A 141,170-nucleotide genomic window follows, 5' to 3' on the forward strand; every position below is an offset into this window, starting at 1 on the left:
CTGCACAGATACAACATGTGGATACCCTAAATATGGGAGAGTGGAAGGGAGAAATTGGAGTCAATTTGTTCTTTGGAGGAAACCACCTCTTATTTAAACTCCTTCAATGTGTCAGATTTCAGCAGTGCCTACCACCAGCTCCTTCCTACTTTCAAAAACCTTTGGCTCTCGTTATGACTTAAAAAGCATACCAATAGCACCTGACTTGGTAAATGTCACTACTATAAAACACCAAGAGCCAACTGCTTCACCCACAATTAAGCTGTATATAAATTCTTCATATAATCATATAAAATTAAATAATCTTGACAACTTTACCACAACAAAAATGACAGTAGCTTTTAATTACTAAATCCCAGACTTTCTAGCATGAAATCTAGTGACACTACGCCACATCTTTCTCAAAATTCTGGTAAAACCATTTTCTATGCACCTCAATGTGAACTCGCAACTATGTACTAAAGGTGATTTTTCTGCAGGTTCTCTTCCACCATTCCCACCCTTTTTAATACCACCTCCCTGCTGGTGTCTCAGAATACTTTCCCACGCTTAAGCACAACTCCCAAACTCAGTGCTTTTAAAATCAGTAGTTTATAAGTAAATCTACATATGAGTGTACATATGGAGAATTCTAACCACAACCTCCAAATTTTGTTTTCATTTATACTCACCCACTACAGTTCTAATTAAGGCCATCTTTTCTTGACATTTCTTACCTTCAGGTTACTACTAAAACATCTGGTAGAACAAAACCCTTGAACTCTCACCCACCCCTAAATAAACAAATTACACTATATGGGAATGCAACAACTTTATTGAAAGAAAAGTGCAATGTAATTTATTGAAAGCTTAAAAGGGAGAACTTAAAACACCTCCCCTCAAGCGCAGGACCAAGTGCAGAGTGGACTCTTTCTGGATGTTGTAGTCAGACAGGGTGCGCCCATCTTCCAGCTGTTTCCCCGCAAAGATCAACCTCTGCTGGTCCGGGGGGATGCCCTCTTTGTCTTGGATCTTGGCCTTGACATTCTCGATGGTGTCACTGGGCTCCACCTCCAGGGTGATGGTCTTACCCGTCAGGGTCTTCACGAAGATCTGCATCCCACCTCTGAGGCGGAGGACCAGGTGCAGAGTGGACTCTTTCTGGATGTTGTAGTCAGACAGGGTGCGCCCATCTTCCAGCTGTTTCCCTGCAAAGATCAACCTCTGCTGGTCTGGGGGGATGCCCTCTTTGTCTTGGATCTTGGCCTTGACATTCTCGATGGTGTCACTGGGCTCCACCTCCAGGGTGATGGTCTTACCCGTCAGGGTCTTCACAAAGATCTGCATCCCACCTCTGAGGCGGAGGACCAGGTGCAGAGTGGACTCTTTCTGGATGTTGTAGTCAGACAGGGTGCGCCCATCTTCCAGCTGTTTCCCGGCAAAGATCAACCTCTGCTGGTCTGGGGGGATGCCCTCTTTGTCTTGGATCTTGGCCTTGACATTCTCGATGGTGTCACTGGGCTCCACCTCCAGGGTGATGGTCTTACCGGTCAGGGTCTTCACGAAGATCTGCATCCCACCTCTGAGGCGGAGGACCAGGTGCAGAGTGGACTCTTTCTGGATGTTGTAGTCAGACAGGGTGCGCCCATCTTCCAGCTGTTTCCCTGCAAAGATCAACCTCTGCTGGTCCGGGGGGATGCCCTCTTTGTCTTGGATCTTGGCCTTGACATTCTCGATGGTGTCACTGGGCTCCACCTCCAGGGTGATGGTCTTGCCGGTCAGGGTCTTCACGAAGATCTGCATCCCACCTCTGAGGCGGAGGACCAGGTGCAGAGTGGACTCTTTCTGGATGTTGTAGTCAGACAGGGTGCGCCCATCTTCCAGCTGTTTCCCCGCAAAGATCAACCTCTGCTGGTCCGGGGGGATGCCCTCTTTGTCTTGGATCTTGGCCTTGACATTCTCGATGGTGTCACTGGGCTCCACCTCCAGGGTGATGGTCTTACCCGTCAGGGTCTTCACGAAGATCTGCATCCCACCTCTGAGGCGGAGGACCAGGTGCAGAGTGGACTCTTTCTGGATGTTGTAGTCAGACAGGGTGCGCCCATCTTCCAGCTGTTTCCCTGCAAAGATCAACCTCTGCTGGTCCGGGGGGATGCCCTCTTTGTCTTGGATCTTGGCCTTGACATTCTCGATGGTGTCACTGGGCTCCACCTCCAGGGTGATAGTCTTACCCGTCAGGGTCTTCACGAAGATCTGCATCCCACCTCTGAGGCGGAGGACCAGGTGCAGAGTGGACTCTTTCTGGATGTTGTAGTCAGACAGGGTGCGCCCATCTTCCAGCTGTTTCCCTGCAAAGATCAACCTCTGCTGGTCCGGGGGGATGCCCTCTTTGTCTTGGATCTTGGCCTTGACATTCTCGATGGTGTCACTGGGCTCCACCTCCAGGGTGATGGTCTTACCGGTCAGGGTCTTCACGAAGATCTGCATCCCACCTCTGAGGCGGAGGACCAGGTGCAGAGTGGACTCTTTCTGGATGTTGTAGTCAGACAGGGTGCGCCCATCTTCCAGCTGTTTCCCTGCAAAGATCAACCTCTGCTGGTCCGGGGGGATGCCCTCTTTGTCTTGGATCTTGGCCTTGACATTCTCGATGGTGTCACTGGGCTCCACCTCCAGGGTGATGGTCTTACCGGTCAGGGTCTTCACGAAAATCTGCATCCCACCTCTGAGGCGGAGGACCAGGTGCAGAGTGGACTCTTTCTGGATGTTGTAGTCAGACAGGGTGCGCCCATCTTCCAGCTGTTTCCCCGCAAAGATCAACCTCTGCTGGTCCGGGGGGATGCCCTCTTTGTCTTGGATCTTGGCCTTGACATTCTCGATGGTGTCACTGGGCTCCACCTCCAGGGTGATGGTCTTACCCGTCAGGGTCTTCACGAAGATCTGCATCCCACCTCTGAGGCGGAGGACCAGGTGCAGAGTGGACTCTTTCTGGATGTTGTAGTCAGACAGGGTGCGCCCATCTTCCAGCTGTTTCCCTGCAAAGATCAACCTCTGCTGGTCCGGGGGGATGCCCTCTTTGTCTTGGATCTTGGCCTTGACATTCTCGATGGTGTCACTGGGCTCCACCTCCAGGGTGATGGTCTTACCGGTCAGGGTCTTCACGAAAATCTGCATCCCACCTCTGAGGCGGAGGACCAGGTGCAGAGTGGACTCTTTCTGGATGTTGTAGTCAGACAGGGTGCGCCCATCTTCCAGCTGTTTCCCCGCAAAGATCAACCTCTGCTGGTCTGGGGGGATGCCTTCTTTTTCTTGTATCTTCCCCTTGACATTCTCGATGGTGTCACTGGGCTCCACCTCCAGAGTGATGGTTTTACCAGTGAGGGTCTTTACAAAGATCTGCATTGTCTGTTGGAACAAAAAAATAACAGAAAAAAGAGCCCCAGTATTTAGCAGTTAATTCACGGCTCAACCAACGCTTAATGTTAAAAACTTCACTATGTACTAGCCAAACAACTAACTTGCCCAACAACTCACAAGCTTGACAAGCTCAAAAACACAGTTTCAGGTACTTAAGAGTGAAAAGCAGGGAAGCCTGACCCAAATCAATTCACGGGCCTCACTTATCCTCCCCCCTCACTGGATGTCTGTCTTTTGTCAACACTGCAGCGTCCACCCCAGGCCCAAACCCTGTGTCCCAAAAGGAGTAAACACCTCCCCACATACATGCCAGGAGATGGCCCCACCCTAGATTATGAGTCCACAGAAGAGCTGACGTCTCCTAACTGCGGTGGCCAGCGCGTCCCCTCCCCCATCGCCGGCGTAGGACGGCTTAGGAGCGTCTGCAGTTAGTAGCCACCGAAAAACAAGAAAGCCTGTATTGCTGCAGCCCACAGCGGTGCAAAGAGTCGGACACGACTGAGCGACTAAACACCACCACCACTGAGACGGGAAATCGAGTAGTCGCACCTGTCAAACCGTGACCTAATATTCGACTCCCTCACACGCTACCCAACCCTCGTCCCATAGAAAGCTGGACCCTGCCGCCACGGAGACCTCACGGGCCTCTCGCGTTCACTTTACACTCACAGTCCCCTCCCTACTCCCTATCCTCGCGTCCCACCTCAGAACCAGCCTCAGAGCCTGCCTTCTCCCACTGAGGGATCGGGAACGGCCGCCATTTTGCCGCGTTCCTACCCCTCAGGGCCACCCTGCTGCTCGCGCGCCCGGGGGAATTGTAGGCCCCGGATGCCCCTCGGCCCGCGGTGGGCCGGCGAACCACCCGCGCCCCCAGCAACTGCACGGCCGCAACACCCCCGGGATCCCTCCTCACCAATTGGTGGTGGTAACAGCACCGAACACAGAAGAACGAAGTCTGAACTCCCGGTCCGGACGGAACTGCCTGCGCCACACCCGGGACTTCCTTATATATTCATAGGTAGCCCCGCCCCGGTGGATTCCTCCGCAAAAAGCCGGGAAGGGACTACTTTTCGCAGGCCTCCCACCCTCTAAAGAGAAAAGCAGTCCCCCAGAATCGACTCATTCTCCACTTAAGGTGCTCTCTTATGAATACTGGGGCTTTGGGGCCGATTCTACTGGGGAGCGGACGGCCGTCCTGAGCGGCCGAGCGGAGGGATCAGCGCTTTCGTTAAACGGTAGACAGCGGAAGCAGCCCTGCTCGACTTGCCCGGAAGGAGAGGGGGAGCGGCAGGTGCGAAAACGTGGCACGGATTTATCTGGGCGTCCGGAACCGGCTGTCCAGCCAACCGACCCCGTTGTCCCCTCCCCTCAGCCCGGACGGGCCCCGCCGTTCGCGAGACCTGCCCTAGGCGGACAGTGCTCCGGTCTAGCGCCTCACGCCGGGCCAGAGTCTGGGTCCTCAGGCGCGCACGCCTCCCTGCCCCTCCCCCCACCCCGCGAATAAAGAGGGGTCTTTATTCTGGGTCTGCTTTAGATAACGACAGTATTTCCCTAACCACTTTATCTTCAGCCCGTCGGAAGGCCTCCCCGGGAGTCCAGCCCCCAACCTGTGGCGGCCGAGCCCGTCCCCCACCGGGCGGGCACCGGGACAAGGTGAATGACTCGGCAGATATCAGGGCTACGGTCTAAAGCCCGCCTCAGACAGGTCGTCAGAACCCTCAGGAATTCCTCCGAACAGTAATGAAAAATAAGTTTCCAAGGGAGAAATCCCTATAGCAGGTGTACATTGAATTTTGAAAAGAAAAGCAGAAATTCCACACAGCCGTGTAAAACTCTTTGAGCTGGACCTGGAAGCTGATAGAACTTTCCAGATTGCTCTTTAGGCTTCCTGGTTTGTGCTTGATTTGTAATCAGGGAGGCATCAGGATTTGAATTCTGTTGATATTTACCTGAGCTCAGAAATCAGTAATCAAACCTGTTTAAGCCCAAGATTTTAAAAAGATACTAATTGAATCTAAGTTCTGTTTATTCCTGGGGGTGAAATATCCCAAACATAAAACTTCTATAGGCAAATTTCATTTGGATAAAAGATTACCAGTTAGATCTTTCTTATTTTTTATGACAATGTATTTTGTGATTGATCTCTATGACATTTCTCCAGCAGATTTTTTAAAGTATTTAAACCATATGAATACGATGAAACCTTAAAATATTTTAACATGTTGACATGACATTTACAGTGAAAAATCCCTCATGTCTGCAATTCCCCAGCTACTGTTCTTTCTGGACTCTTCTAGAATATTTCCTATTTCTATAAATGAGAGGAGGGTGTTTTTAAGTTTTTATTGGTAAAGCCTTCAAAAATATATATATATAGAAAAAGAGGCAACCAACTAAGAAATATTCTGCCGTTAGGAGAAGACTACATTCCTACTTGAGCTTATGAACATTACATAATTTAAAGATTATACATAAAATGTGAATAAAAACAAAACTGGTATATATTTTCTTTGGTAACCCGTGTATATATGTAGTTATGAAAAAGTTCCAAGCAGTTTTCTAAACAGCCTTTAACCTCTCAATTTTTAACATTTTTCAGAATAAGTTTATTACTGGGAAGTTAAATTTAATAATAAAAATGAAATATCACTTTTCATGTTAGTAGACCCTCTGTGATTGGGACTAATCACATAGGGAAAAGAGTAAGGGAGATCCTTATAAATTAAGAGGTCTTTCACTCAAGAAAGCAGTTTTACTTAACCACAAAAGCAAGCAGGCTTGCTCAGCAATAAAACCATGCAACAGAAGCATCAGGCAGGCCCCCAAACCAATGAAACAATGGTAGAATGAGACCCACATCCTGCCCACTGAGCTCAATAATTTATTGATTCCTAGGACATGCTTCTCTGGGCATACTAAAAAATAAAAAGAAAGGGTGACATTATACTGAAACCTGACTTGATTTACCATTTTTAGTATATGTTACCACCGTTTTGCTCATCTCTATCATGCCATGACTATCCTGACTCGACCAGGTAGGGATAAGAAAACTACCCTGCCCAATATGGAGGAGGAACTGATGATGGAAGCTTGATGTCTACTTGAGAATGAAGAAGGTGGTCTTCTTCCCCTCCCCAATTTTCTTTTGATTATAAACTGTAACCCACTAAGTACTTGGTGCGCAGCACCCTATCACCCTCCTGCTTGTAAACCTTACAAGCATCTTAGTCTAATAAATCACTTTTTATTTATCACTTTGCCTCTCACCAAATTTTTTCTGTACTGAAACTTACTGAACTGGAGCTCTTTGGAGCCCCTTCTCCCTGCAAACCACATTTCTGTGCTTTCACAGTGACTTCTAATACAGATTTCTGTGAAAGTTATTTCTAAATTTTTGGAAAGGAGATTTAAAGGGACAGAACATTGAGGCTCTAAGTTTTTGGTTCCCCCCGCTCCCTAAATTTCAGAAAGAGATTTACAGAGGAACAAAAGGGTGAGGTTCTTTCTCAGATGACCAGGCCTGGCTTCAAACCACACCCTGTTTGCTTTTGGCTGTTCGCTTGCTGCAAGCCTTGTGATTCATGCTGTTTAAAGCCTGAGTCACAAGCTTTGTGAGATAGTTGTTTTTTTTTTCAGAATCCAAAAGGTACAGAGAAAAACAGGCCTGATTTCAGAGACAAGGGAGGAAAGAAAAAGAGGAGGGAGAAGAGAGGCTCAAAGGAGGGAGAGGGGAGGGGGGAATGGGCCAGGGGTTATCTCCAAAGAGAAAACTATATTCTTAGGAACTGAAAACACTGATGTTATCTCTATCAGAAGAGTTCTCTGCAATACCCTTGCCCTCTCTAATTTAAGTCTAATTGTGGGTTTGGTTGAAGCAAATAGAAATAAAAATTTGCCCAAGGTCTAGCCCTGAGGTGAGAGGGAAGGGAGAGAAAAATGACCTCTCCAAAGACAGGTGGCTACTGTTTCTCCAGAGTGGTGATTTTCAATCACGAGAGATTTGGCCCCTGGGTGGTCATTTGACAATGTCTATAGACTTTTCTTCTTTTTTTCTTGGCTCAGCACTAGGATTGTAGCATCTCAGTTCCCCAACCAGGGATTGAAACCAGGCCACAGCAGTGAAAGCACAAGTTCTAACCACTGGACTTCCAGAGAATTCCCAGGAGCCATTTTTGGGGGTCACACTATGGTGTTGGGGTTGAGGGGTGCCACTAGTATCTAGTGAGGAAGGCCAGGGATGCTGCTAAACAATCTGCAATGAACATTCCCCCACAATACAGAATTAACCTGGCCCCCAATGTCAGTAATCCACTGTGTTGACAAGTCTTGCTCTACAGAGGATTATTGTTGTTGTTACAACTGCTTTTCTATTTGCTGAAAAGGGCTCCCAAAATCTAAATGTCCCACTTGGATTCAGTAATCCAAGTCACGCTCCTAAAATCCCCTGACCTAGAATGCAATGTGCTAGAACATGCAAGAAGCAGGATGAGTCACTGGATCCATTTTCAGTTTCTTCCACCCACTTATCCGTCCTTTGCAGGCACCCCAGAAAGGATTGCCTCAGAGCTGGCACCAATGGAAGAGTGACAGAGGCCCAGCAACAAGGCAGAATTGGCAGGCAGGCATGAGCATGTGATGAGCTGAGCTCACAAAGGGCCTGGGTGTTGGGCTGCAGCAGATTGGACTGGTGCCTGTTTGTCCGCCTGCCTTTCCTCCTTCCCCCAACAGATTCAGTTCCCCTTGAAGGTCACAACATTGTATGGAACATCATGAGAATGTCCACAAAATGACCAACAAACATTTTCCTCCCAAGAGAGAGGGTGAAATCGGAGAGCTGGATGGGAAGGTTTTGCCTTGCAGTGTCATCAGTTATATAACCATAAAAGGAAGTCAAGGAAACCTACTGCTTGGGGAAAAAAAAAAGAGGCCCTAGAGACTCTGTTCCTTTCGCTGCGTACCTGTGTGTATTTGCATTGTGTGGCAGAACACAAACTTGTCCAGCTTCAAAACAGCCCATTTCATAATCTACCAGTGAGAAAATCATACTGAAGTTCTAGTCCCCAATTTTGCCTAATATAGGAATGTTAAGCAGTTAACTTATTGGGTCTTTGCTTTGTTTTGTGTTTTAATTTATTGTTTTTAGATTGTGGCAAAATACAAAATATATCCTCTTAACCACTTTTAAGTGTACAACTCAGTAGTGTTAAGTATATTGTAGGGAAGGAAAAAGTTGTTTTCCTTTTACCCTTCTGAGTTCTTAGCCAAAACACCTGTAATGAAAGATTAGTAAGAGATATTAAAGACAAAATACAATAGTTTATTAACATGCACACTTTGTGTATGTTAGGGACATACTCCAGAGGGAAAATGTGTCACTCAGAGAGGAGACTTTAGAATTTAGGCTTACATACCATTTTAACAGGCTTCCCAGGTGTCTCAGATGGTAAAGAATCTGCCAGCAGTGCTGGAGACCAGAGTTTGATCCCTGGGTCAGAAGGATCACCTGGAGAAGGCAATGACAACCCATTTCAGTATCCTTGCCTGGAGAATTCCATGCAAGAGGAGCCTGACAGGCTACAGTCCGTGGGGTCCCAAAGCAACTAACACACACATCATCTTAATATAGAAAGGTCTCTTAAGGGAGAGTAAATGATTTTTACTGGGAGAACAGAAGAATAGATAGAGATATGATAGTTTGTGACAAAGTTCAGTGTCATTTTAGTCTCTCCTATGTCAAAAGCCAATCTTCTCTGGTTAGATAAACTCTTGGGAAGAGGATCTAGGACCACTGAGTTCCTTTAGAAGGGTCTGTGTTTGGGCAAATAAGTGGAGTTCAGTGAAAATCTCCCTTTGCTGTTTTTCAAGTGCCAATAGCTCAAAATAATATCAAAGGAACATATTTTCGGGTGGTATATTCTGCTACCCTTCAATTCTCAGTTCATGTGCAACCATCACCACCATCTGTCACCACTCTTCATCTTGCAAGACTGAAACTCTGTATTCATTAAACACTCACCCTAATCCTTCACGCCCAATCCTTGGCCACCATCATTCCTTCTGTCTCTATGAATTTGGCTAGTTTTTTGTTTGTTTTTCACTCCTGACGGAGCTGTATGCAGGGATGTTGGTTCCCTGACCAGATATGAAACCCTTGCCCCCTGCAGTGGAAGGATGGAGTCTTACCCAGAAGACCATAAGAGCAGTCCCATGAATGTGACTACTTTTGGTACCTCATACAAAGGGCTTTGGTTGTTTTTTTTAATTGTGAAACCAGATCTAATGATTGGAAAACACTTTTTTCCCCAAAGATTCAAGACATCTTTTCTAGAAAGCTCCATTTCCCAGTGCAAGCCTTGTTCTTTCTTCCTTATGGTGTTTTTTTCTTTATCATTGTGCCGTTAGAACTATTTAATCATAAGATACACAGTAAAACAGAAGCATATGATTCATTTCATGTGAGGTCTGATAACTTTAAAAATAATCTCAACTTTTTTTTCTCTTAAAACCTTGTTGACATTTAGGGAGAAATAACCTTCATGGAATTTCCTTACAAAGAGAAGCTGTCACCGGTATTTCACTCCCCAACTGGTGAGTCATTTCATGAATTTCAGTTTCATCTCAAAACATGAGGGCTGTGCAGAGTCAGATCCCTCCAGCTCTAAGCTGAGCTGTTCTTATGATTTAAAATATGAGGTCAGATCAAATGAGAGAAAGGATTTGATGGCTGACAAATTCGTTATTACTGCAGACAAAGAACTGCCAACCCTACAGAATGCAACAGGATCCCTTCTTTTAATAAAATAGCTCTTATTTTTAATGATAAAATACAGTGTACAAATATAGGTTGAAAAGATATGTGTGCCACAGCCATTCATGCATTCTTTTGTGGCCTGTTGGGGAGGAAGCAGGAAGCAAAATGCTGCCTCCTCGAACTGCTGGTTTCCTTTTGCGTGGCTGCCTTTGAAAAATGGTCGTTACTGAGAGCAGAAAAAAGGGCACAGGCCATCACAGTCGCTCAGACCTCTGAATGACTTCCAAGCTTGCCATCTCACGGCCTGGAATGAGTCACAAGGCCTCCAGGCCTCTAACTGCAGTCAAATGCCAGGAAGCAGGGGGTAAACTCCCTAAATGATTATTCTCACTTTTGCCGTGGTTTCAGTCATCACGTTAGGTTTTGCCTTGACATGTTTCTTGTAACTGTTTCCTTCTGCCTCTTATAACAAAATTACTTTGGGAGTGTTAGGGAGTTAAGCAAGGGGTGGTCACCTCTATTGTGAAAATCTCATTTTCACGCAGTGACTGGAGGAGTAATCAGTTCAATCTCTCACTCGTGTCCAACTCTTTGCGACCCCAAGGACTGCAGGACACCAGGCTTCCCTGTCCTTCACCATCTCCCAGAGATTGCTCAAACTCATGTCCATTGAGTCAGTGATGCCATCCAACCATCTCATCCTCTGTTGTCCCCTTCTCCTCCTGCCTTCAGTCTTTCCCAGCATCAGGGTCTTTTCTAATTAGTCAGTTTTTCACATCAAGTGGCCAAAGTATTGGAGCTTCAGCTTCAGCATCAGTCCTTCCAATGAATATTCAGGGCTGATTTCCTTTAGGATTGACTGTAATACCTCCTGTTATAATCACGTCTGCATGGTGAACACCTGCAGAAATTGAAGTGAAATGAAATCACGAAAAAAAATAAAAGGAACCGTAGTGGAGATGCCGGGGATCGAACCCGGGGCCTCATACATGCAAAGCATGCGCTCTACCACTGAGCTACATCCCCCACCCTCTTCAACATGGATTCTGAAATTCTCTGCTATAGTCTATTCTTCAGTTTTTTTTTTCCAAATAAAATTTTGTATATTAAATGGTTTAAATGTATATTTGTTTAGCAAAAACCAACCAAAATAAATCCAGACTTGACTTTTATCTTTCAGAACTAGGCCTGTGGTTCATAGCTCTGCAGCCGAAATTCTGATACCGGAACCAAGGAACAAAGGGAGACAGACCTATTCGTGCATGTTGCGCCTCACAATCAGAAAAGAAGGAAAGGAAAATAAAGAGTTTCTTTCCAATGAATAAGGACTTGCCCCCACTGCACCCCCACCCAGAAATCTCTGGTTTCTTGTTCTTTACAATCATTCCAACTTTCGGGGACTTTGAGATTTGCAGACCATTATAAAAATGAACCTACAATGGAAAAGAATCTGAAAAATAATATATATATGTATGTATATCATATATGTATATCTATGTATAACTGAAAAAGAATGTATATATGTATGACCGAATCACTTTGCTATACACTTGAAACTAACACAGCACTGTAAATTAACTGTACTTCGATGAAAATGGAGTGTCCTTCAAGTCAACAAGTTGCCACTCACCGGTTGGGTGAGAGACAAGGAGAATACAGAAAACTTAGGCTTCACCTTTTCCCACCAGCACTTGAGATTTCCTGGCAGGAAATAGTCACTTACTATGATATGCAGAACACACCTGAAAATACCCTGCTACCTCAATCCTCAACTGATCATTTCTCTTCCAGTCTGTGGATACCTGAAACTCTTCACAGTAAAGTCCAAATGAACTGGTGTCCAGGACACTGGACCCAGCAGCTGTGATTGCATTACCTTACCTCTTTGGGCCTCCTCTGTGAAATGGAGATGTGAATAGTAACTACTTCAGAGAGTGATTGTGACCTTTGAATGAGTTACACAGAGAAGGTTGATCTTTTTTTTTTTTTTTAATTTTTATTCTTATTTTAGCTCCAGAAACAATTTGTATTGCGTTATAGCCAGTTGACAGTGTTGTGTTAGTTTCAGGTGAATAGTGAAGGGAGGCCTCCATACAGGTAACCATTCTCCCCCAAAGCTCCCTCCCATCCAGGCCAGCACATAACACTGAAGAGAGCTCCATGTGCTGTACAATAGACTTTTGATTGTTATCCATTTAAAATATATTAGTGTGTACATGACCTTCCCAAACTCCCTAACTATCCCTTCCCTGTGGCAACCATGAGTTCATTTTCTAAGTCTGAATCGCTTTCTGTTTTGTAAATAAGTTCATTTGTATCATTTCTTTTTATATTCCACATATAAGAGATGTCAAATGATATGTCTCCTTCACATAGAGAAGGTTTAGAACAGTGCCTGGTACAAGACCTGTGCTCTGAAATGCCAGTTCTCATTTATTTATTTATTTATTTATTTTTCTTCTTCCTTTTTTTTTTTTTTTTCAGTTCTCATTTAAAATGCTGTTGTATGAGCTCCAGCGAAGACCTATTTCTTTGCATAATCACCCCATGTGTGGATTGATGCTTTGTTGATGCTGTTTGGTGAAACAGAGAAAGAACAGGAGGGCGCTGGGGTGAGGTGCCAAATGGGGCTCTGTAGAAAGTCATCGTCTGACCTAATACCCCTAGCTCAAGGGGACAGCCACAAGAGCGACCTTACCTGCAGGATGGAAGAAGGATAGTGGCTTAGGTGGAGGTATTCTGGACCTGGCTTGGAAGCCAGTTGAAGGGTTGTAGTCAGTTCAGTAGGTGTCCCTGATTGCTCTGCTCCAGACAAATCCGATCATGTTTCCTCTCTGTGTAAAACTTAGAATCAAATCCATACTCCTAAAAGTGGCCTTTAAGGCTCTCGGTGATCCGGCATCTCTGGGATCTGGCGTCTGGTGCCCCGCCAGTGTCCCTCGCTTACTCCCCTCCTCCTCTCTAGGAGAACTCTAGCCACATGCCTGTCTTTGCTGTTCCTCAGGCAGACCAGACTCCATGCACCTCAGGGCCTTTGCGCTTGCCATTCTCTCTGCATGGAAAGCAGATATACTCATGATCATCTTTTTCTCACTGTCAGGGTCCTCAGAAAGGCCTTCCTAACTCGCTGAAAGGATCCCTGGCGGTCCAGTCCTTAAGACTTTACCCTCCTACTTCCGGGGGGCTGGTTTGATCCCTGGTCCAGGAATAAGATGCCACCTGACGTGCTGGTGGCCAAAAAGAAATTTTTTTTTTTAGGTTTTTAATAAAAAAATAAAGGCACCCATGAATCCTTTGCATTCTCTTTGATTTGTTTTGTTTTTCTTCATAGCATATATTGGTTTCAGAACCTGTTTTTACACTATTTATTGTCTGTGCCCCTGACTTGGTAGGTTCGTGAGAGCAGAGCCTCCTCTGTCTTGCTTTCTGCTCTATCTTCTGTGCCATGAACAGTGCCTGGCAAACTACTCAGTAAATATTCAGAGAATTAGTGTGGGAAAAAAAAATAAATGAACAGACAAATGAATGAAGACTAGGGGCCTGGGGAGAATGATAGTTATATTCAAAAATTTCAGTCTGCAAGTGAATAAAGACGAGAAAACAGTTCGGTTTAGAGTCACTCTGTTTCAAATCCATTAACATTTTCTGAAGGCCAACCTCTGGGCCGGCGCAAGACCTAAGAAGATGAAATATTTGCAGCAGAGTGAGCATCTGCTCGTTTTAGAGGGAAACAGTTTTATTTTGGGAAACCATTATATAAACCAAACACTTGACAGCGGCGTTGTGGCGTGCTGGAAATGGAAAATTCCACTTCAATGTGAGAACTTTTTCTTTCTTGTAACTAAGGGAAGAAGTGAGGGCGCTCGTGGGTGACTGTGACCAAGCAGTTAATAAGACAATCGCCAGACCAAATCGCGCTTGCTTGCCAGGCTTAATTTTTTAGAGAAGAATAAGGAATTTTTATGAAAGTTGAAGAACTGGCTTGAAAGAGAAATGAAAATAAAATGTAGAACAAAAAAAGAGAGAAAAAGAATATAGGCGATAGGAAAACAAGTTGCCTCCCCGTCGGGGAATCGAACCCCGGTCTCCCGCGTGACAGGCGGGGATACTCACCACTATACTAACGAGGACTAGCCCTGCCAAGGCTTTTCCAGTTCAGCTCTTAAAGGTATACTCAGTGTTCCTCAACCAGTGACGTGTTCTAAAAGGTTAAATATCTCATCTTTTCTTACAAAATACAAAAAGGAAAAGTTCCACTTCATTTAATTCCGTCTTAAAGAATCCGCTTCCTCCTCGGCCCATGATTTAGTCGTGAGGGTTCTGAGAACAGAAATTAATAAGCAGCAAAAAATAACCAGCAAAAAGTAACCAACAGACGTCAACAAACGTCTAACAGAGGTAGTTTATGAAATGAAAGAAATGGAGTCAAGTAATTCGTCGATTTGTCGGATTTTTCCAGTCGGGGAAGTGCGAGGAAGTTTCCACACCGTCTGGCTTCCCTTTGATACTACTCGAAGCTGGTTTAAACGAAGAAAATGAACCCCCTTTAATCATTCGAAAGAATCGTCTTGTTTTCCTCCGACACAAGTGGAAAGGGGGGAGGGAAAAAAAGAAAACAAAACACTGCTGCCGAAACCCGGGATCGAACCAGGGACCTTTAGATCTTCAGTCTAACGCTCTCCCAACTGAGCTATTTCGGCTACTGTTGGCGCTGGGTTGCATTTCTTTCCCCCTCGTGATCTAAGGGACCCGCGTCATAGACCAGAGGATTCCTTGCTGGGGGACCTGGATCAGCTGGAACGCACGCCTTCGAGGATTGCCCCGCACCTGCCCCTTCTCGTCCTTCAAGGTGATCGCCTCCGAGAAGCTTTCCCTGATCACTCCTCCCACCACTACCCCAGCCCTGTATTATTTACTGTTAGCCTAGGTACTGTTTTCCCTGCCCATCATCTGTTGCCTCCCTTCCCCAGCTAGAATGACAGATCCACAACGGGCAGAGAAGTCATCAGCCTCGGTTACTGCTGTATCGTTTAAGGCCGACAACAGTGCCTGGCACTGAATAGATCCTTAAAAACATTAGTTGAATCTTACCTTGCTCAGAGTTCCGCTTTCTCAGGATCTCTTCTCTGAGCAAAAGAGCAAGGTGCCCCTTGGATGCAGCTCCTGGAGCAGCCCATGGCATGGCAAGCAGCCCATGGCTGACCACCCAAGGCGTGTGGGAGGCCCTATGAGCCAAACTGTGGCTTCCTCGTGGCACTAAGTGACTCAAATCCAGACTCCAAGCATAGCCGCCTCAACCCGTGACACCTGCTCAGCTTCAAGGCACCAAGAAATCAACAGGTCAGCATCCAGGTTCGGCTCTCTCTGCTTCCCTGCCCTTTGGGAGGTGGGTGGGTGGGGAGTACTGTTTGGGAGAGGTTGAGCAAGTGGGGAGGTCCTTCATGATGTGAAGTCATTTAATAAGCGTTTGCGAAGCACTTAATGTCTATGTGATCCAATCACAAATACGGTAACAAAATAGTTCCTTGTGATAGGAATGCTAAGAAGCAAAATAAATGGTAGTGAGGGGGTGGAATACCTGGTTATGGGAGCAATAAGAGGAAGGGAATGCCGGGAAGACTTGGAGAATGAAGAGCCCGCTGAGGAAGAGCCTCTGGGGTAGAGGCTACAGCTGATGCAAAGGCCCTGGGGCTGAAAGAGTCGGGCTGTTTGTAGGAATGGAAAGGAAGCCAGTATGGAAGAGGCAAAGAAAGTGAGGGGGCAGAAGGTAGGAGGCAAGAAGAAAAAAGGTGAACAGAGGCCAGGTCTTGCCCGCCTTGAAGGTCTTGGTAAAGGGTTTGTACTTTCTTCTGTGTGGGAAAGCCTCTGGGGAGACAGTGATATTCTTTACATCTTAAAAGTCTCCCTTGGCTTCCTTGTGGAGAATGGACAGGAGGGACTCAAGTGGCAGCAAGGAGACCAGTGAGATGCTGACAGCTTAAAATAAACAATACACCAAAGCAGCATCTCCAGAATTCCTTCAGGAGAGAGGGGATAGGGCCGGGGACCCCTATTGCTGCTTTTCACGAAAGCACAGTAGTGTATCAATTTGATAAAAATCGAGGACGGAAGGAAGGAAGGAAGGAAGGAAGAGAAGGAGAGTGAAAAAATTCACAGTCCACGGAAGTACAGAATTTTGGAAAGGCAGAGTCACTCCCACCCTATCCCAGTTTTCCCCAGAAGTAACCAGTGTCTAGACCAGATTGTGATTTATGTGACCGTAGACAAGTTATTGGACCCTCTCTCTGTGCCTGCATTTCTTCTGTTTAATATCTTAAACTGACCCCACCAGACTTGCTGTGAGGACTAAATGAGTGCACATCTGCTAAACGCTTCTGCATACTACCCTGTACGTGACAGGAGCTATAAAATGTGTGCTCTAGTTGTCATGAATTGTGATCAGAAATGTAACTGACTAAGACGACATTGCTAACCAACTATACTTCAATATAAGATTTGGTTAAAATTTTATCCAGATTTATTAAGATACAATTATTTAACATTGCATAAGTTTGTTGTGTACAATGTGATTGGAAACATTTATATGGTCTGAAATTAACCACAGTACAGTTTTTCATTATCTGACACAATAACTATTTCTTTTTTTTTTTAAATCATGATAGCATGTGAAATCTGTTGTCTGAGCAATTTTCATTTTAAACTATAGTCATAATGATGTGTTAAAATAAATTTTCTTAAACATACAAGTATGGATACACTCACTGCATATTTATTCTTACAATAAAAGAGAACTTCTACTGCGTCTGGTTGAGTACCAAGTCCTTTTCACTATGGTTTTGGGGTCACGAGCATCTTTGGTGATTTACCCGTACTGGTTACAATTGGGATTATAGCATGCTTTCGTTTAATTACCTGTACGTCATAGACTATTAAGAGAGACCTTTTGGAGTTTGTAGTGAATTAAAACATCTTTACAGCCTCCCCGTCGGGGAATCGAACCCCGGTCTCCCGCGTGACAGGCGGGGATACTTACCACTATACTAACGAGGATGCAGCTTGCTAAACTACCTCCAGTCGGACTCATAAAGAAATACCATTCTTCTGCTGCCATGTCTACTCCGCACCACCGTCTCCACCCGCTCAGTGCTGGGCGTCCCTGGCTAGCGGGCTCCCCAGGATGTGGACCTATTTTGAATTGGTAAAGGCACTCACGGACTGAATTCTGAGTGTCCAGAACGAACGCAACGTTTGGAAAAGAGGAGAAAATGCGATTTCCTATATCCTCATTCCAAAAGTATTGCTTTACGGGGAAGGGGATGTAGCTCAGTGGTAGAGCGCATGCTTTGCATGTATGAGGCCCCGGGTTCAATCCCCGGCATCTCCACATTTTCTTTCCTTTTTTTTTAAAAACCACCTCCTCTGGATCAGTCACACAGCAAACCAGGAAACGGGACCTAAATTCTCCGTATCATCTGACTTAAGAAGTGGGCTTCATTGGAGAGGGTGAAGTGAAGTGTGAAGTCGCTCAGTCGTGTCCGACTCTGCGACCCCATGGACTGTAGCCTACTAGGCTCCTCCCTTCACGTAGTGCTAGGTGAAACGCCCCTGGTCTCAATCAGACGTCCTTGTCCGCGCCCCTGAAGATTCCCTTTCAGGTCGGCATGGAGCCTGCGATTCGGGTCATCAAGCGGTTAGAAAGCTCTGACTTTCTAAGCAGGGTTTTGCAACTGGCCATTCATTCATTCAAGGACCCCTAAGCACCTAGTGCAAAGAAAAGTGGACACATTGAGCACCTACTGTGTGCTCCGGTAGTGCCAATTACCCTTGTAGCCCCAGATATGGCATACAAGATTTCGCACCCCTCCCAGACTTGGTATTCCAGTTTAGAAAGCTAGCAATAAGCAAGGAGCAGTGAATCTTATGAAGACAGTAATAGTGATGACATGGAGACTAAAGGGGGAGAATGTGGGAGTTGCCATAGATGAAGTCTGTGTGTGACCAGACACTGTCTGCAGAAACAGAGGATATAGCAGATGCAAAGGCCCTGAGGCTGAGAACAGTGGGGGCTGGAATTTGCCTTCAATGAATGAGAGTAGGAGAGTTCACTTCCACTGTAAGGGATTTGATTTAGGTCATATCTGAGTGGCCTAGTGGTTTTCCCTACTTTCTTCAATGTAAGTCTGAATTTTGCAATAAGGAGTTCATGATCTGAGCCACAGTCAAATCCTGGTCTTGATTTTCCTGACTTTGTAGAGCTTTTCCTGGCTTCCCAGGTGGCTCCTGTGGGTAAAGAATCCATCTGTGTGCAACGCAGGAGAAGCAGGCAGACATGAGATGGATCCCCTGGAGGAGGGCATGGCAACCCACTCCTGTTTTCTTGCCTGGAGAATCCCATGGATAGAGGACCCTGGTGGGCTACAATTCATAGGGTTGCAAAGAGTCAGACACGACTGAAGTGAGTGAGTAAGCATAGAACTTCTCTATCTTTGGCTGTAAAGAATATAGTCTATCTGATTTCGGTATTGACCATCTGGTGATGTCCATGCGTAGAGTCATCTCTTGTGTTGTTGGAAGAAGGTATTTCTTCTTGACCAGTGTGTTCTCTTGGCAAAATTATGCTAGCCTTGACCTTGCTTCATTTTGTATTCCAAGGCCAAACTTGTTGGTTACTCCAGGTTTCTCTTGACTTTCTACTTTTGCATTCCAGTCCCCTAATGATGAAAAGAGGATCTTTTTTTAGCGTTAGCTTCCCTGGTGGCTTAGAGGGTAAAGCGTCTGCCTGCAATGCAGGAGACCCAGGTTCAGTCCCTGCAGTCGGGAAGATTCCCCTGGAGAAGGAAATCATAACCCACTCCAGTACTCTTGCCTGGAAAATCCCATGGACAGAGGAGCCTGGGAGGCTGCAGTCCATGGACTCCCAAAGAGTCAGACACGACTGAGCGACTTCACTTTTCTAGAAGATCTTGTAGGTCCTCATAGAACCATTCAACAGCAGCTTCTTCAGCATTAGTAGTTGGGGCATAGACTTGGTTTGCTTTGAAAATAAACCGAAAAAGAAAAGAAAAGAAACCAAGATCATTCTGTTGTTTTTGAGACTGCACCCAAAAACTGCATTTCGAACTCTTTTGTTGACTATGAGGCCTACTCCATTTCTTCTAAGGGATCCTTGCCCATAGTAATAGATAAAATAATCATCAACTATTTGTCATAGTGGAATTGACAAATAGACTCAAGGGGTTAGATCTGATAGAGTGACTGAAGAACCATAGACAGAGGTTCACAACATTGCACAGGAGGTAGTGATCAAAACAATCCCTAAGAAAAAGAAATGCAAAAAGGCAAATTGGCTGTCTGAGGAGGCCTGACAAATCGCTGAGAAAAGAAGAGAAGTGAAAGGCAAAGGAGAAAAGAAAAGATATAACCATCTGAATGCAGAGTTCCAAAGAATAGCAAGGAGAGATAAGAAAGCCTTCCTAAGTGAACAATGCAAAGAAATAGAGGGAAACAGTAGAATGGGAAAGACGAGAATAATGGAATTGGTTGCCATTTCCTTCTACAAGGACAAGGAAATTAGAGATACCAAGGGAATATTTCATGCAAAGATAGGCACAATAAAGGATAGAAATGGTATGGACCTAACAGAAACAGAAGAGATTAAGAAGAGGTGGCAAGAATACACAGAAGAACTAAACAAAAAAGATCTTAATGACCCAGATCACCATGATAGTATGATCATTCACTTAGAGTCAGACATCCTGGAGTGATAAGTCAAGTGGGGCTTAGGAAGCATCACTACGAACAAAGCTAGTGGAGGTGATGGAATTCCAGCTATTTCAAATCCTAAAAGATGATGCTGTTAAAATGCTGCACTCACTATGCCAACATATTTGGAAAACTCAGCAGTGGCCACAGGACTGGAAAAGGTCATTTTTCATTTCAATCCCAAAGAAGGGCAATGCCAAAGAATGTTCAAACTACCGCATAATTGCACTCATTTCACACACTAGCAAGATCGTGTTCAAAACCCTCCAAGCTAGACTTCAACAGTATATTGAACAGAGAACTTGAAAAGGCAGAGGAACTAGAGATCAAATTGCCAACATCTGTTGAATCATAGAAAAAGCAAGAGAACTCCAGAAAAACATCTACTTCTGCTTCATTGACTATGTTAAAGCCTTTGACTGTGTGGATCACAATAAACTGTGGAAAATTCTTCAAGAGATGGGAATACCAGACCACTTTACCTGCCTCTTGAGAAATCTGTATGCAGGTCAGGAAGCAACAATTAGAACTGGACATGGAACAACAGACTGGTTCCAAATTGGGAAAGGAGTACATCAAGGCTGCATATTGTCACCCTGCTTGTTTAACTTATATGCAGAGCTCATCATGAGAAATGCTGGGCTGGATAAAGCACAAGCTGGAATCAAGATTGTCAGGAAAAATATCAATAACCTAACATGTAGCTGACACCACCCTTATGACAGAAAGCAAAGAGGAACTAACGACCCTCATGATGAAGGTGAAAGAGGAGAGTGGAAAAGCTGGCCTAAAACTCAACATTCAAAAAAACAAAGATCATGGCATCTGGTCCCATCACTTCATGGCAAATAGATGTGGAAACAATGGAAACAGTGACACATTTTATTTTCTTAGGATCCAAAATCACTGTGAATGGTGACTGTAGTCATGAAATGAAGACACTTGTTTCTCAGAAGGAAAGCTATGACAAACCTAGACAGTATATTAAAAAGCAGAGACATCCATATAGTCAAAGCTATAGTTTTTCCAGTAGTCATGTATGAATGTGAAAGCTGGACCCTAAAGACGGCTGAGTGCCAAAGAATTGATGTTTTCAAACTGTGGTGTTGGAGAAGACTCTTGAGAGTCCCTTGGACTGCAAGATCAAACCAGTCAATCTTAAAGGAAATCAGTCCCGAGTATTCTTTGGAAGGACTGATGCTGAATCTGAAACTCCAATATTTTGGCCACCTGATGTGAAGAACTGACTCATTGGAAAATACCCTGATGCTGGGAAAGATTGAGGGCAGGAGAAGAGGACGACAGAGGAGACAGTTGGATGGCATCACGTACTCAATGGACATGAGTTTGAGCAAGATTCAGGAGATGGTGAAGGACGGAGAAGTCTGGCGTGCTGCAGTCCATGGGGTCACAGAAAGTTGGACACAACTGAGGGACTAAACAACAGGAGAGGGTTGACTCTTCCAAGACACTGGAAGACCTGTTGCAGGGGAAGGATGCGATGTTTTAAATGGCTCCCTCTGGCTGCCATGTGGAAAATTCATCATAGTTGGGCAGAGGGGACCTGAGACCAGCCAGGAAGCCACTGCCACAGCCCAAGCGGGAGCTGGTGGTGGCATCCTGGCAGTGGAGGTGGGGGTGGCCCAGTAGTGGAAGTGGGGAGCACAAAGGGCAGATCCTGGAAGCGAACTAATAGACCTGGCAGATGGCTTAGATGCGGGCGGAGAAGGAGTAGGGGAGACCTCCTAGTTGGGGAACACTAGGGCCACACTGTGGAGAAAGTGAGTAGTTTTGGAAACATTAACCCCCACGTACCTTTGTTGTTTTGTCTTATGTATGTATATTATGGAATGTATGTGTTTATTTTTTTGGCTGCACTGCAAGTCTTGTAGGATCTTAGTTCCTTGACCAGGGATCAAACCTGGGGCCCAGCAGTTAAAGCGCAGAGTGCTAACTACTGAACCACCATGAAATTCCCGAATTTATGTGTTTCTACTAGCGAAAGTTGATTCAGGGCAAAAACCTAAGTAAAAGAAAAACGATCAACTCCTATAGGCTCACTGTGCCCTGTATCACCACTAACACGTTTGTGAGCATCTACCCAGACTAGTTTCCACATGCATGCGTGCGTGTGTTGAGTGTGCAAGCATGCACAGGCAGGATGTTCCCAGAACCGCCACCCTCTTACCCCAATTTGGAGATTCACCAAAAGAACTCACTAGACTCAGTATATAGCTGTTGTCAGTTATGATTTATTACACAGCAATGTAGCCGGCGGGGAGCTGATCCTGCCCGCTCCACAGGAGCTGGCTGGAGCCCTGAAGGCCCTCCCTGGCTGGGGCAGGGGAGGGGCTTGCACCATATCGGCAGGGAACGAAGAGCAGAGGAAGGGTCCACAGTTGCCTTCATCCTTGGCCCTGCTGCTCTAGAAGGGACTAATGTAGTCCACAGAGCATGTTTAAAACGGGACCAGTGTGGGAGATAAAACCATTATCCATTATGTAATAAATAGTTTAAAAAGTCACCCTGGGTTGGACTGCCCAGGATGGCAGCAAGTTGTGCCCAGGATTGAGCCAAGAGGGTGTCCTGGGGCTCCACCCATCTCCTGAGTGCAGTCTGGAGTCAGGGTGGCCACAGCGGACCCTGATTGCTGCCAAGCCCCCTCGGCCTGCAGGCAGGCGCCGCGTCAATGGTTAGGGGTGGGCGGCCAGGCTTTCTCAACATCAGCGTGCACGGCCTGTGGGAGCCACTCAAGGTACTCGGCCAGTAGGTCTGCAGAGGAAGGAGGGCGGTCAGAGCAGCTCTGTGCCCGCCCACCAGCTGCACGGCAGACCCTCCCACCAGCCCCAGGTCCCCTGGGTGGCCCCATACCATCTTCCCCCCAACCCCCTTGCTGTGGGACACCTGTCCTGGTCAGGCTCACATTTGGGGTTTTTGCTCCAAGCCACCAGCAAGGCGTCTCGGCAGTTGGCTTTCTTGGCAACAAGGGCTCTCAGGAGGCTCTCTGTCCTGGGCTGCAGCCTATGGGTGGGATGCAGGACATGGGGCATCTTGAAGTCCACTGCCAGGCCAGCCCTGCCCAGGTCTCCTTCTGTCCATCATGCTGGGGGTGCCGGATGGATGAAAGGATCTTGACTCCATCACCTCCTACCACGTGCCTCTGATCCACCCACCCAGGCTGCTTCTGTAGTTGCTGCTTATCCCATTTAGAACCTTCCTCCAGACCTCTGCCCGCCTCACAGCCCTGCCTCCCCTGAACCTGCTCAGTCAGGCTTTCCTTTTCTTTCCCTGCCCGACACCTCATTCCCATGTCCTGCTCTGTCCCTTTGTACTAGTTGTTCAACCTCCCTGCACTGGAACATCGCACAGAACATGGTTGTGGCTCGATCCCAGCACGAGAACACTGCTGGCACAGAGTGGACGTTCACAACCAAGTGCTGGGTGAATGACCTGGTAGGCAGGGGCTCCTGGTACCACAGCCCCATCCTGAGTCTCTGGGGGATGCAGGTGTGTGCGCACACCTGTCTGCCTGCTTCTGGTGCCTCAAGCCCCTTGCCTGGTCTGGGGTGCCAGCCTCAGGAAGAGGGAGGAGGCTTCTTGGGACTGGTCCATGGGCAGAAGAAGAAAAAGACAGGAGTGTGTGTGCTTAGTTGCTCAGTCGTGTCTGACTGCGACCCCATGGATTGCAGCCGGCCAGGCTCTTCTGTCCATGGGGATTCTCCAGGCAAGAATGCTGGAGTGGGTTGCCATTCCCTTCTCCAAGAGATCTTCCCAACCTAGGGATTGAACCCAGGTTTCCTGCTTTGCAGGCGGATTCTTTTATCATCTGAGCCACCAGGGAAGCCTAAAGAGAGGAGCGGGGATAAGCAGAGACCAGGAGGAAGGGCAGGAGGAGGAAGATGATAGGTGGGATCGGGGTGGCTTCATGTTAAGTGGGCAGAAGCCCCCAGGGGCACAGGTGTACAGGGTGCCTCGGGCTCGCACCTGGCAGCTTTACAATAGGCTGACTTGTTGTTTAGTCACTAAGTCGTGTCTGACTCTCTACAACCCCATGAACTATAGCCCACTGGGTTCCTCTACACATGGGATTCTCCAGGCAAGAATACTGAAGAGGGCTCCAGGAGATCTTCCCGACCCAGGGATTGAACTCACATCTCCCGCATTGCAGGAGGATTGTTTACCACTGAGCCATCTGGGAAGGCAATAGGTTGGCTAGTATCTCCCCAAAAGTCCATGTCTGCCTAGAACCTCAGGATGTAACCTTATTTGGAAAGAAGGTCTTTGCAGATGTAATTAAGACAAGGTCAAATGGGAGAGAGTGGACCCTGGATCCGATAACCTGAGAAGACATAGAGATGAGGGGAAGCCATTGAAAAAGAGAGGGAGAGACTAGGGGGATGTGGTGGCCAAGGAGAGCCTGGAACCACGAGGGGTGGGAAGAGGCCAGGAGGATCCCCCCCTGAGCCTTCAGAGGGAGTGCAGCCCTGCTGACACCCTGACTTTGAACTTCTAACCTCCAGAACTACGAGAGAATACACATCTGCCCCTCAATGGGTAGGGATCTGTTAGGGCAGCCCCAAGACACAGCTCCTCCACCACCACCTGCCTGCTCTGATGCTCCCAGGGAAGCCCATACCTGGCCCATGTCTTCAGCATCGTGCTGGGGCTGGACAGCAAACAGCCCTTGTATGAGGCCAGCCTGGGGAAGACCTGGGGAGAGATCACAGGACGGTGGGGAATCCGGGGCTCACGTCCCGCCCATGGTGTCAAGGAAGGGGCCGAGGGAGCTGCCGGGCTGCCTACCTGCCCCTCTAGCAGAACCCGGGCAAAGTGTTTGTAGCAGTCAAGGCCTTCTGGGAAATCCACCTCGACGGCCGGGAGCGGCCAGCCAACGCGATCTGGAGCACAAGTGCTGGTGAGCGAGGGGCTGTGATGGATCCCCACGGCTCCCTGCGCAGTCCCATCCCTGCCCACCTGCAGGGTCCTGCAGCCTGGGATGACACTGCCCAGGACGCAGACACTTCCCAGGGCACACAGGATGGGGAACCATGTGTTCACTGGAGCCCAAGGCCACTGGGAAGTCACCCTGACTCACAGAACACGCTGGCCCGGTGACACAGCATCCGCCCCTTCTCGGGGCAGTAGGCAGGGGGCGGCTCCTCCAGGGGCTTGTCAAACTGGCAGTAAGAAGGCAGCAGGACCGGAATCCACTGCATGTCCACGGTCGAGACGCCTGGGGGCCCGGGAGAGAGGGGATGGGGTCTCAGTGAGGGGCTCGTGGGCTCTCCCCACACAGGTCCAGCGACACAGCTCACCAGAGCAAGGGGGTCAGGTGAGGGTCCAGCCAGCTGCACTACCTTTCATGTACATCTTGGTGGTCTCCACAATCTCCTGGTAGACCACAAAGTCAGGGAGCTCCTTGAAGAGCACAGAACTGGGGTGGATGAAGACTGGGTCGTCGAGGAGGGGCGTCTGCAAGAGAGACGGTAGGTGGACATGAGTCTGGGAGATACATGAGCTGCACGTGAGGCTGACCCCTGTGAATTCAGTTACACCCTTGGCCAGAAAAGCAGGACAGCATCCATCAAACGACAAATGGCTACACCAGCAGGGTGTGTCCACCGATGGAGCGGGTAGCCTGCTGGGAGAGGTACAGACACAGGCTACAGTTACGACCTGCCCAAAATGGGACATTGAGCTAAAAAAGCCAGTGTAAAAGATCATACAGTGCAGGATCCCATTCACGGGAAATGTGTTAGAACAGCAAATCCATGCAGACAGAAAGCAGACTCAAGGGGTATAGAGATTCAGAGAAAATGTGGAGTGATATGGTGATGGGTACAGGGTGTCTTTTTTGGGGTGATAAAAATGTTTTGAAATTAATATGGTAATGGTTACACAACTCTGTGAATAGACCAGAAACCTCTGAATTGTACATTTTACAGTAGCGAGTATGGGATGTGCTTTCTGTCTCTGTTCAGTGAAGTTGGGGGGAAGCTCACGCTCCAAGTGAGAAGCAGCTGCATTGTCATTTCACCTTGGTCCTGGGTGGGAACTTTCCCAGGGGCAGGGGGACCCATGACCGAGGACGACTGGCCCACCCAGAGCCAAGGGTCCCTCCAGCTGCCGCCCACAGGCATCCTGACACTGTCCAGAGCCAGGTGTCTTAGCCACTGTCCTAGTGCCCAGGCTGCTAGGACACAAGACAGATGGGAGGATGGGGAGGGCAGGGGCCCTGGGCATGACTGCCCCGCTGGCCAACCCCGAGCCAGCAGCAAACCTTGTAGGCGTTCTTCCACTTGTCATCCACCAGGTCCTCGCTCTGGACTTTGCGGGCCAGGTGGTCACCCAGGCCGGCTGTCACAATCTGCCGCAGGTAGGTCACCTGGTTCTCGTTAGGTGGCTGCATCTTAGGGTCCACGAAGAGCCCAGCCTCAGGGCACATGGTGTTGACTGAGAGGGGAGCCAGGTGTCAGGATGGCCAGGTCCAGGGTTGGCTCTGCCTGGCCTCAGCCACTTGTATATCTAGGCCCCTATGCACAGAAGCTGCCGGGAGACAAAGCCCCCAGTGCAGCAGAAACAGCTGCCCACCCACACCCATGTCTGCCCCTTCCTTGGGACAAAACCCCAGGTTCCTTGTGGGCAGCAGACTATGCTGAGACAGCCCACACCTGACTCCCTGTCGGCCTTGGGGCAGGGAGTATGCCCACCCAGGAGACCCAGTGCATGGGCCATGCTCTCTAAGCAGGAGAGCATGGAGACAGACCATCTCTCCCGAGCGCCCTGTGCTGCGGAGCCCTGGCACGAGACCCAGGGCGAGGCCTCCTCCTTCCACATAAGAAGGATCTGAAGCCCATTGTGCAGCAGGGAGAAAGGAGATGGGGCTCTGGGCCTTGCTGTTTGAGTGGGAGGGAATAGAAGGGTGAAAACAAGAAGGACCGGGAAGGCAGGAGGGGAGAGTGGGCTTGTGGATCTTAGTTCCGTGACCAGGGATGAAACCTGCGTGCCTTGCAGCGGAAGCCCCAAGTCCTAACTACTGGACTGCCAGGGAATTCCAGGGCTTTCTGTTATGAGATTTGCAACGTAAATCTGTCTTCTCTACAAAATCTTTAGTGAAACCCATGTTGTTTAACTTAAAAGTGAAAGAAGGAAAAAAACGGGAAGGAAGCAGATCCCTGGGTTGGACAAAGAAGATCTGCCACCCACGCCAGGCCCTGATGTGGCTTCAAACAGGTCTGGTCCTCACTGCTCAGACTAAACAGGAGTGGAAAGTGGGGGGCTGAACCGCCACCTGCTCCCCAACTTCAACAAGAGAGGCCCTCTCTACTGCTGGAGAAACAAACCAGGGTTGGACCCTACTTGAGAGTAAAGACCCCTGGATGTGGCCGCTGGGCCGGAGGGGCAGCCAGCAGCTGGTCCACGCTAGACCCGGGACAGAGGGCAATGAGAGGGACGTCACCAAGGAAAAGATGAGACGGACAGACAACCTGATGAGAGAGCATCCATGTGTCACTGCCCTGCTCATGTGCGTGTCCTCAAAGGACCACAGAAGTGCCACACACTACAGTAAATTCTACTGAATGTGTGAATTCGCAAATACGGAATCTGTGCACGAGAAATGACTATATGTAGATGACATTGCTCAGAATGTCAACAGGGTCAAGTTCTCTGCTGGGTGTTGCCCAAGGATAGGAGAAGCCCAGAGGGTGGTGGGGGGCCGTACCTGCAGTGGTCAGCTGGCCCCGCAGTCGCCGGATCTCCAACATGGCCTTGTACCGCAGTCCGTTGGCCTCGCAGAACTGGGGTGAGCAGCCTGCATACTCGCAGGCTCCCACGGCACCTGTGCCAAGAGGAGGGGAGCACTCGCTTGCTGCCCCATCCTGCCCTCCTGCTGCCCCATCCTGCCCTCCCGCCCTCCCCACCACCCACAGGCCATGCCCATGCTGGGCACTCACCCAGGAGCACCATGAGGTCTCCAAGCTTCAGAGAAGCTCCTTGTCCTGCCCAGATCCTCTTCATCTGGGCCACGCGGGCCCGCTTGCCCTTCAGTCTGGCGAGCTCCTCGTCACTGGCGGCTGGCCTACGAACACACATCACTTGGGCTTTTTGCCCTGATGCTTGTGGCCACAGGGGCAGGGCACCTGCCAGTTTCTCAGAGCGGGCCCAGAAAATGCCTGGTGGGGTCACTGATCACTGTGATCATGGTCTTGGGAATTCCCTGGAGGACGAGTGGTTATGACTCTGGGCTTTCACTGCAGGGGGCATGGGTTTGTCTGGTCCCTGGTCAGGCAACTAAGATCCTACAAGCCTTGTGGCAAGGCAAAATTCAAAAACAAACCACCTCCCCCAGTTCCCCCACCTCACCCCTCCGAGATCTGCAGAGATTGGAACACTGGCAGGGTGCAGGGAGGATATAGATTTCATACAAGGCCACTCACTGAGTCAGTTATGCCCCGGGAGGCTGGGTTTCACAGCATTGCTCAGCCCAGGGTGGTCTCCCCCCACCCACCCACCCCGATCCCTGAATGTCCGTCCCACAGCCCCCCACCTGTCCAGCTCCTCGAACAGCTCCCGAACAGTCATGGCAGCCACGATGGTGATGGCGTAGGGCAGGCAGCCGTGTTGCCGGCTCAGCGCCAGCATCTTGGCATAGCGTGGCGCCACGGGGAACGTGGCCATGGTCCTGCCCAGCTCGGTGATGGGGCAGCTCAGCCGGGACCTCTGTAGCTGTTTCACCCTGGAGGATGGAGGGTCAGCTCGGAGGGGGGTCAGAGCCGAGAACGGGTGGGAGCTGGGCTCTCCGCTTCCCTCAAGTCCCTCCCCTACCTTTCTGTTTTTGGGGGAGCCTGCAGGGCACCCAGTGCAATCAGCAGCTCCTCAGCAGCGATGAGGGCCTCCACGGAGGGGGGTGTCGGAAAGGGGAAGTTGATGACCTAGGACACAGGGAGCCATGGCGGGAGACACGTGAGTGCAGAGGAGGGCTGGAGGAGGGGGTGAGGGCAGGTCTGGCAAGGGGATGGGGCTCCCACTGTCTACCCTCCAAGCACCACCCACGCTCAGAACATGGGACACGGGGGCCTGGGCACACTCAAAGTCCATGTGCCAGGGGAACTCCGAAGGCCCTCTTTGTTCATTTATTCACATCATCTCTTACTCAAGAGCATGTACTGAGCACTTCGTGTGCACCAGGGGCTATTCCTGGTGACAGAGGTTGATAAAAACGAGACAAGGGCTGAACTGGGATATTGGGATTGACATGTAAACACTACTGATACTATGCATAAAACAGATAATTAACAAAAACCTACTGTGTAGGTTGGATGCATGAAAAAAAAAAAACCTACTGTGTAGCAGAGGGAGCTCTACTCAGTGCCCTGTGGGACCTAAATGGGGAGGAAATCCAAGCCAGAGGGGTAAACATATACACATAGCTGATTCACTTTGCCGTACAGCAGAAATAAACACAGCACTGGAAAGCAACTATACGCCAATAAAATCAAAATGAAAAAAACAATAAAAAAAAGACAAGGGCTCTGGCCCCACTGAGCTTTCACTGCAGATGACCAGTGAGTATACACGTGAATAAACAGTCTCACGGGAGAAAATGTGCCCAGACAATGAGATAATCAGAGAACAGAGAGTGATCAGGCTCAGGGATCGCCTGAGGGTTGCTTAGAAAGAGCGACCAACTCAAAACCAGAGTTCAAATAAATAGTTGTACACAAATGTCCATGGCAGCATTAGCTGTAGCAGCCAAAAGGTGGGAACAACCCAAATGTCCATCAACAGACGGACAAACTATGGTCCATCCATCCATACAATGGAGTACGATTCGGCCATAAAAAGGAAGGAAACTCTGACGTGTGTCACAGTGTGGATGAACCTTTAAAACACAACCACTGGTAAGTTCAGCCGTGGATTATCAAAACAACAGAAATAGAAAAGTTATCAATTTATAATATTTTCCGAAATAAACTGATTCAAACTGTCAGCTAGGTTCTTTGACAGTGAAAAAAACCAAACATACTAATGTAATGAAAAGCCTGATCCTCTCTTTTATGACGTTATCTTACTGTGAACTGAATTGACTGATAAATGAATTTTAAATTGGCTAAAACAAACAAACAAAAATCCACAATGCTGACTGAAAGAAGTCAGATAAGAAAGAGTAAGTATCAAAGGATTCTATTTTTATGAAAAGTCCAAAATATAAATTCCACAGAGATTAGAAAGTAGACTCATGGTTGCCAGTGGCTCGAGAGAGGAAGGCTTGGGAGTGACAGCTGATAGGGAGGGGGTTTCTCTGCCTATACCACCCCACCGGGAGCAAGGGAGAGGCGAGTGACCGTTCCCCTAGAGGACCAAGTGGGCAGAACATCCCTTGAGCCCCAAAGTCACTGACCACCCTCTCCTCAGAAGGTACAGTACTGGGAAGGTGGGGGTCTCACAAGAGACCACCAGGGGGCCGGGCGAGCACCACGTGGCTCAGTCCTGTGGGCCACAGGGAATCGGGAGCAGCCCGAGAAAGGGGAATAACCCATGAGGGGCTCAGGCTGCCCAAGAACACCAGCCTGACCTCAGGGACACTGGCAAGTCAGGGGAGCAAGGGCAGGGCTGTGGCTACAACTGACCTTTTCGATGTTGAGAGCTTTCATCTGAAGGATCAAATCCTCCACCGGCCTCCGGGTGATTTCAGGAGGGGGGTACTTCTCAAAGTCACCGAAAACTGCAGATGAGTAGAGTCTGAACAGAGGGAAGCACCAGAGATTAAAAAAAAAATAAATAAAAAAGGAAGTAAGAAAACAGACTCAGCCAAACTACCTGGGATTGAATCTTGACTCCACCACCTTACTAGGGAAGGTATTAACCCACTTCCTGCCTCACTTTCCTTACCTGTGAGATGGGCTAACACAGCAGCTACCCCGTCAAGACTGGGAACGATACTTTATTTATTTATTTAAAATATTATTTATTTATTTGGCTGAGGCATGCAACATGTGGGATGGTAGTTCCCTGACTAGGGATTGAAGCTGCGGCCCCTGCACTGGGAGTGTGGTGTCTCACCACTGAACACCAGGCAAGTCCCTGGTGAAAATACTTTAGGTGTCACACACAGAGTGCTTAGAACTGTGCCTGGCACATGGCACTCAACTACTTTATTTCTTACTACTTTCCTTTGCATAGTTTCTCAATTTTCTTTTTTTTGTAATTTAAAGCAAAGTTGAGAAGAATGGCGTAAACTTAGTTATTGAAGGAGAAAAAAAAAACCAGGACATGAACTGGGAGAATGATACCTCTGGAGAATGCCAATGATACCTCTGACAAGGATCTAACATCAGGATCATCAGGGAATACTTACAACTCACCAATCAAAAGACAGACATGACTGAAAAATAAACGACAGATCTGAACAGATATCCCTCAAGAAGACATCTACAAATGACCTATAAGCATGTGAAAAGACGCTCAATGTTATTAGAGAAATGCAAACCAAGACCACTGTGAGACCCCACCTTGTACTTTCATTTTCATGAAGTGGAAAATACCAAGCGTTGGTGAGACATGGAGAAATTAGAACCTTCACACAGTGCTGGTGGGAATATAAAATGGGGTGCCTGCTGTGGAAACAGTCTGGCGTGTTCCTCAAAATGTCAGAATCACCACGTAACTGTGAGATTCTACTCCCTAGGTATTTACCCAAGAGACATGGAAACGGACATTCAAATACTTGTACGTGAGTGTTCACAGCAGCATTATTCACAAGGGCCAAAATGTGGATGCAATCCAAGTGTCTATCAGCTGATGAACAGGCATGGGAAATGTGGTCCATCCAATGTGCAACAGAATGTGGTCCTGCCATTAAAAGTAACGAAGCACTGATCGGCTATCATGTGGATGAACCCTGAAAACATGATGTGGGGTGAAAGAAGTCACATACAAAAGGTGACATACTGTCTGATTCCCTTTATAGAAAATGTCCAGAATGATCAGATCCATACACACAGGAAGTAGATAGTGATTGCCAGATCCTGGGGGGTGGGGATGGTAGGGAGGTGTGGGGAGAAACTATTACTGGGTATTGGGTTTCTTTTGCAGTGATGAGAATACTTGAAAATGAACAGTAGTGGGCCAGGGCCTAAGATTCTACACTCCCAATGCAGGGGGCCCAGGTTCATTCCCTGGTCAGGGAACTAGATCCAACATGCCACAACTAAGACCTGGAATAGCAAAATAAATAAATAAAAATAAAATTTTTTTTAAAAGAAAATTAATAGTGGTGATGGTTGTACAACTTTGAATATATTAAAATCCACAGAATTGCACATTTCAAAATGGTGAGCTTTATGCTATGGGAATCTTATGTCAATAAAGCTACTAATAAAATAAAAACAAAGGTGCTAATAAATACAGGGCCTGATATCAGTAGCAGAATAATGAATAATGCAAGTGCCTGAAAGCCAACAGGAAAGGGTGTGTGGACCCCAAGGACACAGTCTCCAGTGGGACATCGGACCCCCTTTCCCCGGACGAGGGTGGGTGACCACTGCACAGTAGCCCTGAGGACACTGGGGGGACCCCAGGGAGCCCCACCTGTAGCAGTGGCCGGGTTCCGTCCGGCCTGCGCGGCCTGCCCGCTGATCGGCTGAGGCCTGGGAGATCCAGGTGACGCGGAAGGAGGACACGCCGGTGACACGGTCGTAGTGCCTCTTCTTGACCTTCCCACAGTCCACCACGTACTTGATGCCCGGGATGGTCAGGGACGTCTCAGCCACGTTGGTGGCCACGACACAGAGCCGTATCCCCTCTGGGGGAGGTTGGAAGACCTAGGATGGGGTTGGGGGTGGCAGCAAGAAAATTGACCACTGTCTCGCCAGAGTCAGGGAAGAAATCATGGGGCTGTCAGAGGAAGTCAGCAGGCAGGGCAGGGCCTGGAGGTGACCAGGTCAACAGGTTCTCTCCTTGCCTCTGGCCATTGCTCCCAAACTGAACATGGGAATGCTCTCCAAGTAGGAGACCCCAAGACCTTCTCAAAAGCCTGGAGTGCTGATCTAACAGCTGATGCGGAGGTGACCCAGGGCCTGACCCGCCCCCATCTCAACGTCCTAGGAACCCCTGCTGGGCATCCATCCCAGGCCCCACACGGTTACCTGCGCCTGCTTCTCCGGGGCCAGCAGTGAGTACAGAGGGAGCACGTGCAGGGGGAGCGAGGCATCGGGCTGCTCACCTGCAGGGGCAGCAGAGGTCGGCTGTGTCCTGTGCCCCCAGCTGCTGGCACCCCTGCCTGCTCTGCCAGAGAGGCTCCCCTGCAGCTCCACAGCCAGGGCTCAAGCCCGGGCACCAGCAGAGAGGGTGGGCACACTGCAGTCTCTCCTCGGGAGAGCCCCCAGTCCTGCATGGGGCCCCCAAGGGCTTGATCTCAGCCCCTCTAATCCCCCCACTGCCTGCAAAGCCGAGTCTGGGAGCGTCACCCCGTGACAACCAGCACAAGCGATATTTGAAGGCCTCCTCTGTGCTCGGTGGTTGCAGGAGCTCAGGAGACAGCAAAGGGTGGAGCAGGCAGAAACCCCAGCTCCCCTGGGGGTCATCCCCAGGGAGGATTCCTTGCTCGACCCCAGCCCATGCAGCAGGAACCAGCGGCCTGGGGCTCAACAGGCAGGTGAACCGAGTCCCTGCCAGGTCCCACCTCCGTCCGCCCCGTCGTCCCCTAAGTCCAGATCCAGGTCGGAGCCCAGGGCCTCCTCCTCCTCGTCATCCATTTCTGCCTCTCTGTCCTCATCGCCTTCGCCCGCTGGCAGCACCGAGTAATTGTCCAAGCTGATCTGGGGCAGCGTCTATGGTAAACAAGATGTCAGCATGGAGGGCTGCAGGTGGCCCTATGTGGAGATTGGTGTCGCGAGCAGAGTCCAAGGCCACATGACCCCTGGCTGGTCACATGATACCCCTGCCTCAGTGTTTTCATCTGGGGGTCAGAGATGGTCACAGGACCACGCATAGGGCTGCCCTGAGGATGCAGAACTAACACAATGTGAAGCCCTGAGATCGCCGCCTAGCATGGTGTAGAAACAATAGTGAAGTCGCGCAAATGCCCTGGGGTGAAAGCCCCCAACGACAGGCCTGCCCACCCCCAGCTCTCCAGCAAACCCCAAGGGCCACTTTCTCTGTCCCACCCTACCTGGGCATGTCTACAGGCCCTGCTCAAGGCCTCAGGGCTGGGCCTTCCAGAAGCTTCCTCCCAGCCCCCAGCACAGGGAGCCTGGAATGTCTGAAATCCCAGCCCACTCTCCAGCCCCTGAAGCAGCACCAGCCAACCACTCCCTTCTCAGCAGGAAGGGTCTAGATCCCTGCTGCCCAACACGGTCACCAGCAGCCCCTGGCGCTCACTGGGCACCCGAAAAATATCTAAAATGACCAAGGAATTGAATCTTAATTTTATCTGGGTTTTTTTTCTGGCCATGCCGTGTGGCTTGCAGGATCTTAGCTTCCTGACCAGGGATTGAACCCAGACTCTCAGTAGTTAAAATACTGAGTCTAACCACTGAATCGCCAGGGAACTCCCGTATGTGGTTCTAATTAACTGTACATCTGTGCGGGTGCACAGGGCTGGTGCCCACCACGCAGACAAGGCCGCTTCAGAGCCTGGGCTGCCTTTTCTGGTCTCTACGTACCATGGCCTGGGCCTTCCTCGCCCGCGCCCGCGACTTCTTAAACCTCCTCGTTTCTTCTACCGAATCTTTCTGATCGTCGTTTTCTGGGAAAAGATGAACCAATTAGGAAGAAAGACATCTCTGGGCTCATGCCAGGTCAGCAGGATCCATCATTCACTGTCCACGGTCATTGATCACCATTCACGGGGAAGGGAGGGCAAACAAGGGACCAGCTCCTTTAGGGAGGCTCCAAAGGCCAGGTCGCCCGCCCCCAGCCTCTTGGGTGACAGGCTTCTGCTTGGAGTTACCTTGGGGCCTGTGTCTGGTGAGGGGGAAAGCTCTTCTCAGCCTGCGGCACAGCGCGTGCACCTCTGCCTGCCCCGTGAGGAACACCAGGATGCCGCCTGTGGGAAGAACCAGACCCACCATGACCCGCTCATTCACGTGGCAGATGCGGCCTTGGCCATGACCGTACGCCAGGCCCTGATCTGAGAGCTGGGGCGTGAGGAAGCACTGATCAAATCAAGACTGCAGAGGCCCAGGTGAGCAATGGGACAAGCTGGGACTAGGCGCTAAACCGTTACCATGGAAACAGGCACTGAATCCCTGGACATGAGCACTGGGAAAGCAGGTCTACTCCCAGGAAGTGGGAGCAACCCAAGTGTCCATCACCTGGTAAATGGATAAATGGAACTACCAGAGCATGTGCCATGGGGACATGGGGAGAACTGTGAGGGGGGTCAGGAGGGACACTCAAGTGAAACACCCCTGTCCACTTGCTCTGTGTCTGTGGGGACAAAAGGCACCCACAGCCCCACTGTCTGGTTAGCCCCTGAAGTCTCACAATCCTTGGGGCAGAACGGGGCAGGGCAGGTGGGGTGAGCACCCCAGGACCACTGCAGACACTGAGATACAGACAGGCCAAGTGCTACCCTGAGCCACCGCTGCCTGCACCCCCGGGTCTGGAAGGGGAGGACTCCCCGGCCCACCCGGCCAGGGTCTCACCTGCGGGCAGCATGCGATGGATCTTGCAGACCTTCCGGAAGCACTCCCCGCTGTAGTCTTCCAGTGGCGTCCGCTTGTTGAAGTGCACTGTCACCGGGAACTGCCGGGACTCAACCTACCAGGAGGCATGGGGTCGGGGGCGGGGGATGACCTGAGCCCAGGCCTGAGTCCTCCCCTTCTCTGAACTCTGACCATAAAGGTCTCTGGGTGCTAACCACCCCAACCCTCAGCCAACTCCAAGCTCTGCTGTGGCTGACAGAGAGGCCCTCCTCCCTCCGGCAGCCCTGAGACTCCGGCTTGGGTGGTACCTTAATGACCGGGGGTGGCTGGGTGAAGAGCCGCTGGTTCTGGGTGAAGTCCTCCACTCGCAGCGTGGCCGACATGATGAGCAGCTTCAGCGGCAGGTGCCTCTGGGGAACGAGAGACCCGGGGACCCACGGCCACCCGGGGCCAGGAACATTGATGGCAGGGTTGGGGCAGATTTCTGCCCTCCTGGTCTCATCTCCAGCCCCACAACCTGCTCCTCAGCCCCTCTTCTGGATGCCAAAGATCCAAGAAAAAGTAGAAGTGAATGGTAGTGGCCTGTTAAAGGAGCCCTTAAGATCCCCCCGAGGGACTTCCCTGGCGGTCCAGTGGTTAGGACTCAGCACTTCTACTGCTGGGGACCAGGGTTCAATCCCTGGTCGGGGAACTAAGATCCGGCAAGCAGTGTGTCATGGCAAAAAACAAACAAGGCTTCAAAAAAAAAGATTCCTGAGTCAAGCTCTGATGACGCTAGGCTAGACAGGAGGGCTGAGCCTGGGGTCCACCCCACACACGGGAACAGTGGGTATGGCTGCTGTCAGCCCCCGCCCGACATCATGGCTGTCTGTCCCCAGAATGGACAAGGAGGTGCAACCTGACTCAGGCGTGGGTGCAGTGGGTGTGCCTGGTTCTCAATCTCCTCAGCAGCACCTGCTACGCACCCCCCACTGTGGTGGGCTCTGCTCGAGCCCGTGGAAGCTGTCTTCTGAAGCTTGTAAACTGCAAACCCCAGAAGTTCAGAGTCTTTGGAGAACAAAAGCCACAGTGAGAGGCACAGTGCAGACCAAAGGTTCCGCCTCCTCCCCAACACAACCTCCCCCGTCTGGCCCCACCCCATGCACCTCCATGACCCCATGCATCTCCCGTTTTTCCCACCTCACTCGCTCTGCTCCGCCACCCTCAGTGCCCTGACCATCTCAACACATAAATCAAGACCACAGTGAGATGCTGCTAGAATGACTGAGGACTAAAAACACAGAAAATGTCAAGTGTGGGTAAGGATGTGGAAGACAGCCTGTATACTGTGGGTGGGAACACGGGAGGCAGGACCACTGCAGAAGCCAGTCTAGAGCAGCTCAGATGATTACATGAGGAGCCCCTGTGGGACTCTGCAACCCTGCCCCTGGCACAGGCCCAAGAGAAAGGAAGCACGGCCACCTGGACATGGACATTCACGAGAGATGGAAAGTGGGAAGAGCCCAAGCCTCCAACGGTAGATGAATGGGTATATGAAATGTGGTCCAGCCACACAATGGATGATGATTCAGCCATAAAAAGGAATGAAGCACTGACACACGTGACAATGGGGATGAACTCTGGAAATGTGCTAAGTGAAAGAAACCAATCACAAAAGGCCACATGCTGGGACCTCCCTGGTGGTCCAGTGGCCAAGACTCTGTGCTCCCAATGCAGGGGGTCTGGGTTTGGCCCCTGGTCAAGGAACTGGATCCTGCATGCTGCAACAAAGATCAAAGATCTTGCATGCCACAACTATGACCTGCTGCAGCCAAATAAATAAATAAATAAAAACAACAAAAAAAACATATTGTGTGATTTCATTTATGTGAAACATATGGAATAGATAAATCCATAGAGACAGGAAATAGACTGGATACCTTGAGATGGGAGAGTGGGGGAGGACTATGGAAATAGCTAAAAGGTTGTTTTTCAGGGTGATGAAAACATTTTAAAAGTTGATTGTAGTGATGGCATGTAACTCTGAATATGCTAAAACCCACTGAATTGCACACTTTAAATGCATCAATAAAGTTACATAAAGTTAACAAAAAAACCCCCAAAATAAAACCTGACACCTGCCCCAGGGCCTCTGCACCTGCTTTTCTTGACATTCAGAATCTCCTCCTCTTAGCAGCTGCTTCTCACTCCTTCCCTTCCTCCAATCCCCATCTCAAAGGCCACCCTCTCTGAGTCTCATCATACTACCAACCCTCTACCTTCTGCCTGATTTTGCTCCCTGTTTCTGGTTTTGTCCACCGAGAATTCACAGGCTTCTGAGTTGCTTACTGCCAGTTGCCTTCACTAAAATGGAAATCCCATGAGGGCAGGAACCTCTGTGTTGCTCACTGAGATCTGATCGATGCCTGGCACACAGCACACACAGAACTGATGTGTGATGACTAAGATTCTGCACTTCTAAGAACTGGGTGTGGTGAAGCACCAACCTCTCAACGGGACTGCCGGGAACAGTTCCACGGCACCCCATCCTAGCACAGCATCCCTTTGACGACCATCCCTGCCCGATCGAGGGAGGGGGGAGATGGAGGAAAATGTTGACCCCAGGCTGGGCACAGGGTGTCTCACAGCACATGGAGCATAAAGGCTTGGTGGGCGGCCCCACCAGTTCTGTGGATTTCAAAGACCTGGCTGGTGTCTTAAAGCCAGATGCAGTGGGGTCTGGCTAAGTGCATGTGTGCTCAATCATGTCCAGCTCTGTGTAGCCCCACGGACTATAGCCCGCCAGGCTCCTCTGCCCATTGAATACTGGAGTGGGTTACCATTTCCTTCTCCAAAGGATCGTCCCAACCCAGGGATCAAACCTGAATCTCCTGCATTGGCAAGTGGATTCTTTACCACTCAGCCACCTGGGAAGCCCACAGTGCAGTCTGGCCCACCATGAACTCCTTGCTGAGCCTCTTGCTCTGACAGAGGGAAAGGTAACAGATGATGAGGAGGCTGAACCTAGGATTGGAATCTGTTTACACCAAGACCCAGAGCCCTGGCTCCTGGCCTGGAGGATGCTGTTCTAGGAGACCCTCTCACAGCAGCAGTCCGGGTGTGGATGGGCGTGGGCTGAGCGGGCCTCGGGGTTCCCCGGCACCTCCTGCCTACCTTCTCTCGGAGACACACGATGCGGGACAGGAGGCCGATGAGGATGTCCGTGTACACGCTCCTCTCGTGGGCCTCGTCAATGATCACCACCTTGTACTTCAGCAGCAGGAAGTCCTAGGGAGGAGGTCCAGGGATGAGGATGGCCACCTGGGCCGAAGCACCCCAGGACGAGTGTGCACCCCAAAGCACCTATTCAATGAACCCCTTGGGTAGCTGGCACGGATCCAAGAGCACTTGGCCTGCAGGGAGTCGTGGCCTATGACCCCAGGCCTACTTCTTCATCTGTAAAATGGGACAAGAGGACCTATCTCAAGAGGTCATGGAGAAGTTTCAATGACAATTACTATTTGTAAAGCAGACAGCACAGAGTCTGGGGCCTGGCAGAGAAACTGCTAGAGAAGAGGCAGCTGTGATCTATTAGAGCTGAGCTACCAATGCGGATGGTGGGGAGGCAGGCAGGAAACAGGGACCAGGGGATGTTGGGTGGGGACCAGGGGAAACAGGGCAGCATGGGCCATACAGACAGGGGCCATCAGACCCCAAACCACACAGCCGCCTTCACAGTGATCTTGGCTGGCCTCGAGGCAGAGGTAGGAAGTCACCTCTGTCCTCCCCAGAGACCCCTGCCCAGGGGTACATCATACAGCCAGTGGGTAGCAGTGTGCTTTTGGCTAATGCATAAAGTCTGTGAACCAAACTGCAATAAACATACAAGCTCACATGTAATGAACACCTATTAGGTGTTCTGCTAAAGTGCTTTCATGCTTCATATGATTTAAAGCAATTAGGAGGAAGGTATCAGCTTGCAGATCAAGAAACCAAGGCCCAGAGAGGTTAAGCAACTTATTCAAGGTCACACAGCAACACAACGGTAAATGCAGTGCTTTGCCAAAATTTGCCACACTGGCTGCTCACATCCTGGGTGACATCCTAGCTTCCCACCCTTACGCTCACCAGCCTTGCTCTGTGACATGAGAAAAGCAACCAACCTTCTGGATTTCCTTGAGCAAGACACCATCAGTCATGAACTTGATTCTGGTCTCTTCGGTCACGTTTCCTTCATATCGGATCTGGTAGGAGACGACCCTGCAGGCACAAGCTATGGATCAGTCCCCTAGAGTTGTGGCTGCTTGGGGTTGTAGCCACTCCAAAGAGACCAGCAGAGCAGGCCTGGTCCCGCTAGGCAGGCGGCTAAAGGCAGGGTCCACTAGCTCCCCTACCAAGGCCCAGACACTGGGCCACTCTGGCTCCCTCTCTAGAACCCTGGCCTCCAGGGTGAGGGGAGGGGAGCTCACAGACAAGTGCAGGGCATGTTAATCAAATATGCACACAGACCTTGGCTGGAGTCCAGTGTAAACAATCAACTCTAAAAACTTCTTAGGATGCAATCCAGGAAATGGGAACATGGAAGGAACACACTCAGGAGTTAGGACACACTTTTTTTTTTTTTAAATTTTTATTTATTTGGCCATCTGGCATGTGGGATTTTAGTTCCTTGACCAGGGTTTGAACCCCTGACCCCTGCATTCAAAGCACAGCATCTTAACCACTGGACCACCAGGGAAGTCCCAGGACACACTTTTTAGTGATGGTGACGGTACTGCAATTATGTTTATAGTTGTCTGTAAAAAAATTACAGGGAATTCCCTGGTGGTCCTAGGGCTTCCCTGTGTGGCTCAGATGGTAAAGAGTCCACCTGCAATGCAGGAGACCCGGGTTCAGTCCCTGGGTTGGGAAGATCCCCCGGAGGACTGCATGGCAACCCACTCCAGTATGCTTGCCTGGAGAATCCCCGTGGACAGAGGAGACTGGCGGGCTACAGTCCATGGGGTCGCAAAGAGTCAGCCATGACTGAGCAACTAGGCACCCTGGTGGGCCAGTGTTTAGGACTCCTAGTTTCCACTGCAGGGGCCCAGGTTCAGTCCTCAGCTGAGAAACTAAGATCCCCAAGCTACGAGGGGCAGCCAAAACCAAACAAACAAAAATCCCCAAAACAGAGTCTTGATCTTTCAGACCTACACGATGAAATATTGAGGCTGAGATGATGAGACATCTGAAACTTGCTCCCCAAGAACTGAGGGAGAGCATGGGGCACATGAAACAGAGCTGGTCATGAGGTGACGATTCCTGAAACTGGGTATCGGGTACGTGGGGGCTCGTTATACTGGTCTTTCCACTTTTGCATGTGGTTGAAAATTTAACACTAACAAGATAAATAGAAAATGTGGGGGCAGCTTTGTGTATACTATAAATTTCAAGATATGCAATGAAATGGCATAGGAAAGATACAGCAATCTGTGAACAGCCTCCAGGGTGAATGAGGGCATGTGTCACGGCTCAGCTCAGTGGGTCCGGACGGCCACCCTCAACCCTTCCCCATGAAGCAGAGCACTCACCGTGGCGACAGATTCATCTCCTTGGCTACTCGCTGGGACATGGCCACGGCGGCCACTCGGCGGGGCTCCGTGACGCCGATGATGCTGTTGTTGCTGTGAGGAGAACACAGGGCTGACTCTCAGGCAGGAAGGAGCTGACCCAGCAGGCCCGAGGCTGCTGTCCCTACAAATGCCCCTGGCTGGTGTCTGGGACCCTGGGTTTCAGGGGGGCTCCCACCTCTCCCTGATGGACAAGAGGGGCTCCCTGGGCCTGGACTGTCTGTACAAACTACACGATTCATGCTGACAACTGCTTTCCTTCAGGGAGTCTAGAATTTGGCAGGTGTCAGGCAGAGAGTGCCCACGTGACCAACCCCCAACGAAGAACCCTGGGCACCGAGTCTCTACGGGCATCCAGGTAGAGGACACTCATACGTGTTGTCACAAGTCATCACTGGGGGAATGAAGCATGTCCTGTGTGATCCCCCAGGAGAGGGCTCTGGAAGCCTGCGCCTGGTTCCCCCAGACTTCACCCCATGTGCCTTCCCCCTTTGCTGATGGGAACTTTGTGTCCTTCACTGTAGGACCTGGGGGTCTTCCAAGAAAACTGCTGAACTTGGGGACAGTCTTGGGGACCTCCACATACACGGGTCAAAAGGGCTAACAGGAGTTGACACACCGCCGCTCCCACTAGGAACTGACCTAAGTGTTTTACACAAATCCAGTCATTTCATCTACATAACAACCCCGTGAAGTAGGTGGCAATGCTGAGCCCCCATCTCACAGCTGAGGCCCAGAGAGGTTAAGGAAATTGCCCCAAGTCACACACCATGTCAACCACAGGACTAGAATCAGATCTCCAGGAGCCCGTGCTCCTAACAACTTCGGGGAACCAGGTCTCACTGTTACCTCAGACCTGCGGCGGACCCTGTGGCCAGCCCCCACCTGCTGTAGCCTGCTTCGTAGAGAAACTGCGGCACCTGGGTGGTCTTCCCGCTGCCGGTCTCACCACATACGATGACGATAGGGTGCTCAGCCACTGCCTCCATGATCACTTGCTCTTCAGAGAGAATCGGGAGCTTCAGCCGCTCTTCCTGGTGAGAAAGAGGAAGTCAGAACTCCGGGAATGGGGGGTAGAGGGGGGTTGCAGCCGCTGCAGAAGGGCAGATGGGATGAGGGGTCTTTGCTCAAAGCAAGACTATACAGGTGATGTGGTTCCTACAAAGGCAGCGACTGGCGCCCAGTCAAGGGGGGACAGGTGGGCCCCCCTCGAGGATGGGAGCCTTGACGGCTGGGGAGGGGGCCAGAGACATGGGTTGGGTCCTTTGGAATGTCACACCCAGCAGCCAAAGGGTCAGCTTGGTGCAGAGAAGCCCCTGGGCGGCACAAGAATCCTCCACTGCTGCTAGGGGAAGTTCACACTTATGGAAGAGTCAATTCAGCAAACAACCGGATGCTAATTTTACCAAAGTTCAGGATGTGAGACACAGCATCACATCCTAAGTGTGATCCTGCTAGGTACTCACACATGAGGGTATGCACATGCACACACACATACATGTACACACAAGTATTACATAGTAAGAGAGGAGTTTTGTGAACCCCTGCTTGCTCTGATTATGTGTGAAGCATGTCTAATTTTAAAAATTCTGTTCTCTACTTATATTCTATTGGTTAAAGAAGGAAGCGCTGGCTATCTCATGACCCCATGACGGCTGTAACCTCCAGTTTGCAAACCCTGTCCCCCAATGTTTTGCACCTGTGATGACAAGAAAAGGACAAAAAAATGTAAACCAGCAGAGAAGATGGGAGCAAAAAGCTAGAACATCTCAAATGTCCAGTCAGAGATGACTACTTAAACCATGCTCTATTCAAGCAGAGGAATACTCTACGGCAGTTTCAAAACCAAAGCCAAACCAAATGGACCTCAGTGACAAACATCTTCACAGATAAGTAAATCCAAGGAACATAATGCTGATTAACAAAAAAGCAAAGTGCAGGAAAACATATGTGACACAAGGCCACTTATAAAAACAGACCAACCTAGGCTCAGGAATATGCTTATGGAAAAACCACAGAGAAAGGCCAAGGGAGGAACCTGGGGGACACCAGGGATGCTGGATGGTTGTGAGCCTGGGTCGCTGAATCAGTGTGTGGAGCAGAATCCCACACCCCTCACTTGCCAGTGGATAGCATCAGGCTCTGACATCACCGACAAGGAAACCTTTGTGGCGTGAAGCCAGTGGCACTTCAAGGTCTGTTAGAGCAGTGAGCTCACCCTAATTCTTTACATGTGTTGAGGGAATTTATAATTTCCTCAGTTCTGTCTCATCACAACAAGAATTTGAAGCCCTTGGATTGACCAGGGTCAAAAGCCCTCAGATGGACCAGTGTTATAGCTCAGTTTTATTCAAAAAGTAAAGAAAATACATCCTCGAGGCGTGAGGCCGACCTAAAAGATGAGAAAAGAGAGGTCCCGGCCCAATTTTGGCTCTTATTTTTATATGTTTTTTCTCCTCCCCCTGGGCCTGCCCTATGTAAACTGGGCTAGCCACGAGTGCTGTTTGTTTCACCTGAGGTCTTCATTCTGGTTCTCGGACCTTCCTTTGTTCTATTTTCATGGGCTTCCCCTTCCTTGTCTTTTTGCCACCGCCATTCTGGACTCCTTTTTCCTATTCTAACTACCTAACATATATAAGCACACAAATGTATCTGTGACCAGAACTGCAATCTCATTAAACATGTATGTTAAGTCGCTTCAGTTGTGTCTGACTCTTTTTGACCCTATGGACTGTACCCACCAGGCTCCTCTGTCCAGGGATTCTCCAGGCAAGAATACTGGAGTGGGTTGCCGTGTCCTCCTCCAGGGGATCTCTCCAATCCAGGGATCGAACCTGCGTCTTTTATGTCTCCTGCATTGGCAGGTGGGTTCTTTACCACTAGCACCCCCTGGGAAGCCCTCTCAGTAAACTACTACTTTTCATAAGGAACAGTGACTAATACTTTCTATTCTATTCCATTAAAAAAAAAAAAAAAAGCTGGTGGCATCCCACATGTTTCCACAATCCAATCTGTGGTTTGAAATTGCTGCTCTGAGACCCAGGGGCCCTCTGCCTCAGGGCCTTTGCTCACGCACCTCTCAGTATGGGACGACCCCCCCCTGTTCTCAGCTAGTCACTGAGCTCTTAGCCCAGAAGACACTTTCCCTGATGAGCCTATGTACTCCCGCACTGCCCCCTCATGGTACCCGATCTTCCCTTAGGTGGCTCTTGTCCCTCCCCTTGTGTGACACTGTGTTGTCCATCTTGGTCTTGTCCGCTGAACTGAAAGCTCCAGAGGCTGCAGACCGCTCTACTTCCTGGGCTGGCAGGTGGATGGAGTAACCACCATCTACAACGGGTCAAACCCTGAGGCATCACCAACCTCAAAGCAGTCTCATTAAATGACTTATTCTTAATTGGAACAATGCACTAATATTTTCTAGTCTATATTTCCATGGGCCTCGAGCTTCATGTCCCTTAATCTTGTTGTTGTGACAACCCAGTAAGACACTCATTTTACCAGACAAGGAAACCAAGTGCAGAGAGGTGGAACCCCTGTGAGTAGACAGGTACTGCCATTCCACAGATCAAGAAAGTGGGGCCCGGGAATGAGCTGGGAGGTGGGGGGACCAGCACTCCGTTCCAGGTCAACTGACCCCATAGCCTAAGCTCCTGTCCCGAGGAGCGGACACGGGCCAGGACCCATGGTCAGAGGCTGCAGGTGACAGCGACCAGAAGATGAGAAAGGCAGCTGACACCCATCTCAAGAGCCCCACCATGTGCCAGGCACTCATTCATCAGTCTGACAAGGCGGGTACAGCTATCCCCCTTTCCCAGATGTTGAAACCTAGACATAGAAGGAGACGCAACCTGCTCAGATCCTGGGATGCCCTCTTGCTGCACCCTCAGTCCCTCACTGTACTGACCTGATCCCCTAAGCTCTCCATCAAACACCGGAGCGACCAACCTGCATTTCAGGGGAGCGGTTCACAGGGATGAAGACGGCAGGCTTCGATGGGGGCCTGGCCAGAGCAGAGATTGCTGCGGGAGTAGCTGCTGGAGGGGCAGGCGTCTCGGCTGGGCCGCTGGGCACTGGGCTCTGGCCCGTGGCCCCAGATGGAGCTGGTGGCAGGTGCGCTGGGGCCGATCCTGCACTGGCCTCTGACCGATTGTCTGTTGGGGCCTCCTTGGGTTCTGAGTCCACTGAGGATTCAGACTCTTCTTCTGCCTCCTGGTGGCGGCGCTTCCGGTGGGCCCCACTGAGGCTGCTGATCTTCTCCGGACCCTGGGCTGCCATATCATCTGGTTTCCTGCCGGGAAAGCCAGAAATCAGACTCTAGGAAGGGCCAGCTGACTTGAGGCAGCTCTGGGTTGCTGAAGGCTCATCAGAGGCAGGACTCAGAGGCCACACCCCTTCCTGCTTCAGGGCCTTTGCACCCGCTATCCATGGTCCCTGCAGGTAACTTTTCCCTCAATTGACTCAAAGGTCGCCTCTCAGGAAGACTTCCCCTGACTCTGCAGCCTTCATCACCTCTCCCACCCCTCCATCCTCGTCACCCTGCTCTTTTCTACTGAGCAATTACAGCACTAGATGTATATGTATTTGTCTAACTACTGCCCATCTCCCCATCACCAGGACGTAAGCTCCTTATGGGAAGAAACTTTATTTTTGTGCACTGCTCTATTCCTAGGGCCCAAAGGAGAGCCTGAGATGCACTTTGCGTTCAATAAGCAGTAGTTAAATGTGCCCCAAGTCTTATGGGACGGTACTGGAAATGAACATGGGCCAAGTGTGAGAGAGCGGCGAACAGGGGCCTGAGCTGAGGGTTATACATGGGCCCCACCTCAGGCCAGCTGCCCTGCGGGAATGACAGCTGGTATGGCCACATCATCCAACAGGTCAATACTGGGGCATGAGGGGGAACCTGGGATTTTCATATGAAATCTCCTAATTCTTAAATATTGATTATAGAAGTATCTGTCTTCCCCAAATTCACAGCCACCCAGATATCAAAATATGATCTTATATGGAAACAGGGTTTTTGCAGACATCATTAAGGTGAGGTCAAACTGGATTGTGGTGGGCCCTAAATCCAGTGCCTGGTGTCCTAAGAAAACAGAGACCCAGACCCACACAGGAGAAGGCCACGGAAGACTCAGAGAGAAACATGGAGGACAGCACAATGACACAGAGACTGGGGTGACGTGGGCTGCAGAGCACCCAGGACTGCTGGCACCACCAGAGGCTAGAGAACAGAATGGAACAGGTTCTCCTGTCTCTGGCAGGAACCAACCCACTGACACCTTGACTTTGGACTTCCGGCCATCAGAGCCATGAGAATAAAATCCTCTTGTGTTAAGGTGCCTAGTTTGTGGTGCCTTGTTACCAGAGCTCTAGAAGACTCATACGTGAACAAAAGATCCAAATGCCTACTGATGCTACATGAACCAGACAAAACCTGCTAATGGGCTAAATAGAATTCTTGACCGCCTGATGGTAATTTCTAACCTACTCGTCCCGGCACCAGCTGGAGGGACCTGAAATGCAAGACTCGGTGCTTCAGGGAAACACCAGCATCCCTGGAATAAGGAACTCTGCTGTCTTACGCAGTGTAGGATATTCAGCAGCATGTGAGGTCTCTACCCATTGGATGTATTTTAGCACACGGGTCATTGCAAATGTATTTTCTCATAACCCCAGAAGACCCCATAACTTCCAAGACATTTCCCCGCCCTGGGAATCCTGGCAGGAGGAACAGGTTTCAGAGAGGAACCTGGTGACTTACTCTTTGGTGTGGTACATGCGTTCCCCAGTGCCCAGCTTGGACGTGGTGTAGAAGAGTCTCATTTCAGCTTCTGAAACCTGGACTTCACTCAATTTCTGTAGCATCTCAGCTCGCTGGGGAAGGAAACGAGTGTGTTATACATTTGGCGTCATGAGCCTCTCTTTAGAAGGGAAGTTGAGACTCTAAATAAATTTACAGCATCCCTAACACCCACAGTCTTTTTTAAACCAAAGGCTGAACTTCAATTGCCTGGTTTCACAGTGTTCTTAACATTGACAGACATGTGAGCTTGGGGTGGCTTCTCGTCCCCTTACAGACTCTGTGGTTGGATAAACAAGGTTCTCTTTGCCCCATGGTGTGTCATAAGAGATTATCACCTAGCCAGATGCCCATCAAAGGGAGATGGAATAAATAAAGTAGGGCCCATCTGTATAATGCAAGACTCCCCGGCAGTTAGTACAAGGGAGGAACAGTTCTTTGTGTGATGGGAAGTAGTCCCCACGCTATTTGGAATAAAGCAGTGAGGGGGCTGGGTTCCCCACTCACAGAAGTTGGTTCCCTTCCTCTGGGTGAGCAAGTCACGAGTGTTTGTTTCACTATTCTTGAAATTATACAGATACTTTATACGTGCTCATATATGTCACACACGTATATGTGCGTGCACAAATTTCATAACCGAGAAAAGAAAAAACAACGTACAAAACAGCAAGCAAAGATGCTCGCAGGATTAAAAAACAGCACACACTCATAGGACAATGAGTGGAAATGGTCTTTATTTTAGAGATGCAAACTGAAATATTCAGGGATACAATGCTACATAATGGGTTGAATGGTGGCCCTCCAAAAAGATACATCCATGTCCCAGTGCATGCTAAGTTGCTTCATTTGTGTCCTACCCTTTGCGATCCTATGGACTGAAGTCTGCTAGGCTCTTCTGTCCATGGAGATTCTCCAGGCAAGAATACTGGAGTGGGTTGCCATGTCCTGCTCCAGGGGATCTTCTGGACTCAGAGATCACACCCAAGTCTCTTAAGTTTCCTGCACTTGGCAGGCGGGTTCTTTACCACTAGCGCCACCTGGGAAGCCTATGTCCCGGGGCAGGATCTTATTCAAGTTAAGGGTAATTAAGGATCTCAAGATGAGATACTGGATTAACCAGGTGAGTCCTAAATTCAAAGACAAGTGTCCTTATCAGAGATATACAGAGGAGAGACACAGGGAAGCAGCCCATGTGAAGATGTGGGCAGAGAATGGAGTGATGTGGCCACAAGCCAAGGAAACCTGGAGCCACCAAGATTTGGAAGAGACCAGGTACTGCCCTCCCCTGGAACCTTCGGAAGGAGCCCAGCCCTGCCCACCCTTTGATTTCAGACTTCTGGCTTCCAGATCATCAAGAGAACACATTTCCACAGTTTAAGACACCCAGTTGGTGGTCATTTGTCAGGACAGACACAGAAGCAGTACAGACTGAGGCTGCCTGGGCTCTGATCTACAGGGAAGGAAAGTGGCCGGCTGTGGAGATGATCGAGGTTGACAAAGGGCCTGACAGCTGTTGGAGCTGATGACAGGTACACGGGACCTTGCAACACTAATGTCTCTACTTTTATATATGTTAGAATTTCTCAATACAAAATTTTCTCCTTAAGAAAACATTAAGCAAAACAGGCCAGAACTCTCTAGGATAAAGTTTAAAAAAATAAACAAAATGAATGTGGGGTGGAGAATAAAGAGTGAGCTCGTTGATCGACTTGACTCCTAGTTCAACAAACCTGGTCTCTATAAACCTGAACTGATTCCAGACTGACAGACACACCAGAAGCATGTCCTCCTTCGAGGGCTGGAAGGTTCTGATTTTGCATGTCCCACATGGGGCACTAGTTATATGTGGCTACTTGCATTTAAATTAATTAAAACCAAATCACACTAAAAATTCAATTCCTCTGGGACTTCCCTGGTGGTCCAGTGGTTGGACATGCTTCCAATGCAGGGGGCCTGGGTTTGATCCCTGGTCAGGGAACTGGATCCCACATGCTGCAACTAAAGATCATGCATTCTGCAACTAAGACCAGGTACAGTCAAATAAATATATTAAAAAAAAAATCAATTTCTCAATCTGACTGGCCACATCTCACGTGCTCAACAGTCACACATGGCTGGTGACCACTGTACTATATGCTGCAGACAAAGAATTTGTCCTTCATTCCAGAAAGTTCCATCTGACGGTCCTACTGCACAGATCATGTCAGGGGACACAGACCCCTTCCCTCCCCCATCCCTCGCCAGTCTGGAGGGCTGAGTGCAGACAGAGCATGCATACCTGGCTCTTCTTCTCCTTCTGGTCTAAGATTCTCTGCAGCATCTTCCGTTCTTTCTTGGTCAGAGGCTTCTTCTCCTTCTTGGACAGGGGAGGGGCTTTGGTCTTTTTCTTCTTCTTCCCGGGAAGGACAAGAGCATTGCTTGCATCGACTCCTTTCAACGTGTCCTTATCTGAAAAGATACACTCGCCTGACCCACAGCCCTGGAGGCTGGAGAGCAAGGATGCCTAGGGTCTCAAGATGCTATCTTAATGCTGTTTTCCTCTGGGGTGGCCCTCCTGCCCTCTGTGCGAGCCATCCAGGCACCTGCACAGGAATGGGGATGTAGGCCCACCACACCTTTACTACACTGTCCATCCAGCACCTGCCACAGGTCAGCCTCAGCCATGAGTCGGGGTACCCCCATACTTGAGTTTTGAGGAGACAGAAGGAGGTACAGCAGGGAGGGAATAAACTACACCAGTGTCTTCCTCCCAGTAGGGTCCTGCTTTCAGAGAGTCTGTGAGGTCAAAACCACTTTTACAATAACTCTAAAAGATACTCTCCTCCGGGTGTACAGTGGACTAAGTTCTGAGCTTGTACAGTGGACTAAGTTCTGAGCGTCGGCATTTTTGGGAATTCCCTGGTGGCCCAGTGGTTAAGATACCATGCTTTTACTGCAAGCGGTACAAATCCATTCCTGGTTGAGGAACTAAAATCCCACGTCACAACTAAGCTCGTGTGTTGCAGCTGCTGAGCCCACGTGCCACAACAAAAGAAGCCCGTGCGCTACAGTAAAGATCCACGGAAGCCAAAAGTCAATCAAAAACAAAAAAGAAACCCCAAGCCCCCAAATCCCCGTTTTAATTTTTAATATGTTAAGTTTCCATAGACAGAACTCACACTAACAAAGGCACTTTGGGGTCTTCAATGTTTAAGAACGTTAAAAATGTCCTTAGAGGAAAAAATTGGGGAACCAATGTGCCATAGGAAGAAAAAAGGGGGGGATATGTTAAAACTAAGAAAAAGGGTAACAATATTAGATCAGTGATCAGAGAAGGCTCTTTGCAGAAGGCAAGCTGCTTTATAATCTTATAAGGTCCCTCTGGCCCCTAAAAGTCTCAAGGATAAATGGAGATGTCTTATTCGAGGGTGAGAAACTTTTCCCAAATCTTTGGGTCTAAAAGACCTTGGGCTCCTCTGCGCTCACTTCACTGTCAGTCTATCTCACTTCCTGAGCTGTTACTGCTGCTACAACGAACGATGCCCACCACAGGTCAGGTCAGTAAAGACACAGCCTGTCTTTACTTTTCAAAGCATTCTCAGTTACAAATATATTCTCCCAAAATACCACCCCCATGAACAGGTATGTAACTGCTGGACCCATGTGACAGCTGAGAAAACTGAGGCACAGAGATGTCAGGTGAGTTACTTCAACTCCCAGCCAATCCCTGCAACTTCTGAGGAGGGAATTCAGACTCCAGATTCCCACCTTGACAATCTTTCCCATAATTTCACTGCCTTTCAGGGTCCAAGAGTAGAGTGTGGAAGAGGAGGCTGGTTAGTGGATGAAGAGAAGTAGGCTTCCCCATTGGGCCCGGTTCTCCCTCCCTCCACCTCCAGAATCTAGGCCCACTCTTCCCTAAGGCCTGAATCAGCCTGAGCTTCAGGAATCCTATACAAGCAGCCAGATGAGTTTAACTTTGGACTGTGTTCAGTTTCAAGGGCCAGCAAGACAACTGAACTCATTCAATAACTTCATCCTCAACTCTCCTGTGAAACTGGACGTATCAAGGTCACTGATGGGCTCCCCGGTGTTACATCCTGGGGTCCTTCTCTCCCTCCCTGACCCCAGAGCAACATGACACAAATGGTGGGTCTTCTTCATGGTCCCTGGACAACCACACTCCCAAGGGTCTCCCCCCACCTCACTGGGCTAAACTCACTGCTCAATGAGAGCTGGTCCAGTCTTCAGATTTAAATAAATATCATCTATATACAGTGATGACTCCAAACTGCTATCTCCCCTGGATTTGCCTCTTCTAAGCATCTGAGTCAACAGCTGTCTGACTATCCCTCTACCTGGATATCTAACAGGGCCCCCAAAACACTCATATCCAAAACCAAGCTCTTGGCCTCTTCCCAAGCTGGCCCCTCCCTGCCTTCTCCAGCTTCCAGCCACTGGACCCCACACCTGGGATTCATTCTTGACATCTCCTTTGTTCTTGTGCACAGTCAGCCAGCAAATCCTATTAGCTCCATTTTCCAAATATATCTTGAATTCGACTACCTCACACATTCTCGGCTGCTGCCTCCCCAGACCAAGCATCAACTCCTGCCCTACTGACTGTACTCAGCAGCCTCCTTTCCAATCACCCTGATTCTTTGCCCTCTACTGCTTTTCCTCAACACAGCACTAGAGTGATGCTGTTAAAACCTAATCCCATGCCTTGTTCCTCCTCTGCTCTAAACCCTAAAGGTCCACTGTTCTCACCATGACCCATCAGGTCCTACCCATCCTGCCCCCACTTAATATTTCATCTCCACTCAGTCATTCTGATGGCCCTCAGGTCTTAAGGATTCAATGCTTTCTCAATGGGGCCTTCCCCATCTACCTTACGAAACTCTGTAACCCACCAAACACCTCTTGTACTTTATCTGTTTAGTATGAATGTATGCAAAATATTCTATATATTCTGTGTTTTTCTTTACTTGTCTCTTCCCAAAAGCATATAAACTGCACGGAAGGGATTTTTCTCCCGCCTTAATCTCATCTTCTGTTACTCTCCTAGAATAGTGCCTGGCACATCATAGTCTTCCCTAACAAAACAGAGGAGTTTTAGCAGAAATGTCAAGCAGCCTGGAGCCAGACAGACAGACCTGGGCTGAAAAATACGAACTTAAAGGTCGCTGGTAGGGAGGTTATAATTGATGCCATCAAAATGAATGTAATTACCTTATTTTCTTGTCCAAATTCCCCACGTTGCTATACTACGACCACACTGGAAAGAAACTCCAGGTATTGTTCCAAACTCAGTTAAAACGAAAACTGTCACTATTCCCCGTTTCTTTGGATCATCTGAGGTGGGTGGCCTCTCTCCGGGAGCCTTCCGGAGTCGCAGAAGCAGGACATAGTCCCGGCGTCCTTCAGCCCCACTGGCCAGCCCTGGCCCCAAGGCCCTGGTTGGTCTCTCACCCGAAACCCAGCCCCTCTCCAGGGCCTTCTTACCCTCCAGTTCCAGCCGCACGGGGGGCGGCTCGGGAGGGCCTTTCGAGGTGCTGGGGGCCGCCTGCTGGCGCCCCTTGATGTTGTACCTCCGGCGCAGCTTCCCCATGGCGCCCGAACTCCTGCTCCTGCAGGTAGGGCAGCAAGACCCGCGCACTTCTAAGCCCAACCCACGTGGGCCCCAACCAATGTTCAGGACAGAAAACTTCCGGGCTACGCTATCGCGAGAGCTGGTACTAACAGATCTCTTGGGGGCGGAGCTAGAGGCGGGGTCACCTTAAAAAAAAAAAATCAAGGCCGGTGGGGGCGGAGCTAGAGGCGGGGTCACCTTAAAAATCAAGGCCGGTGGGGGCGGAGCGAGGCGGGGCCAAGTTAGGGAGGGGCGGGGCCTGAGGTGCCATAGAGTCTTCTGTTTAAGCCCAGGGCTGTTCGCAGGAATGTGGTTTGAGCCTCTAAATCTGAATTATCTACTAATATTAATTTGGGAATGAGAGTGTTTTGTCGACTTTAAAAATATAATCTACTCCTAACACAGTCTTCTTCCCTCTTTTTTTGGCTTATCTGTACTTTCTGATATTCTTACAAGCAACATTATTTGTGTAGTAAAAAAGGCATTAAATATTTTCATTACAAAGACAGAAAAAGTAAAAGAAGGCATCGATTAGACAACTTTGAATTTTCATGACCACATCACATTTTCTGCATTGCACTCGGAAATATTGTATTTTCTGAATTCTGTAATTATTTTGTGAATAGAACAGCTATATTGTGTCTCCACTAACTCAATATTCAAAAACTAAGATCGTGGCATCCAATCCCATCACTTCATGACAAATACATGGGGAAACAATGGAAATAGTGACAGACTTTATTTTCTTGGGCTTCAAAATCACTGCAGATGATGACTGCAGTCATGAAATTAAGATGCTTGCTTCTTGGAAGAAAATGACCAGTCTAGGCAGCATATTAAAAAGCAGAGACATTACTTTGCTGACAGAAGTCCATATAGTCAAAGCTATGGTTTTTCCAATAGTCATGTATGGATGTGAGAGTTGGACCATAAAGAAAGCTGAGTACCGGAAGGAGAAGACTCTTGAGAGTCTCTTGGACTGCAAGGAGATCAAATCGGTCAATTCTAAAGGAAATCAGTCCTGAATATTCATTGGAAGGACTGATGCTGAAGCTCAAGCTCCAGTACTTTGGCCACCTGATCCGAAGAACTGACTCATTGAAAAAGACCCTGATGCTGGGAAAGATTGAAGACAGGAGGAGACGTGGACACCAGAGGATGAGATGGTTGGATGGTATCACTGACTCAATGGACATGAGTTTGAGGAAGCTTTGAGAGTTGGTGATGGACAGAGAGGCCTGGCGTGGTGCAGTCCATGGGGTCGTGAAGAGTTGGACATGACTGAGTGAACTGAATTGATTGTGTCTCCATTTTTTTCTATTAAAAGCATAAATGGTTAAGGGTAAGTAAATTATATCATCAAAAAAAAGTGAAGGCGCTAGAAGTTATTTTAGAATCTTAGAGAGGATAAAGTTATATTCCAGAGTTAAAGTCATTGCTGCAGGAAAAGCATTTGAATAACCCAGAACACGAGCTGGCTGCCAAGTAGGTAAGTGACAGTTGTCGAACGTGAGAATGAATGATAACTGTGATTAATCTGGACAAGCTCCCCTCTTCTTCAAAAAAGCAAAAACAAATTCCCAAAAAAACACACAGGTGGAGCATGAGCGGATTTTGATAGCATACATATAAACATTCTTTTAATTAATTAAAAAAAGGATTTGGGGGAAAAGTTATAATGAGCAAATCACACTTGTGTTTTCATGGGTTTTATTGCTTAGGATAATAGCAGTCTATAGTTCTTTAAATATGCTTATTTAAGTAAATAAAAAGTTATTATTAGGTTGGTAATAGTACATTCTATTTTCTTCTAAAATATTATATACCAAAGGATTACCTCCAGAAGATATAAAGAACATTCTATAAAGTAAAAGGAGAAAGGAAAATATACAACAGTGTGGATCTCATAAATATAATGAACAAAAGAAGCCAGCCACAAAAGATCATATTTTATGATCCAATTCACATAAGTTCAAAAACAGGCAAAATGAATCCCCTAAATTTTGGAGGGGGCATAGTGAACAGGAGAGGGCAAAGGAAGCCTTTTGGCAAAACTGATAATGTTCCTTTTTTTGACCTGGGTGCTGGTCACCTTGTGTGTCATTTAAATTCATAGAGAAGCACCTACGACTGAATATTTTTCTGCTTGTATGCCACTTAGTTGTGTCTGACTCTTCTCGACCCCATGGACTATATATAGCCCACTGGGCTCCTCTGTCCATGGGATTCTCCAGGCAAGAGTGCTGGAGTGGGTAGCCATTCCTTTCTCCAGGGGATCTTCCCAACCCAGGGATCGAACCCTAGTTCTGAATTGCCGGCAGATTCTTTACCATCTGAAACACTAGGGTGTCTTGTATACTGTACTTCTTAAAAGTTTACTTTAAATATTTTTTTAAAAAGATGATGATGAAATATACACCAGTGAATATATGAAAACCTCACCAGAAATCTAGAAAAATGTAAGTTCAAAACAAGATTCAGGGACTTCCCTGCTGGTCCAGTGGCTAAGACTTCATACTTCAGTGCAAAGGGACCTGGGTTTGATTCCTGGTCAGAGAACTAGTTCTCACATGCTGCAATTGAAAGCTCCTGCCTGCCACAATGAAGACCTGGTGCAGTCAAGTAAATGAATAAAGTAAATATTTTAAAAGATAACTTTTCACTCTGAGTTGACAAAAATTAAGTTTTATTTTTATATCACTTACTTATTGAAGAAACTAAGGTCATTTATCCTGTTCAGTGTTCCACATTCTGACTTTAGCTTCTGCTGTTTCTAATTTTTTTTGGCTTCCATTCCCTATGTTTCCTGTAAACCATGAGTTAGATGTGGAGGTCACATCAAGTTAGGGTCCAAAGTGTTTTGGGAAGAATCCATCACACAGGTGGCTTTGGTACTTCTACCACCAAGATTGGTGGGTCCAGGCCCCTCCATTTTCAAGTTCTCCACCAACATGTCACCTTTTGGTTTCAGTCTGTTGATGATCATGGCCTGGATCCATCATTTCATTAAGGGGTGCAAATTTATTTTCTAATCTCTCTCACTCCCTTTTCATTTACTACCTGGATTTCCTAAAAAGAACTTCGCGTTCTCAACTATTTGCTGACTCTGAAATAGAGTTCATTCAAGAAGGGCAGGAGGGAGTGCTTAATGCTTTTCTTTTAAACATTTCAGAATGAATGAGTAAGCTGGTGCCCCTGCCACCGGCAAAGGTGGCCAATTATTGGGTGTTATAAATTCAACGATATGCAAAATATATATAATTCATATTTCCCGATCAATGGTAGTCATTGTTCCTGTTGGCGCTGCTTCACCTTTACAATCTTGGGTTGCTTTTTGTAGAAAAGTTTAAGATAAAGTTTTGTTTTTTTTTTTAAAGGAAAGATTTAAAGCCCCACCAGGTCACAGAGGGCTTGGGCAGGGGACGGGGGCGGGGAGATCGGTAACCTCACAGCTCTCCGGCGCTCCCGCCAGGTCTTCGGCAGGTCCCGCGTCCGGGGGCGGGGCAAGGCGTGGGCAGGGCCGTCGCGCCTTTGCGCGCGGGGCGGGGCAGCTGGCGCGGCGGCGGCGGCGGCGGCGCGCGGGCAAAGGTGCGGCGCGCGCCCCCCTAGCGCACCAACGCGATCCCCGCCGGAGCTGCGGCGTCCCACCGTGCGGCCCTCATCCTTCTTCTTGACCCGACATCCCGCCGGCTCCAGGATGGGCGCGCGCGCTTCGGGAGGACCCCGGGCCCGGACTGGATTCCTGCTGCTGCTGCTGCTGCTCGGGCTGGTGGCCCCGGGCGCGCAGGGGGCGCGGAGCCGCGGCAGCACCGAGAAGAACAGCTACCGCCGCACGGTCAACACCTTCTCGCAGAGCGTCAGCAGCCTGTTCGGCGAGGACAACGTGCGCGCCGCTCAGAAGGTGGGCGCTGGGCCCGCGCCCGCGGTCACCTTGCCTCGGCCGCCGCGCACCTGGCGCCCAGGGCCCTCCTGGGCCGTGCGCGGCCTCTGGGGCTGCAGGCCGGCCGGGGCTCAGAAAGAGGGAGGACCGGGTCTGGGGCGGGGGGTCCGGGCCTGCCGCCTGTGGCCCGAGCCGACCCGGGCCAGCGTCGTGTCTGGGGGCGAGTTCCGGCGCAGGTCTAGTGCGCAGGGCCTCGGCGCGCCCTGTGTTCCATGCGGTACTTCTCCTTGAACCTTGCTCCCGGGGGCACTCGGTCCGGGCCTCCCCTCGGCAGCTCTGACGCCGCCGCGCCTCTCATTCATTCATTCAACACGTTTGAATGAGCGCCTACTGTGAGCCAGGCACAGTGGCGGCTGCCCAGGGGGCGCCCTGCTCGCCGGCGCCCTCTCCCCACGCTGCTGCGCTCTCCCCAGCAACCCCGAATTTCCTGTAGCCTTACCGCCGACCCGCTTCCCCTGAGCACCTTAGGCCCTCCTCCTTCTGGTTTGAAGATATTTAGGCTTTTTATTATTTTGCTGTTATTTTTTTTAAGAATGAGAGTAATGCAGTCTGCTCCGTTGCTTTGGCAACCTGGCACAGTAACCCGTTTAAGCACCTACTGTGTGTCGGGCCTCTCACTTGGAGCGTTTTATTTACTTTGGAGCTGTTGAGGAGCCCCTGGCCCCTGGGGATGGTGTTGAGCGCTCCGGAGAAGCCCCTTTTCTCCCCCTCTGCCCTCGGCAACTGGGTGAACCACTAGGGGTAGAAGTCCACCGAGCAAGGGGAAGTGAACTAGGGAGACGGTTGCATGTGGTCAGGCAGTTCCTGGAGTACAGCCCATACTGTTCCTTCTCTTAAGCTCTTTGCTCTGCACCAGCCCTGGGCTTTTGGAGTGGAGAAAAGTTCCAGTTCTGACTGGATGGCTTCAGGCAACTGGCTTCACTTTTTTTTGAGGCTCGGTCTCTTTATTCCTTCAATGGGGATAGTAATCATCTCCTCTTGTAATTATGAATCGTTGGTCCCTTCTTGGCCCAGAGTCATGGCTGAATCAGTATCAGATACTGTTGTTAAGTTATATCCTGGCCAAGGCTCAAATCTCGGTTGCTTATCCCTGCTGGCAGCGCTTTCAGGTTTTAAAAAAATGTTTTCTGCTGCTTGAGATGAAGGGGAAAGAAAACATTAAATCTCAAATCAGACTAGCTGAATATTCTAATCGGATGAGATGAAATATAGGTTAATTTGTTGGGAAAGCTGTTAACTTCTGACCATCCTCTCCTATGGGTGTTCTGAGAAGCTGTAAAGGTTGTGGGTAATGGGGCGGGGGGTGGGGTGGGGGGAATATCTCTTTGTAGCTGGCTACAGAGGGAGAGCACAAAACACCTGAGTGCAGAGGAGTGGCCGTTCAGACTGCCTGAGTGTGCAGGGTGAATCTGCACCTCTCTCCTACTGTGTGCCTTAGCCATTTGAAGGCAGAAATCATTTGTTTTACAGCAAAAAGACCTCCCCTTGTGGCTCATCTGGTAAAGAATCCACCTGCAATACCGGAGACCTGGGTTCAATCCCTGGGTTGGGGAGATCCCCTGGAGAAGGGAAAGGCTTCCTATTCCGATATTCTGGCCTGGAGATCCCATGGCCTGTAAAGTCCATGGGTCACAAAGAGTCAGACACGGCTGAGCTACTTTCACTCACAGCAAAAAGAAGTCTGGCCTTTTTGGGGGAGGGTTTAACACAAGCCACCATGTCTAGGCTGATTATTCTATCTAGGAATCTGAGATTCACAGACATGAAATACAAAGTAGATATTTAGGGGTTCAGATGTGGGTTGGTATCAATAATGCAGCTGTGTTCTGGCAAAGTATCTGAGAATCTTGAAATCAGAATTCCTTCTGAAGTAAACCAAGGTTTGTGCTTTCAATAGAGATAACCGTAATACTAACTAATATTTGTTAATAATTTAGACAGATATTGGAAGGGCTCCTCAGGTAGCACTAGTGGTAAAGAACCTCCTGCCATGAGAGATGTGGGTTCAATTCCTGGATCAGGATGATCTCCTGGAGAAGGGAATGGCAACCCATTCTAGTATTCTTGCCTGGAGAATTCCATGGACAGAGGAGCCTAGTGGGCTACAGTCCATGGGGTCACATAGAGTCAGAGATGACTGACGCAACTTAGCACGCACGTTTGTTTAAAATACACCTCCTTTTATCTGGCCAAGCAGCATGAGGGATCTTAGTTCTCCAGCCAGAGATCAAAGCCATGCCCCCTGCAGTGGAAGTGCAGAGTTTTAACCCCTGAACCACTGGGGAAATCCATACCTTTTTTTCTTTTAAAGATCTAATTGGCTTTAATCAACAATTTGTGAATTGGGCGACTTCCCTTCTAGCAAATAAGTGCTCCCTGTTCTAAGTCCTTTTATAAATAGAATAACTCACTTCATCCTTAGAACAGGCCTATAAGGTTGGTACTGTTAATATTTCCGTTTTACAGATAGGGAAACTGAAGCATGGGGTGGTAAAGTGACTGGCTTCAGGTCAGCCTGGGTGGCAGAGCCAGGATTTGAACCCAGGCACAGTGGGGCTTCCCAGGTGGTGCAGTGGTAAAGAATCTACCTGTCAGTGGGGGAGATGCAGGTTCGATCCCTGGGTCAGGAAGATCCCCTGGAGTAGGAAATGGCAGCTCACTCCAGTATTCTTGCCTGGAGAATCCCATGGAAAGAGGAACCTGGAAGGCTCCAAAGAGTCGGACACGACGGAGTATGCACACACATGTACACAGTGGGTCTGGAGTCCGCGCTGGTACCTTCACTGCTCTTTTGGTGTACGACCCTCCCTGTGCCCCTCCATCAGTGGAGCATCCAAAATGAGGCTCCCTGACATTTCCTTTGGAGTATAGCCTAGATCAGCGAGACTTGGGGAAATTGCTCTGTTAATTATATAATTAAAGGAAAACAATCTACTAGCAACTATAGTTTTCAACAAGCCAGACCTTCTTAGTGGGTTGTAAAGTTTGAGGGTATTTAATGAAACACTCTATGTTCTATCTAGGAATTGTCTAAAATTAACCCCAGCCCTTCTGGTTCAGAACCTAGGCCTTGCTCTTCCACAGACTTGGATTCAGATCCCAGCTCTGCTTCTTACTAGCTCTGTGACCTTGGGTCGGTTGCTTGACCTCTGTGTGTCTTTGTGCAAAGGAGATAATTGGCAGGTTGAATGTGACTAGTCATGGTGTACAATACCAGGCACTGAATAAGTGTTTACTAAAATGGTAGAAGATATAAGAAGGATTCATCTGGTGTGTTTAGTATAAAGATGTACCCTCGTTAAACCAACTCCTCCTGATGGTCCATGTTTTGTTAGTTTCCGACTGGACTGGATTGGCCACTCCAATCCTGGCTGCAGTAAAGGTTTTTCTATCTGAATTTTTTGGAGTGTGCATATACAAGTTCATCTGTAAATTGTTAGAAATTCAATTGCTGAGCCACAGGGTCTGTGCGTTTTAAAATTTTTAATTGAAATATAATTAGTGCACTTTTCTGTGTTAAGTATACAGTGAATTGAATTGTCATATACCAAACATGCCCATGTGACCCACATGTTGCACTGGAAATATAGGGGTCCAATCCCTTAGCCCCAAGATAACCTCTCTCCTAACTCTGACAACATAAGCTAGCTTTGTCTGCCGTGTCCTTTATACACAGTTCTAGTTCATATGCATTTTGAGTAGTGAGAGACATTACTGAAAATGTTCCCCAGTTACACCAGTTTCCATTCCTATCATACATGTGAGGACTGCTTTCCAATACCTCTCCAAAGAGGTGTCAGTAAGCTATTTGGTTTTATTATTTTATTGTGAGATAGGCGATCTTTTCACTTTTTCGGAATCCAGTGGCATCTTTACTGGGAACTGATTTTTGTTTTCCTTTGCCATTACTGAAACTGTTAGTCTTTTTCTTTTTAAGAGGCTTGCATTTTTTTTGCTTTGTAAGAAAATATTTTGAGCAGAATAACTTTGACACTTTCCAGTCTTTTTTTTTCCCCCACCAACATTTTAACAGCTTTATTGAGGTGTCATCGACATAGACTGCACACATTTAAAGTGGGACAAAAGTGTATGCATTGGTAAATTTTAACATATGGATACACCCCTGAAAACATCACCATCATCAAAATAATGTTGTCTGACTTTTTCTTTGAAAAGCTGGAAGAACTGAATTAGTTAACAGTGAGACACTCCACCTAGGATCACCATATTCTCCCCAGACTGTTTCTTTTTCTCTACAAACACACACACATACACTTTTTTTTTTAAAGTAAATTGTGGACATGATGATATTTTCTCCTACAGAACCATAATACCATGGCCCCTTTGCCCCAAAACTTAAATTTAGTTCAATAACATTTTGTAATATACAGCCCATATTCACATTTCCTTTATAACTTAAAAAAAAAATACAGCACCCAAGCAACAGCTCATTGCATTTGGTTTTAATGCCTCTTTAATTCCTTTTAATCTATCAAAGTCCCTTTTACCCTTTTGGGAATGGGAGTAGGGGGTGCTTTTATGACCTTGATGTTTATGTCTTCTTTTTCTTAACAGCTTTATTGAGCTATAATTCAGATACTATACAATTCATTCACTGAAAGTTCAGTGGCTTTTATTATACTCAGTGGGGTTGTACATCACCACATTATGTACATTTTACCACATTTCTGTACATCACCACAATCAGTTTCAAACATTTTCATCACTCCTCCCCGCCTTAAAGAAACCCTAAATCTCTTAGTGGTCACCCCATCTCCCCCAACCCCTGGCAGCCCATAATCTTCTTTGTTCTTATGGATTTGCGTATGTATTCTGGACATTTCCTATAAATGGAGTCAGACAGTAGGTGGTCTTTTGCATCTTGCTTCTTTCACCCAGCATCATGTTTTCAAGGTTCATCCATTTTGAAGCCTTTGTCAGTATTTCATTCCTTCTTAGGGTTTTCCTTTGATCCGTTTATCAGTTAATGGTCATTTGGGTTGTTTCCACTTTTTGGCTACTATGAACAGTGCTGCTCTGAACATTCATGTGCAAGTTTTTCCATGAATATACATTTATTTTGGAGTATGTACCTAGGCATGGAATTTCTGGGCTTCTCTGGTGGCTCCAGACGGTAAAAAATCTGCCTACAATGCGGGAGACCTGGGTTCCATCCCTGGGTTGGGAAGATCCCTTGCAGGAGGGTGTGGTAACCCACTCCAACATTCTTGCCTGGAGAATTCCATGGACAATTCACGGGGTCGCAAAGAGTTGGACAACTGAGTGACTAAGCACGTGGCAGCTCTGACACATCAAGGAGTTTCTGTGCAGTGGTACCATTTGACGTTCCCATCAGCAGTATATAAGGATACCAGTTTCTCCCCATCCTCGCCCACATACGTTCTTGTCTTCCCCACCACCCCTCAGATATATTTAATTCAATTTATTTTTAATTGAAGTATAGTTGATTTACAATATTATACTAGATTCAGGTGTACAACCCAATGATTCAATATCTTTGGACTATATCCCATGTATAGCTATTATAATAGGATATCAGCTATGTGCTATGCAATATATCCTTGTGACTTATTTTACACATAGTAGTTGTATCTCTTAGACCTCTACCCCTATCTTGTCCATCCTCCTCCTTCCCTTTCTCTGCTGGGAACCGCTAGTTTGTTCCCTGTATCTGTGAGTCTGCCTCATTTTTGTTATATTCATTACTTTGTTATATTTTTTAGATTCCCCCCAAAGTGCTATCATACAGTATTTGTCTTTCTTTTTGTCGTTGCCTCACAGCACGTCGGATCCTAGTTCGCCAACCAGGACCTGCACCCCGTGCAGTGGAAGCACAGAGCTGTAACCACTGAACCACCAGGGACGTCTCATTATTTGTCTTTCTCCGTCTGACTCATTTCACTAAGCAGAGTACCCTCCAGGTCCATCCAAGTTGTTGCAAATGGCAAAATTTCATTCTTTTTTATGACTGATTAGTATTCTGGTTTGTGTGTGTGTTTATATAGATCACATCTTTCTCCATTCATCTGTTGATGGTTGTCTGTCTTTTCGAGCATAACCATTCTAGTGGGACTGACATGGTTTCTCCCTGTGGTTTATCTTACTTTTTGGCCTCACCACATATCACATGGTACCTTAGTTACCCAGCCAGAGATCGAACCCCTGCCCCCTGCATTGGAAGCATGGAGTCTTAACCACTGGACCACCAGAAAAGTCCCTCTCCCTGTGGTTTTGACACCCAGTTGGTTTTTCAGTTGTCCCATGATACATCTAATCTGTCTCCTCAGGGTTAGATTGAGGACCTACCATTCCAGTAAGAGTTCTACCTGAGGGCCTTGTGTCTTTAAGAGGGCAGCATATCAGGATACGTGGTGTCATCTTGTCCCATGGCTTTGACCCACCCTCCCAGAGGTGGCTTTTCCCCTTTGTAACTCATTCCTGATCCTCATGTGTGTTCCAGCACTTCAATTCCCATTAACTTTGTCTTACTTCCTATTCCTCAGATCCTTAGGCAACCTCTAAACTGCTCCTTTGCTGCTTTTCTTATGGAGACAGATGCTTGGGCCAGTTTAAATGTGCTTGGGGGTAATGGGGGTGAGGAGAGTTTAGGACACCCTCCAGATTTAGGACGGGGCGATGAAACGCTGAGCTGGAGTAATTGTGTCTTCTGCCTTGGACTGGCTGCAGCCGCGGGCCTCCTGAGTTGGCTCACTTGAATCTTTTTAATTTTAACTTTTCATCCTGAATATTGCCCAAGAGACACAAAGGGAGAAAGAATCGTATGATGAACCCCTATACCCTTCACCCAGTTTTGACATTCTTGTTGTATCTCTTCCCCCATCAAAAAAATGTTTGAAGCCTGGCATAGTATTTTAAAACTAATCCAAGAAATATTGGTTCACTTTTGAATATTTCAGTCTCCGTCTTTAACAGATAAACATTTTGCAAAAATGTTTTGCACAATACCATCATCACAGCTCCTGACAATTTTTTAATAACCATCCCAAGTCCATTTTTCTATTTCCCTGACCAACTCAAAACATCTTTATGCAAAAGTGCTTCATTTGAATTGGGATCCAGTTTCCTGACCAGGGATTGAACCTGGGCCACTGCGGTGAAAGTCCAAATCCTAACCACTAGACCACCAGGGGATGCCCAAGTTTTGTTTGGTTTGATTTGTTTTGTTTAATTCTATTATTAAATTTTTGAATTGAGGTATAGTTGATGTACAGTAGTATATGATTCGGAGAAGGCAATGGGAACCCACTCCAGTGCTCTTGCCTAGAAAATGCCATGGCTGGAGGAGCTTGGTGGGCTGCAGTCCATGGGGTCACTAGGAGTCAGACAGGACTGAGCAATTTCCCTTTCCCTTTTCACTTTGATGCATTGGAGAAGGAAATGGCAACCCATTCCAGTGTTCTTACCTGGAGAATCCCAGGGACGGGGGAGCCTGGTGGGCTGCTGTCTATGGGGTCACACAGAGTCGGACAAGACTGAAGCGACTTAGCAGCAGCTGTATATGATTGTACAATGTACAGTCTTGAGTTCCTGGTGTACAGCATTCACACTTTTTACAGGTTATACTTCATTTATAGTTATTATAAAATATTGGCTATATTTTATAAGTTGTAGAAAAAACATACAACCTGCGCCATTGGTTTGGCTTTTCACCTATTTCTGTGAACTGCTTCAGACTCTGGGCTTCGCTGAACCCCACCTTAGTCTGCAGGACTGCCGTGAGGAAGGGCCACAGTCAGGCTGACTCACCCAGAAATATCATCTGGAAGTTCTGGAAGCTGGAAACCTGAGATCAAGGTGTAAACCAGGCTGCTGCTTTCTGAGGCCTCTCTCTCCATGGCTCACGGATGGCTGTCTTCTCCCTGTGTCCTCAAGTGGTTTTTTCTGTGTGCATGTCTGTGTCCCCATTTTCTTTTTCTCTTTTTCCTTTCAAAATTTTTTTTATTGGAGTATGGTTGATTTACAGATGGGTTAGTTTCAGATGTACAGCAGAGATTCAGTTAAACATGGGCATGGTGGTGCCTGACTCTTTGCAACCCCTTGGACTGTAGCTTACCAGACTCCTTTGTCCGTGGGATTTCCCAGGCGAGAATACTGGAGTGGGTTCATTTTCTTTCTTTTTTTTTTAATTTTTTTTTCCCCCATCAAATGCAGTGTTAACTTTTTTTTTTGCCATGCCGCACAGCATGTGGGATCTTAGTTCCCTGACCAGGGACGGAACCTGCGCCTGTAGCATTGACCACACAGAGTCCTCACCACTGGAGGACCTGTGGGGAGGCCCCCCATCTCTTCTTGTAGGGCCCCAGTCCTGTTGGATCCAGGTCCTCCACATTGACCTCATTTCACCTTCATTGAGATTTGGAGGAACACAGTGCTACCCACAGCACCCCCTCAGGGCTCCTGTGTCTTCACACAGACAGGGAGCCAAGGACTAACTTGCTGGAGCAGAGGCCACAGTGAGCGGTGCCAGCCCCAGAGGGCAGAGTGTTCCCACCCACCCAGTCCAAAAGGCCCACGTGAGCCTTTCCACGTATCACCCTCTCCTGCCCCGGCTGGTCCCCAAGGTTGGCCTGAGCTTTCCTCTGAGCACAGCCAGGTCTTGTCTGGGCCCGTGGGTTTCCCAACGCCTGCCCAGACACAGTTGTTTGGTGGGAAGGAGATGACCCCGTTTGGAGAGAGGACTGGACCTCCAACCTGGCTGGGCAGCAACCCAGCGCTGGGTTGCTGCCCAGCCATCCTCAGATCTGACACAGGAGTCCCCACATCTTTTTTTTTAAATTTAATATTTACTTACTTGGCTGCACTGGGTCTTAGTTGCAGCATGTGGGATCTTTAGTTGCAGCATTCAAACTCTTAGTTACGGCATCTGGGATCTAGTTCCCTGACCAGGGAATGAACCCGCGCCACCTTGCATTGGGAGCATGGACTCTTACCACTGGTGGACCACCAGGGAAGTTCCCTAATGTCCATTCTTCCCTAGTCCCATTTTACAGCTGAGAAAACTGAGGCACAGAGAGGGTCAGAGGCAGCGGAAGCTGTAATGTCTCTTCCTCCCCAAATAGCTACTTTCCCACACCCTTTCCAGGGGAGCTGGTGCCCTTGAAAGGCCTGCTCATCTTCTTCCCGGGTGCCCCAGGGAGTCCTTTCCCTTTTCCTCCACTTGAACAAAATGTAGAAATGGCTGCCTATGGACAAATGGGCACAAATTGTGATGCTTTTAAAGAATAACGAGAGGAGGAACAAAGCGTGGAGAACCCCGAAGGGAATGCTCTTTGGCAAGAAAGAGGAATTAAGTACCATTCACATGGGTGAAACCTGACATTATTATTTTGAGTGCAAGGAGCCAGGCACAAAAGGGCACGGATTGCCTGATTCCATGTGTCCAGAAAGTCCAGCAAAGGCAAAACCATGGAGACGGGAAGAAGATTAGTGGTTGCCTAGGCTGAGGGGAGGAGGGAATGAGGAGCGACTACAGATGGGGACAAGACTCCTTTTGGGGTGATGAAGATGTTCTAAAATTCAATTATGGGGGATTTAAAAAAAAACAACAACATTGAATCGTGCGTTTTAAAGCCGAGAACTTTATGGTATGTAAATGATATGTCAGTGAAACTCTTTAACAAGAAAAGAATTATAACTAAACGGACATCGGTGTGTCTTCTCTCCAGGGGATGGTACATTCTCCAAAGTGCCCCCACCCACCTACCCCTATCCAAGAGAGGTCTAGGGACTCTCTTTTCCCTGACATAGATACTTCCTTCTGTCATTCCTACATGATTTTTTTCTTAATGTCAACTGTTCCATTATTATTGCTATTTCTTACTCTTTCAGTTTAAAAAGCATTTTTTTGAAAAATAGAAGTATAGTTGAGGACTCCGCTGGTGCTCCAATGGTTAAGAATCCACCTGCCAATGCAGAGGACATGGGTTCCACCCCTGGTCCAACAAGATTCCACATCCACAGGGCGACTAAGCTTGAGAGCCACAACAAAGATGCAATGCAGCCAAAAAATAAATGAAGTACAGTTGATTTGCAGTGTTATGCTAGTATCCTTCCGGTTTTCAAATAGCAGCTTATTGAGGAATAATTCATATATTAATACTCTACAGTCTCCATTTAAAGTGTATAATTTAGTAGGTGTGTGGGTTGGTCATTTCCTTTTTATCTTTTGGTCACACTGCAGGGCATGTGAGATCTTAGTTCCCTAACCAGGAATCAAACCCCAGGCCCCCTGCATTGGTAGCTCAGAATCATCTTATCTGCTGGACCACCAGAGAAGTCCCTGTCTGTGCCATTCTTCACCTGGGCATATAAGGGAAGATCTACAAGCGAATGGTAACAGTGTTGTCTCTGGAAGGGGATTCAGGTTGTAGAAAGTGAGACTATACCATGTGTATGGCATATCACTTATTTTTTAAAAATAAAGTGAAATGAAGCTGCAACTTGTGTTCATACTGGGAGAGCTACTGCAGCCCTCCAAGGCCCCTGGGTCCTTAAAACTGGGATGGAGGTGCGTCTCCATCATTTGCATGAGCCCGAGAGGTGATGGTGGGACTCAACTGTGAAAACCACCATTCTTGCCCCTTAGAGTTGCTCCCATGCAGCAGCGCCCAGCCTCCAGGTGAAATAGGTTGGTTGCAACACCTCCCACCATTAGAAATGAGAATTCAGGCAGGGACTTTGACAAGAGTCAGCAGAGGGCTCTGGGAGTAATCAGAAGTGAAGTGAGCAGCTTTGCAGAGGGCTCCTGGCTTCTATGGATCCCTCCACCTGTAGAATGGAGACTTTTTTTTAAAATATATTTTTCTTATTTATTTATTATTTTTGGCTATGCTGGGTCTTTGTTGCTGCAGGCAGCTTTTCTCTAGTTGCAGAGAGCTGGGGCTACTCTGCAGTTGCTGTGGCTTCTCTTTTTGCTGAATACGGTCTCTAGGGCTCACGGGCTTCAGTAGTTGTGGCACACCCGCTTTGTTGCCCCACGGCATGTGGGGTCTTCCCAGACCAGGGATCGAACCCATGTCCCCTGCATTGGCAGGTGGGTTCTCAACCACTGGACCACCAGGGAAGTCCAGGAGGGAGATTTGACCATATTCACTCGGTTCTTGGCGCCCTGAGCTAGTCCCAAGTTCCATCAATTCCCTGGGCGATTTGGCCAAGCCCTGGCCTTTGTCATCGGCTGGCTGTGTTTTCTCATTCAAGTATAAATTTGGCTGAGCTAGGAAGAAGGAAGCTGTGGCCAAGTCGGTAATGACTTTTCTCATTTCTGCAGTTCCTGACAAGGCTGACTGAGAGGTTCGTGCTGGGAGTGGACATGTTTGTGGAAACCGTGTGGAAAGTTTGGGCAGAGCTCTTGGAAGTTCTTGGACTTGACGGTAGGTGCTGGGCATTCATTTGAAGGCTGTGTTTCATTCTGGTGCTTCTCAAACTGTGGGAGTGGTATCCAGGGCAGGTGGAGCAGGAGAAGACAGGGGTGGAGGGGATACAAGAGAACTATTTTATTATCATAGTTGTGTTTGTAAGTAACTGAGATTCCCAGATGCTACTTAGAAGGTGTAGGTGGGTAGTGCCAACTTGTCTGTCCCTAGGCTTCCCTGTTGGCTCAGATGGTAAAGAATCTGCCTGCAATGCAGGAGACCTGGCTTCAATCCCTGGGTCAGGAAGATCCCCTGGAGAAAGGGATGATAACCCACTCCAGTAATCTTGCCTGGAGAATCCCATGGACTGAGGAATGTGATGGGCTATAGTCCATGGGATCTCCAAGAGTCAGACACGATTGTCACTCAGGCAAACCTCGGGGACTGGAGGTGGAGTCTCTGGGTGGTCAGGGTCCATAACAAACTACTCCAGTTACTCAGACAGGAAGTGATTTAATACAGAGAATGAGGTGCTCACAGAATCATCGGAAGGAGCAGTGTGTGATCCCCAGGAAGTCAATGTGCTGGTCCAGGAATCAGGAGGCAGCTGCTGGAACCCTTTGAGTTCAGGCTGCTGCCTCTCTCCAGGAAGCCTGCAGCAGCCTGTGTCAGGATCGCCAAGACCACCCCTGCCCCCGGTCCCATGCATCTCTAGAAGGACTCCCAGGACCCAGCGTTTGTTGGTACCCTCAGCTGTGATGTGTTACAGGGAAGGACAGAGCACAGTCAGCAAAGGGAAAGGCACGGGTGAAGTCTGGGGAACCAGGCACAGGCTCCCAGAGCCCTCTCCAGGATGGGGGTGGGGGTGTCACACAGGTCACGCTTTGTTCCCCGTGTGAAGTGTCCTCAACCAGGGACATCCAGTCGAGACTCGGTACCCAGGGTGTTTATTGGGGGGCTGGTCATGTAGGCACCCTCTGCCTCGCACCTTCTAAATTCCAGACTCCTGGAACGAAAGCAGGTATCAGCATGAACCACATTGTTTGTGCAGAACCTCCAGGCCCAGATTGAACTCAGTTCTGACCCTGCCTCCCTGGAGGTAGCATCTGATCCTACAGGTCAGAGGCTTAGTCCCACAATTGCCTCCACTTCAGACACTCGTCTAGGTTGTCCCCAGTGCTTCTGACTGGCTGGTATAGATCAAGGGTACCAATGACCTGCCCCCTCCTTGGGTTCAAGTAACTTGCTAAAGCTGCTTGTGGAACTCAGGAAACCTGTTTACTCAGTATTAGTTGTTTTTTTATGAAAGGTGATAGGAGCCAGGTGAAGGAGGTGCATGGGGCAGGGTTTGTGAGCAGGACTCAGAGCTTTTACGTTCCGAGTTCTATTGACTCATTGGCCACTGGTGATGGATTCAACCTTCACCTCCTCCCAAGAGGTCAGGAGGGTCAATCGAAAGGCTCAACCCTTTAAAAACCAAGTTGGTTCCCTTGGCAACCAGCCTACATCTTTAGAGGCTTTTCAGAATCACCTGATTAACAAACACAGGTATGTGTGAAAGGGGCTGTGAATTATCAAGACACCTTTATTGCTCTTATCACTTAGGAAATTGCAAGGGTTTTAGGAGCCTGTGCCAGAAATGGGGATGGAGGCCACTTATTTCTTACGCATCCCAATCTCACAATCCAGAAATCCATGTTCCCAGATGCTGGCCAAGGGCCCAACTTGCAAACCTTTCTGGAAAGTGGCCTTAGGCCTTCTGGGTGAGCGCTTTCCTACTTATCTCCTAACCAGGGTCCCTTCTCAACAAATCAGCTAGAGTGATTTTTTTTTTTTAATTACTACTTTTTTGGTTAGTGATTTTAAAAACACAAAACACAAAAGTCAGATTAAGTCACTCTCGTTAAAACTGCCCAGTGATTTCCTAATGTGCTTTCAATTGACAAAGTTCACGCCAAGGACACTGCCTAGCCCTTGGACATACCCGAGTCCTTGACGCCTTCCAGTTGCTCTATGTGTTCCCTGCTGGGGACGATCTTCCCAGCCCTTTGCCTGCTCCCGTCTTTCCCATGCTCGGGTCTCTGGTAAATGACACCTCCTCCAAGAAGCCCCTCCTGACCACCTGTGTGAGGACCCCTCATCCTGAGTTCTCACGCTGGCATTCTCCCACCTCCTGCCCTCCTCCCACGTGTGTGTATTTGTTATCATTTCCTCTCTGAGATCCGTGAGCTAGGCCTTGCGTGCCTTCTCCAGGCTGCAACCTCAGCTCCAGCTCTGCCCCTGGTACAAAAGGCCCATTGTCAGTAAGAGTTGGAGGCCTGTCAGCCCCACTGCTTCACTGCTTTGGCGAATTGAGGTGTCCCTCTCCAAAAGTGCCCCCTCAAAACCCCCACACCTGTGAATGTGACCTTATTGGGGAATGAAGTCTCTGCAGATGTAATCAAGCTGAGATGAGGTCATCCTAGGTTAGTGTGGGTCTTCAATCCAACATCTGGTGTCCTTACAAGAAGACAAAGGGACTTCCTTGGTGGTCCAATGGATGAGACTCCGAGCTCCCAATGCAGGGGGCCCTGGTTTGATCCCTGGTCAAGGAACTGGATCTCACATGCCGAATCTAAAGATCACGCATGCCCCAATGAAGATCGAAGATCCTGCATGCTGCAACTGAGACCTGACACAGCCAAATAATAAATAAAAATAAATATTTTTTAAAAAGAGGGAAATTTGGACGGAGACACAGACACACGGAGACGATGGCCGTGTGAATGTGAAAATGGAGATGGAGAAGGAGGGGTGTGGTCAACGAGCCAGGGACCGGAAGGGGCCAGGAGAGAGCCTCCCCTGGAGCTTTAGCTGGAGTGCAGCCCCGCCTACACCTTGACTTCAGAATTCTGGCCCCCGGAACAGTGAGGCTCCATTCCTGTTGCTTGAAGCCACCACGTCTGGTCGTCTGTTACAGAAGCCTGAGGAGACCAGTACACTCTCTGAGTTCCACGCACCATCTCTTTGAATCCACCCACCACCCCCAACCCTCTCCATCGGCCCTGACACTCCCACCTTACAGATAGAGACTGAGGCCTTGGAGCTGAGCTGGCTGCTGGCCCAAACCCATACCCTGGTTCGCACCCGCTGTCATCCCCTCCATCCCTGGGAACCCACCCTCCGGCTTTGAACCACTGAATTCAGTCTCTGAGAGGCCTTAGGCAGAGAATTGGAGGCAGCAGCATCGCCGTTTGAGAGGCTGCCGTGCAGCTCCAAGCCCCTTGGGACTGCGGAGGGCCCCTCCTGGGACTCCGGCTGAGTCAACACGGAACCTGGCTCCCGCAATTGAGTGCAATCCTGCTTGGAATCCATTTCCACCACCTTCCCAGATCATTAAACTCTTGGTATTTCCATCCCTGACCAATGAGCCCTGGACAAACAAACCTGACTGCAAGAAATTGCACTCGGCCTGAAATGAAAGACTGGAGTCAAGTCAGCCTCCTGGTTGGGGAGCTAGATGCCACGTGTGGAAACTAAAGATCCCGCATGCCGCAGTGAAGATCAAAGATTGAAGAGTTCTTCTACAGCCAAGAGGCCCTGAATACTCATGTTCATGAGAAGGGTGGCTGGCACATTCAGAGGTGAAGGAACTCACTTCTGTGTTGTGGTTTTTTTCCCCTTGATGCATTAAGTTTCAAATCATCTGAAGACCTCTAGAGTGTGTGTCTTACACTGAGACATTTGAAGGTGCAAAAGGTTTTGCAGGAAACTGGACTTCGGAGGTGGGTATTCTGGTACAGAATGCATCTGTGAGCACAATGCTTTAATTGCCTGCTTCAGAATGTTTCAAGGTACTGGTTAAAATGGAGAGTCCTTAGCCTGGAGTGGTTCCATAGAAATAGAATGCCAGCCACATATGTGACATTAAATATTCTAATTGCCATGTTAAAAAGGTAAAAAGAAACCAGTGAAATGAATAAGGTGTTTTAGTTAATCCAATATATTAAAAATATTGCCATCTTGGTACTTCCCTTGAACCTCCATGCTTCCAGTGGAGGGGGTGTGGGTTTGATACAAGCCGCCATCACAGCCACAAGAAAAAAAAATGTCATCTCATCTTGGAATCAATAGAAAATTATTAACGAGGTGTCTTACATCTTGGGGCATACTAATGTCTTGGAAATCTAGCCTGTATTTGGCCCAGCACATCTCAACTCACACTTGCCCTGTTTCCTGGGCTCGGTGTCCATTTAAATGACAGCACAGTTAGCTCCACCCTTGATCTCCTGGCTGAAGACACTTTTCCGGGAAATAGCATCCAGAGTCAGAAGGAAGGATTTCAGTCTCCCATCTTCAAATTGTTGACTTTCTCTGAAGCCTTGGAGGCCTTGTGACACTTGTGACAAAACGGGGGATGTAGGGATTCCTCCTGGAGGCTGCCTGAGGACAGGGCAGGGACTGGGTGGCTCTGTCAACCAGACTCTGCCTTGAAATACCAGCTCCACTCTGCCCTAGGTGTGTGACTGAAAAAGGTTCCTGGACCCAATTCCAAAGTGTGTGTGTATGTAGGCTTCCCCCCACCAGCTAGCAATGTGCAGATACCATGGGGTGACAGAATTCTACTCAGCTCTGACACTATCTACCTAGAGGCAGAATCAGACCCCACAGGCAAAGGGTTCAGTCCCACAAGACCACCCTCCACTTTGGATGCCGATCATGAGTCCAGGTTGTCACCTGTGCTTCTGAGCAACTGGCTGCAAACTAGAAGTTCCCATGACCTCCTGCTGCTCAGTTAATTTACTAGAGCAGGGACTTCCTTGGTGGTCCAGTGGCTAGAAGTCTGCACTTTCTCTGCAGGGGGCAAGGGTTCAATCCCTGGTCAGGGAACTAGATCCCACATGCTGCAACTAAGAGTTTGCCTGCCACAACTAAAGATTTTACATGCCTCAACGAAGATTGGCAATTCCCTGTGCCACAGCTAAGACCTGGTACAACCAAATAAGTAAATAAAAATATTTTTTAAAAAAACATGGAGCTTTAAAACAAGACACAATAGTATTAGCATAAAAACAGACACATAGACCAATAGAACTGAGAAATAAAGTCATGCACATATGGTTAGCTAGTATTTGACAAGAAAGCCAAGCATGCTTAATGGAGGAAAGACAATCTCTTCAGTAAGTGGTGCTGGGAAAACATTCACATGTAAGAGAATGGAATTAGATCTCTATTTCACACCACTCAAAAAAATTAACTCGAAACGGATTAAAGACTTAAATGTGAGACCAGAAACCGTAAAATTCCTGGGAGAAAACAGGCAGTCAGCTCTTTGACCTTGTCCTTGGCAGTGACTTTCTGGATTTGACACCAAAAGCAAAAATAAACAAGCGGGGCTGCATCAAGCTAGAGAGTTTCTACACAACCAAAGAAACGATCAACAAAATGAACTTACAGAATGGAAAAATATTTGCAAATGTATCTGTTAAGGAGTTTATATCCAAAATAGATAAAGAATTCATACAACTCAATAGCAAAAAAAAAAAAAAAAAAAGAAAATTAAGACATGGACAAAAGGGAATTCCTAGACAGTCTAGTGGTTAGGACTCTGAGCTTTCACTGCGGAGGGTGTGGGTTCAATCCTTGATCAGGGAACTGAGATCTCACGTGCTACATGGTGTGGCCAGGGAAAAAGAAAGGGTGGGGGGACGACAAGGGACCTGGATAAACATTGTTTCCCAAAAAAGGAAGCATATGAATATGAATGTTTTCATATTTATGAAAAAAAGGAAATATATTCCTTCTATATGAGTGGTCAACAGGTACACGAAAAGGTACTGTATTACCAGTAATTCAGCATGCTAGTCATTAGGGAAATGCATATCAAAACCACAATGAAATATTAATTTGGTTATTAGAATGACTGTTAACAAAAAGATAAGAGAGAACAAATGTTGCTGATGATGTGGAGAAGTTGGAACCCGTGGGCACTGTTGGTGGGAATGTAAATTAGTCCACCACTATGGAAAACAGTATGGAGTTCCTCTTTAAAGTAGGGAACTTCCCTGGTGGTGCAGTGGATAAGAATCTGCCTGCCAGTGCAAGGGACACAGGTTCCATCCCTGGTCCAAAAAGATTCCACATGCCTTGGAGCAACTAAGCCAGTGGGCCACAGCTACTAAAGCCCACATGCCCTGTAGCCTGTGCTGGGCAACAAGAGAAGGCCCCACAATGAAAATCCCACACGCTGCAACCCAAGAGTAGTCCCCACTCGCCACAACTAAAGAAAGCCTGCATGCAGCTTCCAAGATCCAGCATAGCCAAAAATTAATCAGTAAAGTTTAAAAAAAAAATTTCATCTTAACCATACAACCCAGCAATCCTACTTCTGGGAACATATCTGAAGGAAACAAAAACACTACATCAAAGAAATAACTACACCATCACTGCCAACCCCCACCCCTGCCCTATCCCCAGCCATGTACATTGCAGTGTTACTAAGAATAGCTAAGACATGGAGTCAACCTAAGTGTTCACAGACAGGTAAATGGATAAAGAAATGTTGGTGTGTCTATATATGATGGAATATTCTTCAGCCATGAAACAGGAAATCCTACCATTTGCAATCACATAGATGGACCTTGAGGGCATTAAGTGAAATAAGTCAGAGAAAAGCAGATACTGTATAATCTCACTTATATATAGAATCTTTAAAAAAAAAAAAAAAACGAACTCATAAATTGAGAGGTCAGATTTGTGGTTACCAGAGATAGTGAATGGAAAGTAGGGGAATTGGAGGAAGATGGTTAAGAGATACAAACCTCAGTTATAGGATAAATGAATCCTGGGAGTGTAGTGTGCAACATGATGACTGGGTTTAGCCCTGCTGTGCAGTATAGTAGAAAGTTATTAGAGTTAGGAGATCCTCAAAGTTCTCGGGAAAAGGAAAACTTTTTTTTCTATCTATGAGATGATGGACATTTTTTTGTTTTGCTTATGATTTTTAATTGCAATACATTTGCTTTACACTATTGTGGAGATGATGGATATTAACAAAACTTATTTTGATCATCTCACAATATAAGTCAAGTCATTCTGTATACCTTGAACTTAAATAGTGCTGTATGTCAGTTATATCTCAATAAACGTGGGAGAGAAAGTTGCATGCTGAAGTATGATGTGTGCCTCTTTCGAATGGGTTGGTTAAAAAAAGGGAGGGATATGTGACTAGAGATGGAGCAAAATGTTAACCATTGTTAAACCTAGGTGATTTTGATAGTATTTATATTACCATTCTTTTAACTTTTCTGTTTGGAAATTTTCTTAAGTCGGGCACACAGAAGAGGCACGTCTTCCATTTCACTCCATTCTTAAGATGGAACTTCATGTGTGGGTACCAGTTACGATTAGGTTTGGCTGTGAGTAGCAGAGACCCCAAATTACAGCAGCTTATACAAGATGGAAGCTTATATTTCTCTTATGTGAAAAGTTCACAGGTAGGTGGTTAGGCAGGTAGGTGGCTTTGCAGCACATTCTCCTCAGGTCCGAGGCCCCTTCCATCTTATTGCTCCCCAATAGGTGACTTCCCTTCCCTCATGACCCAAGACAGCTGCTCCTATACCAGCCATCACATCCACATTCCAGCAGGCAGAAGAAGAAGAGGTAAAGGGCCTATTCCCACTACTTTTAGGAAGCCATCCCAAAACATTTCTGCCCACCTCTCCTTGACCAAAGCTTAGTTATGTAGCTAGCTTCAAGGGAGGCTGGGAAACACCCTTCTCCTAGGCAGCCGTGCGCTCAGCCTAGTGCTGGGTGTGGAAGACAGGAAGGAGGGCAGTGAAGGCCAGTGTCCAGGCTCCGCCCTACCTGAGAGGTGTTTTAAACCCATGATAGAGCAGTGTTGCCCTGTCTCCTCCCAGGGTTCTATACCCAGGCAGCCAGCTTTAGCTTCTCAGGGTGTGGAAGAGGCCCAGCCAGTGAGCTGAGCCACCCACCCCAGCTCGCAGAGAACCCCCATGACTCCCTGTAACCGGCCGCTGTCCCTCTGTTCTGTCCTGCAGTCTCGAACCTGTCCCAGTACTTCAACCCCAGCTCGGTGGCCAGCAGCCCTGCCCGAGCCCTGCTGCTGGTAGGCGTCGTCCTCCTGGCCTACTGGTTCCTGTCTCTGACGCTGGGCTTCACCTTCAGTGCCCTGCACGTGGTGTTCGGCCGCTTCTTCTGGGTGGTGCGAGTCATCCTGTTCTCCATGTCCTGCGTGTACATCCTGCACAAATACGAGGGCGAGCCTGAGAATGCCGTGCTGCCCTTGTGTTTCGTGGTGGCCATCTACTTCATGACCGGGCCCATGGGCTTCTACTGGCGAGGCAGCCCCAGTGGCCCCAGCGTGGAGGAGAAGCTGGAACAACTGGAGAACCAGGTCAGACTGCTCAACATCCGCCTCACCCGTGTGCTGGAGAGTCTTGACCGCCCCAACAGCAAGTGACAACCAGCCAGCCGGCCGGCTCCCCCCCCACCAGCGCCCTCTCTCCGGAAACAGAAAAGAAGAAGGAAAAAAAGAACGCCAAACCCCAAACAATCTTAATAAACATGCCTGAGCAGGAGAGGGGCGCTTTGTGAGGGTGTTTCCGGCCACGTGTCAACTCTTAGGACATCTTCCGGGAGGAATTGACAAGATCATTGATATAGGACTACCCACCAAGTGTCATTAGTGGAAAAAAATATTTTTTAAACAAAGGATATAACCATATTAGCTGTACAGTAAGAGAAGTTTGTGCATAGAGCATAAAGTTAATTTTTCAAGCATTTAAATACATCTTTTGTAAGGTTTTTTAATAAAGGCAGATCGAGTTGAGCTTATTAAAACTTTACACAGAGGGGAAGAAATTGCTAATTCGACCTTCTGGAAAAGTTTCAAGGCAAGTGCTTGCTTTTGCAGCACGGAGATTGGTGGTTGAGGTCTGTGTGCGTTCTTTTCATGTTCCAAAGCTTTGACCTTCATTTCATGTTGTTTTTGGTTGATGTTGATTTGATGAATTGTGTCGCTCCTGAATGTGGACTGTTGGGTTTCAAGGTTGAAACTCAATGTCTTTGAGATCCTAGATGATCCAACCAAGCCCCCATCAATCAGATTTCTAAATGAAGAAATCATTATTTGTAGAAAACCTAAGATTCCCTCCCCCTTCTGTACTTTGATGTATTTTAACCTCCACATTTTCTAAAGGAAAATTGAAGAACCAAGCAAAGGAATATCCTTAGAGTTTGATACCAAGAACTGCCTGAGCAAGCATAGAAGCTCATCAGGTATCTAATTTGAGTCCTAATTTTACCATTGGCCAGCTAAGGGGATATAGGAAAGTTACACTCTCCAGGGTTTTTTGTATACTTATTTCATTTTGGTTTTTGGTTGACTCAGGACTAAAGGAAAGGAAAACCAACCATAGCAGCTAATAACCTTTCAAGTCTGTTGCTGCTTGTAAAGCATTCTCAGGAACAATAAGCAGACACCCGCCAGACTTGGAAAAGATCTCATTTATTTTATCTGAAATTTTTACAATATATGTGTTAGGTGCTTTTGGTTTGGAATCTGTGGTGGCTTCATTTTCGGTGGTCTCTAGGGGTGAAGAGAGGTACATGCGGGACAGACAGCTGTGGGGGTCCTGAACAAAGGGGGCTTTGCAAGGCTTGGATCAGGGGCTAGTGGAGACGCCCCTTTCTGGGTACCAAACAAGCACAGGAAATCAAGGAAATGATGCCCCAGGTTTTGCTACTAGGCTTCGTGGCTGTCTCCGTTGGCCTTCCTTGCCCCCCTGCGTGTCCTGGCAGCCCCGTCACAGACCCCTGTACATAGGTTTGCAGAGACCCCTGTCAGATCAGGTAGAACCAAGACTTTCTGGTCCAGGAATCCTTTCAGAGAAAACTCAACTGCCAGCCAACTCTTCTGTGCTGTGTTTCTGTACTGCTTTATTTGAGGTTGCAAGTACCTGGAAAAGAAAAGCAGATGTTTTTCAAGAATGTTCATGAAACTTCTATTTTTAAGGTGCACATTAACAGGGCCCAAACTGTCTTGCATTTGCAGCTCACTTCTTGAAACTATATACATGTCCTTTAGAATTTGCTTGGGCAAATCTTTATCCATGGCCATTGGAAACCCCTTGGTTTCCGCATTGAAGCTGTTCCAGTTTTGTCATTTAGATACGTAGAGACAAATCTGTTTTCATACAGGGTATAGGGAACTCCAGGGAGGTCATGTTTGCCTTCTTTCCCCTTGTGCATTTGGCTTCTATGTCTCTAGCATGTTTGGGTGTTTGCTTTGCTCATGTTAGGCAGGGAGGTAATTGACATTCTCTGCACAAAGATTTTAAGTTTTAAATTACCGTCTGGGTACAACATCCACCCTTCTCTAGCCCACCCTCACACCTGGAAACCTTTTGCAACTGTGATGTCTTGAGACCCTAGCAGAAAAATCATTTTAACTTCTAGTAAATCGAGGAAGGCTCACATATCTGGGTGCTGGCAGACTGAGGCCTCATCATCAACTGGAAGTTATTGTTAAGAATATATACACCTCAGGATTTCCCTGTGGCCCAGGGGTTAAGAATCTGCTTGGCAATGCAAGGACATGGGTTCAATCCCTGGTGCAGGAAGATTCCACATGCCGTGAAGCGACTAAGCCCATGTGCCGCAACTAAGACCCAATGCAACCAAATACGTGAATAAATAAATATTTTTAGAAACATGCACCTTGTTTTCTGGATTGGCTAAGTGTAGGCTATGAAGCCAGTTGAACAATCTGATACACCCAAATGAAAGATATCTTTATTTTTTTTTTTTTCTTTTCTTTTTTTTTTTTTTTGATATCTTTATTTTTAACAAAAGTTAATTAGTTCCTTAAGAGTATCACCTCAGGGTGGAATAGTCCTTGAAATTCTGATGGAAGTCACAGAGGTTCAATATGCGTAACTCCTCCTTTTTAATGCGTAAATTTGACTTTTGCTTGGGCATCCTCTTATCCTCAAATAGTTTGGATTTTTTTTTTTCTTCTTTTCATGGAAGCTTGTAGGATAATTGACCTCCGGCAGTACCCCTCATCTCCTTTTTTCTCTCTTTTGTACATGAGAAATGTATTTTTGTATCATATCTCATACCTTGAAGAGAAGTTTTTTTATATCTTCAGGGTTGTAGAATATATTAGTGTAACATATCATTCAGTGTGATATGAAAACATCCTGACGAAAACTACTGTGAATCTCTCTTATAGTTAAAACTCAGTTTTTTAGAGATCTTCAAGTTCATCAGTGTTAATTTCCCAATTCTTCAATATCGCAGTAAATACCAAGAGCAGAAAAGAGCCCAGAAAAGAAAAAGGATTTGTTATCTCCAACTTGGTGGATTTCTGTGGATGTTTTGGGATCAATGTTTGGAGCAATCTCTTCCTTGACATCCTGGCAAAGATGCTTTTGTGGCACATCAGCCTTTCATATTTTCCATTTTTGTATTTTCCAATACCAATCAGCATTACTTGCCTTCTGGGGTTGTTTTGGTTTGTTCGCCTTTCTTTTTTTTTTTAACCCCATATCATTTCTTGTAGCAAAATGCAACGACAGAATTTCCTGAAAGCTGGTCTTGTGAATTGTGCCAGGGTCTTTAATTTATGAAGGGGACCGGGTGACATCATGGAGAGAGGTTACTGCCTTTGAAGGAGATTTTAAATACCTATAGTTGCCTGGAGACGACAGGCATACCATGCCTCTCATGACCCCAGGAAGCCTGTCCCATGTGGACTCAAGAAGCAGACAGGAGAGCTGGATCTATGCCCTGCTGACTGTGGCAGGGAGTAGCTAGTTGGAGATATTTCCTGTTGGCACTAAGGGTGAACATGCAGGATGGGGTCAGTACTTGGGAGGGTTGTAAAAGGACTTTTGTATACCCACCCACCGGGGCTGGCTTGTGGGGAAGATGTAAACCACTTTGGTGGCATTTCAGTAACCTAGAGAGGTTAGGAATACCACGTCAGATGTCCAGTGCAGAATCTAAAACATGGCTAAGACACCTTACTATCAGGAATCCTGCTTTACTTCATCCCCTTGCTTCCTGCTACCTTTTGTTCTGTTTTTCCTTTTCCTTTTTTTTTTTTTTTCCGGCAGCATTGCATAGCTCATGGAAACCTTAGTTTGGGAAACCTTAGTTTCCCAACCAGGGATGGAACTTGGGTCCTCTGCAGTGAAAGCAAGGAATCCTAACACTGGACTGCCAAAGAATTCCCTCTGTTACTTCTTAAGATGCTCTTGAGGAAGGATATTGGCCTTATTGGTTCATACCCGATCACTTCTGATGGGTTTTGAATTGACTGACTGAACCAAAAAGCCAGCTCTTGCCATCACCTCTTGGCCTTTTGGCTAAGATCAAGTGTAGTATGGGGGCTTCCCAAGTGGTTTAGTGGTAAAGAATCCTCTTGCCAGTGCAGGAGATGCAAGAGTTGCAGGTTCGATCCCTGGTTCAGCAAGGTCCCCTGGAGTAGAAAATGCAACCCACTCTAGTATTCTTGCCTGGAAAATCCCGTGGACAGAGAAGCCTGGTAGGCTACAGTCCATGGGGTCACAAAGACTGAGCACACACACAGCCATCTCTCTAGCTCACTTTAACAGAAATTTCTGGGGACTTCCCTGGCAGTCCAGTGGTTGAGACTCCATGCTTCCAATGCAGGGGACGTAGGTTTAATCCCTGATGGGGGAAATAGCATGGCCAAAAAAATAGAAGGAATTTCCAAGACCTAAAGGTGTCACCCACCTCCCCCAACTTTTTTTGGATAATACATCACCATTCTGCAAAAGTTTTGTTTATGGCCATTTGAGTACTTCAACCTTTGCTCCTTATTGTGAATAATAGAAGCATATACTTTTGCAGGATCTAATACAGTAGCCTTCAAATTAAGACTTGGACAACCATCAATGTGATAAATAGGATCTGGAATAAACAAAGCTTGTCCAGCCTACTGAAATCTGCACTCTGCTCTTCACTGATTCCTTGATTTGTAGGAGATACACCAGGACCAGTGTTTCCCTGGTGGTGGTATAAAAACCTGATTGCCCTTTGCACCATCTACTGAAAATCTGTGGCAGCTAGTGGTGTTATCAACCATATGTTCTAATGTCTTTTTGCAGATTTAAAGATTTTATTGTAGTGTCAATTTAATATCCGCATGTGTGTTAACTCTTTGAATACTGTAATTAAATTGATTTCTTTGTGATGGTGGTGGTGATTAGCGCTCACTTAAAATCCAGCCTAGCACTTACTTCCCTCTTCTCAACTGGAAATCATATTTGTGAGGTATGGTACCCATGATCCACAGTGTATTCATGAGTCAACTTCACATTTCGTGTATCTGGTTATAAATTTTACATGGCATTTAATTTGATACTCTGAATCCATTTGATTTTAATATAGTGGTGTGTGTGTGTGCCTATGTGGCGTGTGCTCACTTTAGTTTCATGAGCCTTGGGAAACTGATTCTACAAATATCATAAATAGGCATAAATGTATAAGGCTTATTTTTTTGCAAAGCAATCCGTACATTTCTCTTATTAAATCACTGGCTTTGGTGTTACATAGAGATATTTGTAGACCAATTTCAGAACAGAATTAAAATATTGTGAAAATTACACCTTAATAAATGTTTATTGTAATTTTGGTGTACAGACTTCTTAAATATATTTCATTACTTCCAGCCAAGCCTGTGTGCAGTTTTCCCAATCCTGACATGTCATTCTGATTCCATGATCCTATTCCCCAGTCTGAAGAGTGGTCATACCATGTTGAGTTTAATTGTTTAACTGGAGATAGGGTTGCCAAATAAAATACAAGATACCTGTCTCTTTGTCAGATAGACAACTAATATGTTTTTTAGTATGTGTGTGCCCTGCAATATTTAGGACACACTTAGAACCAAGGGGGAAAAAAAAGTTGTTGCTTATCTGAAATTCAAATTCAATAGGGTGTCCTTTATTTTTATTTGCTAATTTAGGCAATCCTAGCAGGGTATAGCAACTGATGTACGCCTCTCCACCCTAACCTGAACTGAGATGCTTTCATGGGTGCTAAAAATTATTTCTTTAGCATTAGCCAACATTCAGGAACAAGTGTTCCCACAGTTAGGACCCGCAATTCCCCAGAGGCGAACAGGCATACCATGCCACGTGAGACCACAGGTGACATTAAATACACTTATGATTGGAGAGTATTGCTCCTGGGAATATTTATATTGCAAAGAAAATCTCACAGTGGTCTCCTGAAGACAGTTTGAGGCTAGTCATTGTGACGTTATCTGGAGGCCCGCTGGCTGGCCTAGCTGAACAAGTCAAAGCTGGGACTCCACATCGTGAAAGACAGTGTAGCGATGAGCCACAGCATCAGTGCTGGGCGAGAAGGTAGGGACCAAGGAGAAATGATAATATCATTCATTTGAGTGAGTTCATATGCGTGGTTGATCATTTTGCAAGAGCACACATCTTTTTAAAAAAAAGATCCATGCACCCCGATATTCATAGTAACACTGGTCACAATAGCCCGGACATGGAAGCAACCTGAGTGTCCATCGACAGACGAGTGGATAAAGAAGATATGGTATGTATATACAATGGACTGTTAGCCATAAAAAGAGCGAAAGCATGCCAATTGTAGCAACATGGATAGAAGTAGAGATCACACTTATTGAAGTAAGAGGAAGACAAATATATGGTATCACATATATGTGGAATCTAATATTAAAAATTACATAAATGAAGTTATTTACAAAATAGAAACAGCCTCACAGATTTCAAAATCAAATTTTTGGTTACCAAAGGGAAAGTATGGGGGGGAGTGAAATATCAGAAGATTGAGACTAACATATACTCACTATTACCTATAAAATAGATAGGGCGTTAGTTCTCTGGTGGTCTAGTGGTTAGTTTTCAGTGTTTTCACTGCTGTGGCCAAGGTTCAACCCCTGGTTAGGAAACTGAGCTCCCACAAGCTGTAAGGTGCAGCAAAAAATAAAATAGATAACTAGTAAGGACCTACTGTATGGCATAGGGAACTCTGCTCAATATTCTGTAATAACCTATATGGGAAAAGAATCTGAGAAAGGATGTATGTATTTGTGCCACTGATTCACTTTGCTGTGCCCCTGAAACTAACACGACATTGTGAAGCACCTATATTCCAATAAAAATTTTTAAAATAATAAACATTTTTAAATATAGCTACTAAAATATTTTATTTATATAGGCCGCATGGCATGTCGAATCTTAGGTCCCCTGACCAGGAAGCCTGCAGACATCTGCAGTGGAAGTGTGTAGAGTCTTAACCACTGCACCACCAGGGAAGTCCCTACCTGGAAATTTTAAATTGCACATGTGGCTTGCATTTGTAGCTTTCATTATATTGAATTATATTAATATAAATAGTGCTAGAACATGGCCAGCATGAATCACTCAGGTTCTTGTGCTCATGACATTGAAGCATCTTGGTAGTAATGCCTGACTCTGTGAGCTTATGTGGTCCCCAGGGAGGGAAGAAGTGTGAGCTTAGGGACCTTTATGCAAAACACGGGCTTCTCCGGTGGCTCAGACCCTGAAGAATCTGCCTACAATGCAGGAGACCTGGGTTTGATCCCTGGGTCGGGAAGATCCCCTGGAGAAGGAAATGACAACTCCAGTATTCTTGCCTGGAGAATTCCATGGACAGAGGAGCCTGGTAAGCTACAGTCCATGGGGTCAAAAAGAATTGGATACTACTTAGCAAGTTAAAACAGGTTCAATGCCAGATACAGAGCCTCAAGGCATATTTGTTGGAAAACATGAATCTCCTAATTCAGGACAGTATTTCATCTGCACAATACAAACTGTACTTGAGTCTGTGTCTAGAAATGGTCTTATTGTGGGATAATCTACCCTAATAACAAGACAGTTAAACACACCATCAGGTTAGTCAATCCCAGCTTGATAGTAGTCCTCTGTTCTGCAAACCACTGTCAGATGACCAGAGGATCAGATAAAGATGAGGCTGGAGGATTTCCAATTATAGAGCTAGAATTAGGCAAAAGCAGGTGTGCGTGGCGGGGGAGGGTGGCCGTAGGCAGTGATGATGTGATAGTTCAGTTGAGTCACTCAGTTTTGTCCGACTATGTGTGAGCCAATGGACGGCAGCACGCCAGGCTTCCCTGTTCATCACCAACTCCCGGAGCCTGCTCAAACTCTCCTGTCCATCGAGTCTGTGATGCCATCCAACCATCTTATCCTCTGTCAACCCTTTCTCCTGCCTTCAATCTTGCCAACATCAGGGCTTTTTTTCAGTGAGTCAGTACTTCGCATTAGGTGGCCAAAGTATTGGAGCTTCAGCTTCAACATCAGTCTTTCTAATGAATATTTAGGACTGATTTCCCTTAGAATTGACTGGTTTGAACTTCTTGCAGTCCAAGAGTCTTCTCCAACACCACAGTTCAAAAGCATCAATTCTTTGCCGCTCAGCTTTCTTTATATTCCAACTCTCATATCCATACATGACTACTGGAAAAACCATTGCTTTGACTGTATGGACCTTTTTCGGCACAGTAATGTCTCTGCTTTTTAATATGCTGTCTAGGTTGGTCATAACTTTTCTTCCAAGGAGCAAGCGTCTTTTTATTTCATGGCTGCAGTCACCCTCTGCAGTGATTTTGGAGCCCAAGAAAATAAAGTCTCTGACTGTTTCCACTGTTTCCCCATCTATTTGCCTTGAAGTGATGGGACCATATGCCATGATTTTCATTTTCTGATTGTTGAGTTTTAAGCCAACCTTTTCACTCTCCTCTTTCAGTTTCATCACGAGGCTCTTTAGTTCTTCACTTTCTGCCATAAGGGTGGTATCATCTGCATATCTGAGGTTATTGATATTTCTCCTGGCAATCTTGATTCCAGCTTGTGTTTCGTTCAGCCCAGCATTTCTCATGATGTACTCTGCCTATAAGTTAAATAAACAGGGTGACAATATACAGCCTTGACGTACTCCTTTTCCTATATGGAACCAGTCTGTTGTTCCATGTCCGGTTCTGTTGCTTCCTGACCTGCATACAGGTTTCTCAAGAGACAGGTCAGATGGTCTGGTATTCCCATCTCTTTAAGAATTTTACACAGTTTATTGTGATCCACACAGTCAAAGGCTTTGGCATAGTCAATAAAGCAGAAATAGATGTTTTTCTGGAACTCTCTTGCTTTTTCGATGATCCAGCGGATGTTGGTAATTTGATCTCTGCCTTTTCTAAAACTAGCTTGAACATCTGGAAGTTCATGGTTCACGTATTGTTGAAGCCTGGCTTGGAGAATTTTGAGCATTACTTTACTAGCGTGTGAGATGAGTGCAATTGTGTGGTAGTTCGAGCATTCTTTGGCATTGCCTTTCTTTGGGATTGGAATGAAAACTGACCTTTTCCAGTCCTGTGGCCACTACTGAGTTTTCCAATTGCTGGCATATTGAGTGCAGCACCTTCACAGCATCATCTTTCAGGATCTGAAATAGCTCAACTGGAATTCCATCACCTCCACTAGCTTTGTTTGTAGTGATGCTTCCTAAGGCCCACTTGACTTCACATTCCAGGATGTCTGGCTCTAGGTGAGTGATCACACCATCGTGATTATCTGGGTTGTGAAGATCTTTTTATACAGTTCTTCTGTGTATTCTTGCCACCTCTTCTTAATATCTTCTGCTTCTGTTAGGTCCATACCATTTCTGTCCTTTATCAAGCCCATCTTTGCATGAAATGTTTCCTTGGTATCTCTAATTTTCTTGAAGAGATCTCTAGTCTTTCCCATTTTGTTGTTTCCCTCTATTTCTTTGCATTGGTTGCTGAGAAAGGCTTTTTAAATCTCTCCTTGCTATTCTTTGAAACTCTGCATTCAGATGAGAATATCTTTCCTTTTCTCCTTTGCTTTTCACTTCTCTTCCTTTCACAGCTATTTGTAAGGCCTCCTCAGATAGCCATTCTGCTTTTTTGCATTTCTTTTCCATGGGGATGGTCTTAATCCTTGTCTCCTGTACAATGTCACGAACCTCCGTCCATAGTTCATCACGTACTCTGTCTATCATATCTAGTCCCTTAAATCTATTTCTCACTTCCACTGTACAATCATAAGAGATTTGATTTAGGTCATACCTGAATGATCTAGTGGTTTTTCCTACTTTCTTCAATTTAAGTTTGAATTTGACAATAAGGAGTTCATGATCTGAGCCACAGTCAGCTCCCAGTCTTGTTTTAGCTGACTGTATAGAGCTTCTCCATCTTTGGCTGCAAAGAATATAATCAATCTGATTTTGGTGTTGACCATCTGGTGATGTCCATGTGTAGAGTCTTCTCTTGTGTTGTTGGAAGAGGGTGTTTGCTATGACCAGTGCATTCTCTTGGCAAAACTCTATTAACCTTTGCCCTGCTTCATTCTGTACCCCAAGGCCAAATTTGCCTGTTACTCCAGCCATCTCATCCTGTCAGTCAATCCTAAAGGAAATTAGCACTGAATATTCAATGGAAGGACTGATGCTGAAGCTGAAGCTCCAATACTTTGGCCACCTGACGCAAACAACCGATTCATAGGAAAAGACCCTGTAGCTGGGAAACATCGAAGGCAAAGTGAAACATTAGAGATTTGCAAGAATGGAAAACAATGCCACTCTTCTAATTTTTTTTTGTTAGCAAAGTGTAATTATTTTTCCAAACATACATTGTTTACAGCACTATGTAATGAACTTATCATTAATTTTTTAAAGTTTTTTTTAATGTGAACCATTTTCAAAATTTTTATTGAATTTGTTACAGTTGCTTCTGTTTTATGTTTTGATTTTTTTTCTTTTTTTCCTTTGGCTGGGAAACTTGTGGGATCTTAATTCCTGGATCTAAGATTCCTGTGGGATCTTAATTCCTTAAAACCTGGTAATGAACTGCACACCCTGCACTGAAAGGTGAAGTCTTAACTACTGGACTACCAGGGAAGTCCCTATTATATTTAAATAAATATATTGGATTAGCCATAAAGTTTGTTCAGGTTTTTCTATATGATTTTCTACACAGAAAAACCCAAAAGAAATTTGGTCAATGCTGTGTGTATGTGTGTGTGTGTGTGTGTGTGTGTGTGTGTGTGTAGGTTCTCAGTTTTTATTCTAATTTGGTAATTATTTCTAATTTGATTGTCAATTCTGATAGATTCTAATTCTAATTAATAAACCACAAAAACAAAAGCTTTCAGGGTCTTCAGTAAGTCAAAGTTTACACACACACACACACACACACACACACACACACATACATAAAGCTCCTCACCTTAGTCTGTTTGGGCTTCTATAACAAAAATACCATCAATTGGGTGGTTTGAACATTTGTTTCTCACAGTCTGGAAACTGAGAGGTCTGAGATAAAGGCACCCACAAATGTGGTGTCTGGTGAGGACTTGCTTCCTGGTTCAGAGAAGGCTGTCTTCTCTCTGTGTCCTCACATGGTAGAAAAAAAGCGAGCTAGCTCTTCTTATAAAGGCACTAATCCCATTCATGAGGGCTCCACCCACATGACCTACTCACCTCCAAAAGCTCATCACATTGGAGGCTGGGTTTCAATATATGAATTTGGAGGAACACAGACATTCCATTTTTAGCAGTCCTGAAACCAAAAAGTTTGAGACCTGCTGGCAAAGGTAAGTAATCAGAGACTTGCAGTGGCTAACTCTTCTTGCTCCCAAAGCAGGGGGCCTGGGTTCCATCTCTGGGTGAGGAACTACATCCCATGTGCTACAACTGAAGATCCCAAATGCCGAAACTAAGACCTGGTGTGCCCAAATAAATAAAAATTTTAAATAATAATAAGAAAAATTTTTTGAAAGATAAGTAATCACATAGTACACAGTTCAGAGGAACAAAAGGAGGTTGGGTGAACAATATCTAGTGTTCTTGCTCCCACGACCTTCACATTCTCCTCCCCAAGGCAAACCCCTTCATCAGTTTCTTGTGACTCATGCAAGGGATAGCCAAGGACTACAGGAGCATGTATGTATGTACCATTATCTAACTAATAATAGCATATTATATACACTTTCTGAACCTTGTTTTGTTTATTTGTACATCTATCTCAGAGTTCTGTACCATTCTTTGGCATATGGTATCCCATTTTTATGGATATACCACAGTGTATTTAACTATTCCTTTATTGATGGACATGAAGAATGTCGGTAAATTTGTTCTGATCAACAGAAGCTGCACTTGTTCAATTTGATTTATTGACCTTAAGTCCCCATACTAGGGACGTCCCTGGTGGTCCAGTGGCTAAGACTCCAAGATCCTAGTGCAGGGGCCCTGGGTTCAATCCCTGATCAGGGAACTAGATCCCACATGCTATATCTAAAAGATCATGCATGCTGCAACTGACTTGATGCAGCTGAATAAATAAATATTTTTAAAAAATCCCCACTGTGTTTCTATGACTTTTATGCAAGTGGTTGCACTTAGTGCAACTATACCACTTTGTAACATTAATATATAACACAACATAATATTATTATATAATAGAATAGAATAGAACATCATTAAGTATTTAGTTTTGCCTATAGTCTTCTAGGAACAAGGCTGTTAATTTCATTTTACTCATCTTTCCCTTGCTGCAGGAAATTTGAAACCAATCTATGGAGATTGAATGAAAAGGTGCATTTACATCATTAGTCTAATGGATAAACTTGCTTCCCATTCCCCCCCCCCCCCGTCCCCCCACACTTTATTTGTCCCACCTATGCCCATTGTAATGCAATGAGGATAGCATTATTAGCTAGAGTGAAACAAGAGCAGTAGTGTTTAATCCCAGGGCTCCCTAAGGTGGGAACCTGCATTATGACAATGGATTCTCTCCTCTCTTAGCTTCTCACAACCAAGTCTTCAGGAGGGGTAATGAGTCTGGTGGGACCAACTGAGGCAGTTGTTGTTCAGTTGCTCAACTGTGTCTTGACTCTTTGTGACCCCATGGACTGCAGCATGCCAGGCTTCCCTGTCCTTCATCATCTCCCAGAGCTTGCTCAAACTCATGTCCATTGATTCGGTGATGCCATCCAACCATCTCATCCTCTGTTGTCCCCTTCTCCTTCTGCCCTCAATCTTTCCCAGCATCAGAATCTTTTCTATTGAGTCAGCTCTTCACATCAGGTGGCCAGAGTATTGAAGCTTGAACTTGAACTTCAGCATCAGTTCTTCCAATGAATATGCAGGATTGATTTCCTTTAGGATTGACTGGTTTGATCTCCTTGCAGTCCAAGGAACTCTCAAGAGTCTTCTTCAACACCATAGTTCAAAAGGGTCAATTCTTTGGTGCTCAGCCTTCTTTATGGTCCAACTCTTACATCCATACATGACTACTGGAAAAACCATAGCCTTGACTAGACGGACCTTTGTTGGCAAAGTAATGTCTCTGCTTTTTAATAAGCTGAGGCAAGGAGAACGTGAAATCTCCTTGTAGGCACTTGTGTTTGTGGAATCCAGCCTTCAGGTCCCACGCCTGTACTTGCCCCATAGTCAAGTAGAGGGGATGGTTGAAAAGGTGCCTCCTGGTAAAGATCACAAAGCTCCAATACTTTGGCCACCTGATGCGAAGAACCGACTCTTTGGAGAAAACCCTGATACTGGGAAAGATTGATGGCAGGAGGAGACGACAGAGGATGAGATGGTTGGATGACATCACTGACTCAACGGACATGAATTTAAGCAAGCTCCGGGAGATAGCGAAGGACAAGGAAGCCTGGCGAGCCGCAGTCCATGGGGTCGCAGAGTCGGACACGACTGAGCAATTGAACAAGGGTCACAACTGTAATTCTAAAGAATCCATATGTTAATTCAGGCCATGTCCACATCAAAAGTAGCCCCCTCCTCACCTCTGCCCTCAGCCACTCTCTGTTCTGTGACTTTATTATATTTGGACATTTCTCACTAACTTATCTGATGAATTTGTTCACTTTCTTCCCACCGAACTTGGTCGGGTTCCCTCTGATTCCCCAAGTGCATTAAGTCTCGTAAACATTAGGAGCCCTCTATAAGCATCTGCACGTCTACGTGAAAGAAAAAGCGTGTCCCAGACAGTTCAGAACCAAACCCTTCCTTTAACCCCACAGGTGTCGAGCTCGAGGCTGTGACTCAGTGAGGTCAACGGTGAATATTTCGGGACTGGGGGAGACAAACAGTTGGTGCAGGGTGACCCGCCTGAGACAGGTTGTCAAGGTGACAGCACTCCGCCTTAGCGGTCAAGGATGACCCCGCCCCCCTGCCCAGGGCCAATTGGGCACGCCTTTTTCTGAATCCCCTTTACGATTGGCTGGAAGGCGTGGCTTCGATGCAACGGAACGCCTTGCGATTGGTTGGAGCTCCAAGGCCCGCCTTTCTCAGTGAGACGGCCTGAGCTGATGTGAGGCCAGCTCCCAAACAGCCAATCAGTGTGGGAGCTAAGTGTGGTTCGTACTTGCAGCCTGGATCCTTCCGCCGCCGCCGCCGCTGGGCGCGGGCTCCTGGAAGGGCGGGTCCTGCTGGCCCAGGGTTAGTGGAGGGTCACGGGGCGTGGAGGAGTGTCTGGTGAGGTTGTCCTGGAAGAAGCATACACGAACGTAGTCGTGCCAAACGGAAACGGCAGAGCCGGACAGCTTTATCCAGAGTGTCCTTTCCCTCCTTCTAAGGACCCCCTCCATCAAACTCTTTCCTGGCATCCTAAAAATTTTTAAATCAAAAAACCAAAAGAATATTGACTACATAAGTAAAAGAACGCTAATAAAAATAAATGAAAGATTTAAGTTGTCCGATATTGCCAAAAGAAATGCCCAATAGAGACATAATATAGACAGACAAATTCTGAACCCTCAATTCTGAATCTCTCCGTAAGTGTTTATTGAGTTGCTTCTTCCCAGAACTGATGGGCAAGAACCAAGTGCTGCTCTGGAGCTTGCTGAAGGCACACCAAGGACTTCCTTTCACAATGTGATTAGCGCTGTGGGTGGGGAAAAAAAAACGGCCATGGGGTGGAGAATCTGGGCAGTATTTTGAATTGTAACCACCAACAAGGAAATGGGGTAACGTGATGAGGGAAGGTTTCCCAGCAAAGGGTAGCCTCCTCGAGGCCTTTTACTGTGCTCACAGGAGACTGTATAAAAAAGGGAAGGGAAATCCGTGTGTGTGAAAATAAGATTGCTTTGCAAAAATAAAAAAAATTTTAATATAAAAATAAATTTTAGAAGATTTCTTTCCATCTTTCACACCATCTAGCACCCTCCTTCATTTGCATTGTTGAATACACTAGAGATTGTTTTTCATGAAATTTGGTCTTTTTCCTTGGAAGCCTAGTTTCTGAAGAATGAACTTTGCAAATACATAAGGGGCCAAATCAAGCCAGAGGGTGGAAAGTCACCTCATCTGGTCACCATTTCTTGCCCTGTTAAAAACAGTCTAGAAAGGAAACCATAGGAAGTCTTGGATGACTTGTAGGGCTGGTCTAAATCTCGGGTTAAATCAGGCCTCTTGTCAGAATACCTCTTTCACCAGAAGCATTCAGCTAACAAGGATTAAGACTGTCTTAAAACCCTGTAGACAGTGAATCTCCGGGTTGTGGATGGTGTTGAGTGACTCAATGTTGCACAGAAAGCACAAGAGAGTGGCCTGTGTCCTCTGTTTGCCGTGAGCCTACAGTGGTAGAGATCAGTGACCTGTAAGGGGCATTTGTGTTCATGTGTCACATTTCCTGCATGCCTGCCACGTGCCAACACAAGGAGAAAGTTCCCTGCTTTCAAGGAACCTCGTGGCAGTGGGGGAAGACAGAAGATAAAAAGGTAAAACAATTAATAATCAGAATAAGGAACTTCCCTAGTGGTCCAGTGGTTAAGAATCCACCTTGTCATGCAAGGGACACAGTTTAATTCCTGATCAGGGAACTAAGATCCCACAGGCCTCAAATCAACTATACCCCTGGGCCACAACTAAAGAGTCCATGTGTCTGCAACAAAAGATCCCTTGTGATGCAACGAAGACCCCATGTGCCACACCTGAGACCCAACACAGCCAAATAAATAAAGAAATACTTAAAAAAAAAAATCAGAATGGTTTCATCTTAGACTATGAAGGAAGCAGAATAAAATCATCTGTAGCTGGGTGAAGAGTGGGAGGAAGGTTTATTGAATTGTTGGCTGCCTGGGGAAGGCCTTTTGCAGGGAATGACATGTGAACTGATAACAAATGTCTGTGTCAAGTGATCCCAGAAGTGGTCCAAATCATCCAAAACCAATTTGCCAAAAACCAGTGTGCCAAATAAGCAGTTTACTGGATTTGCAGAAATGGCTAGATGCACCAATTTATCAGAAAACAGACTTTATGAAAAAGTCACTGATAAAATTTCACCCCATTCTCCTATTCACACTTTTTCTAAACAAATAAGCCTTGCATCTACCTAAGCTTCAATGCATGCCTCTTGGAAATTCCCTGGTGGTCCAGTGGTTGAGATTCCATGCTTCCAGTGCAAAGGGCATGGGTTTGATCCCTCCTCAGGGGAACTAGGATCCCACATGCTGCATGGCATGGCATGGCAAAAAATAAAAACTTATCATCTTTGTTTACCCGTCCATGATCTGGCTCCCCTTGAGAATGTCAGCTCCATAAGGTCACACCACAACAAATACCCACCCACCTTTCATTTCTTTTATATATCTTTGTCCTTCTTCGAGTCAGTTCAGTTCAGTTGCTCAGTCGTGTCCGACTCTTTGCGACCCCATGGACTGCAGCATGCCATGCCTCCCTGTCCTTCACCAGCTCCCGGAGCTTGCTCAAACTCCTGTCCATCAAGTCAGTGATGCCATTCAACCATCTCATCCTCTGATGTCCCCTTCTTCTCCTGCCTTCAATCTTTCCTAGCATCAGGGTCTTCTCCATTAAGTCAGTTCTTTGCATAAGATGGCCAAAGTATGGAGTTTCAGCTTCAGCATCAATCCTTCCAATGAATATTCAGGACTGATTTCCTTTAAGATGGACTGGTTGGATCTCCTTGCTGTCCAAGGGACCCTCAAGAGTCTTTACCAACATCACAGTTCAAAAGTATCAATTCTTCAGCGCTCAGCTTTCTTCACTGTCTGACTCTCACATCCATACATGACTACTGGAAAAACCATAGCCTTGACTAGATCGACCTTTGTTGGCAAAGTAATGTCTCTGCTTTTTAATATGCTGTCTAGGTTAGTCATAACTGTTCTTCCAAGGAGCAAGCATCTTTTTATTTCATGGCTGCAATCACCATCTGCAGTGATTTTGGAGACCTCCAAAATAAAGTCTGTCACTGTTTCCACTGTTTCCCCATTTATTTGGGATGAAGAGATGGGACCGGATGCCATGATCTTAGTTTTCTGAATATTGAGTTTTAAGCCAACTTTTTCACTCTTCTCTTTCACTTTCATCAAGAGGCTCTTTACTTCTTCGTTTTCTGCCATAAGGGTGGAGTCATCTGCATATATGAGGTTATTGATATTTCTCCTGGCCATCTTGTTTCCAGCTTGTGCTTCATCCAGCCTGACATTTCACATGATGTACTCTGCATATAAGTTAAATAAGTAGGGTGACAATATACAGCCTTGACATACTCCTTTCCCGATTCTGAACCACTCTGTTGTTTCTTGTTCAGTTCTAACTGTTGCTTCTTGAACTGCATACAGATTTCTCAGGAGGCAGGCAAGGTGGTCTGGTATTTCCACCTCTTTCAGAATTTTCCACAGTTTGTTGTGATCCACACAGTAAAGGCTTTGGCGTAGTCAAAGCAGAAGTAGATGTTTTTCTGGAACTCTCTTGCTTTCTTGATGATCCAACAGATGTTGGCAATTTGATCTCTGGTTCCTCTGCTTTTTATAAATCCAGCTTGAACATCTGAAAGTTCATGGTTCATGTACTGTTGAAGCCTGGCTTGGAGAATCTGGGGCATTAATTTGCTAGTGTGTGAGATGAATGCAATTGTGCAGTAGTTTCAGCATTCTTTGGCATTGCTTTTCTTTGGGATTGGAATGAAAACTGACCTTTTCCAGTCCTATGGCCACTGCTGAGTTTTCCAGATTTGCTGGCATATTGAGTGCAGCACTTTCATAGTGTCATCTTTTAGGATTTGAAATAGCTCAACTGGAATTCCATCGCCTCCAATAGTGTTGCTCATAGTGATGCTTTCTAAGGCTCACTTGACTTTACATTCCAGGATGTCTAGCTCTAGATGGGTGATCACACCATCATGGTTATCTGGGTCATGAAGATCTTTTTTTGTATAAGTTCTTCTGTGTATTCTTGCCACCCCTTCTTAATATCTTCTGCTTCTGTTAGGTCCATACCATTTCTGTCCTTTATTGTGCCCATCTTTGCATGAAATGTTCTTTTATTATCGCGAATGAGATATTATCTTGAAGAGATCTCTAGTCTTTCCCATTCTATTGTTTTCTTCTATTTCTTCTTCAAAATGTATGTCAAATTCAACGTCTCCATGAACGCTTTCAGTTCTGAAGGAAATTATGAAAAAAGTGTTTACCTGGAACTTTTATATGAGGAAAATACTGTGAAAAAATATTATCAGTTTCTTAAAAATGTGTCCTTCATCTGATATTAGTCACAGTTTCTGTGGTCACTTTCAGAATAGTAATCTAATCCAACTACAATGCAGTCTAATAAAAATATTTAGGAAAAAGAAATTTTTTAAAAAAATTTAGGAATAGTTATGGAAGTTCCTAATAAATAGCAATGTATTATTTTTAAAATCAGTAATCATAGTAAATAATCATTCTTTGCATGCAGATTTCATTTTCTGGGAATGGAAAATTGTCATGAAAATTTGTAACTAATAAAAAGTAATCAATATCCTTAAAAAAAATCAAACAGATTTTATGGTTTCATCTTCCTTTCCTAAAAAATACTTATTTATTTGGCTACACTGGGCCCTAGTTGCAGCATGCAGGATCTTTAGTTGTGGCATGTGGGATCTAGTTCCCTGAGCAGGGATCGAACCTGGGCCCCCAGCACTGGGAGTGAGGAGTCTTAGCCACTGGACCACCAGGGAAGTCCCAGTCTTCATCTTCTTGAATTAGCTTCAATGAGTAAGAATATAGTCTTCTGATTTTTCCTAGAATATAGAAAATATGCTTCATGAACAGATTTCCATTCAGTCTATTGAGGAACATCCAGCCAGAGAACCTCGAGTGTCAGCCTTGAGGTTCCTCATCTCATTCTAGCCCCTGACTCTTGTGTTGGGGGCAGGGGTATGCGGTGGCTGTCATGTTCCTTCTCTTAGCTCCTGGCCCACCCAGCTCCTAGGCTTTTGCGTGGGTCAAAACCAGTTTGTGGAAGACTGAATTCCATGTCCAAATCATGCTGGTGGAAATCTTCCTTTCTAGACTGCAGGAAAGAGAAGGCTTGACGTGGAGGGTTCTGCACATGGATGGACATTTACATACACTATGATCCCTCATATATTTATTCTGTGTGCATCCTCAGGGTGCCAGGTTATGATACTGAACAAATCTGACAAAGACCCTGACCTTGTGGCGTGAAAATTCTCAAGGGGAGCCAGATCATGGGTGGGTAAACAAAGATGTAAGGCTTTGTTTGTTTTTTTTTGCCGCACCACGCAGCATGTGGAATCCTAGTTCCCTGACCAGGGATCAAACCCATGCCTCCTGCACTGGAAGTGTGGAGTCTCAATCACTGGACTGCCAGGGAATTTTCAAAGATGATACATTTTAACGCTGCAAGCAATAATTGAATACATTCTCCATATAAAAAAGAGGAACACAGGAGACAAGATTACAGCGTCTTTCAACATCTCTTCTGTGGATCCCATCAGATGACTTTCTCACCATTTACTTACTCCTTTTCCTGGTAAGGATCTTGGACTGTGGCCACATCTTCTTCTCTCCTTTCCCCTGGGTGCTGGAGAGGAGGTGGAGAGGTTGAACTTTGGTCGATCACTTAAGGCACGTCTGGGTACCATTCACCTGATTTCCACAGTCACATGGGTGGGTGTGGATGGTTGAGGCAGTCACGCCATGGAGGCCTGAACAAGAACTCCCTTGACCTGGTAAACTCAGCAAACTTGACTGAGTCCCCATTTGGAATCACGCTTTCACCTCTTTGCCAGACCAGCCTGGAAGGACCTGCTTTACATTAGCCACTGGAAATGGAAATATGCCAGCTTCTCAGGCCAGGTCTTCTTTCTTCTTCTTTGAGTCTTACTTCATGATTCCTTTGGCTAGGACTTGGGGAAAATCAGTTTCCTGTTACAGCTTGTTTACTCATCTTCTCTGGGCTCCAAGGACTGCCTTAATTTTTTTTTAAATTGGAATTAAAGCTCTTAATGAGATGTATGGGCCATCTTCTTTTATTTATTCATGGCTACTGCACACAGCATGTGGGATCTTAGTTGCCCAGCCAGGGATTGAACGTGCACCCCCTTGCATTGGAAGCACAGACTCTTAGCCACTGGACCTTCAGGGAAGTTCCCAAGGACTGCTTTTTCCAATGCAGCAACACATCCCCCTGGTTCTTCCAAAATATCTCTATGCATATATAGACATTTCAGCCCAGTTCAGTCACAGTTGTGTCTAACTCTTTGCGACCCCATGGACTGCAGCATGCCAGGCCTCCCTGTACATCATCAACTCCCAGAGTTTACTCAAACTCATGTCCTTTGAGTTGGTGATGCCATCCAACCATCTCATCCTCTGTCATCCCCTTCTCCTCCCGCCTTCAATCTTTCCCAGCTCAGGGTCTTTTCAAATGAGTCAGTTCTTCACATCAGGTGGCCAAAGTATTGGAGTTTCAGCTTCAGCATCAGTCTTTCCAATGAATATTCAGGACTGATTTTCTTTAGGATGGACTGGTTTGATTTCCTTGCAGTCCAAGGGACTCTCAAGAGTCTTCTCAACACCACAGTTCAAAAGCATCAATTCCTTGGTGCTCAGCTTCCTTTATAGTCCAACTGTCACATCCATACATGACTGCTGGAAAAACCATAGATTTGACTAGTCGGACCTTTGTTGGCAAAGTAATGTCTCTGCTTTTTAATATGCTGTCTAGGTTAGTCATAACTTTTCTTCCAAGGAGCAAGCATCTTTTAATTTTGTGCCTGCAGTCACCATCTGCAGTGATTTTGGAGACCCCCAAAATAAAGTCTGTCACTGTTTTCACTGTTTCCCCATCTATTTGCCATGAAGTGATAGGACTGGATGCCATGATCTTAGTGTTCTGAATGTTGAGTTTTAAGCCAACTTTTTCACTCTCTTTCACTTTCATCAAGAGGCTCTTTACTTCTTCATTTTCTGCCATAAAGTTGGTGTCATCTGCATATCTGAGGTTATTGATATTTCTCCTGGCCATCTTGATTCCAGCTTGTGCTTCATCCAACCCAGTGTTTCTCATGATGTACTCTGCACAGAAGTTAAACAAGTAGGGTGACAATATACAGCCTTGATATACTCATTTCCCTATTTGGAACCAGTCTGTTGTTCCTTGTCCAGTTCTAACTGTTGCTTCCTGACCAGCATACAGATTTCTCAAGAGGCAGGTCAGGTGGTCTGGTATTGCCATCTCTTTAAGAATATAGACATTTCAAGATGTATATCTACAGATACCTATATTTATATAGAAGTATATAGACCTACGGGACTTCCCTGGTGGCTCAGATGGTAAGGGTGAGGGTGGGATGTTTCGAAAGAACAGCATGTATATTATCTGTGGTGAAACAGACCACCAGCCCAGGTGGGAGGCATGAGTCAAGTGCTCGGGCCTGGTGGGCTGGGAAGACCCAGAGGAATCGGGTGGAGAGGGAGGTGGGATGGGGGACCAGGATGGGGAATACGTGTAACTCTATGGCTGATTCATATCAATGTATGACAAAACCCACTGAAAAATTAAAAATTAAAAAAAAAAAAAAGAATCTGCCTGCAATGCAGCAGACTTGGGTTTAATTCCTGGGTCGGGAAGATTCCCTGGAGAAGGGAAAGGCATCCCACTCCATACACACACACACACACACACACACACACACACACACACACACACATATGGGCTTCCCAAGTGGTACTAGCGGTAAAGAACCCATCTGCCAATGTAGAATGCATAAGAGATCCAGGTTGCGCGTTTGATCCCTGGGTCAGGAAAATCCCCTGGAGGAGGGCATGGCAACCCCCTCCAGTATTCTTGCCTGGAGAATCCCATGGACAGAGGAACCTGGTAGGCTACAGTCCATGGGGTAACACAGAGTTGGACATGACTGAAGTGAGTTATCAGGCATGTAGCACACACACATATATATATGAATAGAGATAAGTAAATGACCAGACAGTCATCCAGTGGAATCCATGGAGGAGATGTTGACTGTAATCTTTCTGCTGTGTTCCTATCCATGATATGTATATACAGTCTCCTCTTTTTTCAGCAGCTCCATGTTTCCACCAATATCTGCCTAACAGGTCTCTCTGCTTGCACTCCATCCTGCCCCCCAAACCCAACCCTATTCACTCTGTGACCACAGAACAGACAGAATAATCCTTTGGAAATGGAGATCTCTCTCCTACTCAGCACTTTCCAAGTGGCTTCTGATTGCACTTTGAATAAAATCTGAAGTCCTTACCCTAGAGCCTCCCAAGGCCCTATATGGTCACTACCTTTTGACTGTGCCAAGTATGCCTCAGGGCCTTTGCACTTGTTATGCCCTCTGTCTGGGAGGTTCTTCCCGAAGATCGGCAGGTGAAGAATCTTCAGTTCTTGTCCTCTTTGTCCTTGTGGAATCCTGAGACACAGGAGCTGTGACAGAGGGGGTCCTGAATGGGGATCTGACTTTCCTTAGTTATTACTGATGGCTTCATATGGTCTAGACTAGGGGGTCCCCAGCTTCTGGTGATCTGAGGTAGAACTGATGCAATAATAGAAATAAAGTACATAATAAATGTAGTGTGCTTGAATCATCCTGTAGTCACTCCCCTGACACTTCACCATCCATGGAAAAATGGTCTTCCATGAAACCGGTCCCTGGTGCCAAAAAGGTTGGGGTCCCCTGGTATAGACTATCACACATGGGTGATGGAAATACCAAAATGAACAGAAACCTCTCAGGGTGAAAAGTGAAAGTGATAAGAGAAACATGAAATTCATATTTCAGAAACATACGCGTTTCCTCTGATAATCTTGGCTCTTATGTCAAGTTGGATGCCACTTCTCTTCCAGATCATCGGAGTTTTTTGCAAATACTCATGCCTTTCACATGAAACTGCTTTCAACATATTCCAGAGGACTCAATATTGTCACATAACTTATTCTATCGGTTAAAGGTCAAGTGTATAATAGTGAGAACTTTGAAACATGGAAAATCTACTTGAACACATTCCACAGTGGGAAAAATAAAAATGAACACAGGTGAACTTAAGGGGAAACAGGGGAAATTCCAAAGCAGTGACTGGAAGGTCAGCCCTCTGAGAATAAGATAAGTGCATTTCGTCTGGCAAATGTCTATATTCTTTCTTTTTTTTTTTTTTTTTGGAAGCAGCTAGAATAGCCTGGAGAAGCACAGGTCAGGAGTGTGGTGTATAAATAGTATCCATCTGAATCCTTAAATCAAACATAAGCAACTGATGGGACTTCCCTGGTGGTCCAGTGGTTAAGAATCCACCTGCCAATGCAGAGGACATGGGTTGGATTCCTGGCCCAGGGAACTAAGATTCTACATGCCACTGGGCAACTAAACCCATGTGCCACAACTACTGAGCCTGAGACCTAGAGTCTGTGTTCTGCAACAAGAGAAGCCATGGCAATGAGAAGTCCTAGCACCACAACTAGAGAGTAGGCGCTGCCCACCCAAACTAGAGAAAGTCTGCACAGAGCAACTATAAGCCAGTGCAGCCAAAAAAGAATAAAGAAAGCATTTGGTGAGATGGGGAAGATGAGAGTTTCAGAGACCCGAGAGGGGTTACCCACAGATAGTTTAAGATTCTTGGTAAAGGAAAGCCCTTCCAGCTTTGTTCCCATTTTATTTATTTTTTAACTTAATTTTTATTTTACATTGACGTGTAGTTGATTTACGATGTTGTATTTCAGCTAGTGGTTCAGTTATACATATACATATATCCCTTCTTTTTCAGATTCTTTTCCCATATAGGTTGTTACCAAATATTGAGCAGAGTTCCCTGGGCTCTACAGCAGGTCCTTGTTGATTTTCTATTTTCTATATAGTAGTGTGTATACAGTAATCCCAAATGCCTAATTTATCCCTTTCCTCTCTGTTCCCATTTTAGATGGGAAGAACTTTCTTGAGTCTCTTTATTTCCCCCACTCCCTTCTAAGCTTGTTAAGAAGCTTCCTTGGTGGTTCAGTGGTTAAGACCCTGTGCTTCCAATGTAGGGGGAGCAGGGTCGATCCCTGGTAGGTGAACTAATCCCACATACCACAGGGATTACTGTGTGGCCAAAAAATAAAAATATAAATAAATAAATTTTAAAAATTCAAAAAAGAAGAGTATGAGGCAGCAAGGAGGGGCCTGAAAAGGCACAACCAAGGTGTATCTGGGAGACAGTCAAGGGGTGAGGACAAATAGCCAGTTATTTTGACTGTAGTTTACTTCTCCCTTGGCTTCCCCTACAGGTCCTGTGCCTCTATGGGGTGTGGGGGGGGGGGGGGGGCGGGTGGCTCTGAGCTGAAAGAAATAAGAATGAACCAAGTAGCTGTCAGGTATATCAATCCAGCCCCGCCTCTGGCTTCATGACAAATGGTCAACCTACGTGTAAAGCTCTGGAATTCCACTCCCCAGGAGGGCTGTGTGCATGCTGGATGGCTTCAGTGTTGTCTGACGCATTGTGACCCTATGGACTGTAGCCCACAAGGCTCCTCTGTCCATGGGATTCTCCAGCAAGAATACTGGAGTGGGTAGCCATCTCTCACTCTAGGGAATCTTCCCAACCCAGGGATTGAACCTGCATCTCTTATGTCTCCTTCATTGGCCGGCAGGTTCTTTACCACTAGTGCCATCTGAGAAACCCCCATAAGGGCTGCTGCTGCTGCTGCTAAGTCGCATCAGTCTGTCCGACTCTGTGCGACCCCATAGACGGCAGCCCACCAGGCTCCTCTGTCCCTGGGATTCTCCAGGCAAGAATACTGGAGTGGGTTGCCATTGCCTTCTCTGCCCATAAGGGCTAGGTCTATGCTTTACACAGTGACCCCCAACCCCTGCCCTTGCTAGCCAACACCAGTTACTCGCTGGACATTTCTGAATGAATGAATGAACATTTCTTAAGCTCCTACTATGGATCAGACTCTGGGGACCCTGTGGAGACCAGTTAGACAGGGAGTTTGCTCCCATGGGATCTGCAGTCCAGTGTTAAAGGGATGAACATATAAACAAGAGTCCCTCCAAGATGAGCTTTCTGAGTTGAGATGGACTCCTACCCTTCTCTGGGCTTCCCTGGTGGCTCAGACGGTAAAGAATCCACCTGCAATATGGGAAACCTGGGTTCAATCCCTGGGTTGGGAAGATTCCCTGGAAAAGGGAATGGCAACCCACTCCAGTATTCTCGCCTGGGAAATCCTACGGACAGCAGAGCCTGGTGGGCTACAGTCTGCAGGGTCACTAAGAGTTGGACGTGACTCAAGTGACTTAGCACAGATGCAGCCGCCTTTACAAAGGAGGTGACTTGCAGACAGAGCTAGAATTGGCCCCAGAACTTGGAGGTCAGGGGAAGGGGAAATTCTGGAAGTTGTGTTAACATAGTAAATACTTTGTTCTAAGCTAGCACCTATGTTTATGTCGTGATTGGGAGATGGGAGCTATTTAAGATTAAGTGGTGGAGGGAGGGGGTTGCTTCTTAAAATGCCAGCACTGCAAAAAACTGTTACTTGGGAGAAGCTGACTGGGTTGCTGTCAGAATAAATAATGAGGAATATGGGAAGGTCCCCAGAACAGTGCCAAGGTGCAATAAGAGTACAGCAAGTGAAATTTCAAAATAACTCCCATCACAGGTTTCCCTGGCAGTCCAGTGGTTGAGGGCCTGCCTTGCAATTCAGGGGACATGAGTTCCAAAGCAGGTGGTGGTGGGAAGGCAGGATCCCCCTGCTGGGCAACGAGGCCGGTGCACCACAACTACTGAAGCCCACACACCCTGGGGCCTGTGCTCCACAAGAGAAACCACTGAAATGAAAAGATTACATGCTAGAGAGAGCCCACGGGCATCAACGAAGGCCCAGTGCAGTAAGGAAAAAAAAAAAAGATCCTATGGCAGTTTCCTCCCCATCTCCATAGCAATCATCATCTCTTGAAACATCACCTTAATCAGTCCTCCTGCGTATACCCTTGCTTCCTGAAGACTCTTCTCAATGCTGCAGCCAGACTCCTATGACAGTCAGAGTATGTCCTTCTGCTCACAACCTTTCAATGGTCTCGTGTCACCCAAGGTAAAAGCCAAAATCTTCACTGGTCTCCAGGAACCCACCTGAGCTTCTGCCTCTGCCTTCACTGACCTTGTCTTCTACTCTAGGTCTCAAGTGAAAAGACACTGGCCTCTCAGCTAGTTCACTAACCACATCCAACACTCTCCTGCCTCAGGACCTTAGCACCTGCTGTTCCCTCGGCCTGGAAACTTTCCTCCAGGTTACTAAGTAGCTCACTCCTACCTCAAGTTATTGATATAATAACCTTTTTAATGGGACCTTCCCTGACAACCTTTTTCAAATAGAAACACCCCTCCCATGTCTTCTACCCTTCCCTGATTTTTCATAGCACTTATTACCTTTTATTACGTGAATAATATTACTTTTTAATGTATGATACTCATTGGTATACTGTTTTTTATTGTACGTATTATACTATATATGACATTTATATAATGTATTTGTTGATTGACCCCGCTCCTCCCCACACCTGTCCCCCACCCCTTATCTGTTGTTGACTGAGGGCAGGAATTACGCTTCGCTCGGTGATGTATCTGCAAAGCCTGCACAGTGTCTGGTACCCGGCAGGAGCTCGGTAAACACGGGTAGGACCAAAAAAAAAAAAAATCAATCGTGAACGAAAGAACACATGAACGAGCCGGCGGGCTCTACCTCGACTTCGGGCCCTGGTTTAACCCCTTCGCGCTCCAGGTGAGGCTGGGGAGCCCAGCCCAACGCACCTGCGCAGCACCACCGGGTGGGCGCGCAGGTTGTAGTTCGGAGCGGCGGCAGCACTCCTTTTCGAGGCGCGGCGCCCGCGGAGGGTTACATTCGGGAGAGGCGGTGCCTTCGAAGGGCGGGGGCTTTGGGGGGCGGGGCTCGCTGGGAGTCCGGGCGGGGCGGCTGCTCCGCGTGCAGTTGCTCCACGTCTTCCTCGCCGCTCACCCGGGGTCTAGCTCCCCGGCCTCTGCCGCCGCCGCCGGCTCGGTCCCCTGCCCAGTCCCGATCTCCCGCGCAGCCCCGGCCTTCCCGCCGGCCTTCCCCGCCGCAGCCATGTCCAAGGAACCGCGGGCCGGGCGGGAGGAGATCCTGGAGTGCCAGGTGATGTGGGAGCCTGACAGCAAGAAGAACACGCAGATGGACCGCTTCCGGGCGGCCGTGGGCGCCGCCTGCGGCCTGGCACTGGGTGAGTGCGGGGCGCGCGTCCCGGGGGGCTCCCCGGCCACCTCTTGGCTGGACCAGGGGCTTTCAGAAATCGGGCTCCTCCCTTGGCCGTCCGAGGGACCACCTGGCAGAGAGACACTCTTCCTGGAGTCCCGGGAGCCCCCTTTTCCTGGACGTTGGGGTCAGGGCCCCTCTTAGTTGTTAGAATGGTCTCCTGATTTTCATCTTCCCGCCTCTGGGGGTTGGACAGGGGGGACCCCCCTCCCTAGGGGGTGGGACATCTTCTGACTGTGGGGTTTTGCCCGCGTGTCTGTGCGGGGTGTCACTTCCTCTCTTCTCAGGGGGCCAGTCTCCTCTTCTCTGCAGTATCCATCTCCCTGGTAGGGTAGCCCCTCTGGTCTTGGAACCCCAGTGGACCGAGTGATCCCTTGTTAGGCATTCCTACCTGTGAGGAGTGCTCCCTGGAGTCTTATCCTCCCATCCTGGGGGCTTCTGTCTCTCTGACCCAGGTCTTCTTTGACCCTTAGCTCTTCCCTTCTGTTGAAGGGTGGGTCACTTGCCAGCCACGTTACCTGGTGCTGACCCATCACGGTGCCCCCGCCCCCCACCCCTGCTAGAGGCCAGCCTGGATTCTGGGCGTGGAGGAGATGGATGATGCTCAGGCAGGAGGCTGTCTCTGGGATTGGGGTGGAATTCCTTCCCCTTACGTGTTTACACTCCCAACCCCAAACCGAACCTAGCCCAGGACCCCCTTTCCAGCTCCCTCCCTGTCCTCAGGAGCCACCTGGGTGAGATGGCCCTTTTCTGAACGAGAAACTTCTCCCCAACTCTCTACCTGGCTGTCCACCTACTTCCTGCATCCTCCCTTCAGCGATTTTCATCTCATTGTGACCCTTTCCCCCTCTGCCGGCTACAGGGACTCCTGTGTTTCTGTTGGTGGCATCACTGTCCTCAGGGAGCCCCCGCAGGAATGGAGACTTGGGTTGTCTGCCTTCCAGCCTGGCCCCCTTCCCACCCCAGTGCCCGCATCTCCCTGGGGGCCCTGGTTTCCTCTTCCGTGAACACTGGCTGGTTTTCCTCCTTCCTGCTTCTCTTCTCTTCCGTACCTGCTGCCTGCGGGCTTTGCCTGAGCAGCCTTGACGCGAAGGTCTGGTTGGTCACACCTGGGCTCTGAGGCTCACAATGGCTCCTTGTTGACCGTGGATTTGCACACCTGGCAGCTTCCGTGTCCTCCACAGCACGGTGGGCGTCAGAGCGTCCACAGGTAGCCCCTTCCCTTGCTCACCCAGCTCCCTCCCTCTCCCGACTGCCTGCTTCCTAGAGACAGGTGTGGCTTATTACTCTCCAGGCCTTCTTTCCAGGTAATAGTTGGTAAGTTGATGTGTGTTGGACTGGGGGACAGAGCTGTTTCTTTTTGGTTACACCGCACAGCTTCTGGGATCTTAGTTCCCCCACCAGGGGTTGAACCTGGGCCCTTGGCAGTGAGAGCACAGAGTCCCAACCACTGGACTGCCAGGAAACTCCCTGGGGCACAGACCTGATTCCTGCCAAGAGCCTGGAGCGGAACCACATCCTCCTTTTGTGTTTCCTTGTCTTGATTCCATGTCTCTTTTTCTTCTGCCAGCTGTTCTCCCTGACACTTTACAAAATGATTTCACAGAAGGGCAGTCCTGTGAGATGTCATCCGACTGTCGGGATTCTGAACTGACTCTGCCACTTACTGGTTGTGTGGTCAGAGGGAAGTCACCGAATCTCCTGAGCCTTGGTTTCCTCATCTGTAAAATGGGCATAATGAGAGGACCAACATCATTGGGTGGGCGTGAGGGCGATCAGGCTGAGTGCTCTGCCACACCTGGCCAGTGGAGGTGGCTGAGCAGACACTGGCAGGCACCAGTTGCCCCCGGACTGCCTGCCCAACCCCTGTCAGCCCTTCAAGGCTGGGACTGGTGGCCTGCTGGCGAGGGTGGACCTGCAGAGTTAGTTTGGGCTTCTCACACTGAGTTGCAGTCTCCTTGAGAGACTGCATAGGAAAAGCAAGAGTTCCAGCTTCTTTGGCAAACCCACCAGCCCGTGATGATGGGTTCGTGTCCGCACAGGTGGCATCAGCTGAGCTGAGTGGGGCTCCTCTCTCGGTCTGGGAGTGCTTTAGACCTTGGTTTTTTTTTTCCCTTCCTCCTCTTCTACTCCTGGTGGTTAACCCACCCTGCCTTCTGTCCTTTCCACAGGCCTGGCCCTGGGCATTTTGGGCTTTGCTTTAGGAACCAACTCAAATGCTGTCTTCTCTGATTATTCTCTTTGACCACTTTCTTTTCCTCTCTCTCCAATTGCATATAATTTGGACTTTTAACCTGTCTTGCTTGTTCATTAACTTGTGAGCATGTTTTTTTTTTGGTCTGTGAGGCATGCGGGATCTTCGTTCCCTGACCAGGGATTGAACCTGTGCCCCTTGCAGTGGAAGTATGGAGTCCTACCCACTGGACCACCAGGGAATCCCCTATTTGTGAGCCTTTTTATTTGCTTAAAGACAGCACCCTTGAACTTGTGTTGTCTGTGCCATCAGCAGTGGCTGGTGTGTGGCTGGTAGGCAGCACTGAGCAATGCTCTTGTCTGGATGCAGGGAGAGAGCAAGGTATGCGTCCTCACAGGCTGGCTCAGCCCTACTGCAACCCTGAGATGGGATGAATGGGGGGGCATTCCCCAGCTCCCCCCAGACCACTGTCAGCGGGAGGATTCTATCCTTGTGTTTTGGAGGGGCAGGGCCTCCCTGGAACTGTGCAGTCTCTTCCAGGACCAGAACCGTAGGTTGGTTGGCTCTTGTCATGGCTTCCAGCAGAGTTCGTCTGGGAATCCACAGCATGCCCACCTAGACCTTGGGGGCGGCCTGCAGCCCCAGCCGAGCGTATGACACTTGGCCTTGTTTGCAAGGCCCCAGGGGGCATACTGCATGTATCAGCTCTCAGTCATTAGGGGGGTGCCACCAGCTTTATGGTACACATTACTTTTTGCTTTTTATACACAGCCATTAAAAAATATATATGTTTATTTGACTGTGCTAGGTCCTTTAGCTGCAGCACATGGGGTCTTTGATCTGTGTTGCAGCAGGTGGGGTCTAGTTCCTTGACCAGCGGTCAAACTCTGCCCCCTTGCATTGGGAGCCCGGAGCCTTTAGCCACTGGACCACCAGGGAAGTCCCAGGACACGCTGTTCTGGAGGACTGGGCCAAGTGTCTTTACAACTGCAGCTCGTCTCTGCAGGCCAGCATCTGTGCGAAAACTGGACAACACAAAGAAGGCTTGGTCTCCATTCTCAAACAGCTCAAGTGTCCTTGTGGGGAGAAGGCTCTCACAAAGGTAGCAGTGCTGAGCAGCGGGTGTAGGGGCGTGTGCCGCCCACCTGAGCTCTGGGGCTATTAGGATGCTGCTAAAGGGGGCTGACAGGACCTTGAGCTGAGATGTGAAAGGTGTAGGCGGGTCAGAATTCTCACAGGTGGGGAGGTGAAGCTGCAGGTGGGGCTTACAAACTCAGATGCCTGCAGGGACCAGGCAGGTGATGAGATAATAACAGTGAATGTTTAGTGAGCCCTTCCTACATGCCAGGCCTCATTTGGGAACTTTACATGGATTAACTAACTTAATCCTCAGTAACCTGGCCAGATAGATGGGGCTTTCATCAAGTTTCCCAGCTGAGAAACTGGAGGCTTAGAGTCTTGGGTGAGGTCTCATAGCTGTGAGCAGTAGGGCTGGAGTCAGTGCCCTGAACTGCAGTATCAGGTTGCCTCTCGAATGTGTGAAGGGCCGAGTGGCCAAGTTGTTACCTGCTTTAGCTGTTTGTCACCATGTTGTGTGACTGCTACCTGTTGCTTCTTTGCGAATCACCCCAGGACTTAGTGATGTAAAATGACAGTAGTTATTTAGTATCTCTCAGTTTCCATGGGCCAGGCTTCTGGGAGGGGCTTAGCTGGACAGTTCTAGCTCTGGGTCTCCCGAGGCTGCATCTATCTGTTCTCATCTGAAGGCTGGACCGAGACTGGCAGCCACACTATTCAGGTGCTGGCTCGTGTGGCAGTGAGTCATTGCTTGTTGTGGGCAGGGGGCCTCCGCTACTTGCCACCTAGGACTGCTTGAGTGTCCTGCCAACGTGGCCACTGGCTTCTTGCAGAGAAGGTGGTCATGACAGCAAGAACTGCAGTGTCCTATGACCATCTGATCCAGCCTCACAAGGCGCTAGGTCATTTCCGTAACAGCTGGTTGGTTCTTCAGATCAGCCCAGCTCAGCCGGGGGCAGGGAGGGGACACCTGTTGGCCGGCTTCCACAATCAAGATGCCCTCTCTTCTCGGAAGAAGTCAGAAATTCTGAATTTCATTCAGAAACCCAAATTTAGTATCAGCTGGTTCTGTTTCTTTCTGAGCATCGTGTAGACTGAATGAGACATGCCTGTGGTTGGTCACCCAGGTGTCTGGCTTGCAGCCTCTGAGCCCAGGTTGGGGTGTATGTGTGCGAACAGAAACCCCAGAGTCCCTGCTTTGCTGGAGAGTTGTGGGCAGTGGGAGAATTTGGGCACACACTCCACCCACTTCTCCATGGGTCCTCGTGAAGTTGAGATGCCATTGTGACTTCTAGCTCCTGGGTTGGCAGGCTGGTTACATTCCTCCACCCTGCTAGATACTGTTGAGGATGCTGTTGAGTTTGAGATACTGTTGAGTTTGTTATGGGCTCTCAAGGTCTTCAGGGGAGGCCTGTGTTTCAAGCTCCTGCTCCATCTCTTGTGTCAGCCTGGGGGAGGTTTTGGTCCTAGAGCTCTTTGCAATTTGTGAGGACCAAGGTGATTGAAAAAAAAAAAAGCCTGGGAGAGGGAGGACCTGCAGGTCCTATTTGTCTAGTGCAGTTTCCTCCAGGCCTTCCAGAGGCTCTGCTGCCAGAGGAGTGCCCTAGGTCTGGCACTGCCTCCCTTGGCGGAGAACATGGCAGCAGGCTCCTGCGAACCCTTGCTTGCTCACCCCTGTCTCCTTGTCTGAGCCCATGCGATGTGGTCAGGAGGCCCGTCATGTGTCACGAGTGATGCTCAGGGTCACATGTTTGGGCCCTCCTCTCTGACAAGCACTGTTCTTAGTGCATTCTCTGCTTTGACTCACGCGGTCCTTGCAGTGACCCCATGATAAGTACCATTATCTTAAGGAAGATAAGTGGCAGGACTTACACCCAGATGGTTGGCGCTGAAGCCAGTGTCTGAGCAGCGTGCTCTCTGTCGTTGTACCCGTGTCACAGGTGAGGATGCTGAGGCTCAGAGAGGTGAAGCAGCCACCCCAAGGTCGCTGTCTAGTAAGTGACAAGAGCTGGGGTTCGAAGCCAGTCATCCAGCCTGGCCCTGGGGGACAGGTTAACCCTGCGCTGTCATGGGAGGACCCGGGGCCGTCTCCAGCCAGTTTCCAGATGACACTCGAGAGAAACTCCCCAAGCACCATGTTGAGAGTCAGGGCTGGCTTCCGGCTTCCAGATGCACCATCCCTGGTGTCTTTCCCTGTGAGCCTGGTCGACCTGGCCTGTGGCTTCTGGCTTGAGTATATACAGGGCAGGACTTGGGGGAGGTTCTCTTGTAGGGTTTGGAAGAGGGGCAGGCAGCATTGTTGGGAAACCAGCTTCTCTTTCTTGAACTCAGAGCTCTAAGACCCCCCCTCTCCCCTCCTCACAGCTGTGCTGACTCTTCCCACTTTGTCCCAATCTCTGCTGCCAGAGATGCCCCATGGCTTGGGCTCTCGGCTTCCTCCCTGGTCCTAGCCCCCAGCCCCTGCTGCCCTGGCTCTCAGCGATTGCTCTCTTCCTCTGGCTCCCATGTCCAGCATGACTGAGAGCAAATACTGGATGCTGGGACTTCCCTGGTGGTCCCGTGGCTAGGACTGAGCTTCCAATGCAAGGGGCTCAGGTTCGATCCCTGGTCAGGGTACTAGATCCCACATGCCATAACTAAGATCTGGTGCAGCCAAAAAAAAAAAAAGAACTTAAAAAAAAAATTACTGGATGCCACATGGAGGAGGGACACTGCTAAGGGCAGGGATTACTATGTCTCATCCTCTGGATGAACCCCCAGTGAGGATGATGAAAACTGTAGTTGAGTGATGGAATGAGAGAACTTGACCTGTTGGTCAGCTTCCTGCTGAACTGTTATCATCCCTGGGGGCACCACTGTATGAATTTTAAGTCCTGTTGAAAACATACTGAGATTAAAAAGGCCCAAAGAGGGGGCAGGACTTCCTGTGGTCCCAGGATTAGAACCTGCTGAGAAGAACGTGCCTCCATTTGTGTAAAAGTGGGAGGCAGAGGGATGTATAAAATTTGACACATAAAATTTGCAAAGTCACACCCAAAAAAATCTCTTTCACTGGTTACCTCTGAACCAGAAAAGTTGGAGGGTTGTGGGGGTTAGAGAGAGGGAGGCTTTTTTTTTTTAACCATATAATCTTTTATTTACTTTGTAATTTTGAATCCTGTGAATGTAGTGCTTACTCAGAAATCAAAATAAGTAAATAATACAAAAAATTCCTATAACGTTGTCTTGGTGTAAAGAGTCATTGGCAAGCTTCCAGTTTTGGACTGAATTTTCAAATCTATTGAACATAGGTTTTCTGAGTTTGTATGGTACAATAATGTGCTAAGTCACTTTAGTCGTGTCTGATTATGACCCTATGGACTGTAGGTTGCCAGCTTCTTCTGTCCATGGGATTCTCCAGGCAGGAGTACTGGATTGAGTTGCCATGCCCTCCTCCAGGGAATCTTCCCGACCCAGGGACCGAATTTGCATTTCCAGCATTGGCAGGTGGATTCTTTACCACTAGCACCATGTGGGAAGCCCCTAAGCATTTTATACCTGGGCTCACTGAAATCCTCATATTTGCCCTGTGAAGCAGGTTATTACTAATCATTTCCATTTTACAGATGGGGAAACAGAGACATAGCACTTACAGAGCTTGCCTGAAGCCTCACAGCTAACAAATGGCCAAGTTGGGATTTGAACCCAGGCCTTCTGGGTCCAGAGTTCATGGTCTCAGGCATGCTGGCTAAGATAAAAACTCAGCTGCCTCATTGCTTTGGTTCCTTTTGGGGACTAGCAGTGGTAGGTTTGCTTCAACAAAGACTAAGGTCCCCTGCTCTCCCAAGATCCTTTCTCATCAGATGCCTTTGAAGCCTTCAGACACATGTAACTCCATCTTATCATTGAACTAAGTTTCCTCCCAGGATTTATCTGAGCTGTATGTCTTTATTTTCCAGAAAATTATGATGACCTGTATCATTGGTCAGTTGAGTCGTATTCAGACTTCTGGGCAGAATTCTGGAAATTCAGTGGAATTGTCTTCTCACGCATGTATGATGAGGTAAGTAGAGATTTCGCTTACACATTCTTTTTGTGGTTATGTTGCAAAATCATTAATTTGGGGGGCTTGTGGTTATGATTCAAAATGAAGTGTTAATCTGGGGGAAGACTAAATCCTGTCTTATTTTAAATCCTCACAACAGCAGGAAAAAGTCCTTGCTTCAGAGAATTGTTGGGGGATTGTTTTGGGGTCGAGGACCTCATGGGTGCTCTGTGGACTTGGAGCCCCCCCAGTGAGCATGGATCCCAGGCCCTGTCTTGGCACTCTGAGTGATCCTAAGAGTAGGGCATTGCTTTGTTTTTATTTTATTAAAAATTGTTAGAGTTGTGGTAAAATACACATAACACAAAATTTACCATTTTATCCATTTAAAAGTATACATTCAGTGATGCTATACGCATTCACATAATTGTTTTTTAAACTATCAGTTTTGTTGTTAAACTGGATTTTATTTTTGGCGGCATGTGGGATCTTAGTTCCCTGACCAGGGGTCAAACCTGTGCCCCCTGCAGAGGAAGCTCAGGGTCTTAACCACTGCACCACCAGGGAAGTCCCTAACCTGGATTTTAAAGGTTTCTTTTTCCCAGATCTTTATCCTCAATAAATATCGAGGGACTAGGAATTCTGTTATTCAAAGTATCATTTGTTGTGTTGTTTGTTTGATTGTGAGGTGAGCCATTCTGAAAGGTTCATCTGTAGGCACTTGGGGCAGAAAACCAAGGTTCCAGCCTCTGAGGATGGAGGCAGGGATCCTGCTTTCTGAAAACTGTGGTGGGAGGGTCAGGTAGACCCTGCACTTTGACCCCCTGGTTTCTATGCTCCTGGTTATACCTGGAACACTGGGCAGCTGCTATGTCTGTCTTGTTTACTTTCTCTCATCAACATCTCTCATAAAGTAGGGGCTTAATATTTGTTGACAGCGTAAATTAGTGGGGATGGTGTTTTCCCTTGGTGTTAATTTTTTTTAACGTTAGAGAGGAATAATTGCTATGTATAATTATGTATTTCAAGTGTACATGTGATGACTTTATATTTATATATACACACACACACATACATACATACACACGCACCTTGTGGAATGATTTCCAAGATAATTGACACAGCCATCGCCTCGCTGTTACTTTTTTTTCCTGGTGAGAATGCTTAAGATCTCTCAGCAACTGTTAGGTACACAGTACTGCATTCATTTCTGTTTTCAGTTTCCAGCCTTCGGGCCAGGTCAGCGTTCAGTCTGTAAAACGATCTAGCGTCGCTTTGGGCCAGTTGATTAGCTGGCTTCCTGGGACACAGAGTCACTTGTACGCATCCTTGGTGTTACCCTCTCGTGCATGTGTGTCTTGGTTTGCTGTTGTCCCTGTAGGTCGTGGACACATCCAAAGGGATCGCCGATGTGCCTGAGTGGTTCAAAGGCAGTCGCCTCAACTATGCAGAAAACCTCCTGCAACACAAAGAGAACGACAGAGTGGCCCTTTACATTGCACGTGAGTCCCAGCAGCTGCTCGGTTTTCCTCTCTTATTGTGTATTTTTTGTTTTGTTTTAATTTTTTGGCTACACCAGGTGGCACTAGAGATCTTAGTTCCTGGACCAGGGATCGAACCCTGGCCTTCTGCACTGGAAGCATGGCGTTCTAACCATTGGGCCGCCAGGGAAGTCCTGGTTCTAAGCATTCAGAATCAATCTGATATCTTATTTCCAAAAAGTATCTTGGCACCTTTGGATTTTGTGTGTGTGTGTACACGTGTGTGATGAGAACACAAAATAGTAACTTCACCATCTTAACCATTTTTTGAGTGTCCAATTCAGTGGTGTTAAGTATGTTCACACACTGCCGTGCAGTAGATCTCTGGAACTTTTTCACTGAGACTCTGTACCCACTAAACATTGATTTCCCCTTTTCCTTCCCCAGCCCTTGGAAAGTTATATATATTAAAAAAATCACAATCAAGTCAAAGAATTCTTCACTTTATAAAAGCATTGCTAATAGTAAAAAAAGAAATTTTTTAATGGCAGATTCTGAGTGTGTGTCTCGGAGGTGCCCTTTCCCACAGCCTTTCTTTTCCGTAACGTTTGGTAAATCTGTATCTTGTTTGCATTCTCCGCATCTGTGTAACGTCTCCCAGGCATGTTTTCCAACCTGTATTTGTACAGGTGTGAGTTTCATCCATGTCTGTGACTCAGAATCTCTCTTTTTTGAAAAATTTATTTTGTTTTTTGGTTGTGTGGAGTGTGGGATCTTAGTTCCCTAACCAGGGATCAGACCCAAGGCCACTGCAGTGGAATCATGGAGCCCTAACCACTGGACCACCAGGGAATTCCCCAGAATCTTTTTTTGCTTTTTTAAATCAATTTTTTTTTTACCATGTCGTGTTGGTTTCTGCAATACGACAACACAAATCAGCCATGATTCTACATACATCCCCTTCCTTCCCCGCCTCCCTCCCCTCGCCCCAGCCCACCCCTCCAGGTGATCACAGCGCCGGCCTGGCCCCCCTGTGCCACACAGCAGACTTCTCACCAGCTGTCCATCTCACACCTGACAGTGTATGTATGCCGATGCTGCCTTCTCCACTCGCCTCTCTTGCTTCCCCACTGTGTCCACAAGTCCATTCTCTACATCTGCATCTCCTCTCCTTCCCTGCCAATAGGTTCATCAATATCATTTTTCTAGATTCCATATATATGTATTAATATAGTATATTTGTTTTTCTGACTTATTTCACAATGTATAACAGGCTTTAGGTTCATCCACCTCACTGGAACTGACTCAAATTTGTTCTTTCTTATGGCAGAGTACTATTTCATTGTGTATATGTACCACATCTTCTTTATACGTTCATGAGTCGATGGACATCTAGTTTGCGTCCATGTCCTGGCTATTGTAAACGGAGCTGCTATGCACATTGGGGTACATGTGTCTTTTTCGAAGATCAGAGCTCTCTTTTTAGGACAGTCCATGGATGACCTGTCCTTTTCCTCTTCCCAGGGGAAGGCAAGGAGGAGATCGTGAAGGTGACTTTTGAAGAGTTGCGGCAACAGGTGGCTTTGTTTGCAGCAGCGATGAGGAAGATGGGCGTGAGAAGAGGAGACCGGGTCGTCGGTGGGTATTTCTGGCTCCTGTCACCATGGGAACAGGGGAGTGGCTGGGAAGAAATGCGGTGGAGCTGGGTCAGGCTGTTCATGGCCTTATATATATGTGTGCTGCACAAACTAAACCAGGAAGGACCATCACTGAAAGTATGGCCTGGCGGGAGTGAGCTGGGCTGTGAGGGTCCTCGGCTCCCAGCCCTAGCGTGAGTGTGTCTTCATGCTGAGTGGGAGCCAGTGTTCACAGCTGTGTATTTTTTTTTTTAATGAAACATGGTCCTTTTAAAAAAAAATTTTTTTTTAATTTATTTATGTGACTGTGCCCACTCTTAGTTGCGATGCACAGGCTCTTTAATTGTGGCATATAAACTCTTAGTTGTGGCACATGGAATCTAGTTCCCTAACCAGGGATTGAACCTGGGTCCCCTGCTTTGGGAGCACTGAGTCTTAGCCACTGGACTGCCAGGAAGGTTCCAAAACGTAGTCCTTAAACGAAACACAAGCCAGAGAGTTCATCGGTTGCATGCATGCTCAGTCATGTCTGACTCTCTGCGACCCCATGGGCTATAGCCTGCCAGGCTCCTCTGTCCATGGGATTTTCCAGGCAAAAATATTGGAGTGGGTTGCCATTTCCTTCTCTAGGGGATCTTCCTGACTCAGGGATCGAACCTGAGTCTCCTGTGTCTCCTGCACTGGCAGTTGGGTTCTTTACCACTGACTCTTCCAAGGCCGGGAAAAGCTGGCTGCTGCATTTTCTGGATCTGCCCACCTCCAACGCGATGCTTTCTGGAGGAATTTCGGAGGGTAGTTTCCATTCTGTGATTTCCGCTGCTTGTGCTGACATGACTGTAGACTGATCCCGAAAACCCAGCAGAGGGAGTTTTATCAGTGGAGACTCACCTGACTCACTCCTCCGCCACGTAGATGTCAGGGATGGTGCCGCCAACCTGCTCATTTCCCAGATGAAAAACCAAGGTCCAGAGGAGAAAATTCACCAATTCATTTTTTTTAAACGTGGAAAGAATTTCATTACAAAAAATTGGTGTTGATTTAAATGAGAGGGCTTCCCAGGTGGTGCTAGCAGTAAAGAACTCGTCTACCATTGTAGGAGATGCAAGAGAGTTGGGTTTAATCCCTGGGAGGAGGAAACGGCAACCCACTCCAGTATTCTTGCCCAGAGAATCCCATGTACAGAGGGGCCTGGAGGGCTACAGTCCATTAGGGTTGCAAAGAGTCAGACACAACTGAAGCGACTTAGCATGCATGCATGCGGACAGCTTCAGTTCACAAGGTTGTTAACATAAAGTACGTGAAAATACTTGGCCTCTGGAGATTATTTTAAACAAGGAGTTACTTTCATTTATTTATTTTTTTGGGCCATGCTGCTTGTGGGTTCTTAGATCCCTGACCAGGTCTTGAACTTGGACCCTCAGCAGCGAAAGAGCAGAGTCCTAACCACTAGACTGCCATGGAATTCTCTGAGTTACTTAATACTGAGGCATGAAATTTCATGGCCAGGACACCTCATCACAGCTCTGTTAAGCAATTGACTGTAACTGTTTGGCGCTACAGTATAGGAGCAGGGCCCCTGGGCCCCAGCTTCCCCATGCCAGGCTGGTGGCCACCCTGTCCCTGGGGATCCCCACCAGGCTTTCCTCACTCAGCGTGGCTTCTCCCACGTAGTCCTTCCTGGTGAGAATTGGTTTAGCAGCTTCGAGGGTACCAGGCTCCCTGGAGTCAGGTGGCCTGCTTTCTGTATTTGGAGCTGCCTTTGGGCCTGTGGGTTTGAACGAGAAATTCCTCCTCCCTGGGACCTCGAGTTTCTTCATCTTTAAACAGGGCAGCAGAGAGGCTGACCTGACTGGTTGTGCAGAGTGTCTCGTGGGTGGAGAAGTCAGGTGTGCCTTCTCAGTCCTGCCCATCCTCCAGCATCCCGGGTGGGGCCAGTAACGAGGAGATGTCCAGGGACAATTTCTGGTCCACAGCCAGCTGGGGCTCTGTGTGCTTTTTGCTGTGATGCTGGGGGTCATCGTTTAAGTTGTTCCTTCCAGGATCAGACATCAGATCTCATTCTTAAACCAAAAGAGAGAGCTTCTCTGTCCTCTGGCCACACAGCTTTGCTCAAGGTACCAACCCCCGTGGCACCGAGGGTGTCGGTCCCCTGCTCAGAAGCTGACTAGCTCCTGCTGCCCCACAGGGGCAGGTCTGCACAGGCCTTGCATTCTTGCTTCCTTCCCTGCCTCCTCACACTCTTGCCTTTCCTCAGTCCCTCCCTGACTGCCGTCCTCCTAAGTGTCCAGCAGATCCTTTGTGGGGAGCCAGTCTCCTCCCACTGACCTGTAACTTTACCCACAAACAGTGTCTCTCAGGGAAGCCCCCTGGTTGCCCCTGTTGGACCCTCCAGAGTCACTCAGGGAAGTTCCTGGGTTGCCCCCATTGGACCCTCTGTCGGCATCTCATCCTCTGTCTTCAGAGAATGTGTCATTGGTATTTGATTGGCCAAACAGCTTGCAGAAAAACCCAAGTGAACTTTTTGGCCAACCCAAGTAATTTTCTGTTTGGTTTTTGTGATTATTTGATCACTGGTCTCCTCTGGCTCTAAAGTCCACGAGGCCTGGGGGTCCAGCTGTGAGGCTGCCCTCCCCGCCCCCAGGGGCTGTGGGACCAGGACCGCAGGCCAGGGCATCAGCAGGAGAGGCCGCCGGGCATGTTGGTATAACCATTACCCATCCCTCCTCTCCCGGGGCCTCACTGAAAGTTGGCGCTCAGGTGTGTGTTTGCGGAGAGAGTGGCCTTACCCTGGGGTAAGCCATGTGAAAGGGCTGGACCCTGAGACTCCTTGGATGATGGAGCCGGGTGTGGAGCGAATGCTCACTGTTAGCTGACTGGAAAGGAATCTATAGGAAGGGCCATGACTCCCACGTTGCTGCCTGTCTCAGCCCTGGGTGGAATGTTTCCCTGTAGATCCAAGGATTCGCCCTGGTTCACTGAGGTCTCTGCTCAGGGGCCGGCCCTGCCGTCCTGTGCAGAAATCCATTGCCACTTTCTCTTCACCTCACTTTATTTACATTTGTTGCCTTACTGACTCCCTGAAGTCACAGGATTACTTGTGTGTGTGTGTGTGCGCGCGTGCACATGTCTGTCTGTCTGTCCTCCAGGACTAGAGGATGAGGCTTTGTCTTCTGTTCATGCCCCACCTCAGTCCGTGGGGGGCCTGGCACACAGTAGGTGTAGGATGAGTATTTTTTGAGTGATGGCTGCGTGAGAGTACTGGGTCAGAGCAGGCATTTTTGTGGTTGAAACCACAATATCTTGGGTTTTCTGTGGTCCAATTTAATCTGCCTAGAAAAGGAACTCAAGAGGTTCTTCTACCCTCCAGTAATTCTTCTCCCCTCCAATTTTTATTTTCAAAAATTTTCCTTTGAAGCAAATACTTCTGAGAAGGAGAAACAGAAAACAGGGGATACAGGGGGCACCTCTTGGCCATGCTTTTTTGGGGGACGCCTGCTCCCATGCTCTTGGCTCCTCAGCATCACGCTGGTGCTGGCTGACCGACCCCCACTTCTTAGTGTCACAGCTCGAGCACTGATTTGACCTGATGACAGTTACTAGGACTGAGGACTGTGCTTCCCAGAAGCGAGTGTGAGGAACCCGTGCAGAGGGGCTTGAATGGAGAGATGCTTGGAGAGCTTTGAGGATGTAGTTGGAGCTGCTCACGACTCTTCCTCATCTGGGAATTGGGCATCTCCTGGCCGTGTGTCAAAGCCAGCAGGGTCACACAGCCTCCCTGGATGGTGAGTCTCGCCCTGCCTCAGGCAGTGGCATGGTGGAGACACTTCAGTTGCATTCATAGCCAACTCTTTCCTCAGCAGCAGATGTCTGTCAACGGGCCTGCCATGTGCCAGAGCTGGGTAGAGCCTGGCTGCTGAGTGAGTGATGTAGGACCTGTGTCCCTGGGACACCCAGCCTGGGAGATACGGTGAACCCATAGAAACGAAGTACCCACCACTGTTGTCAAATAGGCTGTTCAGAGCTGCGGGAGGAGAAGCAGGAGGAGAGCTGTCCAGGGCGCCTGGGGTGCTGAAGCAGAGAGGGTTTCTGTGTAACCAGGGAGTGGTGCTTGGGGGAGGCTGTGGCCCTTCTGCCCCTGGGTGCCTTGTGCACGGATCCTTTCCTCGAGCATTTAAGGCAATCTGTTTAATCGATCATAGTCTCTTTGGCTATAAAGGTTCTCTGCCTCTATTACTGTAGAAGCCCAGCCTCCTGCTTGAAGACACGCCTGAGCCCCTTTCAGGCTTGTATATGTCTCTGCTCTGTCTTCATTCCCCTACAGCTTTTCCTCTCCTCCCTCCATCCAAACATCCACCCACTGGCCTACCAGAGGGCTTTGATTTGCAGGGTGTGACAGAAGGCATTTGGTAAAGCAGAGCAAGACAGTCAAAGTCCCAGCCCTCACAAGAGAACCAGTTATAAGTTGCCAGTTATGATTTTCCTTAGGTGATTATTATGGTAAATCTGGTGAGGGAGAAATATGGCATGCTTTGTGAGTGACTGGCCAGGGCACCTGAATTCATGGAGTGCCCTTGGAGAAAGCTTCCCTGGGGGAGTTTCATTTGCATTCAGTGCTGAAGGATGAGTGTGAGCCCAGTAGGGAAGGCTGGTGTGGGTGGGAGTGTCTAGACAGCTCATTGCAGCCTGTGCAAAGGCCCTGAGGCAGCAGGAGCTTCAAACAACTGAAGGACTGAAGCCAGGCTATTGTGACTGAGCCCAGAGTGAGTGCCAGAGTGGAGGGAGAAGAGGCCAGACTGTATCTTGTGGGGGTCACTGATTGGAGTGGGTTGGTGGGGTGATGACAGGAAGCGGTCAGGCTGGCAGCAGGTGATTGCGGCATCTGAGCAGGAGCTGTCCAGGTGGGTGGAGTGGGCCTGGCCCTACTGTGTGAGCTGTTCACAGCCAGCCCCTCTCTCCACTCCCACCCTGGCTCTAGGAGGTGCTTTTGGAAGTCTTCTGCATCCTCACACCCTGACCAAACGTTCTCCCTGTGTCCTCTCCACAGGCTACTTGCCCAACAGCGCGCACGCCGTAGAGGCCATGCTGGCGGCTGCAAGCATTGGGGCCGTCTGGAGTTCCACGTCCCCAGACTTTGGCGTGAATGTGAGTCGGGGTCCCCTCAAGTGCCCTGGGTGTGCTGCCCCTGCAGGGGATCATTCCCTGTGATTTCTGCTGATATCTTGGGTCAGGATGTGGGCAGCTGCAGGGTGGGACCAGCAAGATGGGGAGGAAAACGGCTTCACTATGACCTCCCATCTCCCCAGCCAGTGACTTGTGATCCATGGGAGAGAAGGAGCTGAATATTTTTTTTAATTAATTAATTAATTAACTTACTTTTGGCTGCGCTGGGTCTTCACTGCTGCTCTTGAGCTTTCCCTAGTTGTTGCGAGCAGGGGCTACTACTCTATTGGCAGTGCACAGGTTTCTCATTGCAATAGCTTTTTTTGCTGCAGAGTAGGGGCTCTAGGCTGTGTGGGCTCAGTAGCTGAGGTGCATGAGCTAAGTTGCTCCGCAGCGTGAGGGATATTCCTGGACCAGGGATCGAACCCATGACCCTTGCATTAGCAGGTGGAGTCTTAACCACTGCGCCATCAGTAGAGTCCAGAGCCAGATCTCTTAAGTCTACAAGTAAATGATTCTTCCTTCCTTCCTTTGATATTCCTCACGTCCAGCCATGTGCATTGGCTACATTAGTGTGTGTTACATGTGATGGGCAGTGTTCTGAGCATCCAGTAAGGAGTGCCCGACCGCTGCTCTGGTGACTTCGTGCCCACATGAAGTTTATCCTCTGCAGGATATTTATCCTCTGCAGACTGTTTTCCAGATTTGCTCACAGAAGTTCCTCCAAGGCCTCCAACATTGCCATTTCTGATCTCTTACTTTTTAAAAAGTATTTTTAAAATTATTTATTTGTGTTTGACTGTGCTGGGTCTTCGTTGCCACGTGTGGTCTTTCTCTAGTTGCAGTGAGTGGGGGCTACTCTTGGTTGCTGTGAGCAGGCTTCTCATTTCGGTGGCTCCTCTTGTTGTGGAACACGGGCTCTAGGTGCGCAGGCACAATAGTTGCAGCACACGGGCTTTGTTGGTCTGTGGCGTGGGGGATTTTCGCAGACCAGGGAGCAAATCAGTGTCCCCTGCATTACAAGGTGGATACTTAACCACTGGACCACCAGGGAAGCCCTCATCTCTTACTTTGGGCCTGAGCTTTGCACCCTATGTGGGAGCGGGTTGAGCCTTTTTATTCCCTTAAACCTGGAGGGTACCCGGGACCAAGGTGGGCACCAGCTGTAGAGTGACCCAGGCAGGGGCAGGAAGCTGAGCCCCACACGGGAAAGGAAGGGACAGTCGAGCCGGACTTCCTGGGACTCTCCACTTCCCGATCAGGGACCTCTCCTGGTTGCAGAGCCACGAGGACAGTCCCCTGTTAGAGGACATGGTGGGCATCTTCCCAGACTGCTCTTCTTTTGCCCTGGGCATGGCCCCAGCTCTGAGCATCTGTCAGAGCAGTCCAGGGGCTAAGGGCTGGCCTGGCTTTGCAGGCTGTACATCCCTAGGCGAGTTGTTTATCCTCATGTGTGAGGCAGGGGCAGTGGAAAGAGAGAGTCTCATGAAACAAGCGTAGACCGTGTGGGCCCATGATTGGTGTGGGAGGGTTGATACACTTGGACGATAGATGCAGTGATGGCGCTTTTCCAGCCTTGCTCTGTGACCCATGTGCCTGGTCCATGGGCCAGGCATTTTGGGTGTGAGCTTGACACCAATGTCTGTCCTGAGGCTTGCTTTTCTGGGAAAGATTTCACAGTACTTCTTATTTTCCCCTGCACCACGCAGAGGAGGGACAGATGTGCCTCTGTAACATGGAGGCCTGGAGCAGTGAAGTGATTGGTCGAGGCCAGTCCTTGCCCCATGGGGTGAGGACCGAGCCCTGCTGAGTTCAGGGAGAGGGTGGTCATCCTGGCCGTCATCACTGGTGGCCATGATTGTGCCTCCTGGGGCTTTGCTGGACCTCTGCCAGATCACCTTCCTCCAGGACCGACTTGAGATTGAAGCTCCAGGGTGACTTCTCGATCCCCAAGGCCCTCTGTGGGGCCATGTGAGCTTGGGACCGGGCCATCCTTGTGGGAGCCAGTCCCTGGGCACTCTTGTCCTTAGCAGCCCTTGAGCTGTGTTGTCTGGAAGTGGTGAAGGTGCCTCAGGGTTGGAGAAGGCATGTGGCATGGAGGTTACCAGCAGGCAGGCTCCTGCCCGGGTTTGAATCGAGCTCTGCTGCTTCCAGGCTCCCATTCCTGGGGACACACCGCAAGAGGCTTGTGAGGACAGCAGCAGTGATGCCCATCTAGGGTTGGGACAGTGCTTGACCCACCCCCGAGCATTCCTGATGTGGAATCTGGTTCCCTGACCAGGGATTGAACCCAGGCCCCCTGCACTGTGAGTGCAGGGTCCTATGCACCGGACCTTCGGGGAAGTCTGGAGGGGCGGGTGTTTCTGAGTGAATTGGAACTCGTAAGCAGTTGTAGAGATGTTGGCAGAGCTCTCTGTGGCAGGAGGATGTGACTGTGATCTTCTAGAGCCTGATTGAAGCTTGTGCCTGAGGGCGTCACAAGCTTCAGAGAGTAGAGGTCCTGAGTTGGCCTCTGGTGGCAGGTCTGAGCCGCCAGGTGCAGGGCCGGGCAGCATTAGGGGACAGGGCACCTCCCTCTTGCTTGTAGCATCAGCAGCTGGCCCTGACCCCGCGCCTGTTCTCACGAGCCTGTCCTGTGCGGAATGTCACCACCACAGGCCACTCCGGCCGACTCTGGCCTGAGGTCCTGTAGTGTAGAGGACGCAGCCCGTGGGTACCACTGGAGGGCGTCCCAGGCATTCCTTCCCTGGGTTGAGGCTGGTTTGGGTTTTCTGGTGTGGCGGCTATTGTCGGACGCGCATGCGCACTAGATGGCAGCGTGGCTCTGCTCTGACCTCGACCTTCAGCACATTTGATTCAGGGAAATCTTTGCCACGTGATGGCCTGAGTCTGGGGAGAGCCCTCCGTTCCATTAGAAAATGATAGGGCCAGACATCTTTCTACTAAGATGCTTCACTTTGCCCTGAGTTCTGGGAGGTGGTCCTCATTTTGCTGAGCCCCTGGTGTAGAGCCAGAGGCAGACAGTCTTGCGCACAGTCTTCAGGAGTGAGTGTTGAGCAGCTGACAGTTCATGTGTCAGCTTGGTGACTTCAGGGCCCCCCGGCTGCTGGTACCACCTGTCAGCTCCCAAGGGTGAGCCCTGTGTCTGGGAAGCCCTGGTCCAAGTAACCTGGACCACAGCACTTGCTCATGTGGGCATAGATACCCGTAGGCTTCCCCTGGTGGCTCAGACGGTAAAGAATCCGCCTGTAATGTGGGAGACCTGGGTTCGATCCCTGGCTGGGTTGGGACGATCCCCTGGAGGAGGGCGTGGAGACCCACTCCAGTACTCTTGCCTGGAGAATCCCCATGGACAGAGGAGCCTGGTGGGCTACAGTCCGTGGGGTTGCAGAGACTTAGACACAACTGAGCAACTAAACACAACAAGGACCTGGTAGAAAGCAGGACCCCGGGGCCTCAGGTATCTTCTCTGTTTTCTTCCAGTAGCTAAAACCTGCAGGAAAGCACTGCGAGTTAATGATGGGATGGGGCCTGGGGTGGGAAAGGGGAGTCCTGTGGGCCTGCGATGGTCCTCTTCAGGGGTGTGCAAATCTACTTGAAAAAGAGGCTCCTGGGGACTTCCCTGGTGGTCCAGTGGCTAAGACTGTGCTCCCAGTGCAGAGGGCCCGGGTTTGATCTCTGGGCAGGGAACTAGACCCCACATGCTGCAACTAAAGAGCCTGCATGCCTTAACTAAGACCTGGTGCAGCCAAATAAATAAACAAAAAAGAGGCTACTGTTCTCAATTTCCAGCATCACTATTTTTAGATGGTCCTCCAGTTTCAGTAAAGGGTCTGTTTCTGAAATTTGCAGTGAAGTACAAATGTTTTTCCTACTTTGACTCATTTTCTGTTGCAGATCACTGAAAATCCCTATAATAAAGGGAAAATTGCCATTCTCTTGCAATTCCTGATTTTAACTTTTTTTTTTGTGACGGGGTTACACTGTTAGTGACTATGAAGTGTGTTCTAATCCTGTGGTACACTCATGGGGGATAGTTATTGGGCAGTTTACAGGATGGGGGCAGGGTCTCCATACATGTGGACTCACCTGCCCACGGATGAATCCTCCTCGCCTAGCCAGGCTGGTGATGACAGGATCCCCTCTGTTGCCAGGCCATATGCCTGTCTGCATGGACTGTTCTGGGGCAGGGTGGGGTTTCAGTGTTTGCTCCAGGATGCTGGGGGCCATCTCTCACTTCCCTTGACACCCCTTGGGCCTGGTCTGCCCTACCCCTGCCCGTCACCTCACCCTTCCTCCCATCCCTTCCACTTCTCCCACCCTCTTTGCTTGGATAACCGGCCCCCCTCCCCCAATGCAGTGGACTCAGGGACATCTCCAGGTGGGTGGGGTGCTTGTTCTTCAGGTCCCCAACCTTCCAGCCTCACCAAGACCTCCAGGTCCTGTGTGTGTTGACATTTGGTTTTTCCTTTGTGTCATTGTTTACCTTTGAATGGGTGGCTTTTTCAGAGATGCTAGGGCAGATCAACCTTTGATATCCACACATCGGAGAGCCAGGCCAGTAGCCTGTATTGCTCCCTGTTACAGAATGCCTTCAGGTTGCTGCGTGTGTATATGTGTGTACCTGTGCACACATGTACGTACGTGAACATCAATAGAGCTGTTCTCACTCTGGGTGGCTGCCATGTGATCCAGCACTGGCCTGGCTGTTGGTTACAGCGCTGGGTTGGTTGCTAAGCGCCATATCGGGTCAGCTGCATGATCACAGGTGTGTTCATTTCATTGTAACATGAGAGCAGTCAGGAATGAGCAGCCCTCTCCTGGATCGGAATAGACCAACAGCTGGTTTCTGATGCTCAGAGATCTCAGCTCGACCCACCAGGAACCCCACCACCGTGTCGTGGGGTCTCTGAGTCTTTCCACGGTGCCCAGTTCTGACCTCTGGTTCTGAAACACTTGTTGTCTTTACTGTCTGCTCTTTCTCCCTGTGACTAAGGGTCAGTTCTGTGATGTCTGAGCCCCAAGTCACTGCTCTCTAGTCCTTCTGCCTGTGTGGGCTAGTCCACCAGAAGCATGCTAGGTGTCATGTAGAAATTCCTGCCACCTTCCAGGGCTCCTGTCTGACCCCGTCATGCTCCTCCCTGGCCCCAGACTTTCTAGAAGTTCTTTCCCTTCCCTGGGCTGGCTCCCCCTGCCCCGGGCTCTTCTCGTGGCACCCTCGGCTCAGAACTGCCGCTCCCCTTCCTCCTGACTGTGAAGCCTGCTCCCCTGATGCCCCTGAGCGGAGGTGCTCTCTGGAGGCTTCCTGGGATGCTCTGGCCGTGGTTCTTGCTTCCTCCTCCTGATTCAGTCTGTGGGGACCCCAGCCCTGGCTCTTTTCTGCTGCCCGGTCGCTTTCCTGTCCTGAGGGTCAGTCTTTCCTTAGTTGAGGCAGTGCCGTGGTTAAGAGCACCAGCCCCTGTGGCAGATGGAGCAGCCTGCAACCCCAGCTCTGCCGCTGGCAGGTTGTGAAGCTTTGGGCAAATGATGCTGGTCCTGCCTCAGCAAGAGTGTGGAGCTGATCGTAGCCCCAGCCCGCTGCTGGGGACATGAAGTCAGATGCGTGAGTGCCTGCCACCACCGGGAAAGGTGGATGTTGAACTCTCAGTACATGTAGATGTTTTCATAGGCAAAAATTTTCTTCCCAGCTTAAGTGAGGAAAAAATTTTCTTCCCAGCCCCTCTTAAAACCCTGGGGTCCAGGAATACTGTTTATTTTGCTGTGTGGAGCTTGCTATTGTTTTCTGTCTCTCTTCCTCTGTTTCTTTTTTTTTTTTCCATGCTGTGCTTGGCATGTGGGATCTTAGTTCCCAACCAGGGATTGAATCCCTGGCAGTAGACGTGTAGGGTCTTAACCACTGGACCACCAGGGAAGTGCCGCTCTGTGGAGTTTGTATGTGGCCACCTTGCCTAACCCAGTTCTCTTGGTTCTCCTGGTGGTTCTCGAGGGCTTTCTCAACATAGCCATTTCTATTGTCTGCTGCGTGGCTCCTTTCTACCAGCTCCCGGCTCCTGGCTTGGCTGAAACTCCAGGACACCGTGGCAGTCTGGGCACGGAAGCTGGTTTCTGCTTTTTGCCAGGATGCTTTTTTTTTTTTGGCCATGCTGTGGCATTCTGAATCTTAGTTCCCAACCAGGGATCGACCCTGAGCCCCCTGCAGTGGAAATACGGAGTCCTAACCACTGGACTGCCTGGGATGTCCCACCAGGACTCTCTTCCATCAAGAGCGACGTATTTGCCATAGACTTCTGTGAGACACTGTTTATCAGTGAGGAAGTATCCAGCTTAGTAAAGCTTTGAGGAAAGCGAAAGCTTTTAAGATAATCATAAGCTTTCCCCCCCTTCAATCTGTTAGTGTGGTAAATTACATTGGTCGGCAATCTCTTTTTCTGTTTGCTTGTTCTCTGTCGTTTTCTGTCTTCTGAAATGGTTTATATGAAAGGAATGTTCTAGTGCTGGAGGATGTGGTGACACTTGCGTGCAGTTCTGTCCTTCCCTGGTGTCTGTGTTAAGAGGTAGACCTGTGACTGCTTTTTCTCTCATGGTTATTATCTCTTAAGGTGTTCTACTGCTTCTTAGATCATTTTTGATAAATTATGTCTTCTTGGGGAATCATCCTCTTCATCTGGCTTTTGGCAATTTGTTAACAACACTGAACATAGTGCTTTGTCATTGATTAATCTTTCTGTAGAAAAGTGTGATTTCTGACTTTGGGTGATTGTAGGCCTCGGTCTATCCATCTGTAATATGGGGATAATAATGCTGTGTCAGAGCACTGAATGAGTGAATATTAGTGAGGTGCCCAGGACAGTGTCTGATATGTAATAAGTACTGTGTAAGTGTTAGCTAGAAATATTATCTGTCTTCTCAATTACATTTGTCATGAGGCTTATTTTATTGATCTTCTTGGAAAAAAGATTTTGGTTTTATTGATCAAATCCATCACTACTTTTTCCTTATGACTTTATTCCTTCCTTCTATCTTTTTGTTTTCTTGTCTACCTGAACCGTGAGTGTAGTTCACTGAAACCAATTGGAAATTAGAAACAATAACATTTAATTGCTTTGCTACTTTCCTCCAGATAGACTTTATGTTCCAAGGACAAGGAACTCTGGTTGCCTGGCACTGTGTCTTGAAAATGGATGACCTTGAAAGTGGAATCTCAGTTCTTCACTCTTTAGCCCAGAGAGTCACAAATTTTATCATGCGTTAGAATCACCTGAGGGGCTTGTGAAAGCCCAGATTGCCAGGCCACCTCAACACTGTTGTCACCAAGACCATTCCTAGGGGCTCTGGCTTCCCCTTGTCTTAAGCATGTGCTTTGCTGACTCCTGGGGAACTCTGAGAGGCAGTGCCTGGCCCACTCCAGGCCACTTAATGAGTTACCGGGTGAGTTTAATTAGTCGTCCTGCCACAGGGGGCCTGTATCCTGCAGCCAGGGTGGAGACCCTGTCCATCAGATCCTCACACAGAGGTTCTGACATCCCTGACATCCCTGGAGTAGCCCCAGGCATTGGCCTTGAGCTGCTACATTGGGCTTACATGCCAGGGACCAGGCGTGCTGGTCCAGGAGTCCGGTGATGCCTTCCCAGATGCTGTTTTTATGATGAAGATGGCTGTGCCATAGTCTGAATTTGGCAGGCTGGAAGGGGAACTGGAGGGGAGACTGTGAGAGCCTGTGCCTGTCACCCGCAGGGCTGCGTGCAGGTTGTATTGGTGTGTCTCGAGGCTACACCTGCCAGTTTTGTGTGTGCATGAGAGGTGTGCCTTCTCTCAGTGAGAAGGATGTGCTTGAGGGGGATGGTGATTCCATGTGTGGTGTAAACTGACTGCTGGGGGTGGAGAGCCTGCTTTTTCAAATGGGCTGGTTTATGAGTGTACATGTTTATGGCTTTATCCATTTGCTTGGCAAAAAGTGTCATTTGGAGGATTCAGATACCTCTGTCATTGAAGATCAAAGGAGAACCAAACTGTGGGACCGCTTTGCATACAGAGCTTCCTTTTGGGGAGGTGAGCCTTCCCTCACATACGCCAGAGGAGCCATGTTGGAAGGTTCTTTCTGTAAAGTGGGGAACCATTGTGGTGGTGCAAACACCATGTTGTTTTCCCATTTGATAGACTCAGTGTGTGTCTGTGAGTCCATCTGGTGTTCTTTGCATTGATGCTTTCTGTGAAGTGATGACCCTGTCTTGTGTGCGTGTCTGGTTTGCTTGGCTGTCTTTCTTGGCCTCCAGGTGATGGGAATACAGGGACATGACTGGCGTGGTGGTCATGCTCCCTTTTCTTTCCCTGAAGATACAGTGGTCCCATGGGCTGCTGGGAGATTTTGCCTTTTGGATGAGCAATGATGTTTCCTTGAGCATTAATGGAGTTTCTTTTTGCACGGGTGGGGTGGGGTAGGGCTTATGTTCTGCAGACTCAGTTGTTTGCAGCGGGTGGTCTTAGCTGCCCCAGGGCAAGTGGGATCTTAGGTCATCAGTTCGGTTCAGTTCAGTCGCAGAGTCATATCTGACTCTTTGCGACCCCATGGACTGCAGCACGCCAGGCCTCCCTGTCCTTCACCAACTCCTGGAGTATATTCAAGCTCATGTCCATTGAGTCGGTGTTGCCATCCAACCATCTCCTCCTCTGTCATCCCCTTCTCATAACCAGGTATCATATTCGTGTCTCCTGCATCAGAGGGCGGATTCTTAACCCTGGGACCTCCAGGGAAGTTGTACAACAATGACTATCTCCTTCCACCCCAGGGCGTTCTGGACCGGTTTTCTCAGATCCAGCCGAAGCTCATCTTCTCCGTGGAGGCCGTAGTGTACAATGGCAAAGAGCACAACCACATGGACAAGCTGCAGCGGGTCGTTAAGGGTGCGTGGGCTGGTGTGGGGGGCGGGGTGCAGGGGCAAGAGTCCCGCCCCAGGGCTCCCAAGAGTCCCTGGGAGCTGTGAGCTACAAAAATGGAGCAGTTCCAGCCCTAGGTTGTTTACATTTCATCAAAAAAGAGAAAGATCAGTGACTAAGTTTGTCGGGGTCTGTAAGCTTGTGTGTTCTTCTCCTCCTGCTTTTAGGACTACCAGACCTGAAAAAAGTGGTACTGATTCCTTACATCTCCTCCAGAGAGAAGATAGACATCTCCAAGATTCCAAATAGGTGAGCCAGCCGCACGCTGATCACTAATTCCACATGGAACAGTCACGGCCCCACCGGGCAGCAGGTTCTGTGACTCTTTCCAGTTGGAGGGGGAGCATCTTGGAGAGGCAGGGTATCTTTGTTAAAAATTGGCATTCCATAGGGACTTCTCTGGTGGGGTTAAGAATCCACCCCACAGTGCTGGGGACTCGGGTTCAAGCCCTGATCTGGGAACTAAGACCCCATATGCTGCAAAGCAACTAAACCCGCGAGCCAGAACTAGAGAGTCCGTGCAGCACAAGGAAAGGTCCTGAGTGCTGCAACTGTGACCTGGTGCAGCCCCCCAAAAAATTATCATTCTGTAGATGGGCACCGGAGGCCCCAGAGGGAGTCCCTTGGGGCCACATGGTGACTTAGTGGCAGAACTGAGTCTGTCCCAGACATCCTCACTCTTCCTGTCTCTTGTCCCTTGGATGTGGAAGTGGTGGTGGGCTTGGATGGGTCCAGGCCATTTGACCACAGCAGTTCTGAATAGTGTCTAAAGTATATCCACATGTGCATATGTGTGTGGATGTGTGTATGTGTTTACACACACGTGTGCACTTTTGTGTATGTGTATATGGTGTCTTTGTATGTATATGTGTATGCGTGTGTGTGTATATATATATATGCATATGTACAAAGGAATGCTGGTGTTGGTGTTAGTCACTCAGTTGTGTCTGACTCTTTGGAACCCCATGGACCCCGCCAGGCTCCTCTGTGCATGGGATTCTCAGGCAAGAATACTGGAATGGGTTGCCATTCACATGCTTAATACATATTTTTTCATTTTAGAACCTGTTTTTTGTCCCCCTTGTTAACGGCATCTTCCTTTCCTCTTCTGACATTCATAAGCTAAAAGACTTCAGGCCTTGAGCACTGAATAGAATGGTGAGCACCTTAATTCTGAATAGGCATCAATAAAATGGATTATGATTTGCTCCAGGTAGAGGTTCTTCCTGAAGGTCTTATTGTCCACCTTTCGTCTCTCTTAAAGAGATCACTGAAGAGAGGTAGGTTTTTTGGCACACACTTCTTGGCTTGTGGGATCTTAGTGCCGGGTCAGGGATCTAACTCGTGCTCCCTGCAGTAGAAGTGCGGAGTCTTAACCTCTGGACTGCCAGGAAAGCCTCAAGGAGAGACTTCTGAGATCAGACGTGTTTACCTGCGCAGGTAAACCTATCCGTTTAGCCTTGTGTCTGGGCTGTGGGCAAGAGTCTCTGAGCAGCCTCAGAGCCACAGGTGGGGTTCCTGTGTGTGCTGTGTGCAGGGAGTGAGGGGGTGTGGAGGCCTTGCTCTTGGGTGGACATGGCTGAGCGGTCTATCCAGGCACCTCCTCGGGCACTGAGCAGGATAAAGCTCATGTGCTGTCCCCAGGTTTACAGTCAAGCTCCGGGGTAAGGCACATCTGCAGGAAGGGTGAGCTGTGACCACTGATCCCAGTAGACACAGCCATGCTCGCTGAATCAGGGGATAGGCAGTGGCCAGGAAGTGAGACATGAGCACAGTTGCTTCTTTGTGGGACCTGGGGGAGGCGACACCTGAAGTGACCTTGAGAGGTGGCCCCGATCGGGGGACAGCTGCAGGTACCAGGATTCCAGAGGCTGAAAGGAGCTGCAGCAAAGTCTCCCTGAAGGCTGTGGCCTCCAGCCAGACGGCTCTGGGTCATATGTCAGCTGTGCGGCCCTGAACCAGCGATCAACCTTGCTGTGTCTGGGTTCCCCCATCTGTAAAGTAGGGATAATAGTACTTTCCTCTTAGGCTTAGCAGTGTGCATGAAGTTAGCTGTCAGTAATGTTGTCTGGCATTATGAGCAGGTGACAGCCCAGGCTGGAGTGAGCTGTGTCCTCTGGAGCACCCGGGTCAGGACGTGTAGGTCCCTAACAGGCCAGCCCGCGGGCGTGGGCTTGTCCCCGAGACTGTGGGAACCCAGCCGACCTTGATAAATTATACCCAACCTTAGTTCCCTTTTTAAAAATTTATTTATTTTTAACTGAAGGATAATTGCTTTACAATATTGTGTTGGTTTCTGTTATACATCAATATGAATCAGCCATAGGTATGTCCCCTGCTTCTTAAACCTCCCTCCCACCTCCCTCCCCCTCCTTGGTTTTATCGATGAAGCCATAATGCACAGAGGCCAGGAGGATCACATGATGGTTTGCTGGCCCTACAGTGGCCCGGCTTTTATTTTTCTGTATATGTTTATCGGTGATTGGTGTAAAATGAGAGCATCCGGGAGAATTAACAGCCACCACTTCATTTAGCTCCAGACAATGCGGAGAGCCCTCCCTCCCCACCGGTCCACCCTGGGAATCAGGCCCCGTTGCTTTCCAGCTTTCAGTTGCTGGGTGCCATAGATAAACTGAAAGCATGTCTGTGCCTGTGTGCAGAGACCTGTAACGGGACCGCCCTTTTGGCTTTTCATTTTTAGAAGAAACAACAAAAGTCATCACTATTTACTGTGATTTATAGACTAGTGGAAAGAAGAGGTTTCTCTCTGTGTGAAGCATCTGATTAGATCGGGCCCTTTATATAAATGGGATTCGGATGGGAGGTGGGAGCTTTCATTGGCTGGAGGGTTCCACAGTGAATAATTTTCCTGACACTCTGGAGGAGGACTCTGCTTATTTACTGCTCAGAGTTGAATTATTTGGAGTCCCCTTTTCAAACGACTGCGCCTCCCCCAGGAGGCAGGCTCAATATTTAAGGATGCCTTCCCATGCGAGCCAGCACAGTTCTTCACTTGAGTGTGCATGCGTTTGAAAATATTTCAGAGTAATCATTGTTGGCAGTTTGTTGCCAGCCAAGTTGAACTGAGTTCTCCCCTTTCCTTGAAAGCAAGTTCTATTTGTCAAAACGGTAGCTTTGTTTGTTTTCTTCTCTCTCCCCTCTCTCCCTTCTACACCAGTGGAGTAACAGGGCTGGGGTTCAGGGATTGATTTTTTTCCTGCTGATCTCAAAAGAGAGAAATCACCTGTCTCCCAACGTGGCTTTGCGGCTTCCGCTGTCCTGAGCAGAAGCTCAGAAAACAGCCCCTGCGGTGGCCCTTGATCACACGCAGTGAGGCTTTGTGTCAGCTTTGGGGGCACAGCTGAAGGCAGGCTGTTTATTAGGCCAGAGCTGACAGCTGGGCTGAATCTTACTTGTTCCTGGACAGATGTTTGCATCTGGCCATTGTAAACCTCAGGATATAGGGATTCAGTGAGAATAGGATCATTGTCTGGCAGGATTTCTGTCATAGAAACTCTTGTGTGGGACCTTGATCCCACCTTCTTGCTGTGACCTTTACATGTCAGAAGAGATCTCTAAACCTGTCACCTCTTCCCCTCCCTTCTCCTAGGGGCTGGGGAGATGGGGGTGGGGGGAAGGAAGGATTCAGGCCCACTTGGCTCTCACTTTCCCTTGGGGGACCTGGGGAACAAGGCATTTGCTAATCAGATGGTGAGTAGCGAATGGGAGGTGCCTGAGTTCTGAGGACTCCAGCATCAGTTCAGAGCCCCCCCCCCCCGCAGAATTTGCACGTAAGCAGCCAGTGTGTTAATTGCAAGCGGTCCCCCTCCGCTGTATTCACTATTAAAGCACTTAGACTCTCGGGAGAAAAGCCCTTGGTCCCTGTCAGTGGCACTAATAAAGCAAAAATTTCTCTCCATTTTCCTTCAGTTAGCATAGTCTGTGAGCCCTGACTCTCCCTTCCCTCACAAAAGCTTTCAGACAGGTGGGTCCCAGAGTCCAGGCTGTCATCCAGGTAGACATGGAGGGGAACGAATGGGAGGACTCAGCAGATTGCCCCCACCCCGCAACGTTCTAGAACCTTCACTGTTGTTCTCCTGTGCCTTTCTGCCCACAGCGTGTTCCTGGAGGATTTCCTGGCCACCGGGCAAGGCGGCCAAGCCCCGCAGCTGGAGTTCGAGCAGCTGCCCTTCAGCCACCCGCTCTTCATCATGTTTTCGTCGGGCACAACGGGAGCACCCAAGTGCATGGTGCACTCGGCCGGGGTAGGTCTGCTCGGGGACTCCCTGCTGCTGAAGGTGGCACCCCATCCCCGCTTTCCTGGTGGGATGCCACACGGAGATCCATCCTCAAGTGAGACGAGGGAGGCATGCTGGCCTTGCTGCTGCGACCCCATCACCATGGGGTCAGGGGTTCTGCAGCACCACCCTGGTCCCTCTGCACACAGTGATCCCTGAGGGGATCGTGAGCCCAGTGGATGGGTCTTGCTACATTTTAGACAGAAGGAAACAGGATAGATGAGAACAGGAAATATCAGCACATAATAGGTCTTAGGAGGGGTTGGTGTGGTTTCCCCAAACTGTCATGTAAGTGCAGGTATGGCTGGGCAGGTGCAGGGCACCATCGCAAAACTTCTGTCTGACGGTGGACTGGGGTCAAAAACGTTGAAAGACGCTGGGTTGTTATCAAATCCAAGCTCAGTCTGCTCACTGCATAACAGTCCAGTAATCGGGAGATGAGACGGTGAAGCACGGAATAGCAACTTCATTCAGAGAGCCAGGCGTCCGAGCGGGCTAGGGCCATAGAACACCATGTTATCAGGGTCTGGAGGGCAGTTTCTTTGATAGAACAGAAGGGGGAGGAGATGAGGAAGTAAACTAAAAATTAGGCTGAAAATCTTGCAAAATATCTCCTGGCTTAGCCAGTTTCGGGAAAGGGATGTGTCAATTTCTTCTTTCCTGCAGCCTTTCCCAGGTGGACTGGGTCAGAATGTCATCCTGTGAGCTGAGCAAGGGCTCTTTAGTTTAACATGCAGGCAGAGGGGCAGGTTCCCCAAGGCAAGCCATTATGTATGCTACAGTTATAGACAGCATCTTTTTTGTGATTATAGTAACAAAAACAATGGAGAGCAGACTTTAAGAGAAATCGTGGAATCAGATTTTGTTCTTCCCTGTTAATAGGTTGCATTACAAAGTACAACTAATTGAAGGATTTCCCAAGCTGTGTTAGTCAAATGTCTGTGCTAGCAAAATAGCATGGACCTGAGGGGCTTAAACGACAAAGATTTACTTCCTCAGTGTTCTGGAGGCTAGAACGTCCAAGATCAGGGTGTGGGCAGGGTGGCTTCCTTCTGAGCCTCTCTTCTTGGCTCACAGGTGGCCACCTTCTCTGTGTCCTCACATCGTCTTTCCTCTGTGCATATACATCCCTGATGGAGCTCTTTAAAAAATATTTACTGTTTATTTATATGGCTGCAACAGGCCTTAGTGGGATTGAACCCAGGGCCCCTGCACTGGGGCACACAACATCATAGCAGCTGGACCACGGGGGGAGTTGTTCCCCCTGCCTTCCCCAGTGTCTCTTTGGTGTCTGAATTTCCTCTTTTTGTGAGAACATCAGTCACAGTGGATGATGGCCCACCCTAACAGTCTCACTTCCTCCCCTCCTGGAGGCCCGAGGATTATCTGAGTGGAGAGACCTCACGTTCTCAAGCAGTTTTCTAGTTTTGCTTGGTCAGATGGTTGTATTTGAAGATGAAGTATAAAATTTCTTTTATCCTAGCTCATTTAGCTTTTACAGATGTTCTCTGCACCTAGAAGCTGTTTGAATCCCTGCCTTAGGAAGGAAACATTTAGACTGGAATCACATTAACTCCTTACACAGCTCTTTACACAGTGTCTTCATCAGAATGTGGAAAGGAGTTAGCACATAACACAGCTTTGTCATTACCTAGATTTGAATCCACGGACGGTCCGATGGCAGGTTATGAATTATAACCACCAGATGCACACAGCCTGTTCATATACAGCGGGCAACCTCCCAGAAGCCCTGGGGTGGGAGGGAGGGGATATCAGGGTCCAAAGCCTTGATTTCTGGAAGCAACACTGGCCAAGCCTAGTGGCCTCTAGGAGCGAGTTCTTCCTGTTGCTCAAACCATCCTGTTGCATCTCACTGAATCTGGAGTGCCCACTCTAAGGTGTGGCTGCTGGCATCATGCTTCCCCTGGAGGGGGCACCCCAGTCCACCTGGTCAGAAGCCTAATACCCAGCCAAAGAGATGAGGGTTTTTAGAAACCTTGCAGGCGAGGGCGGGGTGTATGTGGCAAAACAACACATTTTAGGAAAAACTGAAATGCCCAACTGTACTCTTATTTTTAGTGCTACTTGCCTAGTGAGTGTCACTTATTTAGGAGTGGAACATAAAAATATATTAGATCTAATGTAGTTGGCTCATAAAATCATCGTGCCTGGTATATTTATAGAGTGTGGAAAAGTCAGGAAAAGTTATCTTAATTCTGGCTTTGCTGGGCTCTTGCACTTCCAGAGAAGTGACTAAGCATCTTGCCTGTTTTCAAGAGTGATCTGGAGAGGAAACTTGAAAACAGCAGGATGAGACTGCCAGCACCGACTGTGCCTCCAGGGCCGTTAGTGGGTGTGGCCCTGGTTTGCTGGTTTGTGTTTTCTAAGCCCATGAAAGAGCCAGAAAACAGCTTCCTTCTCTTCCTTTTTTAAAATGAGTCTTCTTGCCTGAGTTCCAGGAAACCATGTTGCTTGTATTTCCTGACCCTCAGGGAAAGTGTTCAGACTTGCCATAAATATTTAAAAATTAAGAGAAGAACTATTAATTTGACTCATTAAGATCCATACTTTGGCCGCCTAAGGCAAGGAGCCGACTCATTGGAAAAGACCCTGATGCTGGGAAAGATTGAAGGCAGGAGAAGGGGATGAGATGGTTGGATGGCATCACTGACTCAATGGACATGAGTTTGAGCAAACTCTGGGAGATAGTGAAGGACAAGAAAACTGTCGTGCTGCATTCCATGGGGTTGCAAAGAGTCAGACACGACTTAGCGACTGAACAATAACAACAACAAAAGATTCATACAGAGAGAAGCAAGGGACGGTTTGGTGCTGTCCGCACGGTGAGGGTATGGGACTTCCCTGGAGAGCCAGTGGTTAAGACTCTGAACTTCCACTGAAGGGGGCACAGGTTCAATTCCTGGTCAGGAAACTAAGATACTACAAGCTGCGTGGCAAGGTCAAAAACAAACAAACAAAAAATGGGGGTACTGAGGAAATGAACAACATGTGATGGGTTATGAATAGGCTGGACTTATAAAGGCATACCTTTCAGGCAGAGATAAAGCTTAGGTGCCGATTTAAGTACAAAGGAAAATGGGAAGGGGATTGGCCTCAGGTTTGTCTGACCTGGGAGCTCCCAGTCCTTTCTGAGAATTTGCCCTGTGAACAGTTGGCGTTCATCAGAAGAATTCCCAAAATGTGTGTTGTCCCCACACGATCATTCACCCACTGTGAGTGAGAACAATGTGTATTGTGGGATTTTCTAAAGAAGCCTGTGCCTGTCCTGGGTTGGGGCCCCTGAGCCCACAATGCATGTGCGGTAAAGCTGAGGGATCTCAGCTCTTGTAGACTGAGGGTGGCCTTGGAGAACCCTCCCGGCAACCTTTCTACCACCATCTACCCAGCCCCCGTGTGGCCCATCCCTAGGCAGGTTGCCCCCACTGCGGGCCTGGTTACAGGGTGCTGTCCAGGACAGACTCTGGAATAGGGGCTCTGGCATTGAGTTAGAGAATTTGCTGAGCAGGATTGTCTCTTTCTTTTTTTTTTTTAAAGTTAATTAATTTGTCTGCATCGGGTCTTAGTTGTCACTTGCAGGATCTTCGTGCTTCATGTGGAAACTTTTCAATGAGGTGCACGGTCTCTAGTTGTGGCACGCAGGTTCAGGAGTTGCGGCACGTTGGCTAGTTGCTCCAAGGCATGTGTGATCTTAGATCCCTGACCAGGGATTGAACCCACGTCCCCTGCATTGCAAAGCAGATGCTTTACCACTGGGTCACGAGGGAAGTCCCTGGTGGGTAGGATTGTTTCTGTTGTGCCTTCAAAGGGGTCGTTTCCTAAGACTGGTTTTTTATTTCTCTTGGGTACAAGGGTTGCAATGCTTATTTTAATATGTGAGTCCCAAAGGTTCCTAAACATCTAGGACTATCATTGTTGTCGGCCAGCGGATGCTGTCTGCGGCCAGACTGAGTGCAGTGGTCCAGCCTTTTCAGGGTTTTTGGAGGGGCTGCGTCCCTGGTCTAGCGTCAGGATCTTGTGTGAGATCCCCTGGGTGCCTGATCACCTGGCGCTCAGAGCCTGCAGCTCAGCAGGAGAGGGTCAGGGTTTCCTCTTGTGTCCTCCGGGAGTCTCAGGGGACAGAGGGATGGGAGATTGCTCATCATGGCAAGGCTGTCAGAACTCTGCCTCTTCCTTGACCTCTCCTGCTCCGGGGCCAGGCGTCTCTTCTGTGTGTGCCTTTGTGCCCCGGAGGAAGCTGCTTGGCTCACTTGCTTCTCCCCAGGGGACGCTCATCCAGCACCTGAAGGAACACATTCTTCACGGCAACATGACCAGCAGTGACATCATCTTGTATTATACCACGGTGAGTGCCCTCTCAGGGCGGGCTCTGGTTCACTCAGGTAGGGAGGTGTTTATCATTACTCTTCTTTTCACTTCTCCCCCATTGCATGTGTCAATAGTCAGAAGTACAGCTCAAGCTGCAGGCTGCGTGCCCCAGACCCCAGGCTGCATGCATGAGACCCCAGGCTGTGTGCAGCTGACCCCTGACTGTGTGCATGAGACCCCAGCCTGTGTGCATGGACCCCACGCTGTGTGCACGGAACCCAGGCTGTGTGCACGGAACCCAGGCTGTGTGCACGAGACCCCAGGCTGTGTGCACGGAACCCAGGCTGCATGTACAAGTGGCCTCTGCTGTGGGATCCTTCCGTGTCGATCTCCATCTCTCCCTTTGCCACTGCCTTCTCCCTGCACGTGGCTGCCTCCTTGAATTGGCACCAAGGTCCCTCCTTACCTTGGCCCGTCCTCCTGTGTTGACCTTGGTTGTCGCTGGGAGACCTGGTGCCCTGGGGAATTCCAGAGAAACAGAGGAGACTGACTGTTAGTTCAGTTTCTTGAGCCTGTAGAGGTGGGGAGGAGAGTCATGTGACTGAAACCTGTGGCTCAACCGGGGGCAGGGGGGCAGGAACTTACCAGAGACGCCATGAGGCTGGTCAGTCCTCAGCCTTGTGGAGCAGTAAAGGGACTCTGACTCATTCAAACTGAAAGGGACTTACTGGAGGCTGAAGGGTGCCGCAGGTGCCAGGCCCTGTCCCCCATGTCCAGCGTGGATGGGCCACTCCAGCACCCAGTTCTTGGCTTGTGTGCTTCACGTGACCACTCACCTCTGTGACCTTCAGTCCCTCCTGTCACCAGCGAGGCTGCAGGAGATGTTCTCCAACATGTCTTAGTGTACACGTGTGTGTTGATCCATGCCGTCAACTCCTGCTGGGCAGTTGCCGGCTCAGGGCATCTCATATTTGGACAGGCAGTTCTTGGCACCTTTGGCTCGGCATTGGCAGGTTTCTAGGGATGTGAGAGGCTGAGTGACAGGGCCGAGAGGAGCCCGCCCGGTGCTCGGTTGACACGTGTTCCTTTCTGTCCACCCCAGGTTGGCTGGATGATGTGGAACTGGGTGGTGTCTGCTCTCGCCACGGGAGCTGCCGTGGTCCTATACGATGGCTCCCCTCTGGTTCCAACACCCAACGTGCTCTGGGATCTGGTCGACAGGATCGGGTAAGTACCCGGGATGCTCAGATGCAGAGCGGCCGCTGTGAGGGTCTGCTGCTATCTCTGGAATGCTTCACAACCCCCCTCCCCGCACGCCCCCGATCTGTCCATGTCCCCCTCTTGGTGGGAGGCTGTGTGAGGACCTGTTGGTGCTGAGGGCAGGTGAAGTTGTCAAGGAGGGTGGGAAGGGGTGGGCGCCCCAACAGGGACTGACCAGTCAGATCTGTGTAGTGAGGAGGAGGCTGCCTCCTCCCACCCCTGGCCCAGGGGTGAGCTCTGAAACCTCGGACACCAGGAGAGGGAACATGGTCTTATTTCTGGAACTCTGGATTCCAAGAACTTGCAGAGCAGCTCAGAAGAGAAGCAGAAGAAGGGCTTATTAGAGCTGTGTTTCATACGGGGGTGAGACAGAGAGTGATCTAGCCTGACGTACTAACCTGGTCAGGGGATGGTGTAGACCCTCTCATCCCGGGAAGGACAGGTCAGTCTCTGGAGAGTTCCCAGTGTCCGGCCTTCCCAGCAGCCTTGCTGCGAGCCCTCAGGGCTGGCCAGTGCCTCGAGGGCCTCCTGGACTCAGCAGTGTGCCCAGATGCCCTGCTGCCAGTGCCTCCCCGCAGTCCTGTTAACAGGGTGACAGGTGGGCATCCTGATGACAGGGGCAGAGCCAGCTAAAGTGGAACATCAGGGGAAGGGCAAAGTGGCCCCATTTATCCTCCAGCCCCCTCCCCAACGTCATTGCTCGAAACTTTCAGAAGACCCTGTTCGTTAGCACTTTGTTGGCTGATGAATTAATCATTACCGGCTGATGCATTCTCCCCACTGTGGTTGGTGGTCACTGTTGGCCTAATGGTCGTGTTTCCAGGAATGAGAACACGGCAGCTGGCAGGGCTCCTGGGGCCCGGAAGTCAGCCACACTCTGAAATGGTCTAATTACTTTACGTTTGAATCTGCTCACACTGGGGGAACAGAATGAACCACAAATGTTCTTAAATCCTTGGCCATTAATATTTTAAATATAACTTTGGCCTAGGTAATATTTAAATTCTGACATTTGGCTCACGATATGAGCAAGGAAGGTTATTTTCTAATGAGATTGTTTCCAGCAAAAGGTTAATCAAATCCCTGGGAACTTAGGCGACTTGAAGATCTTCACCCTTAATACCTGTAAGCTGGGTGCAGGTGGAGGCATTTCTGATGTGTGTGTGTGGGTTACAGGAAGGGATTGGAGGGACAAATGTACCTCCCTAGGGCTTAGAGCTGATGAAGTTGAAGGCTGAAGGACTCAGGGAGACCCAGCTTTGAGTGTGAGTAAGTGTATGTTTGTGTGCACATGTGGATGAGGGAATGTGTATATGTGCAGAAGTGTGAGCATATATATGTTTAAGTATATGCAAGTGTGTGTATATCTGTACAAGTGTAGCATATATGCCCTTGAGTGTAAAAGTATGTGTATGTGCACAAGTGTGAGTCTCATGCACTTGAGTGTGAAAGTGTGTGTATATGTGCACAAGTGTGTGCCTGTATATGCTTGAGTGTGAACGTGTGTATATGTGCAGAAGTGTGAACTATATGCACTTGAGTGTGAAAGTGTGAATGTGAGCATGCATGTCCGTGAATGAGTGTATGTGTGCATCTGATTGTGTGCAGGTGTGCATGTATGTGCCTGTGTATATGCATGTATGTGTACACATGTGCCTAGGTAAGTGGGAGTGGGAGAGCACATGTGTCTGTGGGCGAGTGTATATGAGCTGGCATGTGATCGTGTGCAGGTGTGCACAGGCGAGTTTGCCTGTGTTCGCAGCCCTGTGGACTGTTAGTGAGCACGTGCTGGGCCTCTGCCTTCCATCCTGGTTTGATCTGTGCCCTGGACCCTGGCTGAGCTGTGGCCTTGGTGGTCCTCCGGGCCCCTCTGACCTGCCCTTTCTCCTGGCTGGGAGGGCTGACTTGCTGGGTTCAGCGAGGCAGGTGCCACCTGGCAACCTGTGAGGGGTGTGTGAAGTACACCCCAGTGCTCCGGCTGCCTACATGGGCGAGAGGGGAGGAAATAATGTCCATACATTTAGAGACAAAATCTTTGTTGATTATCATTGTGGCAGCTCACAGGCTTACTAACACATTTCATAACTGGGTGATCATGTTGTAGATGTGAACAAGACTCTTTTAAAGGATGGATTGTCCTCTTTGGGGTGTTTCTAGGCTCCCTGAATCTAGCCCAGGGAATATTCTGATTGGGGTTAGGGTAGAATTCTGAAGTCTTTGTCCAGGTTTTTAACTGAGCAGGCAGTTCATGTTTAGAACTAGGAGACCCATGTTCCAGGCTGAGGGAACAGCACGTGCCAAGACCACGAGGGCAGAAAGAAGGGACCAAGATGGGGGTGTTGGGGAGGCTCGAAGGAGGCCCTTGTGGTCTGGATATGGGAGGCAGGGCAGGAGGTGATGCTCCGTGATGAGGGGTGATGAGAGGTGATTGAGAGGTGAGGGTGGGATTCTGAGCCCCCAGGGTTTTCCGGGCTGTACCTGCAGGGTGGTTTTTTCTGAGTGAAACGAGACACCACTGGGTCACTTGAGTTGAGGGAGCTCATGATCCCCCAAAAACCGTGGAGTTGAGGGCACCTGAGAGGAGACAGGGCTCGAGCTGGTGGCGCCTTGTCTGCGTCTCGCTCCCTGCAGGGTTCTGGGGCTTGGATCCTGACCCTGCGAGCTGGCAGCAGCCTCGTTTCCCGTGGGGTGACTCCCAGCTTCACTAGCTAAAAGCACAGTGTTGAGCACCACGTGAGGGCGCCTGCGCTTTATGGACTCTGTTTTTTAAGCTGTCTTACGCAAGCCCTGGGGACAGATGGGGAGGCCTCGCCGCTTCTTCAGACAAGCAGGCCTGTGGGCCGGCCCCAGGGACGCTGTCTCAGTCTCTACACATAACCAGGGTCACAGTTTGCAGGGACTTCTGTGAGTTAAACACCCTTCAGGACCACAGAGGGCCCTCGGTTTCTGGGCAGGGGCGGATGGGGGATGAGCTGAAATCTGTGTGTGGTTGGAGATCTCTGTACGTGTGACTGGAGGTGGTCCCTGTTCTTCTCTTAAAATACAGATATTCCTGAAGTGGCTGAGACCTTAATCCTCAGAGGTGATCTGGAATTAAACCCACTATCTGAGTTTATGAAATTAGCTGGGGTGGGGGGCTGGGGAGGGGCTTGAGTATGTTTCCTGCTCCCCACAACCTCACAGCTTCCAAATTAGCCATCATTAGGGCGCAGCAACCCAGGAGGCATCTGAGGTTTTGGTGGTGGCAGGGTGTC

General features: G+C 48.2%; 4 protein-coding genes and 6 non-coding genes across 11 annotated transcripts in view; 4 read left to right on the plus strand and 6 right to left on the minus strand.

Moving 5' to 3' along the window:
- Positions 1–796: 796 nt before the first annotated feature.
- Positions 797–4,456, minus strand: UBC (ubiquitin C). The gene is made up of 2 exons (XM_065905000.1): positions 4,307–4,456; positions 797–3,381 (listed from the first exon to the last, which is right to left on the minus strand). The coding sequence occupies exon 2, from the start codon at positions 3,376–3,378 to the stop codon at positions 850–852; it is 2,529 nt and encodes an 842-aa protein (XP_065761072.1). The 5' UTR covers positions 3,379–3,381; positions 4,307–4,456; the 3' UTR covers positions 797–849.
- A 6,642-nt stretch (positions 4,457–11,098) lies between these two features.
- On the minus strand, positions 11,099–11,170 carry TRNAA-UGC (transfer RNA alanine (anticodon UGC)). Its single transcript has one exon. It is a non-coding gene; the product is annotated as a tRNA-Ala (tRNA).
- Positions 11,171–14,202: 3,032 nt separating this feature from the next.
- On the minus strand, positions 14,203–14,274 carry TRNAD-GUC (transfer RNA aspartic acid (anticodon GUC)). The gene has a single exon. It is a non-coding gene; the product is annotated as a tRNA-Asp (tRNA).
- A 497-nt stretch (positions 14,275–14,771) lies between these two features.
- On the minus strand, positions 14,772–14,844 carry TRNAF-GAA (transfer RNA phenylalanine (anticodon GAA)). The gene has a single exon. It is a non-coding gene; the product is annotated as a tRNA-Phe (tRNA).
- A 2,278-nt stretch (positions 14,845–17,122) lies between these two features.
- TRNAD-GUC (transfer RNA aspartic acid (anticodon GUC)) lies at positions 17,123–17,194 on the minus strand. Its single transcript has one exon. It is a non-coding gene; the product is annotated as a tRNA-Asp (tRNA).
- A 262-nt stretch (positions 17,195–17,456) lies between these two features.
- Positions 17,457–17,528, plus strand: TRNAA-UGC (transfer RNA alanine (anticodon UGC)). Its single transcript has one exon. It is a non-coding gene; the product is annotated as a tRNA-Ala (tRNA).
- A 4,618-nt stretch (positions 17,529–22,146) lies between these two features.
- Positions 22,147–52,609, minus strand: DHX37 (DEAH-box helicase 37). Its single transcript, XM_065904691.1, has 27 exons — positions 52,435–52,609; positions 49,229–49,398; positions 46,912–47,024; positions 45,093–45,435; positions 42,030–42,178; positions 41,106–41,198; positions 39,699–39,795; positions 38,710–38,823; positions 35,865–35,966; positions 35,557–35,671; positions 34,860–34,955; positions 34,573–34,655; positions 33,591–33,738; positions 33,055–33,131; positions 32,498–32,730; positions 30,538–30,649; positions 28,733–28,839; positions 28,455–28,643; positions 27,862–27,986; positions 27,630–27,746; positions 26,187–26,359; positions 25,264–25,378; positions 25,002–25,139; positions 24,710–24,804; positions 24,543–24,616; positions 22,830–22,927; positions 22,147–22,678 (listed from the first exon to the last, which is right to left on the minus strand). The coding sequence occupies exons 1-27, from the start codon at positions 52,538–52,540 to the stop codon at positions 22,593–22,595; spliced, it is 3,468 nt and encodes a 1,155-aa protein (XP_065760763.1). The 5' UTR covers positions 52,541–52,609; the 3' UTR covers positions 22,147–22,592.
- Positions 36,175–36,247, plus strand: TRNAR-UCU (transfer RNA arginine (anticodon UCU)). The gene has a single exon. It is a non-coding gene; the product is annotated as a tRNA-Arg (tRNA).
- A 3,514-nt stretch (positions 52,610–56,123) lies between the features above and the next one.
- Positions 56,124–78,696, plus strand: BRI3BP (BRI3 binding protein). The gene is made up of 3 exons (XM_065904465.1): positions 56,124–56,462; positions 67,810–67,912; positions 75,934–78,696. The coding sequence occupies exons 1-3, from the start codon at positions 56,259–56,261 to the stop codon at positions 76,353–76,355; spliced, it is 729 nt and encodes a 242-aa protein (XP_065760537.1). The 5' UTR covers positions 56,124–56,258; the 3' UTR covers positions 76,356–78,696.
- Positions 78,697–103,200: 24,504 nt separating this feature from the next.
- The window catches only part of AACS (acetoacetyl-CoA synthetase), a 52,263-nt gene continuing 14,293 nt past the window's right edge, over positions 103,201–141,170 (plus strand). For both annotated transcript variants that reach the window (XM_065904470.1, XM_065904471.1), the window contains exons 1-10: positions 103,201–103,493; positions 110,735–110,838; positions 112,202–112,322; positions 113,826–113,939; positions 118,983–119,080; positions 127,885–127,999; positions 128,200–128,281; positions 132,150–132,297; positions 136,613–136,693; positions 137,759–137,883. In XM_065904470.1, the coding sequence (XP_065760542.1) occupies positions 103,361–103,493; positions 110,735–110,838; positions 112,202–112,322; positions 113,826–113,939; positions 118,983–119,080; positions 127,885–127,999; positions 128,200–128,281; positions 132,150–132,297; positions 136,613–136,693; positions 137,759–137,883 (1,121 nt within the window). In that variant the 5' untranslated portion in view covers positions 103,201–103,360. The remainder of the gene's footprint in view (positions 103,494–110,734; positions 110,839–112,201; positions 112,323–113,825; positions 113,940–118,982; positions 119,081–127,884; positions 128,000–128,199; positions 128,282–132,149; positions 132,298–136,612; positions 136,694–137,758; positions 137,884–141,170) is intronic.

Source organism: Muntiacus reevesi, chromosome 13 (genome assembly GCF_963930625.1).
Source record: "Muntiacus reevesi chromosome 13, mMunRee1.1, whole genome shotgun sequence".
Taxonomy (NCBI): domain Eukaryota; kingdom Metazoa; phylum Chordata; class Mammalia; order Artiodactyla; family Cervidae; genus Muntiacus; species Muntiacus reevesi.

Excerpts from the sequence above, each read along its gene's own strand:
- UBC (XM_065905000.1), bottom strand. The coding sequence starts at position 3,378 with ATGCAGATCTTTGTAAAGACCCTCACTGGTAAAACCATCACTCTGGAG.
- DHX37 (XM_065904691.1), bottom strand. The coding sequence starts at position 52,540 with ATGGGGAAGCTGCGCCGGAGGTACAACATCAAGGGGCGCCAGCAGGCG. Across the intron at positions 33,132-33,590 it reads GGACGACGGGGCGGACGGAG|GTGAGCAGCCCGATGCCTCG; the intron begins GTGGGACCTGGC and ends CTGCCCCTGCAG. Across the intron at positions 24,805-25,001 it reads TCACCGGGCCAGCGTGTTCT|ATCGCGTTGGCTGGCCGCTC; the intron begins GTGAGTCAGGGT and ends CTTGTGCTCCAG.
- BRI3BP (XM_065904465.1), top strand. The coding sequence starts at position 56,259 with ATGGGCGCGCGCGCTTCGGGAGGACCCCGGGCCCGGACTGGATTCCTG. Across the intron at positions 56,463-67,809 it reads ACGTGCGCGCCGCTCAGAAG|TTCCTGACAAGGCTGACTGA; the intron begins GTGGGCGCTGGG and ends TCATTTCTGCAG. Across the intron at positions 67,913-75,933 it reads GGAAGTTCTTGGACTTGACG|TCTCGAACCTGTCCCAGTAC; the intron begins GTAGGTGCTGGG and ends TCTGTCCTGCAG.